Source organism: Oncorhynchus keta, chromosome 15 (genome assembly GCF_023373465.1).
Source record: "Oncorhynchus keta strain PuntledgeMale-10-30-2019 chromosome 15, Oket_V2, whole genome shotgun sequence".
Classification (NCBI taxonomy): Eukaryota; Metazoa; Chordata; class Actinopteri; order Salmoniformes; family Salmonidae; genus Oncorhynchus; species Oncorhynchus keta.
Genome location: NC_068435.1, coordinates 38,330,348 through 38,474,526, shown reverse-complemented (window position 1 = coordinate 38,474,526; position 144,179 = coordinate 38,330,348). Strand labels below are relative to the sequence as shown.

Genomic DNA, 144,179 nt, shown 5'->3' with positions numbered 1-144,179 from the left:
ACTATTCAGCCGCAACCTAGTAAAAGGTTAAAGTCCAGAACCTTGGAATGAGGAAGTGGCCTAACGCAGCCTAGGCCTATGAAAAAAACAAACACATACCTTAACTGTCGTAGCTGTCTCTATAGGAACCCCCAGAGCGGTCCCCGTAGCCTCCCTGGCCCCTAACATTGGAAGGGAAAAAATATAGGTAAGGTCCCTGCTCATTAGTGCTTTGGGGTCAGTTTGGTTCCAGCACGATTGTTAATAAATAATCTGTGTTCTAATTATTTTCAACATGAAATGACATTAGCATAAAAAAAAGAAATTCCAAAGTCAAATATTCAATTGCCAAAACAGTCCATTGTTTGGCAGGTTCACATTGTCTAGACAATAAAAAGAAAGTTACTATGAAATAAGATGTATATTACATAGTTTGATGACTTTAATTTCACCTTTATTTAACCAGGCGAGTCAGTTAAGAACATATTCTTATTTCTTATTTTCAATGACGGCCTGGGAACAGTGGGTTAACTGCCTGTTCAGGGGCAGAACGACAGATTTGTACCTTGTCGGCTCGGGGGTTTGAACTCGCAACCTTCCGGTTACTAGTCCAACGCTCTAACCACTAGGCTACGCTGCTGCCCCGGCAGTACACATTGGGCTTATTTTTGGGCATGTGTGAATCCTCTTAAACCCCTTCCGCCGAGATGGGGGGTAAAAATTTTAAAAAGCCAGTCGAGCAGTCTGTAGTTAATTACTACGCCTCTACACTGTACCAAGCTGAAAACGTGCAGAATGAAAACCTCAACTCCCTTTTTTGACATCAAGAACTGGGGGGGGGAAAGTGGCACGTTGGGCTCAAACACCTGAGCTAAATACACCTGAGCTGAATGGAATTTATAATATCAGTTAATCGTTCACCACTACAGTTCATTGTAAAGGATGCAAGAGGGGAATGTCCACAAACACCAATTTAGGAAATGTGTAATCAGACGTGTCGCCTCACCTATTGTCTCTGTATCCTCCGCCACCAGAAGAGTACCCTCCGCCACCGCCGCTCCTGTATCCACCGCCACCCCCGTAGCTGCGGTCTCCACCCCCATAGCTGCGGTCTCCTCCACCACCACCATAGCTCCTCTCACCATATCCCCTGTCACCGCCACCATATCCTCCACCACCTGGGAACAAACACAGCAAGACTTCAAAAACAAACTCACGGCGAAAGCAAACTCACGGCTAAAGCAAACTCACACTGAAATGTAACTACGGCTAAGAGGGAGGGCAAGACAAAACGCTAATGGATGATGGGGAGCACACCATCTTGCAGATTGCCTGCCCATACCTCGCGAGTAAACTCGCCCACCTCTTCCTCTCCCCCCTCCATAGCCACCTCCACCACCATATCCGCCACCGCCCCTGGAACCTCTGAATCCACCGCCACCTCCACCTCCCGAGCGACCACCACCCTTGCCGGCTTCATCCACACGAATGGTTCTGCCATCGACAGACTGCAAGAGACAGGAGAGTTACTCAGCATGGGCCATAAGCATGTGACTTTTCATAATGGGATAACGAGTTAACAGGATTAATAAATTACCTGGCAAACTTCAATATGATAAAACCAGAAATAACTTTATGGTTCATTAAGCTACACCTAGATGTATTCTTAGTAATCTAGTCAGTTATGTCATTAAGGTTATTAAAACAAAAGCAACTCCGATAATTGGTAAATATAAGTAATGATAACGATATACCTTGCCGTTCATTCCCTCCAATGCGTCCTTCGCATCCTCGGCATTATCGTACTTTACGAAGCCGAATCCACGAGACCTTCCCGTTTCTTTGTCCCTGATGACATCAACTGTGCGAGAGAAACAGAAATTAATATTTCTGGAAGTAGCCAGCGATAACTTAGCAAATTAAATAAATGTCTAGAACGCACCTTTCGCGATGTTTCCATACTTGGCGAAAGCTTCCGCCAGAGACTCCTCTGTGGTGTCGAAGCTCAGGCCACCGACGAAAAGTTTTCCTTCGTCGGACATGATTCTGTGTCTGCAAGGGATCAATCCCGGTCAAGTAAAAACATAACTTGTGACATTGTGATACTTGCAGCTAGGAGTTGTAAACGTAGGTCACGATGTGTGCGGGAGCTGTTGTCCGACATATTGCGCACAGAATTAGCCAGATGGTCGGCCTACCGCTAGCTAAGGTGCTGTAGTTAGCTAGCTGTACATAGTTAATCAAATTCAGGCAAATAACCATTTCAATGTTATTTGACATAACGTGTTAAGGTTTGGACGACAGACTAAGCCCACTGAATGAGTCTGGCTAAATGCGTGTTGGGGGGGGGAAAAAGCAGGCCAAGAATGTAAGCGCCATTTTGCACCACGTTGGCCTGCTACGCCACTTGGTGCTAAGCTATCTGGCTAAAGGCGGATGCAGCAATCTTTACAATGAAGTTGATCACTAGCGTAGTTAAATACGGTTCATTATATATTTGTAAGGAGACTGAAACCCCCGCCGTGTGTTTAACAGATGTTAATATAGCCCGTATAAAATGTTTACAGGTTAAGTAAACTGGCACATTTGTGCGTGTGAAGAATAGCTACTACAGCTAATGTTAGATAACAGCTAAAGCCGCATTCCAACCATGTTTATTCACAATAACTCAAGTCTAGTCATTTACACATTAACTACTACTTAGAATACTTAAATAATAAGACAATTGTATAGTCAGATAAACACGACCTTGTATAAAAATGTACCTTTGACAGACCGAGTGCGAAGAGCTGGTGCTTGAAGAGGCTCGTCGTCGCAAGATAAATGGAAGGTGGTGCTCTGTGGAGAGTGCTGGCTAAAATAGGAGAAGGGCGTCATCTTGTCTTATTTGAATATGGACACGTATTTTTGGCGGTAACATTCTGTTGGAAATGTACTGATCAAACGACTTGATCAAATTATAACAGCTATTCAATAATATATGAGTTTGCTATTTATCAATTACGCAGACACTAGTTTTATTTAAGCAACTTTTCAAAACATTTGTACTGGAAGTGGAAAAGAGACAAATAATGATAATTGTGTCCATGTATCTATCCCACAGTCCACTTTTTCTTCAAGCATGGCACTCTTTCGGCATATAGCACTTTAAAGCTGTTTTAGTTGTCTCCATGTGTGTGATGGGGATTTAGCCTACAGAAGACAATACACAAAATTCAGACATTTAAATCTCTGCCTTGCCTACTACTCTGAGATCCTCTATATCACCTTCTTTATTCTGCCTTTTTGAGAGGTAAAATTACATTGGAAAGATGAAGAGATCGGTCAGTGGCGACCCATCATTCAGGGCATGTGGGCTTGCCTGTTTTGCATGTTATTTTGACATTAATACATGTCACATATAAGTTTGCAAACATTGTAAAATAATAAAAATACAATGTAATCATTGAGTTAATAAAGCTGCATAAAAACATGCATGTTGTAGTTTTTGCTTTCTTGCATAAGTTAGCTCCAAAATGCAGGTGTTTCAGCCGAGCTCAATGCTTTCTGTGGTGGTGGGGCAGCCAGCAGAAAATACGGAGCGTAGGGGATGGTAATGTTCTCTAGTTGCGCTGTGATTGGCTCAGTGTTCAGTCACTCATGGGAACACTACGTCACGTCAAATCTAAGGGTAGAGCTTCAAAATTCAAGCCCCTTGGGTGCTGCCATAGAGTTACATTAGAAGTGCCCATCCAAGAATTCTCAAGGTCATTGGCCACAGATAAAAATAATGTCAAATCACATTATATCTAGAGTAGCTTTGATTGGACTGATCATGTCAACATAATACTTTCGAAATCTTAGATAGCAGTCATGAATCAAGTAGACAATGTCCTGGCAAATCCTTTTTAATCATCGTAATATGAAGAGAAATAATGAAGAGAAATTATAGACAAAACGTATCAATGCTCATCGACCATTGGACATAAACATTACACAACAAGTTGGAAAACGCAAATTCAACAATGAGTGGTTTGGAAGGAATCAGTGGCTAACTGCAAGCTTGGCAAAACAATCACTAGCCTACTATTCAGTGGAGTGGGTGTGTGGTCCCAAGTCTGGTTTAAGGGTATCTTTTCCAAGCTTAAAATGATAAACATTCAACATTGGCCATGCTATCAATCCAGCATGATTTCTGCCGCGCACAAAACAACTGTTAACTCTGGAACTGGGAAATCTGACTTCAGTGAGTTCAAGACAACTGGGAACTCGGGGAAAAAAAGTTTTGAACGGTCATCCAACTTGGAATTGTAAGTCGGGAACTCTGGCCTCTCCTAAAAGGTCCGACCTGAAGATCACTGACGTCATCATGATTCAACCTTGTTTCTTTCAGAGTTCGAAGTTGTCTTGATAGCACCATAAATCCAGAGAATTACAGATTTGATGACAAAGTTTGATGACAAAATTTGCCCACCATGGCCCCCCGTGCCACCTCCTGTTCAAGTGAGCACAGTACAACAGGTGAGTCCAAAAATGTCTTGTATGTTGCTGCATAAATGATGTAATATGCCAGGGAGATTTGTATCCTGTCAATTAGAAAGTAATACTAAGTGTATGTTGTGTAGTAAGCTGTTTGTAGCCTATTCCCTCTTAATTTCACCTACTGTTCTGACTTGGTGATGCACATGTAGCCTATAACCTGTTTTAGAGAAATGTAATCATTGAATATTGTAAGAGCTTTCATTGTCTGCTTATATGCCTCCTTTATTTATTATATGGTTCTGACTTGGTGTACAGGGATAATTCTGTCACTGTACGTTTCAAAAGTGCTGAACAAATAGTGATAATGACTACGTCCGTCCTAGCTCGCTCATTAATGTTTTTAATTGAAATTACGTATTGCCTCGTATTCGCTTGTTGTCCCCTTATGTTATAGTTTGTACATCTCAATTGTCAGTATGAAATCACATTTGCAAGTTAGCTGATATGGCTATGTTTTTTAAAGGCAGTAAATGAGGCTGCCAGACCAGGCTCCCCTGATAGCCAGGTGTTGCAGTGGTAAGGTGTTGGGACTGCTGTTGGGACTCTGCTGATATAGGCCCTAACAGTTTGTGGGCATCGTTTGTCACCGTTATAGTGCAATTAATGTATTATTTTTTATTTCACCTTTATTTAACCAGGTAGGCTAGTTGAGAACAAGTTCTCATTTGCAACTGCGACCTGGCCAAGATAAAGCATAGCAGTGTGAACAGACAACAACACAGAGTTACACATGGAGTAAACAATAAACAACTCGAATAACATAGTAGAAAAAAATAATCTATATACATTGTGTGCAAAAGGCATGAGGAGGTAGGCAATAAATAGGCCATAGGAGTGAATAATTACAATTTAGGAGATTTACACTGGAGTGATAAATGATCAGATGAACATGTGCAGGTTGGTGTGCAAAAGAGCAGAAAAGTCAAATAAAAAAACAGTATGGGGATGAGGTAGGTAAATTGGGTGGGCTATAGTGTTAGTGTAGTGCCTTTGCTTGCATGCATCTCAAATTAGTTTAGTTTGTTTGCCCCACCAAGATTTACATGCTAAAATTGCAACTGGAAGAGAGTTGGTTTTGTTTGGAAGTGTGAAAGGTTCTACGCTCCACCAGGGAAGCTTGGTCCCTTCAGGTTTCATGACTGTACTTTGGATACGTGTCCCTACAGGGGTGACAGTCGGTTGTTGGTGAAACATCTAGCCCTCCCATCTAGAACAACAATGAAGGGACCATCCCCCACATCACTGAATACAATGTGAGACACATTGGGGTGGATGGCTGTCCCATTCACAGTCAACTCTGGATTGTGTGAATGGAAATGAGACAATGCTGTGCATGTGGCCAATATGTCAGCATTTACATTAACAACAAAACCTCTACAGAATATACAGTAAATGTAAAGCTGTTGGGGTTAAGGGCAGGCCATAGGTGGAACATGAGGGACAGTGTTCAAATTGTAGCAAAATGTTGAAGTATTTAAATCTATTTTAATTATCTATCGAATCCTTTACATGTGGAATGTGGAACTTTTCCATTCCTTTCTCTTTTCACAAAGTATATGATCAAAGTGTTCCTCTCAATACCCCAAATAGTGCAACAGGGCCATCTGCTGGCAGACCGCATGAAAAGATGGAATTTTCTTGGTCCTTAGATGTCCTCAACATTTCTTTATCTTCCTCCTCCCTCCCCCTTCCTGTATGGCTTCCAGTTTTACACATACATTTTTTTAAATGTTCTGTTATAACATAATAACATTGTATTTAACATAATTGCCAAATGTTATCCTCACCCATCCGAATTAGCTATTTGATGAGGAAACGGTTTACTGGGACCAGAAGAGCAATGAGATACAATATAAATATTCTATTTCATGTGGCTGTAACTTATTAGCAACTATTCAACTACTTACTACTTTTTAGCTACTTTGCAACTACTTAGCATGTTAGCTAACCCTAACCTTAACCCTTTTAGTTAACCCTACCCCTAATCCTTTAACCTAACTCCTAAACTTAACGCTAACCTTAAGCCTAACCCCTAACCCTAATCCCTAGCCTAGCTAACATTACCCAGCTAGCTAAAGTTAGCACTCACCAACTAGCTACCTAGCTAGTGTTAGCCACAACAAATTAGAATTTGTAACATATCATACATTTTGCAAATTCGGAATATATTGTACCTTTTGCGAATTCGAAACATATGTCACAAATTACAATTTGTATATCATACAAATTGATGGACAACCGCATGATGGACAACTGAATACATACCATACGAAACTTAACATATACTAAATGGAGTGTCTTGGATTTACATACAGAATAATACGAAATGCTCTGAGACCAGGTTGGTTGCACAGGCGACATGTTGGTAGAAATCAGGTAAAATGGATTTCAGTTTTCCTGCATTAAAATCACCAGCCACAAGGAGCGCTGCCTCTGGATAAGCATTTTTTTGTTGGCTTATGGCCCTATATAGCTGGTTGAGTACGGTCTCAGTGCCAGCATAGGTTTGTGATGGTACTGTAAATAGTCTACAGCTTACCATGAGGTATTCTAACTCGGGCGAGTAGCCGGCTAACAAAGGGTACATAACGAAGTATTGAGATTGACCAAATACTTATTTTCCACCATAATTTGCAAATAAATTCATAAAAAATCCTACAATGTGATTTTCTGGATTTTTTTCCCTCATTTTGTCTGTCATAGTTGAAGTGTACCTATGATGAAAATTACAGGCCTCTCTCATCTTTTTAAGTGGGAGAACATGCGCAGTTGGTGGCTGACTAAATACTTTTTTGCCCCACTATATGTGTATGTGACCAATAACATTTGATGTGATTATTATTTGTGTCAATATACTCAGTTGGATAATAGTATGGATAATTGAGGCAATTTAGTGTCGACCTACAGACCTTATATAGTAAAACTACTAAAACTGTTCTGCATTTTGGCCCAGACTGATAGTTCTACACAACCCTGACCACTGCTATCAAGGTGTTCCAAGAATTAGACAATGCCTTCACATAACAACCCTGACCACTGCTATCAAGGTGTTCCAAGAATTAGACAATGCCTTCACATAACAACCCTGACCACTGCTATCAAGGTGTTCCAAGAATTAGACAATGCCTTCACATAACAACCCTGACCACTGCTATCAAGGTGTTCCAAGAATTAGACAATGCCTTCACATAACAACCCTGACCACTGCTATCAAGGTGTCCCAATAATTAGACAATGCCTTCACATAACAACCCTGACCACTGCTATCAAGGTGTTCCAAGAATTAGACAATGCCTTCACATAACAACCCTGACCACAGCTATCAAAGGGGTTCCAATAATTAGACAATGCCTTCACATAACAACCCTGACCACTGCTATCAAGGTGTTCCAATAATTAGACAATGCCTTCACATAACAACCCTGACCACTGCTATCAAGGTGTCCCAATAATTAGACAATGCCTTCACATAACAACCCTGACCACTGCTATCAAGGTGTTCCAATAATTAGACAATGCCTTCACATAACAACCCTGACCACTGCTATCAAGGTGTCCCAAGAATTAGACAATGCCTTCACATAACAACCCTGACCACTGCTATCAAGGTGTTCCAATAATTAGACAATGCCTTCACATAACAACCCTGACCACTGCTATCAAGGTGTCCCAATAATTAGACAATGCCTTCACATAACAACCCTGACCACTGCTATCAAGGTGTTCCAAGAATTAGACAATGCCTTCACATAACAACCCTGACCACAGCTATCAAAGGGGTTCCAATAATTAGACAATGCCTTCACATAACAACCCTGACCACTGCTATCAAGGTGTCCCAATAATTAGACAATGCCTTCACATAACAACCCTGACCACTGCTATCAAGGTGTTCCAATAATTAGACAATGCCTTCACATAACAACCCTGACCACTGCTATCAAGGTGTTCCAATAATTAGACAATGCCTTCACATAACAACCCTGACCACTGCTATCAAGGTGTCCCAAGAATTAGACAATGCCTTCACATAACAACCCTGACCACTGCTATCAAGGTGTTCCAATAATTAGACAATGCCTTCACATAACAACCCTGACCACTGCTATCAAGGTGTCCCAAGAATTAGACAATTCCTTCACATAACAACCCTGACCACTGCTATCAAGGTGTCCCAAGAATTAGACAATGCCTTCACATAACAACCCTGACCACTGCTATCAAGGTGTCCCAAGAATTAGACAATGCCTTCACATAACAACCCTGACCACTGCTATCAAGGTGTCCCAATAATTAGACAATGCCTTCACATAACAACCCTGACCACTGCTATCAAGGTGTTCCAAGAATTAGACAATGCCTTCACATAACAACCCTGACCACTGCTATCAAGGTGTTCCAAGAATTAGACAATGCCTTCACATAACAACCCTGACCACTGCTATCAAGGTGTCCCAATAATTAGACAATGCCTTCACATAACAACCCTGACCACTGCTATCAAGGTGTTCCAAGAATTAGACAATGCCTTCACATAACAACCCTGACCACAGCTATCAAAGGGGTTCCAATAATTAGACAATGCCTTCACATATCAAACCTGACCACTGTTATCAAGGTGTCCCAATAATTAGACAATGCCTTCACATAACAACCCTGACCACTGCTATCAAGGTGTTCCAATAATTAGACAATGCCTTCACATAACAACCCTGACCACTGCTATCAAGGTGTCCCAATAATTAGACAATGCCTTCACATAACAACCCTGACCACTGCTATCAAGGTGTTCCAATAATTAGACAATGCCTTCACATAACAACCCTGACCACTGCTATCAAGGTGTCCCAATAATTAGACAATGCCTTCACATAACAACCCTGACCACTGCTATCAAGGTGTCCCAAGAATTAGACAATTCCTTCACATAACAACCCTGACCACTGCTATCAAGGTGTCCCAAGAATTAGACAATGCCTTCACATAACAACCCTGACCACTGCTATCAAGGTGTCCCAAGAATTAGACAATGCCTTCACATAACAACCCTGACCACTGCTATCAAGGTGTCCCAAGAATTAGACAATGCCTTCACATAACAACCCTGACCACTGCTATCAAGGTGTTCCAATAATTAGACAATGCCTTCACATAACAACCCTGACCACTGCTATCAAGGTGTCCCAAGAATTAGACAATGCCTTCACATAACAACCCTGACCACTGCTATCAAGGTGTCCCAATAATTAGACAATGCCTTCACATATCAAACCTGACCACTGCTATCAAGGTGTTCCAAGAATTAGACAATGCCTTCACATAACAACCCTGACCACTGCTATCAAGGTGTCCCAATAATTAGACAATGCCTTCACATAACAACCCTGACCACTGTTATCAAGGTGTTCCAAGAATTAGACAATGCCTTCACATAACAACCCTGACCACTGCTATCAAGGTGTCCCAATAATTAGACAATGCCTTCACATAACAACCCTGACCACTGCTATCAAGGTGTCCCAATAATTAGACAATGCCTTCACATAACAACCCTGACCACTGCTATCAAGGTGTCCCAATAATTAGACAATGCCTTCACATAACAACCCTGACCACTGTTATCAAGGTGTTCCAAGAATTAGACAATGCCTTCACATAACAACCCTGACCACTGCTATCAAGGTGTTCCAAGAATTAGACAATGCCTTCACATAACAACCCTGACCACTGCTATCAAGGTGTTCCAAGAATTAGACAATGCCTTCACATAACAACCCTGACCACTGTTATCAAGGTGTTCCAAGAATTAGACAATGCCTTCACATAACAACCCTGACCACTGCTATCAAGGTGTCCCAATAATTAGACAATGCCTTCACATAACAACCCTGACCACTGCTATCAAAGGTGTTCCAAGAATTAGACAATGCCTTCACATAACAACCCTGACCACTGCTATCAAGGTGTCCCAATAATTAGACAATGCCTTCACATAACAACCCTGACCACTGCTATCAAGGTGTTCCAAGAATTAGACAATGCCTTCACATAACAACCTTGACCACTGCTATCAAGGTGTCCCAAGAATTAGACAATGCCTTCACATAACCCTGACCACCCTGACCACTGCTATCAAGGTGTTGTCCCAAGAATTAGACAATGCCTTCACATAACAACCCTGACCACTGCTATCAAGGTGTCCCAATAATTAGACAATGCCTTCACATAACAAACCCTGACCACTGCTATCAAGGTGTCCCAAGAATTAGACAATGCCTTCACATAACAACCCTGACCACTGCTATCAAGGTGTCCCAATAATTAGACAATGCCTTCACATAACAACCCTGACCACTGCTATCAAGGTGTCCCAAGAATTAGACAATGCCTTCACATAACAACCCTGACCACTGCTATCAAGGTGTCCCAAAGAATTAGACAATGTCCCAATAATTAGACAATGCCTTCACATATCAAACCTGACCACTGCTATCAAGGTGTTCCAAGAATTAGACAATGCCTTCACATAACAACCCTGACCACTGCTATCAAGGGGTTCCAAGAATTAGACAATGCCTTCACATAACAACCCTGACCACTGCTATCAAGGTGTCCCAATAATTAGACAATGCCTTCACATAACAACCCTGACCACTGCTATCAAGGTGTTCCAAGAATTAGACAATGCCTTCACATAACAACCCTGACCACTGCTATCAAGGTGTCCCAAGAATTAGACAATGCCTTCACATAACAACCCTGACCACTGCTATCAAGGTGTCCCAAGAATTAGACAATGCCTTCACATAACAACCCTGACCACTGCTATCAAGGTGTCCCAAGAATTAGACAATGCCTTCACATAACAACCCTGACCACAGCTATCAAGGTGTCCCAATAATCAGACAATGCCTTCACATAACAACCCTGACCACAGCTATCAAGGTGTCCCAATAATTAGACAATTCCTTCACATAACAACCCTGACCACTGCTATCAAGGTGTTCCAAGAATTAGACAATACCTTCACATAACAACCCTGACCACTGCTATCAAGGTGTTCCAAGAATTAGACAATACCTTCACATAACAACCCTGACCAGATTTACAGATCCTATATCCACATTTTTATGTCGAGAGAGTAGGCTTCAATATGCACAAATAAGTAAATATGTATTTTTTATGAATTGCCAACTTTGTGGTACAACTGTTTATTAGAAACAATAAATACGTAGCAAAATCAGGAGCCCATATTGTATTATAACCATGTTAACATGAATCTTAGTGGCAGAGCTAAGGTTGGTGTATTATAACCATGTTAACATGAATCTTAGTGGCAGAGCTAAGGTTGGTGTATTATAACCATGTTAACATGAATCTTAGTGGCAGAGCTAAGGTTGGTGTATTATAACCATGTTAACATGAATCTTAGTGGCAGAGCTAAGGTTGGTGTATTATAACCATGTTAACATGAATCTTAGTGGCAGAGCTAAGGTTGGTGTCTGAGATTGTGCATAGACTGCTGTTTAGCCGTAATCAGGATATTTTCGACGATCCTTTACTTGCAATACATTCTTCTTCAACTTCTGTGGCTAGTTGCAGGTAGAACTCCATAAACCAGGGAATATTCTGAAAAATACTTGGATCGAGTGAGAAATGCCTCTCGCAGGTGTATAGATCTTTGTTTTGGTTGCACTGTGTGATACGGCCACGTCGCAAAGAAACGACTAGTTCCTCTAAAGATGTTGGGAAAAGATGTCTGGCAGCTAAAATGGCGAGGGAACTCCTCACTCGGTGCAAAAGGTGGATTTAATATCGTTCTGAATATTCTCTGATTTTTGGAGTATCACCTGCAACTAGGTTGCTAGTTCGAATCCATGAGCTGACAAGGTAAAAATCTGTTGTTCTGCCCCTGAACAAGGCAGTTAACCCACTGTTCCTAGGTCGTCATTGTTCCTAACTGACTTGCCTAGTTAAATAAAGGTTAAATAAAAAAACTGGACACGGGTGTTTATTAGAGACAAGTTTCTTATGAATCAAGAACAAAGTATCGCCAAGTAAAGGTTTGTTGAAAAATGAGGGCTAGTGCTTTTCACTACCTCTGCTGTAACAGGTATGGAAGTAACGGAGTACATTATTTCATACCCCATTACAAACTGTAGCTGGTTGAATTAGTGGTCTGAAGGGGAGACAGGCTTTTTGTCAACCAGGACCACTTCTCCACTGGTGCCCAAGCAAGGCCTTTATAAAGGGAGAACCACTACCTACTTTGCCTGTTGCATTTCGGTTCACAGGAGACCCCTGGAGTAGGATGAAAATCTGGAAAGGGAGTACAGAATAAAATTAATTAGTGAAAAGTAAATAGTATATCAAATTAAGTATTTATTATTTTAAAAAGCCAGCTAATTACCCAATCTTTCTGAGGAGACAGAGTGTGATCCACAAAGCTGAACATCGAGGGTGAAACGTTTGAAGTGGTTGGGGTACAGAAGGCCAGAGGAACGTTCCACAGGGACCATGGTGGTCAGGTAATTATCATTCTGGTAGGAACATCTGGAAAGAAAGGGGAGTAATAGAAACTTCATGTTGCAAAATGTCAAACAACCCTTCCAGTCCAAAGCACTTTCCATGCAAGCCTCAATAAAAAATACATAGTGGTACATGATACCTTTGATGTCACATAACGAAGAGATCTCAAACATATTGTTCAAAATACATACAGTATTAGTAAAAAGAGCAAGTCCTATAATCAGGGAGCAGCAAGCACGGAAATGAGGTGGATAGTACTGAAGTTACTCTTCAATGATGAGATCCCACCTGTACTTGACATATCTGATCTGGAGTTTTGGTTACTGCTGGCCTCTGGGGCTCTGGCCTCTGGGAAGTCTGCAGCTGTGGCCCATGTGGCTCTTGCCTCTGGGGAGTCTGCAGTTGTGGCCTCTGGGGCTCTGGCCTCTGGGAAGTCTGCAGCTGTGGCCCATGTGGCTCTTGCCTCTGGGGAGTCTGCAGTTGTGGCCTCTGGGGCTCTGGCCTCTGGGAAGTCTGCAGCTGTGGCCCATGTGGCTCTTGCCTCTGGGGAGTCTGCAGTTGTGGCCTCTGGGGCTCTGGCCTCTGATGAGTCTGCAGCTGTGGCCCATGTGGCTCTTGCCTCTGAGGAGTCTGCAGCTGTGGCCTCTGGGGCTCTGGTCTCTGGGGAGTCTGCAGCTATGGGCACTGGGGCTCTAGTCTCTGATGAGTCTGTAGCTGTGGGCACTGGGGCTCTGGTCTCTGATGAGTCTGCAGCTGTGGGCACTGGGGCTCTGGTCGCTGATGAGTCTGTAGCTGTGAGCACTGGGGCTCTTGCCTCTGGGGAGTCTGCGGCTGTGGGCACTGGGGCTCTAGTCTCTGATGAGTCTGTAGCTGTGAGCACTGGGGCTCTTGCCTCTGGGGAGTCTGCAGCTGTGGCCCCTGGGGCTGTCTATGCATAGAGTCTGTAATTTGGGGTTAGGGGTCGTTGTATGGAGGAAACCTCCAGTTAGGATGTGCATCAGCATAACATGCAAACACTACCAACAACACAAACCCAAAGGAACACCAACTCACTGCCATACCTGCTCAATAAGATACTGCCTATACTGCCTAAAACAGATTTATACCTGACTGAGTATGATAGAATGCAAGAAACTGTCTCCTGTAATCAAAATCAATCCCTTTCCAACCCTGTGCAATGAAATAATCTGCACCTTATTGTCTAGAGTCCGTGGATTTACACAAATGAGCAAAATCAGCTTCAGTGGATATTCGTCTCCCAGCCTATATTAGAAAGAACACAGCTTACACAGCCTGAGAGGTGCGGTTTAATAGATCACTATGTGTGTACGTGTGTCCTCAGTCCTAGGACCTTCAGCGATGAGCTGATGCCGATTACTATCATCAGTGAACGAGACAAATGTGGAATCATTCCAAATACTCAGTGGACACCTTGAGTCTATGTCTGTAGACTAAATAATATGTGAATCATGTGGGTTACAGAGACTCTGAATATGTTATGCATTATGCCAATGACACACAATCTAAATACAGTATTTCTTGGTTGACTCATGTCAACGTCTCTGTGCATTAGTGGTGGGGTAGCCTAAATAAATACAACAGATAGGCCTAATTATAATAACGGTAATGAAGGAAATACAAAATGCTGGGCAAATCATTATCGAGAGCTCGTGGCTGAGTGCAGTGGAGGCTCCTCAGAGGAGGAAGGGGAGGACCATACTCTTCCGTGAATTTCATACAAATAGTGAAACATTTAAAAAGTTATCCTTATTAGATAAAACTATAATCAATATATTCACGTCACCAAATAATTGATGAAATAACACTGTTTTGCAATGAAGGTCTACAACAGCCCTCTGTAGGGTAGCACCATGGTGTAGCCAGAGGACAACTAGTTTCTTCCTCCTCTGGGTACATTGACTTCAATACAAAACCTAGGAGGCTCATGGTTTTCACCCCCTTCCATAGACTTACACAGTTTTATTTTATACCTTTATTTAACTATGCAAGTCAGTTAAGAACAAATTCTTATTTTCAATGACAGCCTAGGAACAGTGGGTTAACTGCTTTGTTCAGGGGCAGAACAACATATTTTTTACCCTGTCAGCTCAGGGATTCGATCTTGTAACCTTTACGGTTACTAGTCCAACTCTCTAACCACTAGGCTACCTGCCGCAGTAATTATAACAACTTCCGGAGGATGTCCTCCAACCTATCAGAGCTCTTGCAGCATGAACTGACACTTTGTGTGTAAGACAGTTACATGACCTACAGCAAGGTTAAGCAGGTTAATCTTTCCGATATTTTCGGACCACTAAACCCCTATTGATTTAGAACCACAGAGTTACCAGAAGTCGCAAAGAAATCAGGAGCTGCCTTCACTATTCCAGCACCATTTCAACATCATCAAATCACCTCTGCTTAGTCTACTTCAGTGACAACTAAAAGATACTAAAAATAATTTGTCCAATCATCATAAGCTAAATATGATGTGGCTGTCAATGGTTCTGATTTCATGCACGCAAGTAGAAAAACATGTTGACTCATCCAAAGTGTAGAGAATTGCCAATGTCACCCTCTCTTTCATTCTGTCATACAGTACACACTTTTATTCTAAGTTGTCCTAGGCTACCTACAGTGGGGGAAAAAAGTATTTAGTCAGCCACCAATTGTGCAAGTTCTCTCACTTAAAAAGATGAGAGAGGCCTGTAATTTTCATCATAGGTACACTTCAACTATGACAGACAAAATTAGGATTTATTTGCAAATTATGGTGGAAAATAAGTATTTGGTCACCTACAATCAAGCAAGATTTCTGGTTCTCACAGACCTGTAACTTCTTCTTTAAGAGGCTCCTCTGTCCTCCACTCGTTACCTGTATTAATGGCACCTGTTTGAACTTGTTATCAGTATAAAAGACACCTGTCCACAACCTCAAACAGTCACACTCCAAACTCCACTATGGCCAAGACCAAAGAGCTGTCAAAGGACACCAGAAACAAAATTGTAGACCTGCACCAGGCTGGGAAGACTGAATCTGCAATAGGTAAGCAGCTTGGTTTGAAGAAATCAACTGTGGGAGCAATTATTAGGAAATGGAAGACATACAAGACCACTGATAATCTCCCTTGATCTGGGGCTCCACGCAAGATCTCACCCCGTGGGGTCAAAGTGATCACAAGAACTGTGAGCAAAAATCCCAGGACCACACGGGGGGACCTAGTGAATGACTTGCAGAGAGCTGGGACCAAAGTAACAAAGCCTACCATCAGTAACACACTACGCCGCCAGGGATTCAAATCCTGCAGTGCCAGACGTGTCCCACTGCTTAAGCCAGTACATGTCCAGGCCCGTCTGAAGTTTGCTAGAGAGCATTTGGATGATCCAGAAGAAGATTGGGAGAATGTCATATGGTCAGATGAAACCAAAATATAACTTTTTGGTAAAAACTAAACTCGTCGTGTTTGGAGGACAAAGAATGCTGAGTTGCATCCAAAGAACACCATACCTACTGTGAAGCATGGGGGTGGAAACATCATACTTTGGGGCTGTTTTTCTGCAAAGGGACCGTGTAAAGGAAAGAATTAATGGGGCCATGTATCGTGAGATTTTGAGTGAAAACCTCCTTCCATCAGCAAGGGCATTGAAGACGAAACATGGCTGGGTCTTTCAGCAATGATCCCAAACACACCGCCCGGGCAATGAAGGAGTGGCTTCGTAAGAAGCATTTTAAGGTCCTGGAGTGGCCTAGCCAGTCTCCAGATCTCAACCCCAGTTGAAAGTCCGTGTTGCCCAGCAACAGCCCCAAAACATCACTGCTCCAGAGGAGATCTCCATGGAGGAATGGGCCAAAATACCAGCAACAGTGTGTGAAAACCTTGTGAAGACTTACAGAAAACATGTGACCTCTGTCATTGCCAACAAAGGGTATATAACAAAGTATTGAGATAAACTTTTGTTATTGTTTTAATTTGCTATCTTGCATGTGTGATTTCATGAAAGTTAGATTTTTATAGTCATTTATTTGAATGTGGCGCTCTGCATTTAGCGTCCCACATATCCCAGAGAGGTTTTAAAGGCAGTAAATGAGGCTGAATGAACGGTTTTGCTGCCAGACAAGGCCCTACTGATAGCCAGGTGTAGAAGTGGTAAGGATTCACTCCATGGTGAATGAACGGTTTTACTGCCAGACAAGGCCCCACTGATAGCCAGGTGTAGAAGTGGTAAGGATTCACTCCATGGTGAATGAACGGTTTTACTGCCAGACAAGGCCCCACTGATAGCCAGGTGTAGAAGTGGTAAGGATTCACTCCATGGTGAATGAACGGTTTTGCTGCCAGACAAGGCCCCACTGATAGCCAGGTGTAGAAGTGGTAAGGATTCACTCCATGGTGAATGAACGGTTTTACTGCCAGACAAGGCCCCACTGATAGCGAGGTGTAGAAGTGGTAAGGATTCACTCCATGGTGAATGAACGGTTTTACTGCCAGACAAGGCCCCACTGATAGCCAGGTGTAGAAGTGGTAAGGATTCACTCCATGGTGAATGAACGGTTTTACTGCCAGACAAGGCCCAACTGATAGCCAGGTGTAGAAGTGGTAAGGATTTACTCCATTGTGTTGAAAAGAAAGCTCTGCTGTTGAAACAGCTTTATGTTGGCCCTAACAGTTTGTGGGCACAGTTTGTCACCGTTATAGTGCAATTAATGTATTGTTTAGTGTTGTGTTGTGGCTTTGCTGTTGTTTCCCCCACCAAGATATACATGCTAAAATCACCACTGGCTCGAGCCAAGAGCTGGCAGATACAGTGTGGTTAGGCTGTGCTGGTAGGCTAGTCTACATGATGAGATTATTATGGATTAGAGCAAGAATATTTTTATTTATCAATAAAAACGATGGTTATTAGATCGGTATGATGGTTATTATATTGATATGATGGTTATTATATTTATATGATGGTGATTATATTGATATGATGGTTATTATATTGATATGATGGTTATTATATCGGTATGATGGTTATTATGTTGATATGATGGTTATTATATTGATATGATGGTTATTATATTGATATGATGGTTATTATATTGATATGATGATTATTACATTGATATGATGGTTATTACATTTATATGGTGGTTATTATATTGATATGATGGTTATTATATTGATATGATGGTTATATATCGGTATGATGGTTATTATGTTGATATGATGGTTATTACATTTATATGATGGTTATGATGGTTATTATATTGATATGATGGTTATTATATCGGTATGATGGTTATTATATCGGTATGATGGGTATTATATTGATATGATGATTATTATATTGATATGATGGTTATTATATTGATATGATGGTTATTATATTGATATGATGGTTATTATTTTGATATGATGGTTATTATATCGGTATGATGGTTATTATATTGATATGATGGTTATTATATTGATATGATGGTTATTATATCGGTATGATGTTATTATGTTGATATGATGGTTATTATATTGATATGATGGTTATTATATTGGTATGATGGTTATTATGTTGATTATTATTATTATTATTATATGATGGTTTTATATCGGTATGATGGTTATTATATTGATATGATGATTATTATATTGATATGATGGTTATTATATTGATATGATGGTTATTATATCGGTATGATGTTATTATGTTGATATGATGGTTATTATATTGATATGATGGTTATTATATTGGTATGATGGTTATTATGTTGATATGATGGTTATTATATTGATATGATGGTTATTATATCGGTATGATGGTTATTATATTGGTATGATGGTTATTATATTGATATGATGGTTATTACATTTATATGATGGTTATGTTTGTTATTATATTGATATGATGGTTATTATATCGGTTTGATGGTTATTATATTGATATGATGGTTATTATATCGGTATGATGGTTATTATATTGGTATGATGGTTATTATATTGATATGATGGTTATTATGTTGATATGATGGTTATTATATTGATATGATGATTATTATATCGGTATGATGGTTATTATATTGGTATTATGGTCATTATATTGATATGATGGTTATTACATTGATATGATGATTATTATATCGGTATGATGGTTATTATGTTGATATGATGGTTATTAGATTGGTATGATGGTTATTATATTGGTATGATGGTTATTATATCGGTATGATGGCTATTATATTGGTATGATGGTTATTATATTGATATGATGATTATTATATTGATATGATGGTTATTACATTTATATGATGGTTATGATGGGTATTATATTGATATGATGGTATATTATATCAGTTTGATGGTTATTATATTGACATGATGGTTATTATATTGATATGATGGTTATTAGATTGGTATGATGGTTATTATATTGGTATGATGGTTATTATATCGGTATGATGGCTATTATATTGGTATGATGGTTATTATATTGATATGATGATTATTATATTGATATGATGGTTATTACATTTATATGATGGTTATGATGGGTATTATATTGATATGATGGTTATTTTTTTGACGGTTATTATATTGATATGATGGTTATTATATTGATATGATGGTTATCATATCGGTATGATGGTTATTATATCGATATGACGGTTATTATATTGATATGATGGTTATTATATCGGTATTTGAGCATAAAGGTGTTTCCACCACCATTTCTCGCACAATTAATTTATAGACAAAAAGATATCATCATGTAGAATGAACAAATGATATGTCTGTATTTATACAATTGTACTGAAACTCCCTGTTTCCATCACAGCTGTCTTGGTTTTTTTTTATATACAGTATGACTTTACTTTATACTTTACTCGCATAAAAACTGTGGATGGGAAAAGTGGGTTAGTCATGTTCATATTTAGATTGACTGTGATTGTCAAAATACAGAACATATTCAGACTCGGTAACCAACATGATTCACATACTAGTCAATTCTGTAGTCTCCAGACAAACACTCAAGGTGCCGACTGAATATTTGGAATGGTTTTACATTTCTCTTGTTCACACAGGGGCGCAACTTTCACTGGGGACATTTTTGTTCCCTCCCCCAGTTTAATCATTGCACTGTGATACAAAACACAGCCCAGTGTACTTTAGGACCATGCAGATGCATCAGAGTGGTCGGAGGCTGTTTTCAGTTTTCAGCAGGCCGGATTTAGGACCACACTGACACCACAGAGCGTGAGGACAGGCTATGTGAAGGCAAAGCTTCTGAAAGGCTGGCGTATAGGACCAGCAAGGGAGAGATGAACATAGGCAGCTGCTGTCTGTGTTGCACATAGTTCAGTGTGTATGTGTTGCACTCTTCCACTGAGTTGTAAAAGCAAGCAGAGCAGAAACTGGTTACTCTTTAGTTGACTGATCTAGCTGGCAAGGCAACTGCTGTTTGACAGAAAAAATGGTGCTGAGCTTGTAGTGTAACTGTCATGTGAAGTTCGCTAATGTTTCATCCCCTCTCGACTGAAGTGAATGAACTACTAGTAGCTAGTTAGCTAGCTAGTAAATAACACAGCCAGTTAAGCTCTAGCTAGCCTTTAGCTATCTGTCAGGTAGCAGTATCTAAAAGCTGTTTTGTGTATGGAAATGTTTAGAAGGCGTTGTTTTGTCCCATTTCAACAGAAGTACATTTGATGATGTACCATTAGCTAGAGCTTGGCTAATTTTAGCTAGCTAGCTCATTAGCTATAGCTATTATTTTGTCTCAATCACACTAGACCTGAATCAAACGATGAAACCAGTGGCCAAACTATTTAGTTTTTATGAGTCAGTATATATAATTCCCTACTTTTCACAGTGACATGGTATGTAAAGCTCTGCATGCTTCACTGTCATGGTGCACAGTCAGTACACAACACTATGCTCATCATGTCAGATGGATCAGCTGGTGACAGGAGTCTCTGCAGGGTTAGACAGCCAGGGAAGACCAGTCTATGGAGCTCAGGTGAATGTTGCAGTGTATTATAACAATCAGTGAATGGATACAAAGTTCAGTCTTGAATTGATCTGTCTGGGATCAGTCTGGGATCTGGGAATTAATGTCATTTTAATTATGAAACCATTTATACTCTTGGATAATATAATGTATAAATGTACACCAAGGTAATTCTTTATCATGCCTCATCTGAGCAGGATCAGATGGTGACAGGGGTCTCATCAGGGTCAGACAGCCAGGGAAGACCAGTCTGACGGTGCAGAGGTGAACTTTTGCAGATAGAGGGCATTCTGAAAATATTCAGACATTTACATTTAAGTCATTTAGCAGACGCTCTTATCCAGAGCGACTTACAAATTCACTTGACCTTTTCCACATGTTGTTACTTTACAGCCTTATTCTAAAATGGATTAAATAAAACAAAGACAATCTACACACAACACCCCATAATGACAAAGTGAAAACAGGTTTTGTTGAAATTTAAGCAAAACGGAAATACCTTATTTACTTAAGTATTCAGACCCTTTGCCTTGAGACTCAAAATTGAGCTCAGATGCATCCTGTTTCCATTGATCATCCTTGATGTTTCTACAACTTGATTGGAGTCCACCTGTGGTAAATTCAATTGATTTGACATGATTTAGAAAAGCACACACCTGTCTATATAAGGTCCAACAGTTGACAGTGCATATCAGAGCAAAAACCAAGCCATGAGGTCGAAGGACTTGTCCGTAGAGCTCAGAGACAGGATTGTGTCGAGGCACAGACCTTTGGCAGGGTACCAAAAACATTTCTACAGCATTGATGGTCCCCCAGAACAAAGGTCTTAAATGGAAGAAGTTTGGAACCATCATTCTTAAATGGAAGAAGTTTTGAACCACCAAGACTTCCTAGAGCTGGTCACCAGGCCAAACTGAGCAATCGGGGGAGGTGACCAAGAACCTGATGGGCATTCTGACAAAGCTCCAGAGTTCCTCTGTGGAGATGGGAGAACCTTCCAGAAGGACAACCATCTCTGCAGCACTCCACCAATCAGGCCTTTATGGTAGAGTGACCAGAGGGAAGCCATTCCTCAATAAAAGGTATGTGACAGTCCACTTGGAGTTTGCCAAAAGGCACCTAAAGGACTCAGACCATGAGAAACCAAAATTGAATGCTTTGGCCTGAATGCCAAATATCACTTCAGGAGGAAACCTGACACCATCCCTACGGTGAAGCATGGTGGTGGCAGCTTCATGCTGTGGGGATGTTTTTCAGCGGCAGGTACTGGGAGACTAGTCAGGATCGAGGGAAAGATGAACGGAGCAAAGTACAGAGAGATCCTTGATGAAAACCTGCTCCAAAACGCTCAGGACCTCAGAATGGGGCAAAGGTTCATCTTCCAACAGGACAACGACCCTAAGCACACAGCCAAGACAACACAGGAGTGGTTTCGGGACAAGTCTCTGAATGTCCTTGAGTGGCCCAGCCAAAGACCTGAAAACAGCTGTGCAGCAACACTCCCCATCCAACCTGACAGAGCTTGAGAGGATCTGCAGAGGAGAATGGGAGAAACTCCCCAAATACAGGTGTGCCAAGCTTGTAGTGTCATACCCAAGAAGACTCGAGACTGTAATCGCGGCCAACGGTGCTTCAACAAAGTACTGAGTAAAGGGTCTGAATACTTATGTAAATGTCATATTTCAGTTATTTGATAAAAATGATCAAAAACTGGTTTTGCTTCGTCATTTTGGGGTATTGTGATGTCATTATGGGGTATTGTGTGTAGATTGATGAGGGGAAAAAATAATTGAATCAATTTTATAATAAGGCTGTAATGTAACAAAATGTAGAAAAAGTCAAGAGGTCTGAATACTATCCGAATGCACAGTTCAACAATTCTCTCTGTGCAGTATACACTGGACAAGCAAGAAGCTTCAAAGATGTAAACTATTTTAAGGCAGTCTGACAAACCTCTAAAGTTGCTTTCCAAACTGCATCAAGGGTTGACAGAGGCTTTTCCCAATGACATAGAACATGTAAATAAAAATTACATTTACATTTACATTTAAGTCATTTAGCAGACGCTCTTATCCAGAGCGACTTACAAATTGGTGCATTCACCTTATGACATCCAGTGGAACAGCCACTTTACAATAGTGCATCTAAATCTTTTAAGGGAGGGGGTGAGAAGGATTACTTTATCCTATCCTAGGTATTCCTTAAAGAGATGGGGTTTCAGGTGTCTCCGGAAGGTGGTGATTGACTCCGCTGTCCTGGCGTCGTGAGGGAGTGTGTTCCACCATTGGGGAGCCAGAGCAGCGAACAGTTTTGACTGGGCTGAGCGGGAACTGTACTTCCTCAGTGGTAGGGAGGCGAGCAGGCCAGAGGTGGATGAACGCAGTGCCCTTATGTGAGGAAAAAATGAGGAAGACCTGAGAGACGCTACTGATGACAGATCTGTTAGAATGCACAGTCATTTTCATATATTCTCAGACATAAATTACTGCAGTTAGAGACCATCCATAGAATGTTGGTTGTCACGCTGGCCTTGGCCTAACCCACCTGAAACCAATAATGAATGTTTCACTAAGATCCTAAAGCTGAGTGTGGTGTGTTGGGTTGGGGAGCTGCCGAGCCGTGGACCCCTAGGGGCAGGATGGAGTGACCCAGCTCTATTGTGTGCAAGTAAAAATACCTCTACATTACTATTAGGCCAATGATATGAATTATATGGAGGTAGTAGTTTCTGTAGTGTTTCTGCGCGTTAATGTGTAGGTGTATGTGTGTTTATTATTAAGCCTTTGCTTTCTAAAACTTTCCCATATAAAAAGAGATGGGAAGGAAGTTGTGTTGGGGAGAGAGTTGAGTTATTGACTAGGCTGGTGGCGATCGGGTGTACAGGCGGCTCGGGTTGGCTGGGCGGTCTGGCTGACATTTGATGTAGAGGGAGTCTTAATAAAGACAATCAAAAGTTGTCTTGGTACTTTATTTGTAAGAGTTGTTCATTTGTTAGGCTACTGGTTCAAGGTGCAGCACAATATTAAATGATCAAAGATCTAGTTCAGTCTTGTTAATTAAGCATTTTTAAACACAATCTCTTACCTAGCTTGATGACTGTGGGCATTTTTTGCTTACTTTTTGTTGTTCTACATAGAGACAGCTAGAAGGGTCATATTATATTTGTGTAGAAATGCAGGAAATAAGCTTTAGATGCCCCCCAAAGTTTGAGGACCCCCAGACACCCGCAAAGTTATGTCCCCCCCACTTCTAAAACCAAAGTTGCGCCCCTGTGTTCGCACATGATAGGAATTTGCGTCTCGCTAAAGGTCGTAGTACAAGGACTGAGGACACACAGGAACACGTACACACATAGTGATGTATTACATCATATATCTCAGGGTATATAAGCTGTGTTCTTCCTAATGGAGGTTGAACAATTTTTCTGCACTGAAGCTTGTTTTTGTTTCCTTGTTGCGATCTATTTTTGCAACTTGTATTGTGCTCTTATTTTCACAAACTACTAGGGGTTATTTCTAGATAATGCCACTGACTCTAGTCTAGCAAATACGGTGCTGACCATTTAATTGCACAGGGTTGGAAAGGGATTTGTTTTACAGGAGGCAGTATAGGTTGTATAGGCAATATTGCACATACCTGTATTATTGAAGATAGCTTAATATCTTTTTGAGCAGGTATGGCAGTGAAGTGGTGTTCCTTTGGGTTTGTGTTGTTGGTAGTGTTCGCATGGTGTGCTGATGCACAGCCTAACTTGAGGCTTCCTTCGTACAACAACCCCCAACCCCAAATTACAACCTCCACGCCTAGACAGCCCCAATGGCCAGAGCCCCAGTGGCCACAGCTGCAGACTCCCCAGAGACCAGAGCCCCAGAGGCCACAGCTGCAGACTCCCCAGAGACCAGAGCCCCAGAGGCCACAGCTGCAGACTCACCAGAGACCAGAGCCCCAGAGGCCACAGCTGCAGACTCACCAGAGGTCAGAGCCACAGGGACCACAACTACAGACTCTCCAGAGGCCAGAGACCCAGAGGCCACAGCTGCAGACTCCCCAGAGGCCACAGCTGCAGACTCCCCAGATGCCACAGCTGCAGACTCACCAGAGGTCAGAGCCACAGGGACCACAACTACAGACTCTCCAGAGACCAGAGCCCCAGAGGCCACAGCTGCAGACTCAGAGACCAGAGCCCCAGAGGCCACAGCTGCAGACTCAGCAGAGGCCAGAGCCCCAGGGACCACAACTACAGACTCTCCAGAGACCAGAGCCCCAGAGGCCACAGCAGCAGACTCCCCAGAGACCAGAGCCCCAGAGGCCACAGCAGCAGACATCCCAGAGACCAGAGCCCCAGTGGCCACAGCTGCAGACTCCTCAGAGGCCACAGCAGCAGACTCCTCAGAGGCCACAGCAGCAGACTCCCCATAGGCCAGAGTCCCAGTGGCCACAGCAGCAGACTCCTCAGAGGCCAGATCACCAGGGGCCACAGCTACAGACTCCCCAGAGGCATGAGCCCCAGTGGCCACAGCTACAGACTCCCCAGAGACCAGATCACCAGAGGCCACAGCAGCAGACTCCCCAGAGGCATGAGCCCCAGTGGCCACAGCTACAGACTCCCCAGAGACCAGATCACCAGAGGCCACAGCAGCAGACTCCCCAGAGACCAGTGATCCAGGGACCACAGCAGCAGACTCCTCAGAGGCCAGTGATCCAGGGGACACAGCAGCAGACTCCTCAGAGGCATGAGCCCCAGTGGCCACAGCTACAGACTCCCCAGAGACCAGATCACCAGAGGCCACAGCAACAGACTCCCCAGCGGCCAGAGTCCCAGTGGCCACAGCAGCAGACTCCTCAGAGGCCAGTGATCCAGGGGCCACAGCAGCAGACTCCTCAGAGGCCAGTGATCCAGGGGCCACAGCAGCAGACTCCCCAGCGGCCAGAGTCGCAGTGGCCACAGCAGCAGACTCCCCAGCGGCCAGAGTCCCAGTGGCCACAGCAGCAGACTCCTCAGAGGCCAGTGATCCAGGGGCCACAGCAGCAGACTCCTCAGAGGCCAGTGATCCAGGGGCCACAGCAGCAGACCCAGTCCCAGACTCCCCAGCGGCCAGAGTCCCAGTGGCCACAGCAGCAGACTCCCCAGCGGCCAGAGTCCCAGTGGCCACAGCAGCAGACTCCCAGAGGCCAGTGATCCAGGGGCCACAGAGTCCCAGTGGCCACCCAGCAACAGACTCCTCAGAGGCCAGTGATCCAGGGGCCACAGCAGCAGACTCCCCAGCGGCCAGAGTCCCAGTGGCCACAGCAACAGACTCCTCAGAGGCCAGTGATCCAGGGGCCACAGCAGCAGACTCCCCAGCGGCCAGAGTCCCAGTGGCCACAGCAACAGACTCCTCAGAGGCCAGTGATCCAGGGGCCACAGCAGCAGACTCCCCAGCGGCCAGAGTCCCAGTGGCCACAGCAGCAGACTCCCCAGCGGCCAGAGTCCCAGTGGCCACAGCAGCAGACTCCTCAGAGGCCAGTGATCCAGGGGCCACAGCAGCAGACTCCCCAGCGGCCAGAGTCCCAGTGGCCAGCAGTAACCCAAACTCCAGATCAGAGATGTCAAGTACCGGTTCGGGATATAGTGCAATGTGGAACCCCAGATATTACTCCATCTCAATGTCAGGCTATCTACTGCTGCTTCAATGGACAGCAGTGCTACTATGGGAAGGCAGGTGAGTGTCTGATATAGTTTCTGTCTTGTAATGCTCAGATGATATTGTAATGCTCAAAACATGTACTTTTTCCTCTCTTTCCCCAGTGACTGTGCAGTGTACCAGGGATGCTCAGTTTGTGGTGGTGGTGGCCAGGGATTCCACTTGGCCCAAAATAGACATTGATTCCATCAGTCTGTTGGGGGGAAATGACCGCCCCTGCAGTCCTGTTGGCATCACTTCAGCCTTCGCCATATACCAGTTCCCTGTCACTGCCTGTGGCACCACTATAAAGGTGAGTAGAGATAATATGAATGTTATACACTGGCTCGGTATTAACTGTGGACTCTCCCCTGCAGGAGGAAAGTGGTTATGTGGTTTACGAGAACAGGATGGCATCTTCCTATAACGTGGGGGTGGGACCTCGAGGCTCTATCACCAGGGACAGCCATTTTGAGTGAGTCTTCTCTCTGTAAGATTGAATTGACTTGATTGATTCCCCAGAGGCGATTCAGAACGTCACGGGCGTGTCTTCGCCCATAAAGCAGTGATACAGTATGCTTGAAGACCCTATTGTATCACTGCTTGTTTCTCCCTATCTAGGCTGCTGTTCCAGTGTAAGTACTCTGCCACTGCAGTAGAGGCTCTGGTTACTGAGGTGAACACTATTCCTGCACCCGCTCCTGTTGCTGCTCCGGGACCCCTCAGTGTGGAACTGAGACTGGCCAAAGGAACATGCGACACCAAGGGGTGTAATGACGGTAACGTTCTGTGTCAATTTGTAATATTTGAACGCAATGAAGTGATTTAAAAAAAAAAATTGTATTGACTTTTACAAACGTTTTTCCAATCCCGTCTGACTTCCAGAGTCGAGATCCTTCACATTGTATTACACTGAGGAAGACTACCCCATCACTAAAGTCTTGAGGCAGCCTGTGAACGTTGAGGTTCGCATCCTGGAGAGGAAGGATCCCAACCTGTTCCTGATGCTGGAGCACTGCTGGACCACCTCTGAGCCCAGCCCTGTCAGCATGCCCCAGTGGGATCTCATCATTGAAGAGTAACTACAGTACTATCCACCTCATTTCCATGCTTGCTGCTCCCTGATTATACGACATGCTCTTTTTACTAATACTGTATGTATTTTGAACAATATGTTTGAGATCTCTTCGTTATGTGACATCAAAGGTATCATGTACCACTATGTATTTTGAATTATAGATACACTGAGTGCACAACACATTAGGAACACCTTCCTAATTTTGATTTGCACCCCTTTTGCCCTCAGAACAGCCTCGATTCGTCGGCAAGGTGTCGAAAGCGTTCAACATGGATGCTGGCCCATGTCGACTCCAATGCTTCCCATAGTTGAGTCAAGTGCTGAATGTCCTTTGGGTGGTGGAGCATTCTTGATACACAAGGGAAACTGTTGAGCGTGAAAAACCCAGCATCGTTGCAGTTCATGACAAACTAAAACCGGTGCACCTACTATATCCCGTTCCCTGGCACTTAAACATTTTGTTTTGTCCATTCACCCATGGAAGGGAACTATACACAATCCATGTCTCAGTTGTTTTAAGACTTAAAAATCCATCTTTGACATGTCCCGTCCCCTCCATCTCCACTGATTGAAGTGGATTTAACAGGTGACATTAATAAGGGATCATAGCTTTCACCTGGATTCACCTGGTACAGCTCAGCATTTAACACCATTGTAACATCGTCATTAAGTTCGAGACCCTGGGTCTCAACCCTGCCCTGTGCAACTGGGTTCTGGACTTCCTGACGGGCCACCCCCAGGTGGTGAGGGTAGGAAACAGCATCTTCACCCCGCTGATCCTCAACACTGAGGCCCCACAAGGGTGCGTGCTCAGCCCTCTCCTGTACTCCCTGTTCACCCATGACTGCGTGGCCATGCACGCCTCCAACTCAATCATCAAATTTGCAGACGAAACTACAGTGGTAGTCTTGATTACCAACAACGACGAGACGGCCTATAGGGAGGAGGTGAGGGCCCTCGGAGTGTGGTGTCAGGAAAAAACCTCACACTCAACGTCAACAAAACAAAGGAGATATTCGTGGACTTCAGGAAACAGCAGAGGGAGCACCCCCCCATCCACATCGACTGGACAGTAGCGGAGAAGGTGGGAAGTTCCTCAGCGTAAACTTCACAGACAAACTGAATTGGTCCACCCACACAGACAGCGTCGTGAAGAAGGCGCAGCAACGCCTCTTCAACCTCAGGAGGCTGAAGAAATTTGACTTGTCACCTAAAACACTCACAAACTTTTACAGATGCACAATCGAGAGCATTCCTGTCGGGCTGTATCACCGCCTGGTACGGCAACTGCTCTGCCCACAACCGCAAGGCTCTCCAGAGGGTAGTGAGGTCTGCACAACACATCACCGGGGCAAACTACCTGCCCTCCATGACACCAACAATGTCACAGGAAGGCCAAAAAGTTCATCAAGGATAACAACCACCTGAGCCACTGTTTGTTCACCCCGCTATCATCCAGAAGGCGAGGTCAGTACAGGTGCATCAAATCTGGGACCGAGAGACTGAAAAACAGCTTCTATCTCAAGGCCATCAGACTGTTAAACAGCCATCACTAACACTGAGTGGCTGCTGCCAACATACTGACTCAAATCTCTGGCCACTTTAATAAATGAAATTATTAAAGGTATCATGAGTCACTTTAAATAATGCCACTTTAATAATGTTTACATACCCTACATTACTCATCTCATATGAATATACTGTATTTTATTCTATTTATTCTATTGTATCTTGCCTATGCCGCACGGCCATCACTCATTCATATATTTATATGTACATATTCTTATTCATCCCTTTACATTTGTGTGTATAAGGTAGTTGTTGTGTATAAGGTAGTTGTTGTTAGATTACTTGTTAGATATTACTGCATTGTCGGAACTGGAAGCATAAGCATTTCCTTACACTCGCATTAACATCTGCTAACCATGTGTATGTGACCAATACAATTTGATTTGGGATAAGTCTATGTCATGGAAAGAGCGGTTGTTCCTCATGTTTTGTACACTAAATTGCTTTGGACAGGAAGGGTTGGATTTTGCAACATGAACTATCTATTACTCCTCTCTCTCTTTCCAGTTGTTCCTACCAGAATGATAATTACCTGACCACCATGGTCCCTGTGGAACGTTCCTCTGGCCTTCTGTACCCCAACCACTACAAACGCTTTACCCTCGAGATGTTCACCTTTGTGGATCACACCCTGTCTCCCCAGAAAGAGCGGGTAATTGGCTGGCTTTTTTACGATAGAAACTTCATTTGATATACTATTTACTTTTCACTAACTTCTTTTATTCTGTACTCTCTTTACAGATTTTCATCCACTGTAGTACATCTGTGTGCTACCCTACTCCAGGGGTCTCCTGTGAACCGAAATGCAACAGGCAAAGTAGGTAGTGGTTCTCCCGTTATAAAGGCCTTGCTTGGGCACCATGGCCCATATTTAAAGTGTCTCAAAGTAGGAGTGCTGATCTCCAATCAGATCCTCCCTGTCCATAATCTTAATCGTTATGATTTAACAGACAACTGATCCGAGATCAACACTTCTACTTTCAGATGTTATTGTGAACATGACCCAGGTTCTGTTCTTATCTGTTTCCGTGGTGTTTTTCAGGGAGAGATGTTGCTGCTGCTCAGAGGAAGACTATACAGACTGCTGTGGTCTCCAGTGGAGAAGTGGTCCTGGTTGACAAAAAGCCTGTCTCCCCTTCAGACCACTAATTCAACCAGCTACAGTTTGTAATGGGGTATGAAATAATGTACTCCGTAATTCCATACCGGGATTTTTCTTGACGATACTTTATTTGTTCTTGATTTGGAAGAAACATATCTCTTATAAACGTCCGTGTCCAGTTGCCGGCGGTACTCCAAAAAATCTGAGAATATTCAGAAAAATATTAAATCCACTTTTGCACAGAGTGAGAGGTGGCCTCCCGATTTTAGCTGCCAGACATCTTGCATTTCCCAACATCTTTGCAGGAACTAGTCGTTTCTATGCGACGTGAGCCACGGCTGACAGCATGTCACACAGTGCGTCCAAAACAAAGATCTATACACGTGCAAGAGGCGTTTCTCAATCTATGCAAAACGTGGAAATAATATTTTTCTGAATATTCTCTCTTTTTTTTTTAGTTCCACTTGCAACTAGACACAGAAGTACTCCAGGCATTTCCTACATACACTGGAACCTTTCGAACAAATAATGAAGAAAGTATCACCAAGTAAAGGTTTGTTGGAAATATCCCGATTACAGCAAGACAGCAGCTCAGACACAAACTTTAACTCTATATGGTTATAATACAACATGGGCTCCTGATTTTGCTGCGTATTTATTGTTTCTAATAAACAGTTGTACCACAAAGTTGGCAATTCATAAAAAATGATTTTTTAAACTTATTTGTGCATATTGAAGCCTACTCTCTCGACATAAAAATGTGGATATAGGATCTGTAAATCTGGTCAGGGTTGTTATGTGAAGGTATTGTCTAATTCGTGGGACACCTTGATAGCAGTGGTCAGGGTTGTTATGTGAAGGAATTGTCTAATTCTTGGGACACCTTGATAGCAGTGGTCAGGGTTGTTATGTGAAGGCATTGTCTAATTATTGGGACACCTTGATAGCAGTGGTCAGGGTTGTTATGTGAAGGCATTGTCTAATTCTTGGAACACCTTGATAGCAGTGGTCAGGGTTGTGTAGAACTATCATTCTGGGCCAAAATACATAACAGATTTAGTAGTTTTAGTATATAAGGTCTGTAGGTCAACACTAAATTGCCTCAATGACCACGTTTATATGCGCACAGTATTTTGTGTAGTAGCGCATACCCCGCTTAAGGTCTTATTCGGGAAAAGCTTTTTACATGCACATTTAACATCCTGCTCATGAGTATCCCTGTATCCTTGAATAAAAAGAATATTCCTCATTTGAGTTCATATGGGATAAATGGAATAGTAACGGAAATATGGACACTGGCTATAGGCCTATAACCTCTGACATGTTACTTAATATAATAATCTAGCTTAATATAATATTTACTCCTACAGAATTAGGCATTTCTCACAGTAAAATGACACAAATGTTAATTTTGCCTTGGGAACAGGAGTGGAGATTATTTTTTCCAGCATTTCTTGAGAAAAATCGTGTGTAATGTGATATCTATTATGCAAGCAGACAGTATTTCAACCACATAAAATATGCACCCAAAACTAATGCATTCATTCTATCGATGTAAGTGGATATTCTGGTGAGCGCTACTTTATTTAGTGTTATAGAGCAACAAGTTATGACAGAAGAGAAGCAGCATGTATCCGGTGTTGGAAAAAGTACCCACTTGTCATACTGGAGTAAAAGTTTAGATACCTTAATAGAAAGTTACTCAAGTGAAAGTGAAAGTCACCCATTAAAATACTACTTGAGTAAAAGTATAAAAGTATTTGGTTCTAAACATAATTAAGTATCGAAAGTAAATGTAATTGCTAAAATATACTTTAGTATCAAAAGTAAAAGTATAAATCACTTCAAATTCGTTATATTAGGCAAAGCAGGCTGCACCATTTGATTGTTTTTAACATTTCCGGATAGCCAGGGGCACATTCCAAAACTCAGACATCATTTACACATTCTACGTTTGTGTTTAGTGAGTCTGCCAGATCAGAGGCAGTAGGGATGAAAGGGATATTCTCTATTTAGTGAGTCCACCAGATCAGTGGCAGTAGGGATGACCAGGGATGTTCTCTGTTTAGTGAGGCCACCAGATCAGAGGCAGTAGGGATGACCAGGGATGTTCTCTGTTTAGTGAGTCCTCCAGATCAGAGGCGGTAGGGATGACCAGGGATGTTCTCTGTTTAGTGAGTCCACCAGATCACATGCAGTAGGGATGACCAGGGATGTTCTCTGTTTAGTGAGTCCTCCAGATCAGAGTCAGTAGGGATGACCAGGGATGTTCTCTGTTTAGTGAGTCCTCCAGATCAGAGGCAGTAGGGATGACCAGGGATGTTCTCTGTTTAGTGAGTCCACCAGATCAGAGTCAGTAGGGATGACCAGGGATGTTCTCTGTTTAGTGAGTCCTCCAGATGAGAGGCAGTAGGGATGACCAGGGATGTTCTCTGTTTAGTGAGTCCTCCAGATCAGAGGCGGTAGGGATGACCAGGGATGTTCTCTGTTTAGTGAGTCCTCCAGATCAGAGGCGGTAGGGATGACCAGGGATGTTCTCTGTTTAGTGAGTCCTCCAGATCCACTCTGTTTAGAGTCAGAGTCAGTAGGGATGACCAGGATGTTCTCTGTTTAGTGAGTCCTCCAGATCAGAGGCGGTAGGGATGACCAGAGATGTTCTCTGTTTAGTGAGTCCACCAGATCAGAGGCAGTAGGGATGACCAGGGATGTTCTCTGTTTAGTGAGTCCAGATCAGAGGCAGTAGGGATGACCAGGGATGTTCTCTGTTTAGTGAGTCCACCAGATCAGAGGCAGTAGGGATGACCACGTGTTCTCGTGCGTGACATGGTCCATTTCCCTGTCCTGCTAAGCATTCAAAATGTAATGAGTACTTGGTGTAAGGGGAAATGTATGGAGTAAAAAGCACAATATTTTCTTTAGGAATGTAGTGAAATAAAAGTAAAAGTATTTTTACAGATACCCCCAAAAATTACTTAAGTAGTACTTGAAAGTATTTTTACTCAAGTACTTTACACCACTGCATGTATCCAACTGTCGTTGACAAACAAATGGCCTACCAAATGTTGGAAACTCTAATATGGCCTCCCAAATATTGGAAATTATAATATGGTCTACCACATGTTGGAAATGATAAGCAGATAGTTGTCTAAATGAGTGGTAAAAATAGTCAGTAGGCTGTATGGTCAAGCACGACATACAAGCAAAATATATTTGTATGGAATTATGGTGGATCGAACTATGTAGGTAGCCTAATCTTTGAAGTGATTTGTTTGACAATCAGATGAAAACATCACACCCATGATATGTGAAACTTAGCCTGCGCAGACCAACAGTAAACGGGATAAGATGTTCCCATGCCACAGTATCCCGTCTAAGATCAGTATATCCCAGGCATCTTATCCGAGCTTCTCATAACCGGTAAACAAGCCTTTTGGGGTTATTGTAAACGTGGGCATGACGTTTACATGCGTCAACACAAGAATACTTGAGTATCCTGAATAATAACGGGATATTGGTCTGCATGTCAACATGGTCAATGACACATACTATTATCCAAGTGAGCATCTTGACAGGAATAATTGGGGAGTTGGGAGATATTCCAGTGTCACAGAAGGCTGCAGGTAGAAATGTTCTGCTGTAGATAACAATCCCAAACCTATTACTACTGTATTATTCACCCATTTCCCTCCTTGTTGGTGATCGCTGATCTAATATGTTTTTGCACTTACCATACCTTCAATGGTTGATATATTACAGGGACTGACACCTAAAACTATTTGAAGTGGAACAGGGCTACAGATTGTATCTGCACTATACCCACTGCATAAGATGGGGTCAAAGGTGCTACATGGTCAGTATGACGTCTGCATTGGCTGTGTAGTATTTATGGGGATACGGCCTCTGCAGATGTCAGGACATTCATACTTGTGCTTTGCGGAGCAGCACAGAGCTGTTGAGCACAGAGCTGTGGTGTTTATACAACAGGACTTCCCACCCCCACCTACCGTCAACCAATATGCAACATAAACACTGCATCACACCCTCCATACGGAGCCTCCGAGCACATTGCAGATCAAGCACAAGTTGTGTTTTATGTAGGGTGCAGCGGAAGTCCATATGCAACATAAAACACTGCATCACACCCTCCATACGGAGCCTCCGAGCACATTGCAGATCAAGCATAAGTTGTGTTTTATGTAGGGTGCAGCGGCAGTCCATATGCAACATAAAACACTGCATCACACCCTCCATACGGAGCCTCCGAGCACATTGCAGATCAAGCATAAGTTGTGTTTTATGTAGGGTGCAGCGGCAGTCCATATGCAACATAAAACACTGCATCACACCCTCCATACGGAGCCTCCGAGCACATTGCAGATCAAGCATAAGTTGTGTTTTATGTAGGGTGCAGCGGCAGTCCATATGCAACATAAAACATTGCCGATAGAAATACAATATATGGAATTGACACAATTCGTTATACTATACTGAACAAAAATATAAACGCAACATGCAAGAACTTTATTGATTTGACTGAGTTACAGTTCATATGAGGAAATCAGTCGATTGACTACAATTCATCAGGTCCTAATCTATGGATTTCACATGACTGGAAACACAGATACGCATCTTTTTGTCACAGATACCTTAATAAAATGGGCATCGCAATGGGCATCACAATGGGCATCAGAATCTCTTCTATTATTTTTGTGCATTCAAATTGCCATCGATAAAATGCAATTCTGTTTGTTGCCCGTATCTTATGCCTGCCTATACCATAACCCCACCGCCACCGTGGGGCTCTCTGTTCCCAATCAGCAAACCGCTCACCCACACAATGCCATGCATGTGGTCTGCGGTCGTGAGGCCAGTTGGACATACTGTGTATAAAATGACGTTGGAGGCGGCCAATTGCAAACTCATCCAAAACTTAAATTATCCAAGAACTGAATCAATAGTTCAATAATTGTTTTGACCATTATTCCCAGATCCCCGAAAGTAGCTTTACACTGCTGTCCTGTATCTACTGTGGGTCTACCCATCAACTCAAGATGGAACTTTGTATCATTCACTGATATTGTTAAATATACTGCAAAATTCAACTGAGCTCTGAAGACTGGTCTTCCCCTGCTGTCTGAGCCTGCTGGGACCTCTTTCACCTAGTGTTGCCAACTCCTCAGTAAGGAAAGTAGCTACTTCTCCTCTGCAGCAGAGGTAGCTCTGGGTCTTTGATTCCTGTGAGGTTAACGTGGAGTGAGGGACCAGAGCACGAGTGCACTCGGCTTGGTGATTCTCATTGAACAAGGGACCAGAGTGCAGGTTTATAATGTGGAGTGAGGGATTGCAATGCGAGTGGTCTTGCTCAATTTATAACATGCATGTAATTGATATGTTTTGTTGTAAATGAGGTTGACAGACATGCCCTGGATTACTATTGTCAGATGTTATTGTGAATGTTTTGTTGTTGGATTTTGGAACCGTGTTACATAATTAGACAGTAGACACAGGTATTCTGCCAGCAGTTTTGCATATTTGGGTATACATAAAAGGAGGTGTACTGCAGTGGTTGCAATAGGTACCATTCCCGTGTGGAGACAACATCCTGTTCTGGGACCATTGATTAAGCAATACTCTGAGGGTAATATTGGCAACCCTTTACAAGTGACCAAGATAATTAAATCCAAAATCAGCGCTAACCGGTTTTCCTGGTCTGTCTCATTCGCCTGTGTGTTCGTGGTCCTATGTGTGTGTGAATGTGATATGAGAGTTGTTTGAGTGTAGAAAGTGTAGAAAGTGTCCATCTGAAGTTTGGATAATAACATAGAAATGAGCATAATACGCGATTGGAATTTGTATAATAAACTGATTTAAATTTGGATAATATGTTTCGATATATAGCTTTATTTTGGGGTTCCGTCTATCACTGCCAATCATAGAATATCACGGGGTAGGATCAAGTCTATAATTCTGGAAGTCTAATGTTTTTGGATTCTGCTGGGAGTGTTTGCAGAGCTGCCATGTAGCAAGGGGGAGTTGTGGAAACGCACATTTACATTTACATTTAAGTCATTTAGCAGACGCTCTTATCCAGAGCGACTTACATGGAGCGGTTCATTAATGTGAGTACCTAAGATGTATACGTTATGCATTGTTTCTGTGAAGATATAGAAAAACAATATATACAGTACCGTGCAAAGGTTTTAGGCAGGTGTGAAAAAATGCTGTAAGGTAAGAATGCTTATAAAAAAAATAGACATGTTAATAGATTATATTGATCAATTAACTAAATGCAAAGTGAGTGAACAGAATAAAAAAATCGAAATCAAATCCATATTTGGTGTGACCACCCTTTGCCTTCATAACAGCATACATTTTTGTTTCAACAGTTAACTATGTTGTAATTGTCAATAAAAACCTTTGACACTTATGAAATGCTTGTAATTATACTTCAGTATTCCATCTCTCTCTCCAACTAGTATTAGCTTGAACTTTGCATTTAACATGATTGTGGAAAAATGTTTACAAACATAGTTCACTGTTGAAAATACACCACATTGTGTCTCATCATCTTTCCTACTAGTTGTAGCTTGATCTTTGCATTAAATATGATTGTAGACTGTAACTATGGAACATTGTTGACAAACATCAACACTGTGGAAACACAACAAACTTGTTTTTCATAATATCTCCTACAAGTTCTGTTTTAGTATTAGATCAAACTTTGCACGAAACACGATTCAAGACAATGACCATGGAAAATTGTTTACAAACATAGTTCACGATTGAAAAACATCCGAATTGTGTCTCATCATCTCTCCTACTAGTTTTAGCTTAAACTTTGCATTAAACATGATTGTAGACTGTGACTATGGAACATTGTTGACAAACATAGTTCAGTGTTGAAACACAACAAAATTGTTTCTTTTTTCTCCTACCAGTTCTGGTCTAGTATTAGCATGAACTTTGCATGAAACACGATTCTAGACAATTACCATGGAAAACTGTTTACAAACAGAGTTCACTTTCGAAAAACAACCACATTGAGTCTCATCATCTCTCCTAGTAGTTAAAAAGCTTAAACTTTGCATTAAACATGGTTGTAGACTGTGACTATTGAAAACTGTTTACAAACATAGTTCACTGCTGAAACACAACCACATTGAGACTCATCATCTCTCCTAGTAGTTAAAGCTTAAACTTTGCATTAAAGATGATTGTAGACTGTGACTATTGAAAACTGTTTACAAACATAGTTCACTGTTGAAACGCAACAAAATTGTGTCTCATCTTTTCTCCTACCTATTTTGCAATAGTTTTAACTTAAACTTTGCATTAAACATGATTGTGGAAAACTGTTTACAAACATAGTTCACTATTGATAAACAACCAAATTGTGTCTCTGTCACAACTTCACCCGAAGTCGATGCCTCTCCTTGTTTGGGCGGTGTTCGGCGGTCGACTTCACCTGCCTTCTAGCCATCGCCGATCCATTTTTAATTTTCCATTTGTTTTGTCTCGTTTTTCCACACACCTGGTTCTCATTGTCCCTCATTAAGTGTTGTGTATTTAACCCTCTGTTTCCCCCATGTCTTTGTGTGGTAATGTTCATCTGTTTTGATGTATGCGCACGTTAGTCTGGTTGCGCTGGGTTATGTATAACCGTTTTGTATTTCGCATTCATTGTGCCTGTGCTTTTGGTTCTCCTGAATAAAAGGCTCCGTGTGCTACCAAATACCTGCTCTCCTGTGCCTGACTTCCTTGCAGCCACTTACGCATACCTTACAGTCTCGTCATCTCTCCTACTAGTTTTAGCTTAAACTTAGCATTAAACATGATTGGGGAAAATTGTTTACAAACATAGTTAACTTTTGATAAACAACCAAATTGTGTCTCATCATCTCTCCTACTAGTTTTAGCTTGAAATTTGCATTAAACATGATTGTAGACTGTGATTATGAAGAATTGTTTAAAAACATAGTTCCATACATACAAAGCAATCTACGGTCAGGGCGTGACAGTACCCCCCCCACCAAAGGTGCGGACTCCGGCTGCAAAACCTAAACCCATAGGGGAGGGTCTGGGTGGGCATCTGTCCGCGGTGGCGGCTCTGGCGCAGGACGTGGACCCCACTCCACCATAGTCTTGGCCCACTTAAGTGGCGCCTTTGGAGCGGCGACCCTTGCCGGCCGACCTCGGACTGGGGACCCTTGCAGCAGGCCCCGAACTGGGGACCCTTGCAGCCGGCCCCGAATAGACGGGAGACTCCGGCAGCGCCCGAGTGAAGGGCGACTCTGGCAGCGCCGGAGTGAAGGGCAACTCCGGTAGTGCAGGAGTGAAGGGCGACTCTGGCAGCTCCTGACTGACGGGCGGCTCTGGCAGCTCCAGACAGACGGGAGAACCTGGAGGGAGGAGACGGAGAGACAGCCTGGTGCGTGGGGCTGCCACAGGACCCACCAGGCTGGGGAGACCTACAGGAGGCCTGGTGCGTGGAGGAGGCACCGGATGGACCGGGCTGTGGGGGAGCACTGGAGCTCTGGTGCGCAGCCTTGGCATCACTCCTCCAGGATGGATGACCACTTTAGCCCGGACCCTCCAGAGTGCAGGCACAGGTTGAACCGGGCTGTGGGTGAGCACTGGAGATCTGGTGCATACCACTCGCACCTCTCCCTTAGGCTCAATACCCATATTCGCCCGGCACGGGCGGAGCGCAGGCATAGGACGCACTGCACCCTCCCAGTGCCCCGGAGACACAGCACGCAGAGCCGGCGCAGGATACCCTGGGCCGAAACAGCGTACCGGAGACCAGACACGCTGAGCCGGCACAATACGCCCTGGCTGGATGCTCACTCTCGCATGGAACATGCGGGGGGCTGGCCTATAGCGCTCTGGGCTATGAGCGTGTACTGGCGAAACCGTGCGCTTGACTGCATAACACGGTGCCTGACCAGTACTGCGCTTCTTCCGGTAAGCACGGGGAGTTGGCTCAGGTCTATCACCTGACTCCGGCCAATCTCCCCGTGTGCCCCCCTAAAAACATTTTTTGGGGGCTGCCTCTCGTGCCTGTTGCGCTGCCTTACCTCATAGTCCAGATCTCGCTGCCTCTCGTTACCACGCTGCTTGGTCCTTTCTTGGTGGGTGATTCTGTAACGGTTTTCCTCCTCTTCTGAGGAGGAGTAGGAAGGATCGGACCAATATGCAGCGTGGTACGTATCCATAATACTTTTAATCAAGAATGAACACGAACAAAAACAACAAAACGATAACCGAACAGTTCTGACAGGTGCAACAAACAACTAACCAGAAAATAACTACACACAACTCAAAATGGGAAAACAGGCTACCTAAGTATGGCTCTCAATCAGAGACAACGATAGACAGCTGCCTCTGATTGAGAACCATACCAGGCCAAACACATAGAAAAGGAAAACCTAGACCCACAACATAGAATACCCACCCACATCACACCCTGACCAAGCTAAAAATAGAAACATGCAAAGCAATCTATGGTCAGGGCGTGACATACACGTACTAAACTCGTTTTTACTTCCAAATTGCAACTAACATGTTTTTAGACCTTGTTTATGGATAACTGTTTATACTATATTTCACATTTGCAAAATGCTGATAATTGTCTCATAGTGTTCTTGTCATCTCCTCTACCAGTCCTGCACTCGTTTTTACTTACAATTTGCGTCAAACATGTTTTAGACAATGTTTATGGAAAACTGTTTCTAACTATATTTCACAGTTGCAAAATGCTGAAAATGGTCTCATATTGTTCCTATCATCTCTGTTACCTTTCCTGCAACAGTTTTTTTACTTCCAAATTGCGTCAAACATGTTTTTAGACCATGTTAATGGAGACCTGTTTATAACTATATTTCGTAGTTGCAGCATACAAATTGAGTCAAACATGTTTTTGTAAAAACCTTGTTAAGTAAAAAAATTGGTAATTAAAACATTTAAAATATTAGAGTAAGAAGTCATTAAAAAGCAGCAGTAAAATAACAATAGCGAGGCTATATACAGGGGGTACCTGCACAGAGTCAGTGTTAGTAGAGGTAATTGAGGTAATACGTACATGTAGGTAGAGTTAAAGTGACTATACATAGATCATGAACATGGGCACATAAGTCCAAAATAACTTATGCTTTGCAAAATCGGATGATTCTAGCCGAAAGAGTCACCTTACCTTTATACTTAAAACCTACATCAATGTTGTCATTAATTTCTTCAGGAAAGATCCCCCATGGGACTGTTGAGCTAATGTATGCTAATGCGATTAGCATGAGGTTGTAAGTAAACAAGAACATTTCCCAGGACATAGACAAATTTGATATTGGCAGAAAGCTTAAATTCTTGTTAATCTAACTGCACTGTCCAATTTACAGTAGCTATTACAGTGAACGAATACCATGCTATTGTTTGGAGAGTGCACAGTTATGAACTTGAATGTATTAATAAACCAATTAGGCACATTTGGGCAGTCTTGGTACAACATTGTGAACAGAAATACAATGGTTAATTGGATCAGTCTAATACTTTGCACATACACTGCTGACATCTAGTGGCCAAAATATAAATTGTGCCTGGGCTGGAATAATGCATTATGGCTTGTCTCTTGCATTTCAAAGATGATGGTACAAAAACAATAGTATATCATTTTAGGCGAAAATCTTTTAAAAAGAGGAGGGTCCTTATATGAGGTTTTTAATGTGGTTCTTTAATAATTATGCATAATACTGCTGTGATATTTTCAAACATCATCTGACCGAGAAAGGAATTATCCGAATGACAAACAAGAGATGAACAGCTGTTGTGATAGAGATATGTTGGCAATTGATGGGAAAAAGTGTTCAGGAGGATTGTCCAGAATATTTTGGTGTCTCATTGCTTATGCCCGTGAAGACAGTTGTACCTGGACCCACATTGGATCTAATATCCATGGAAAATTGATGTTGATCATCTGTTGTTATCTGCTTGACTTATAGCAGTGTCTTGTTATTTTTAACCGAGAGACTATCAAGGTAATGAGTTCATGTTTTCATATGTTTTTGTGCCTTGGATTGGACACTAAGTCTACTGTGTCCCACCCCCACACACACACACACACCACAGAGCGGGGTGACAGGCTGTGTGAAGGCAGAGCTTCTGAACCAGCACGGGAGAGTTGAGCATAGTTCAGTGTATATGTGTTGTGCTCTTCCACCGAGTTGTAAAAGCAAGCAGAGCAGAAACTGGCTACTCTTTAGTTGACAAGCTAACTGCTGTTTACTTAATGTTTATTCGCAGTGGTGAGCTGGTATTGTAACTGATATGTACAGTAACTAGAGTTGCACATTTTGGGGAATATTCAGAGGTGGAAACTTTCCATGGGAATTAACAGGAATATGGGAATTAATGGAAATATGTCACTGCCGTCGAATGAAGAGGATCAAAGCGTAGCGTTGTGAGCGTACATATTCCTTTTATTTAGAAATGATGCCGACAAAAACAACAAACAATACAAAACAGCCGTGACGCTTACGGGCAATGTGCCACTAACAAAGTTAACTTCCCACACTGAAAGGAGGGAAAAAGGGCTACCTAAGTATGGTTCCCAATCAGAGACAACGATAGACATCTGTCCCTGATTGAGAACCATACCCGGTCAAAACATAGAAATACAAAATCATAGAAAACAAAAACATAGAATGCCCACCCCAAATCACACCCTGACCAAACCAAATAGAGACATAAAAAGGCTCTCTAAGGGCATGACAAAATACATGCAAATTAATATTAATACCATTTAAATGTAGATTTGTTTTGCATTGGATATATTTACCATATCATATGGAGACAGAAACATAAACCTTTCACCTTATCATAAGTAGACATAATTGCAAATGATTAAATCCTTCCAATAGAAAAAATAAAATAAAATTTAGTTAGCAATTGAACTTTAATTAAATTAGTTGACTCTTCACATTGGATGATTTCACTGTACAACAAAATAAAGGGAATATTGAATGACCCCCAATGATCCATCGCATCTCCCAAAAATGTTTTCAACATACATCTGTAAAATGATAGTCTAGAAACTAAAGCTTTGGTTGTCTTCCTCCCAGGCTTCCACGTCTTCTCCCTGGACCTCCTCAATGTCCACCGCTTGAACATCAGACTCTGAGGCTTCATATTCACTGTCATTTTCCAACCTTGCCCAGACGGCCACCAATTTTTCAACCCTTGTATTGGTCAGCCTGTTGCGTGCTTTGGTGTGTGTGTTCCCAAACAAGGACCAGTTGCGCACTGAGGCGGCTGATGTCGGTGGGATTTGGAGGATAATGGAGGAAAAAGGGAAAGAGCCTCAGATCCACAAAGTCCCTTCCACCAGAAGGCTGATGAGATATGTTGGCACGACTTCCATATTGCATCTCCATTCCAAAGCCCTTGCTTGGAAGTGTACGTCGCCAGACTGCCAAGAACCTTGCCCTCATCCAGGCTAAGGTGGCGAGACACGGTAGTGATGACACCACAGGCCTTGTTGATCTCTGCACCAGACAGGATGCTCTTGCCAGCATACTTAGAGTCCAACATGTACCCTGTGGCATGTATGGGCTTCAGGCAGAAGTTTTCACGCTTTTTGATGTATTTATGAACTGCAGTTTCCTCTGCTTGGAGCAACAGTGAAGTGGACAGGGCAGTACAGATTTCTTTGCTTACATCTGCAGGCAGAGTCTGACAGGATGGCATTGTCTCCCTCAATCTGTGCAATGGCTACTGCTATAGGTTTCAGGAGTTTCAGGCTGCTCACCACTCTCTGCCAAAATACATCATCCAGATCCTCTTGATGGGGCTGTCCATAATCGTCAGATTGTGATACGGCCATTTCTTAGAGACACTCCTTCCCCTCCAGGAGATTGTCAAACATGAAGACAACACCACCCCAACAGGTGTTGCTGGGCAGCTTCAATGTAGTGCTCTTATTCTTCTCACTTTGCTGATATAACTTGATGACCCTTCACATACCTAACCATTTCCTTGGCTCTCTTGTAGAGTGTATCCATTGTTTTCAGTGCCATTATGTCCTTGAGGAGCAGATTCAATGCATGAGCAGCACAGCCAATGGGTGTGATGTGAGGGTAGGACTCCTCCACTTTAGACCAATCAACCTTCATGTTCGCAGCATTGTCTGTCACCAGTACAAATATCTTCTGTGGTCCAAGGTCATTGACGACTGCTTTCAGCTCATCTGCAATGTAGAGACCGGTGTGTCTGTTGTCCCTTGTGTCTGTGCCCTTGTTGAATACTGGTTGAGGGGTGGAGATGATGGAGTTCATTATTCCTTGCCCACGAACATTCGACCACCCATCAGAGATGATTGCAATACAGTCTGCTTCCTCTATGTTTTGCTTGAACTTCACTTGAACTCTGCATCCAGCAAATGAGTAGACATGTCTGGTTGGAGGGGTGTATGCTGGGTGAAGAACATTCAGAAATCTCTTCCAAGACACATTGCCTGTGAGCATCAGAGGTGAACAAGTTACATACACAGCTTGAGAAAGACATTCATCAGCATTTATCTGACTATGTTCCTCCATTGAGTCAAAAAAAATTCTGATTCCAGGACCAGGAGCTGTTGCTATCGATAAGGTGTCTGATTCATCATTTTCACCTCAAATAGAAGTAGAGGGACTTTTGTCAGAGGTTACTTTCTGTGAGCGCTGAGGGAACTTTATGCATTTGGCCAGATGATTCTGCATCTTTGTTGCATTCTTCACATATGATTTGGCACAGTATTCGCAAATGTACACAGGTTTTACTTCTACATTAGCTGCAGTGAAATGTCTCCACACATCAGATAGTGCCTGTGGCATTTTCCTGTAAAGATTAGAAAACAATAAGTCAAAATAAAAACAAATGATATTCCATGTACAGATAAATATTTAAGCAGTTAGATTAAAACAACTCCTTTGTAAGATAAATGTTTTAAAATTAAACATGTATGGAAACAGGTGAATTAACATTCCTCAGTTAGCAGGCTCAAGCAAGCTAAAACCCACATGGCGGCAAAAATGAACTAGCAGAAATTGTTAACAAGTTAGAAATGATTTAAACACACTTTGCGGTAGGCTACTATTTACTCGTTAACAAATAATGTATGTCATAAAATATATTCACCCCACCCAGTATTGTAATTAAAACTTACCAGAAAGCATGTAGTCCTTGGCTTAGACAGTGTAATAGTTTGGGCTCAATAGCATCTCATTAGTGTGCAAGATCTTGAGAATCAGCTGTACATGTGATGGAAGAGGGCACTGTACATGTGATGGAAGAATACACTGTGCATGCAGAGGGTTGCAATTCCATTGAATTGGGGATAGTGTAACCAAAATATGCCACAAAACCTAGAAGTGTCTTATGTGTATCCCACAAAAAAAGCTTCACTGTTATAAGCTAACTTTTTTAAAGGAATTTAAGCAAAAATCCCAAAATTCCAGGGCTTAACTTCCCATGGAAAATATCCAGAAAAATTCCGGAAATTTACCGGAAAATGTCCGACCGGATGTGGGTGACCAATGTTTCAGCCTCCTCCTTTACAGGCTCTCCAACGTTGGCTCTCTTCACGCATTTTGGACCAGTGGGAGGAGCTTAGGCTGCATTTCACAGCTGAGGTTTTATACTCCATGTACAGTGATCCTCAAAACATATTATTCTTTGTTGAAGTCAGTGCTGGGTGAGGTACAGTTGGCCATCAAGGCTTTTGAGGGAGAGCAAGTAGCTCCTCTTAAGCAACTTGACAGCTTGGTTAGCTTGATCAAGTCTGTGAGCAGCAGGGTGCTGAATCCACTGGCAAATGTTGATGTACTCAAAGGGCCAATAGATGGATACATCAGTCCCAAACCGTACCTTGGTTACCTTTTTGAGTCAAAGGCAGCTGAGCTCCACCTTGCGCCTGAGGATGAAAATAATGTCTGAAAAAGGTGTGTAGCCTTCACCATCTCCCTCACTAATGAGTTGAGGGTGACACTGCCGGACAACATCGAAGCATTGCAGCATTGCAGTTTTCAATGTGGAGGAAACTCTAAAGCACAATAAGAGCCCTGGAGAAATATAAAAAATAGTCAATCTCCTTGGCTACTTCCCTGCAGAGATTGACAAGATTGTCCAGCAATGGCCATCCATCTTAGTAACTGGAATGAGACAAAAACACACTGGGCTTCTGGAGTGAGATTTGGAAGTTCAGGGATGCAGCTGATATCAACCCGTTTCGAGAACTTGCTGCTGTGTCTGTGTTGTCCTTGCCACACTCGAATACTGAAGTCGAGAGAGTATTCAGCCAGATGAGTGTGGTAAAAAGCAAACTTAGAAATCAGATGTCCTTGCAGACCCTTAACTCCATCCTGTACATTCGATATGGACTGAAGCTGTCTGGTGAGGACAGTCCAGTCCAGACCAGCCAGGCACACCCACTCCTGTGTGTAAATCTAACTGACATCTCACTGAGAGGAGAGAGAGCAAAACCCCTGTTGACTGCATCAGAACCAGACCAGGGTCCAACCAGCATGTGCTCTATACTTTCAAATACTATGAGAATTTGCTTGAGCCTGACCTGGAGTGTCAAATAGGTGGGTTTTCAAATCAAATTGTATTTGTCACATGCGCCGAATACAACAGGTGTAGTAGACCTTACCGTGAAATGTTACTGACAAGCCCTTAACCAACAATGCAGTTCAAGAAAGAGTTAATGTTAAGGGAATTTTTATCAATGATGACTAATTATGTATACATTTCAATCAGGACTGACTAATCAGAATACTATTATGTTACTGTATATGTACTAATCAGAATACTATTCTGTATGTGTAAGAGTTTTCTTTATTGATCCCAGTACTGAATATAATGTGTGTGAATGTGGTCAAGAGTTTAGAACAATGACTGTCTGTTCCTTGGTAGAAATGAATTAACTATATCTCCAGACTGACTAGAATGCTTATCTACACTGACTGACCTTGGCTCTAGGCGAGGAGGGAAGGCTTGAGAGCTATAGAGCCTTTCTACCAGTGTCAAGAAGAGACAGAACATTTAGAAAACGCTGATGTCATTTTCAGTTTATAACCTATGGTAAAATGTGTAAGGAGCAGTACTCTCGTGAATAAAGGCTGCTATTTGACTTTAAGACCGGGCTCTGTCCATTTCTATAAAATAAGGGTCTTACAAATTCTTATGAATTTGGTGAAAATGTGGTGAAAATTCTATGCTTAATCAATAATGAGGAGAGGCAAAATGAATAATCAATCAAGGTATTACTTTTATTAAAAGACGTTACAACAAGGAGGCTGGCCACCCCACCCCCGCAGGTGGTGGAGCGTGAGCCCCATGAGTGGATTTAGCTTCTGGGTTATATACTATCTAAGGATAGGTCAGGATAGGTCAGGATAGGTGCAATGGTTCCAAACACTAACCCCACACATCCCGTGCCAGACCTTGGGCCCCAAATACAAATAACTTGTTTTGTTCAGTACTAAGAACTTAAGACATTTGTTGTTGCTTAGTTTCCAACTTGAACTAGGGAGAGAGGAGGTGACAATCCGGACCCAAGTGGAGGAGGTGGAGTCTTCTAAAACAAAAGTTCCAATTATATTTTAGTAAGACATCAATAATCTTTGCTTTAGGTTAGTTTTTAACAGAACATTTCCCACACAGAACATTTCCACACTGAGGGGAAAAGGTTTTGTTGTGCCCTTTTCACGACTGTATGAAAGAGCGTTGGTGATTTGGACACCAAGGAACTTGAAACTCTCGACCCGCCCCCACTACAGCCCCGTTGATGTTAACAGGGGCCTGTTCGGCCCGCCTTTTCCTGTAGTCCATGATCAGCTCCTTTGTCTAGCAATGAGGGAGACATTGCTGACCTGCCAACACACTGCCAGTTCTCTGACCACCACACTGCCAGTCCTCCCTATAGGCTGTCTCATCATTGTCGGTGATCAGGCCTACCACTGTTGTGTCATCAGCAAACTTAATGATGGTGTTGGAGTCGTGTTTGGCCACGCAGTCGTGAGTGAACAAGGAGTACAGGAGGGGACTAAGTACACACCCCAGAGGGGCCCCAGTGTTGAGGATCAGCGTGGCAGATGTGTTGTTGCCTACCCTTACCACCTGTGGGCGGCTCATCAGGAAGACCAGGATCCAGTTGCAGAGGGAAGTGTTTAGTCCCAGGGTCCTTAGCTTAGTGATGAGCTTCGTAGGCCCTATGGTGTTGAATGCTGAGCTGTAGTCAATGAACAACATTCTCACATAGGTGTTCCTTTTGTCCAGGTGGGAAAGGGCAGTGTGGAGTGCGATTGAGATTGCGTCATCTGTGGACCTGTTGGGGCGGTATGCGAATTGGAGTGGGTGTATGGTATCCAGGAGGATGCTGTAGATGTAAGCTATGACCAGCCTTTTAAAGCACTTCACGGCTACCAACATGAGTGCTACGGGGCGGTAATCATTTAGGCAGCTTACCTTTGCTTCCTTGGGCACAGGGACTATGGTAGTCTGCTTGAAACATGTAGGTATTGCAGACAGTCAGGGAGAGGTTGAAAATGTAAGTGAAGCCACTTGCCAGTTGGTCCATGCATGCTTTGAGTACACATCCTGGTAATCCATCTGGCCCCGCAGCTTTGTGAATGATGACCAGTTTAAAGGTCTTGCGCACATCGGCTACCAAGAGTGTTATCACACAGTCATCCAGAACAGCTGATGCTCTTGTGCATGCTTCAGTGTTGCTTGCCTCGAAGCGAGCATGAAAGGCATTTAGCTTATCTGGAAGGCTCACGTCACTGGGCATCTCGCATCTGTGTTTCCCTTTGTTGTCCATAATAGTTTTCAAGCCTTGCCACATCCAACGACCGTCAGAGCCGTTGTAGTAGGATTCAATCTTATTCCCGTATGATGCTTTGCTTTTTTGATGATTGGTCTGAGGGAATAGCGGGATTTCTTATAGGCGTTCGTGTCGTCAGTTTTCATGTCTTTGGTTATGCAAACATTTGTTTATTAGATTATTTTTCTCATTAAGAATAATGTTAATCTGAGCAAGATAGCGGCTAGAACACAATAGTCTAGATCACCTCAAGACAAAAACGTAAAATTCAAATATTAGCATTTCACAAACAGGTATTAATAACCTTCAATCTGGATATCAACACAAAACAGATCATAAAACTAGAGAAATGTGTTGACAAATATTATGAAAATAAGCAAAACCCAAACATGATGGAGAGTAAAATAGGGGAACCTCAAAATGAAAACATGACTCTTCTACAGACAGAGATGGTTGAATATTTTCACCACCGGGAATGGTAAAGGTCAACACCGATCTGTTAAAATCAACAAATGACAAACTGGGCATACTAGAACTTGTCAAGTATGAGATGAGGCAAGCCTCGAGATTAGTCACGAAAAAGCTGCGACATTGGAGAAAGATACAAACAAGCTAAAAGGGAGAGTCTGTCATGTATGCACCGTCTCCGGCCTCCAGGCTGCTCGTTAAGGCGCACACCTGTCACCATCATTACGCGTATTAGCGCATAATGACACTCACCTGGACTCTATCACCTCCTTGATTACCTGCCCTATATATGTCACTCCCCTTGGTTCCTTCCCCAGGCATCATTGTTTCTGTTTCTTGTCTGTGCGTTGTTCGTGTTTTGTATTATGTTACATTTATTTATTAAAACACACTCCCTGAACTTGCTTCCCGACTCTTAGCGCACATCGTTACACAGTCAATAATATGGAAACCGATATTAATAAACTTAAAAAGGAGAACACCGTTCTGAGAGAAGCCTTACTTGACATACAGACTAGATCCATGAGAGAGAATCTGGTACTTACTGGTATCCAAGAGAAAGAAGTTCCTGAATGTGTAGTTAGGGAGTTCCTCTTTACAGTACTTCAGTGTTCCCATGAGATCCCATGCGAAGCTGTCAACGAAATCCAACTCGAATGTGTACACCATTTTGGACAGAGAGGCTAGAGGTATGAACACCCAATCGGTGCCAAATTTGCTTTCTTTAAAGGTAAAATAATGGTTAAAAGCCTGGGTAAAAGACTTGCTGGCACGAAATAGACATTAATGATCAGTTGCCGAATCTTCAAGGAAAATAGTTTGTTAGGGAAACGTGTAGCTCTCGTAGACAATAAACTGTATATTGATAACCAAATGTTCAGAGACACACGGCTGTTATAAAAATGATAAAGTTCTCATAGAGGAAGCGAATAATGGAACACACAATACCAGCCATGGTAGGGATTGTAATAATACAAAAAAATAAAAATAGAAAAGCAATCTTCAAATATAACTAATTGGAACACAAAAGTACTAATTCAACATGGTGGAGATGAAAACACAGCAGACAGAAGGCACATTATGTGGGTATCTGTGGATGTACTGTGATGGAAGGTGTGGCGTGTGTTTTTGGTGTTTGGGAAAGTGTGGCGTTAAGCGAGTGAGAAAGGAAATGATTGCAAATCCCAGAAACAATGTACTGTATGTCTGTGAGCTGTCTGTGAGCAGGGGTTGTGGGAGCGTTTTCAATGTTGTGCAGATGAGGGATATACATATTATAGTTAATGTATGTATTTATTTATGGTCGTAATGGAACGGTCCACAACCCCAGACACCCACCTGAACAACCTAGACACTAAAGAGAAGTCGCTATCTGTTTTATGGGCCTGCTGTAAGCTGCCTGTACGGTGCCTTGAAAAGGCCGCCCACCAAAACTCATGGACCAGGAAAGGAGGGCATTAATCAGAGAGGCAACAAAGAGGCCAAAGATAACCCTTAAGGAGCTGCAAAGCTCTACAGCAGAGATTGGAGTGTCTGTCCATAGGACCGCTTTAAGCTTTATACAGTCCACAGAGCTGGGCTTTACGGAAGAGTGGCCAGAAAAAAGCCATTGCTTAAAGAAAAAAATAAGCAAACACGTTTGGTGTTCGTCAAAAGGCATGTGGGAGATTACCCAACCATATGGAAGAAGGTACTCTTGTCAGATGAGACTAAAATGTAGCTTATTGGCCATCAAAGAAAACGTTATGTCTGGCGCAAACCCAACACCTCTCATCACCCCGAGAACACACAATTCTGACCAGGTTTCCAGTAACCTGCCGATGAAAAACATCCCCTCAGCATGATGCTGCCACCATGCTGTGGGGATGTTTTTCATCGGCAGGTTACTGGAAAACTGGTCAGAATTGAAGGAATGGTGGAAGGCACTAAATACAGGGAAATTCATGAGGGAAACATGTTTCAGTCTTCCAGAGATTTGAGTCTGGGACAGATGTTCACCTTCCACTATGTCTGTGGAACTTGTTCAGTTTAAGTCTCAGTTGTTGAATCTTGTTATGTTCATACAAATATTTACACATGTTAAGTTTGCTGAAAATAAACACAGTTGTCAGTCAGAGGACGTTTCTTTTTTTGTTGAGTTTCTTTTCATTTATTTTATAGCTTAATAAGCCATATCTGTTTATGATTCAATAACATATTTAAAATCATCCATCTCCCTTGAGGATCTGTTTGGACAATTTGCACATTTGGATCAAAATTACTGTTAATTAATGTCATCCCCCTTTTGAATTTCTTTGCCCATGAGAGAAATATATTTCGCCCTCCCCAGTCCTTTTTCCACAAAACTTCATCTAAAATTGTTGAATGAGTTTCCTGTAAACAATAGATATTATTTTCTTTCTCTTTTAGCCAGGTAAATACTGATTGTCTTTTGTTATTTTTTTTATATACTTATTTCACCAATTACCATAATGAGACACAGGTTTCAATTCTATTTATCATAATACATGTTTGTAAACGTACCATTAAAAAGTAACATGATGATGGAGTGTCTATATAGCTGTACCATGATCTTTGCATTGCTACTAAGTAAACCTCCAATTGGCCACTATTCCACCCGCTAAAACACCTCCTCATCGCTTGTTGGGTTGTCGTCCCAATGACCGGCAGACCATCCCCGACACCCCAGATCCCCGGAGAGACTGGGACCCATTCTTCGAAAAGAGCACACAGTGCCACCCACAGAACAGAAGCAGATCAACCGCCCAAAGCATTTCCATTGCCCTCACCTCCATTTGTATTATATGTAGCATTTAAAAAATTATATAGATATTTAAAAAAAATCATTTTTATCTTAATTTCCACAATTAGCTATTAATATATGTAGTAATGTAGGCAGTTTATGTAAAGGATTGTTACCTCGTACCAGTATTGCCATTACAAAAATTACGTTTTGACAAGCAATTATTATTTTATCAAAAAAATTATTGTGATTCATCCTATATTATCCCTAACATCTTTACTCCCTCACAGCACTTGTGGAATACACACACACACACACACACACACACACACACACACACACACACACACACACACACACACACACACACACACACACACACACGCACACACGCGCACGCGCACACTCAACCCCTTTCCCCAACAAACAACCATACAGTCAGATGCTCAACAGTTGCACCATCCCAGAGCTCAACTCAAGAAAGATCTTGATTTATGAATGCATATTCAGTTGCAGCTGTATGAGAAGGCCTGCAAAAATGGGGAGATTTGATTATCCATTGTCACGTCCTAGGTGATGGAGATCAGATTTACACCCTTCCACTGAAACACCCACATGTGGTCCCCAGTCGTGACCATATTCCCAAGCATCTCTGTGCAGTCAGACCTTTGATGATTTTGTGCCACCAGGGCCACAATAATATGCCCCGTCTCTGAATGTCTGAGTGTGACCCCCTCCCCATGGGTTACTGCAGATAGTGTTGCCAGCACATTTTCCAAATTTTGTTGCCTTACAACCTGGAATTATTTTATTGACAATATTTAGGAATTATGTTCTCGCCTCAATTACTTATAAGTTCGTGCTGTCCCGCCCTTCCCATGTGTGCCCAGGTGCATATTCGATAGCCCATGTACATTCAGGATGTAAGGCTTACTAGTTATAGCAAATGTTAGGAAGACATGGTTGTTGTAAAATAAAGTACAAAGATCATTAAAAACAGCAAAGCTGACCACATCTTTTCACCTTTGTTTTACTTGGGTCTTTTTCATTTGCCATGTTGATTAGCTCCAGCCAATGGAAGCTCGGTGCAAAGAACAATAATGGAATTCATCCATTGATGGACGGTGACAAAAATAATGACAGCATTTCACTGTTTTATTGGTGGAGTTTATGGATTTGCATGTGGCTGTGCATTATATTATGTCTGAATAGGAAAGAGGATCTGAATCAAGCCTATTGGTATTCTTGATCAATTATTGATCCAAAAAGACACTGTTTTGGTGTTAAATCCACATCTGCTTGCATTGCTTGGTAGTGTATTAGCACGGTACGAGACAAGATAAATAATACAATTTAAGTCAAATAAAAATAAACTGTATTTTCCTAAATTGAGACGTGAATAAAAAAACGTGTCATCACATCAACATCATTCAGAATGTATCTGTTTTCAGTATAGAATGACATGTATGCAGATTATCTTGCAACTTTTTGTGTTTTGTCTCAATGATTGTTCTTTAGTAAGATAGGAAACTCTACAGTGTGTTAGTCTGAGAAACATTAACTATATAGTTGTTTTATTGTTGTTGAAACCTGGAAATGTACACGTTGAGAAGTGATTTTGTAACAACAGTTTTGAATGGGTAACTGTATCAAATATAAATCATTTATATCAAAATGTATATCAAATGTATACCATTAGCGCAAATATAAACTGCTTTCATCACTGCCATGTAAAACCATTCTTGTAAGTTGGAGCGACTGTACATGATTGTCTGGGGCTGCTGTACAGAGAAGTCATAGAGGGGAGGCAGGGTAGCCTAGTGGTGAGAGCGGTGGACTAGTAACCGGAAGGTTGCAAGTTCAAACCCCTGAGCTGACAAGGTACAAATCTGTCGTTCTGCCCCTGAACAGGCAGTTAACCCACTGTTCCTAGGCTGTCATTGAAAATAATAATTTCTTCTTAACTGACTTTCCTAGTTGAATAAAGGTAAACATTTAAAAAAGAGCATCTTTTAATTTAAAAATGTATCCTTGAGGCTCGGGTTTGAAAACTTGAAAAGACATTGACATTTCTGACTATGTAACATAATATTGTTATTTAAAAATAAAAAAAATTAAAATCTGTCAATCAACCAAATGTATTTGTTAAAAAACCCTTTTTGCATCATTAGTTGTCACAAAGTGTTTTACAGATACCCAGTCTATAAAATCTAAGACCTATCAATGCATATGCTGCAGCACAGCATCTAGGAAACACTCCATAAACCTAGGATTAAAACTAGAGAGGGACCATGCTCCGAGGGCTGTGCTGAGTGCACATTTAAGAGAACATGTGCCCCTTATTGTTATTCAAGATGTTCCAACGTTCGTAGATGATCCGCAGGGTCAAATAATAACCAGGGTGGCTATAGAGTGGGCAGAAGTTCAACACTCAGGAGTCAATGTCATGTAATTTGTATTTTTCATAGCCTGAGAGAGAGAGAGAGAGAGAGAGAGAGAGAGAGAGAGAGAGAGAGAGAGAGAGAGAGAGAGAGAGAGAGAGAGAGAGAGAGAGAGAGAGAGAGAGAGAGAGAGAGAGGATCAATGACAAAGTTCTCACAGAGGCACACTGTAACATATATTAGTAGTCCCCCCAAAATATATCATTGTCTTTCAGAGCTGTTGCAATACAAAACATTGAAACATTGTTAAAGACTTGTTACTTTGGTATACATTGAGAGGTAGTAGAAAGAAAGAGAGAGAGAGTAATATATCACTCACACACACAGACATGGCTTCAAAGTTGGTCATAGTATCTAGTCTGAGAGGTCCGATATAATAAGATTTAACTTAAGAGGGTAGAAGCTATTGTCTACAAACAGTATGAATAAAAACAATGGCTACTGCTCAATGGATAAATAGCCTTCATTTGTTTTAAACATACATGTCAATGAAAACAATGAATCTATATACAAACATATAGGGAGGGGAAGTTGAGTGAGCTGGGGCATTTTATGTATTTAAAGTGTCATTTTGGGATGCATACTAAAAAATGAAAATATTTCATCTATATCTGACATGTTAAAGTTGTCTTCTTTTATTAAACCCATAACCATGTGTGTGAGGTGTATACTTTTGTTTCCCAGTAGAATTGTTTAAGACTATGCCCCTGATTTAGCCCACTGCAGTAAAATGTTATTAAGGGGGTCAAATGGATCTGGTTAGGTCAGCGTTAAAAGGGGCCCATCTTCAAAAATACAAATGAATCTTTTTGGGGAGGTTGACTAAGACGTACACTGGACACTCCATCCCCGGGACCCCCTGAGAACTATTTTTAAAAGGTTAAAGGTTAGACAGGTTTAAAACAGTTGTTTCCAAGACACTAGGGGACACCCTTTGTGCACATATAATTAATTCCCTTGTGTGCAAGAGACCTAGATGAGCAACATGTTGACCATTAAAACATGGATTGCTGAGAACTCTTTTTAAAAAGTTTAAAGGTTAAACAGGTTTAAAAAACAGTTGTTTCAATGACACCACACACAGACACACCCCAATGAACCCATTCCCCTTGTTTAGAGAGAGAGAGAGAGAAGAGAGAGAGAGAGAGAGAGAGAGAGAGAGAGAGAGAGAGAGAGAGAAACAGATCGGGGGACAGACAAACAGAGACATCATTAAAAGTAAATTACATTTTCTTTTCAAATCTTTTTCTTTTCTTCTAAATCTTTAGTACAGAAATGCATACATATTACAATTATTAAAAGTTTACGATGCAATATTAAACTATACCACTACAGTTTGTTTTACTAAACCTTTATACAAGGTATTACGACACAATACACATTTATATGTATAATACTTTTTGTAGGAAAAACGGATGATTACTTTCTTAGAGAAAAAGAAGAGTTTCCCTCCTTTTGTAATCAGTTTCCAAATCCCTGTCTTCACGCTGGCCTCAGACATGGCCTCTTCCACTCTGGCTCTCCACGGCCTTCCAGGTTTCGCATGTTTTTATTATCGATGATAGATAGATCAACCTTCTTGCCGTTAAGCCCAAGTTTTGTGTTGAGGACAGAAGGGACCATCTTCGTACATGTTTCCGATGGTGGAAAAACTGTTGCACTTGTTTCATCAAATTAGGTACCTTAATTAAACCAATCTCGCCACTTGAAGCTAAAGACAGGCACAAAATAGTTGACCCCTGTGCAAGCGTTTGAAAATACAAACGAACGAACAGATTTGGTTTTCACATAGCCGACTAGGTGAATAATCTGTTGATGTGCCCTTGAGCAAGGCACTTAACCCTAATTGCTCTGGATAAGTGAATCAGCTAAATAGCTGAAAATTAAAGTGTGAGATCAGTCTTCAACAGGTTGCGTGACCCCTTTGTCTGCACTCCATAGGTCATAGCAAGTCGTAGTTATCTACCTTTAATTATTGTAATGATATCAGCAAGTTCTATATCTATACTGTGTATTATTTTGTCATTATCTTACTGATAATGGAATTTATATGTTTAAAGTAAGGATTAGAATATTCCACCCTGAAACCATATAATTGTATGAAATTGATTAGAATCATAAAGTTACTAGTAATGAGGTGTGTAGGTTTAGTCAGTAAAATGATCTCTCTGTACAAAATGTCTCAATAGTATCTTAAACACAGACTGTCTGAGCAAAATTCGGTGCCGACCTTGGCTAGGGGTCACTGAGAGATTTGGTAGAGGGCAGGGAGTACTTCTCACGGCCTCCCTAATCTTGGGGGAGGACAGGGAGTGCTTCACACGGTCTCCATAATCTTTGTCGTCTGGGTAATGATACAGTATGGTGTTTAGGATACCTACTGTTCGTGTGTATGTATGTGTGTATGATATCTACTGTTTGTGTGGAAGTATGTGCGTATGATACCTACTGTATGTGTGCTTGTACAGTGGGGCAAAAAAGTATTTAGTCAGCCACCAATTGTGCAAGTTCTCCCACTTAAAAAGATGAGAGAGGCCTGTAATTTTCATCATAGGTACACTTCACCTATGAAAGACAAAATGAGAAAAAAAATCCAGAAAATCACATTGTAGGATTTTTTATGAATTTATTTGCAAATTATGGTGGAAAATAAGTATTTGGTCACCTACAAATAAGCAAGATTTCTGGCTCTCACAGACCTGTAACTTCTTCTTTAAGAGGCTCCTCTGTCCTCCACTCGTTACCTGTATTAATGGCACCTGTTTGAGCTTGTTATCAGTATAAAAGACACATGTCCACAACCTCAAACAGTCACACTCCAAACTCCACTATGGCCAAGACCAAAGAGCTGTCAAAGGACACCAGAAACAAAATTGTAGACCTGCTGGGAAGACTGAATCTGCAATAGGTAAGCAGCTTGGTTTGAAGAAATCAACTGTGGGAGCAATTATTAGGAAATGGAAGACATACAAGACCACTGATAATCTCCCTCGATCTGGGGCTCCACGCAAGATCTCACTCCGTCGGGGTCAAAATGATCACAAGAACGGTGAGCAAAAATCCCAGAACCACACGGGGGGACCTAGTGAATGACCTGCAGAGAGCTGGGACCAAAGTAACAAAGCCTACCATCAGTAACACACTATGCCGCCAGGGACTCAAATCCTGCAGTGCCAGACGTGTCCCCCTGCTTAAGCCAGTACATGTCCAGGCCCGTCTGAAGTTTGCTAGAGAGCATTTGGATGATCCAGAAGAAGATTGGGAGAATGTCATATGGTCAGATGAAACCAAAATATAACTTTTTGGTAAAAACTCAACTCGTCGTGTTTGGAGGACAAAGAATGCTGAGTTGCATCCAAAGAACACCATACCTACTGTGAAGCATGGGGGTGGAAACATCATGCTTTGGGGCTGTTTTTCTGCAAAGGGACCAGGACGACTGATCCATGTAAAGGAAAGAATGAATGGGGCCATGTATCGTGAGATTTTGAGTGAAAATCTCCTTCCATCAGCAAGGGCATTGAAGATGAAACGTGGCTGGGTCTTTCAGCATGATCCCAAACACACCGCCCGGGCAACGAAGGAGTGGCTTCGTAAGAAGCATTTCAAGGTCCTGGAGTGGCCTAGCCAGTCTCCAGATCTCAACCCCATAGAAAATCTTTGGAGGGAGTTGAAAGTCTGTGTTGCCCAGAAACAGCCCCAAAACATCACTGCTCTAGAGGAGATCTGCATGGAGGCATGGGCCAAAATACCAGCAACAGTGTGTGAAAACCTTGTGAAGACTTACAGAAAATGTTTGACCTCTGTCATTGCCAACAAAGGGTATATAACAAAGTATTGAGAAACTTTTGTTATTGACCATATACTTATTTTCCACCATAATTTGCAAATAAATTCATAAAAAATCCTACAATGTGATTTTCTGGATTTTTTTCCCTCATTTTGTCTGTCATAGTTGACGTGTACCTATGATGAAAATTACAGGCCTGTCTCATCTTTTTAAGTGGGAGAACTTGCACAATTGGTGGCTGACTAAATACTTTTTTGCCCCACTGTATGTGCGTATGATATGTACTGTTTGTGTGGAAGTATGTGCGTATGATACCTACTGTTTGTGTGCTTGTATGTGCGTATGATATCTGCTGTTTGTGTGGAAGTATGTGCGACGCTATAAAATGGATGTCTTTGTATTGTGGACTTCAGAACGTTCTCTGAATAAACTGTACTAACCTTTTGCATAAGCTGAGTCTTTGACTAATTATTATTGAACCCAGGGTCTGACAAACCTCAGGGATTGGTCAAAGCTATTGATTGATTGTTATTATCATTGGGATTGAAAATTCTCCTGATACTTACCAAGGAGGGAGAATGGAAGAGGGATAACTATGTGGGCCAAAAGGAGGAGGTATCAGAAGAAAACGGTGCAAGGTATTATGTCACCGGAATATGAAATGTACGCGTGTCCTGATTCTCTACCCTTCACCTTGAAGTGTGCACTTGTTCACTCCCCCTCATGTATTCGAAAGTGTTGGATTGAGGCAAGAACAGCTCTAGGAATTTCCCACCATTTCCCTTACACCCCTGCATTCCTTTTAAATCACAAGGTGAAGTGTATGAGTGTACAGTTAGGGAGAGATCGAAGGAGAATCGAAAAGCAACATCTGTCTCACTATTCAATCTTGTGTGGTTGTAATTTAGAGTGGCGTTGTGCCCTCGGTTGTGATTTTGAAGTTGTAATAGTGAGATGCTGTTGCTCTTAAGTTAAATATGCATCTTGTTTACAAAAGTTTAAAATTGAGTGTTAATGTTCACCCATGTTGGCCTTCTTTGGAATGCATTTTTAACTTTCGAGTGAGAATGGTTTCTTCTTAATTTAGGCCATTTTTAGTTATCCTCGTCTTTAATCTGAACCCAATTTATGCTGTCAAAGGACTTGGAAACTGGCTGTCCTCAAAGTTTCTTTATGACTGCCCTCAATGTTCATTTTGAAACATTCATGTACATCAGTTGATATGTGGGTAATGTGTGTGAATCTCCTAAATTCAGTGTCAGCCTGCAGCAAATAAGAGACTATAGCTAATACTATAAGAGACATATTTATCCCTTGCTTCGATATTAGGCTACAGATTGTAGAATATGTGGCAAGACAGGGGACTTCTCTATTGAGGGATTTTCTATAAGCAGAGTTAAAAGTTAGCAGTTTAGGGGGATAAATTGTTGTAGATACGATACAATATACTTAATTGTCCATTAACACTGAGTATACGAAACACAAGGAACACCTTGCTAATATTGAGTTGCACCCCCCCTCAGTTCGTCGGGGCATGGACTCTACAAGGTGTTGACAGCATTCCACAGGGATGCTTCCCACAGTTGTGTGAAATTGGCTGAATGTCCTTTGGGTGGTGGACCATTTTTGATACACGCAGGAAACTGTTGTTGCAGTTCTTGACACAAATGGGTGCGCCTGGCACCTACTATCATACCCCATTGAAAGGCACTTACATTTTTTTGTCTTTTCCATTCAATGGCACACACATACACAATCCATGTGTCAAGGCTTAAATATCACTCTGTAACCTACATCCTCCCCTTGATCTAAACCGATTCAAGTGGATTTAACAAGTGACATCAATAAGGGATCATAACCTTCCCCTGGTCAGTCTATGTCATGGAAAGGGCAGGTGTTCTTAATGTTTTGTAAACTCTGTACATGGAAATTGATTTCATGATGCCAGCATACAAATACATAAAACACAACACATTATAATACATACAGTATGGAAAACTGGAAAGATGTAAGTCACATATTCAAAGCCTCTGCGGCCTACTGTCCGACCATGTATTTCTATATGGCTGTACTCTTAAAGAAGAACAAAGGAGTAAATGGATCTACCCCACAACCATAAAATTAAATATCCTTAAATTGTCCCAGACAAGGATACATCTCATGACCTTTACATTAACAGTATTTAGGCAGTGATGTCAAAGTTGCAGGGCCGTAAATTAGTTGTAGGTTCAATGCACTTACACTCCAGCAAACTTTACAGTTGGCACGATGCATTCGGGCAGGTGGCGTTCCCCTGGCATCCGTCAAACCAGATTAGTCCTTCGGACTAACAGATGGTGAAGCGTGATTCACCGCTCCAGAGTCCAATGGCGGTGAGCTTTACACCACTATAGCCTACACTTGGCATTGCACATGGTGGTCTTAGGCTTGTGTGCGGCTGCTCGGCCATGGAAACCCATTTCATGAAGCTCCCAACGAACAGTTCTTGTGCTGATATTGCTTCCAGAGCCAGTTTGGAACTCAGCAGTGAGTTGCACTCGAGGACAGACGATTTTTACACACTACGCGTTTCAGCACTCGGCGGTCCCGTTCTGTGAGCTTGTGTGGCCGACCACTTCGTGGCTGAGGCTTTGTTTCCACTTCACAATAACAGCACTTACAGATGACCGGGGCAGCTCTAGCAGGACAGAAATGTGATAAACTGACTTGTTGGAAAGGTGGCATCTGATGACGGTGCCTCGTTGAAAGTCACTGAGCTCTTCACTAAGGCCATTCTACTGGAAATGTATATTTTTAAGGAGATTGAGTGGCTGTGTGCTCGATTTTATATACCTGTCGGCACCGGGTGTGTCTGAAATACGCAAAACCACTAATTTGAAGGCGTGTCGACATACTTTGTATATACAGTGTAAATAATACAGTAGATCTAATAGATTCACTGTGTATTCTTCATTATTAATTACTTCAGTGGTTACAAACACTGTCCTTCGGGTACCTTTGTGCATTATTTAAGAAACTCTATGGATTAAAGTCATCAAGTCCCCATATTATGGAACATTTTATGAGCAGCCAACCAAGCTAGCTAGCATTAGCTCACTGTTTTGTGAACAAATAAACTTGTGAGCATTGCCTTTCAGCTTTGCTTTCATTTACTCAGCTAAACTGACTATCTACACTACCGTTCAAAAGTTTTAGAACACATACTTCAAGGGGTTTTCTTAATTGTTTTACTATTTTCTACATTGCAGAATAACAGTGAAGACATCAAAAATATGAAATAACAAATGGAATCATGGAGTAAGCAAAAAAGTGTTAAACAAAATAAAATATATTTATATTTCAGATTCTTCAAAGTAGCCACCCTTTGCCTTGAAGCATTTATTTGGGCTGCAATCTGAGGTGCAGTTAACTCGAATGAACTTATCCTCTGCAGCAGACGTAACTCTGGGTCTTCCTTTCCTGTGTTGGTCCTCATGAGAGCCAGTTTCATCACAGAACTTGATGGTTTTTACAACTGTAGTTGCAAGAAACCTTCAAAGTTCTTGACATTTTCCAGGATTGACTGACCTTCATGTCTCTGTCGCTTCTCTTTGCTTATTTGAGCTGTTCTAGCCATAATATCGACTTGGTCTTTTGCCAAATAGGGCTATCTTCTGTATACCACCCCTACCTTGTCACAAGCTCAAATGCATTAAAGGAAAGTTAAAAGTTAACAAGGCACACCTGTTAATTGAAATGCCTTCCAGGTGCCTACCTCATGAAGCTGGTTAAGAGAATGCCAAGAGTGTGCAAAGCGGTCATCAAGGCAAAGGGTGGCTACTTTGAAGAATCTCAAATATAACATATATTTTGACTTGTTTAACACTTGTTTGGTTACTACATTATTCCATATGTGTTATTTCATTGTTTTATGTGTAATGTAAATGCCTTAATATTTTTGGACTCAAGGAAGAGTAATGGGGATCTCTAATAATTACAAATTCAAATGTCTTGAGGTCTGTTTCGCTCTAGCAAAAACGTAAACAAATTGTCAAACACTGGCACTACACATTCAAGTATATCTGACCAAATTATGAAAGACAAGCATTGTAATTTGGAGTGTGGAAGAGGTGAATAAATGATTGTTGACAAACCACTGGGACATAAGATATGACTGGCAGTTAAGAGAATGTAAGAAAGAGCACATTTATCATCATATTGCTGTCTAGTTTCAAACAGATGCTGGAATATGAAGTGATAGTAGTGTGATTCATCAGATACATTTCTGATGGCACTAATGTCATCCCATAACAGAAACCTGTTGGTTGTTTCACTGTTCCAAATGGATTCCAGCCCTAATGGATTTTAGGGGAATAACTGAAAACACAATTTCTCTCATGTTAAATAGTGCAACTTTTGTGTGATTTCCCAAATCTAAGAATGTCGCTGAAAGAAAGACGGTTCTGCCGAGTTATTCGAGGAAGGCTCCACATCACTTTCTCGCTTGAGTATCTTACCTAATTATTTTCAAATCATATTTTTGCTATTTTTGTAGCTTTAGCAACTACGTGTGTGTTTTCTATCCATGTTCGCTCCTCTCCCTGTAGGATTTACAGACGCTCCCCACCCCTGGACTGCAATCCTTCTAATAGTGTACACTGCACACACAATTCATGTGGAATTACAGGTCTCTGGCAGCATTTGGAACTGCCAATCTGTGGTCAAGAACGCAGAGTTCATCTCAGCCTATGCAGCCCTTCAGTCCCTTAACCCTGGCCCTGACGGAGACATAGATCACCCTAGAGAACACGGCTACTCCAGCTGCTCTTTATTCTTCCGACTACGTTTTCTCTCATTGAAAAATCTGGATGAAGCGGTGGTGGCACAGGTCTACTCATTTCTCGCCTGTCCATCTCATTTGAATTCCATGCTGTCACTGTAACTTCTCCACTCAAGCTTAACATTGTCATCTATCGCTCACCAGGTGCCCTCGAAGAGTTCCTCAATGCCTTGATTAGCTCATTCCCTGACAATGGCTCACCGCTCTTCAAACTTGGCGACTAACCTCTCGACGTCTGGCTACGATTCATTTCTGTCCAACTCTCTCTTTCCCCTCCTTGTCTCTTTTCACCTCACCCTTTCCCAATCCCCTCCAACTCAAAGCAGGCAATACACCTGACCTCATCTTTACTAGAGGCTACTTTCCTACTAATCTCAATGCAACACTGCTCCATGTCTCTGATAACTACTTTTCCTCCAACTCTTAACCATTCAGCCCCTACCCAGATGGTCATGCATTGGGCTGTTATGGTGACCGTATTACCGCCACACCGGGGGTCACGAGTCATGAGGGCAGTAAATTTCCACGTGGCCGTTTAGTCAATTAATGATTAATTAGGCTTCTCTACGCTCCGATCCTGCTGATGGTCATTAGTAGCCTACCAAACTTGCTAACTGCCTGGTACTCAGCACTCTATTGCTCCTCTAATCACTCTGACAGAAATGTTGCGCAACATGAGCTCATGGACTATCATGAGGTGTTTGATTAGATTTTCGATTACATTTGCATTTATATAGGCTATTGCAATCGCGCAAGACTTAAAAAGAGAATCCCATCAGCTTTCTATATGTTAGGTCTACTATATTTAACTTTTCAACATTCCTAATATTAAGCACATTGCTGCTCTTTACAACTGGAGTATAGCCTACCTGGATGGTATGAAAATTAACCATGGGAAAAGCGTCCTCCATTCACTATTTAAGTGCATAGATGACATACAATTCTTCCACCTTTTTCAATATGCTCTTCGGAATTCGATAAGGACGTGAACAGTTGCATCCCCGATGTGTCGCCTGTGAGAAGGACACTGTCACGTGACGGGCATTGGCTAATAATAATTGAGATATCTGAGAGAGCCATGTGAGTTCCAGGTGCTTCGGAGCACGCAGCTGAGAGAAAGGAATTATAATTATTATTTTCAGCCCAGGGGCACAACGGCCACTGCCCGCAAAAGGCATTCCTTATTTTAGGGGGCATTACAGCCACGCAAAGAGGCCACCGGGACATTCGAGGCATTATCAAGTGCCTGTCAAATTGTAAATGAGAGACTGATGAAGTGTGTGCAGCCTGCGCAAAAAAACAAAGCAGAGCTCATGCCTTTCATGCAACTTTTTTCAAATCATCATTAGTCACCATCATGCAGCCTTAGAATGTACAGTGGCAAGAAAAAGTAGGTGACAATAGACAAACACAGTCTGCTTAAACTAATAACACACAAACAATGATGCTTTTTAATGTCTTTGTTGAACACACTGTGTAAACATTCACAGTGCAGGGTGGAAAAAGTATGTGAACCCTTGGATTTAATAATTGGTTGACCCTCCTTTGGCAGCAATAACCTCAACCAAACATTTTCTGTGGTTATGGATCTGTGGTTGTGGACTCCAATAAAGTTGTAGAAACATCTCAAGGATGATCAATGGAAACAGGATGCACTTGAGCTCAATTTAGAGTCTCATAGCAAAGGGTACGAATACTTGTGAATAATGTATTTCTAAAAACCTGTTTTTGCTTTGTCATTATGGAGTATTGTGGAAAAAAATCAAGGGGTCTGAATTCTTTCCCAAATACACTGTATATACAAAAGTATATGGACACCCCTTCAATTTAGTGGATTCGGCTCCCACGAGCCACACCCGTTGCTGACAGGTGTATAAAATCTAGCACCAAGCCATGCAATGTTCAGAGACACACATTGGCAGTAGAATAGCATTACTGAAAAGCTCAGTGACTTTCAAATTGGATAGGATGCCACCTTTCCAACAAGTCAGTTTATCAAATTTCTGCCCTGCGAGAGCTGCTCCGGTCAACTGTAAGTGCTGTTGTTGTGAAGTGCTCTAGGAGCAACACTGGCTCAGCCGCAAAGTAGTAGGCCACACAAGCTCACAGAAAGGGACCGCTGAGTGCTCAAGCTAGTAAATAGTCTATCCTCAGTTGCAACACTCACTACCGAGTTCCAAATGGCCTCTAGAAGCAACATCAGCACAAGAACTGTTCATCGGGAGCTACATGAAATGGTTGCACACGGCAAAGCAGCCGCACACAAGCATAAGATCACCATGCGCAATGCCAAGCGTCTGCTGGAGTGGTGTAAAGCTCGCCGCCATTGGACTTTGGAGCAGTGGAAACGCGTTCTCTGAAGTGATGAATCTGGGTTTGGCGTACGCCAGGATAACGCTACCTGCCCAAATGCATAGTGCCAACTGTAAAGTTTGGTGGAGGAGGAATAATGGTCTGGGGATGTTTTTCATGGTTCAGGCTAGGCTCCTTAGTTCCAGTGAAGGGAAATCTTAATGCTACAGCGTACAATGACATTCTAGACGATTATGTGCTTTCATTTGAGGAATGCCCTCTCCTATTTCAGCATGACAATGCCCACTTGCACGAAGCTAGGTCCATACAGAAATGGTTTGTCTAGATCGTTGTGTTAGAACTTGCCTAATCCGCACAAAGCCCTGACCTCAACCCCATCAAACACCTTTTGAAATTAATGAACAATATTATGCTGAAATGTCTTGAGTCAGCAAGTATTCAACCCCTTCGTTGCATGGACTCACTCTGTGTGTAATAGTGTCTGTACAAAGACACATTCGTCCTTCCTAAAAAGGCATCCTGGCTGAGTCTACTTTCCACCAGGCACTGGGAGACGAATGAACCTTTCAGCAGGACAATAACAGCAAGACAATCTGGAACCTCTCTTTCTAAAACTATGTGCCGAAATTGTTGCAACCCCTATTACTAGCCTGTTCATGCTCTCTTTTGTATCATCTGAGATCCCTAAAGATTGGAAAGCTGCCGCGGTCACCCCTCTCTTCAAAGGGGGAGACACTCTAGACCCAAACTGTTACAGACGTATATCCATCCTGCCTTTCTATAGTTTTCGAAAGCCAAGTTAACAAACAGATCACCGAGCATTTCGAATCCCACCGTACCTTCTCCGATATGCAATCTGGTTTCCGAGCTGGTCAAGCCGCACTCAAGGCCCTACACGAGATCATAACCACCATCGATAAAAGACAGTACTGTGCAGCCGTATTCATTGACCTGGCCAAGGCTTTCGACTCGTGTCAATCACCGCATTCTTATTGGCAGACTTAACAGCCTTCATTTCTCAGATGACTGCCTCGCCTGGTTCACCAACTACATTTACATTTACATTTAAGTCATTTAGCAGACGCTCTTATCCTTCTCTGATAGAGTTCAGTGTGTCAAATCGGAGGGCCTGTTGTCCGGCCCTCTGGCAGTCTCTATGGGGGTGCTACAGGGTTCAATTCTCGGGCCGACTCTTTTCTCTGCATATATCAATGATGTCACTCTTCCTGCTGGTGATTCTCTGATCCACCTTTTCACAGACGCCACCATTCTGTATATATCTGGCCCTTCTCTGGACAGTGTGTTAACAAACCTCCAAATGAGTTTCCATGGCCTCCAACTGCTCTTAAATGCTAGTAAAACTAAATGCATGCTCTTCAAGCGTTTGCTGCCCGCACCCGCCCGCCCGACTAGCATAACGATGACTGGACGGTTCTGACTTAGAATATGTGCACAATTACAAATACCTAGGTGTCTGGTTAAACTGTAAACTCTCCTTCCAGACTCACATTAAGCATCTCCAATCTAAAAATTAAATCTAGAATCTGCTTCCTATTTCGCAGTAAAGCCTCCTTCACTCACGCTGCCAAATATACCCTTGTAAAACTGACAATCCTACCGATCCTTGACTTTGGCGATGTCATTTACAAAATAGTCTCCAACACTCTACTCAGTGAATTGGATGTAGTCTATCACAGTGCCATCCGTTTTGTCACCAAAGCCCACACTACCCACCACTGCGAACTGTATGCTCTCGTTGGCTGGTCCTCATTCCATATTTGTCACCAAACCCACGGGCTCCAGGTCATCTATAAGTCTTTGCTAGGTAAAGCCCCGCCTTATCTCAGATCACTGGTTACCATAGCAACACCCACCATTAGCACGCATTCCAGCAGGTATATTTCACTAGTCTCTGCTGCCAATGACTGGAACAAATTGCAAAAATCACTGAAGCTGGACACTTACATTTCCCTCACTAACTTTAAGCATCAGCTGTCAGAGCAGCTTACCGATCACTGTACCCGTACACAGCCCATCTGTAAATAGCCCACCCAAGTACCTAACTATCCTTTGGACACCCCAGTATCTCTACTTGCACATCATCATCTGCACATCAATCATTCAGTGTTAATGCTAAATTGTAATTATTTTGCCACTATGGCCTACCTTACCTCCCTAATCTTATTACATTTGCACACACTGTACATAGATTTGTCTATTGTGTTATTGACTGTACGTTTGTTTATCCGATGTGGCCAATTGTTGTTTTTATCGAAAAGCTGTGCTTGATCTTGGCCAGGTCGCAGTTGTAAATGAGAACTTGTTCTCAACTGGCCTACCTGGTTAAATAAAGGTGAAATAAAAAAATTACCTAAAACAGAAGGCCAAATCTACACTGGAGTTGTTTACCAAGACAGTGAATGTTAGTTTTGACTTAAATCTACTTGAAAATCTATGGCAAGACCTGAAAATGGTTGTCTAGCAATAATCATCAATCAATTTGACAGAGCTTGAAGAATAGATAAAAATAAAAAAAATGTTGCACAATCCAGGTGTGGAAAGCTCTTAGACTTACCCATGAAGACTCACAGCTGTAATTGCTGCCAAACGTGTACTGACTCAGGGGTGTGAATACTTACGTAAATGAGATATTTCTGCATTTCATTTCCAAATAAATAAGCAACAAGTGGGTGAGAAAAGATGGTTGTAGATGGGTGAGAAAAAAATTAAATGAAAATTGAATTCAATTTTGAATTCAGGCTGTAACGACAAAATGTGAAATAAGTCAAGTGGTATGAATACTTTCTGAAGGCACTGTTTTTTTTTTTTTTTTTTTTTGGGGGGTCCCTAAGCATCGGCTTATGTCGCTTAATTAAGCCCAGGGTCAGCCCTGAGTGCACTACTTTGGACCAGAGCCCTACGGTCAAAAGTAGTGCACTATGTAGGGAACAGAGTTCTACAACTTGTTTTGCTAATGTGTTTTAATGCATAAGTGAGTGAAAGAGGGATTGCATTTCACTAATGGATTAAATTAAGAATGACAGACTTGTAAACACATAACACTTATGTTTTTTTCTGGCAGAAAACTAGTCATTACTTTTGCTGTCCACATCATGGCATTTCATATCTTGAAAAAATTCAATAGGATCAGATTAAAATAATGCTTCTGAAAGAAGAGGTAAATTCATACTCAATCGTGGAGTTTAGATTTAATTGAAGCAGGGTACACAGCAACAAAGAAAACTGGTAGGGAGACAAATCATTATACTTCATACCGGTGCAGTTCACTTTTTAACAGTACAAAAATAAAGATTCTATATTTTCACCACAAAAGCAATTGTGGCAAATTACTTTGAGTCAAAGAGTAAAGAAAGCATAGAAATAAACTAGTGAGAATATATATTGCCTCTATTCATGTTTATGGCATATAAAACTTTACACTTAAGGTATCTAAATCACACTGTATGCTACAGAACAATGAATTTGTTAGTCCAGTGATATGGCTCTCTGGGTAACTCTGCAGTTAAGCTAATTTGCCATTGAAAAGGCAGCAAACATTTCAAAACAGGAATGTGCTTTACAATAGCCCAAATGGTATCAACTGCCCCAGAAACAAAAAAATGACTACTTTTAAATACATCGTTAGCTGTGCATATGAGATTTGTTTTTAAAATAAATCAGAGGATACAGTATGCCTTGTCATTAGAAAATATAGTAGAGACAGTAATCATGTAACAAATCATAGCATACATTCTTGCTCACACAAAAACAATCATGTTAGCGAGTAACAGAGTGTTCTGGTTGGGATATTGTGGAAGCTAGGGGGTACACACATTTGCCATACAAAAACAAATGTTTTTAACAGGTAGAATGAAAGAAAGGCTTAGCAGTCTTGAGCACAGAGTGTATACTGGGTTTATATTTGCACTTGGTGAGAGATGCAACATCAAATTTCGAAACATATTTACCATATTTGAGCAGTGAATACAGAAAATTGGGAGAGCATCCATGTGAAAACTACACAATCCTTATTCAACAAATATACTTAAATACCCATGTACATAAGGATACATACATAACAAGATTAAATCAAACTCATAATAATAAACCCCACTCCCTAACAGATCATTTTGACAAGCATGTATTACACTTAGGCTTAAACCTAAGAGTTCTAATGTAGGAATAAGAACTCATTTTTGTCAACATATTTGTCTGCAAACCGAAATGAGATATTGCACCTCCCTGAACAGAAAACAAAACAATAACACAGAAGAATAACAGGATTAAATAAGAAATTAGACACCATACCAGGAATTTAGTACAAAAGAAAACTTTTTTCCAACAATAATACATTACATTTCAATCTCTCAACAAAAAAAATGTCTACGTAAAAACACAAATCATCACAAGCACATGTTTAAAACATAGTTTACAAAAACAAAACTGTCATTATACTCAATACTCAAGACTGCTAAGCCAATACCATTTTATTGCTAAAACTGGACAAAATAGATTATACTGCATTTTGTTCAAAGCCACACCGATACATTTTAAGTTCAAGTTTGATCAAAAAAAAGAAAGTTATATTCTCAAGACCAGAGGGTATTCCAAATTGCCCAGTAAAATATCAGTTTTTAGGTAAAAAAATAAAATAAAATAAGAAAAAAGAAAAGAAAAAAGAAATAGATTTTCGTTAATTATTTTTGTTATTCTATAGCTAGTGCATTACAAAAAGGAAAGGTAAGCCGCAAAGTGTTGAAAATATACTTTAGAAACCTCAATAGTACTGTTAATAGTTCTGTTTTCATCATCTCAATGATTCCAAAATCTTCATAAGATGGGCGTCCACTCTAATGCTCCTGAAAGATATTACAAAGAGGAAAATGTTATGTTGTTTACCATGCATTCATTCATGCAACAGCACACACCAATACACGCATGCCTGTAAACATTTCAAGACTTGGCTTTAACATATACCTTCAGAAAGTACTCCGACCCAATTTTCGGGCAAGAGGAAATGCTGGCATTACAGAGGCAAGGGGGGTCCATGCGAGATTAAGGCAAAAAAGATAAACCGGCAACCTCTTCCCTCCATTCTACTGGTGAATGTAGTCACTCGACAAAAAAATGGATGACCTCCGATTGTGGATTTGCATGACAACGGGACTCTCAAAATCGCAATATCCTTTGCTTTTCTGAAACATGGTTCTCGGACAAGATACCCCCATGGCTATCCAACTCAATGGATTTTCCATTCACAGGGTGGACAGGACAGTGGAGTCGGGGAAATCGAGGCGGGGTTTGCCTCCACATCAACTCCAAGCTAACTCCAGTGCGGTGGAAGTGTCGACCCACTGTTCACCCGTCTTGGATTACCTGATGGTCAAATGCCGACCCTTCTACCTTTCGAGGGAGTTTTCAGCTCTTATCGTGACTGTTGTATTCCACCAGGATAAGATAAATAACTAGCTGGCACTTAACAAACTGTGCAAAGCCATAAACAAGTAAGAAAACCTACACTTAAGAAAGGTCCTTGTTTTGGAAGAAAAGCACATTTTTTGTCCATTAAAACTAGACGTCGACCGATTAATCGGTAATCGGCATTTTTGGATGCCGATTATGGCTGATTACATTGCAATCCTGGAGGAGACTGTGTGGCAGGCTGACCACCTGTTACGCGAGTGCAGCATCGAAAGGACCTTGCGGCTGCAAGGAGCCACGGTAAGTTGTTAGCTAGCATTAAACGTATCTTATAAAAAACAATCAATCTTAACATAATCACTAGTTAACTACACATGGTTGATGATATTACTAGGTTAACTAGCTTGTTCTGCGTTGCAAATAATCAATGCGGTGCCTGTTAATTTATCATCGAATCACAGCCTACTTCAAACGGGGGATGATTTAACGAAAGTGCATTTGCGAAAAAAAGCACAATCGTTGCACAAATGTACCAAACCATAAACATGAATACCTTTCTTAAAATCAATACACAAGTCTATATTTTTTAAACCTGCATATGTAGTTAAAATAAATTCATGTTAGCAGGCAATATTAACTCGAGAAATTGTGTCACTTCTCTTGCGTTCATTGCACGCAGTCAGGGTAAATGCAAAAGTTTGGGCCGCCTGACTCTTTGCGAACTAATTTGCCAGAATGTTACGTAATTAAGACATAACATTGAAGGTTGTGCAATGTAACAGGAATATTTAGACTCATGGATGCCATAAAATACGGAACAGAATAAACGTTTTGTTTTCGAGGTGATAGTTTCCAGATTTGACCGAAGGCTCGTATTTCTGTGTGTTTATTATAGTTAAGTCTATGATTTGATATTTGATAGAGCAGTCTGACTGAGGGGTGGTAGGCAGCAGCAGGCTCGTAATAGTCAAAGGTATATGGTTTAGAGAGAAATAGTCAACGCGTTATAATTCCTGTAATAACTTGTGGCTGAACTTGAAAGGGGTTCCTTTGTTATTTTACTGTTCCATAGAGAATGTCTTGATCTACTTCCAATAAGGTCTGTGTTTCGTGCAGGCTGAAACCGCCTCTGTTCATGTCTTCCATAGAGAATGTCTTGATCTACTTCCAATAAGGTCTGTGTTTCGTGCAGGCTGAAACCGCCTCTGTTCATGTCTTCCATAGAGAATGTCTTGATCTACTTCCAATAAGGTCTGTGTTTCGTGCAGGCTGAAACTGCCTCTGTTCATGTCTTCCATAGAGAATGTCTTGATCTACTTCCAATAAGGTCTGTGTTTCGTGCAGGCTGAAACCGCCTCTGTTCATGTCTTCCATAGAGAATGTCTTGATCTACTTCCAATAAGGTCTGTGTTTCGTGCAGGCTGAAACGCCTCTGCATTTTGATACCCGTGTAAATATCACTAGGATAAGGTCATGTTTGTCAAAATATTTTCTTAAATCCACTCTACAAAAAAAATTATCTTCGCTTATATTTAGCCAATATTGATCAGAGTTACCTTGTCCTATGGATATCTACACAGTTATAAAACAGACCTTATTTTAAATTAATCTAAAAAATATCTTATGGAATAAATGAATGAAGGAACCGCTTTTCAGATTTTGCTAGAAGGTGTTATGGGAATTTTGACTCGCACTTTGGTAGTCAATTCTTACAATGTCCATTATTAAAATAGGATTTCATGCATATAGAAATTACAGTTTTTGTTTTCAACATTCATCACAAGTAACTTAAACTACATTTTTATTCAAACAGTTGAGAGTATTTGTCTCCTAAGCAGACTCTTCAGTATCATTGTCACTTCAGAGCGGTGTGTGTGTTTTACAGATGGCAGAGAAAAGGAGAGCACCAGTGTGGGTATTACATGGAATTGGCACTAGGGAAAGCAAGGTGTCTTATTTGTGATAAAGATGTAAGCATGGGGTCAGCAACGGCTAAATCAATAAATACCACCAACCTGTGGTATCACCTTATTAATAACACCCATCCAAAATATGTATTATATTAAGTTAAAATAAAAGTGTTCATTGTTCATTCAGTATTGTTGCAACTGTCATTATTACAATATATATATATATATATTTTAAAATCGGCCGATTAATCAGTATCGTTTTTTTTTGTGTCCTCCAATAAATGGGTATTGGCGTTGAAAAATCATAGTCGGTCGACCTCTAATAAGGACATCCAATAGTCAAAGGTATATGAAATACAAATGGTATAGGGAGAAATAGTCCAAAAATAACTACAACCTAAAACTTCTTAACTGGGTGTCACACCCTGATCTTTTCCCCCTGTCCTTGTGATTGTCTCCACCCCCTCCAGGTGTCGCTTATTTGCTCTGGTGTATTTATCCCTGTGTTTCCTGTCTCTCTGTGCCAGTTCGTCTTGTATGTTTTGTCAAGTCAACCAGCGTGTTTTCCTGTACTCCTGCTTCTATTCTCTTTTTGCTTGTCCTCCCGGTTTTGACCCTTGCCTGTTTTCTGGACTCCGTACCCGCCTGCCTGCCCTGACCTCAAGCCTGCCTGCCACTCTGTACCTCCTGGACTCTGAACTGGTTTTGACCTTTTGCCTGTCCATGACCATTCTCTTGCCTACCTCTTTTGGATTGATTAATAAATAGAAAAGACTCAAACCATCTGCCTCCGTGTCTGCATCTGGGTCCCGCCTTGTGCCCTTTTACCGGGAATATTGAACTCATGTTAAAAGGAACCACCAGCTTTTATATGTTTTCATGTTCTGAGCAAGGAACTTAAACGTTAGCCTTTTTACATGGCACATATTGCACTTTTACTTTCTTCTCCAACACTGTGTTTTCGCACTATTTAAACAAAATTGACCATTGGTACCGGCTTTTTTTGGTCCTCCAATAATCGGTATCGTCGTTGAAAATCATAATTGGTCGACCTATAATTCAAATAACATAAAATTGATCAGAAATACAGTGTAGACATTGTTAACGTTGTAAATTACTATTGTAGCTGGAAACAGCAGATTTTTTTTATGGATTATCTACACAGGCATACAGAGGCCCATTATCAGCAACCATCACTACTGTGTTCCAATGGCACGTTGTGTTAGCTAATCCAAGTTTATCATTTTATAAGGCTAATTGATCATTAGAAAACCCTTTTACAATTATGTTAGCACAGCTGAAAACTGTTGGTTTGATCAAAGAAGCAATAAAACTTCATACTACTTGAGTATCTGGAGCATCAGCATGTGTGGGTTCGATTACAGGCTCAAAATAGCCAGAAACAAAGAACTTTCTTCTGAAACTCGTCAGTCTATTCTCGTTCTGAGAAATTAAGGCTATTCCATGCGAGAACTGGCTCTAACCAGAATAGAAAGGGGAGTGGGAGGCCCCGGTGCACAACTGAGCAAGAGGACAAGAACATTAGAGTGTCTAGTTTAAAAACAGACACCTCACAAGTCCTCAACTGGCAGCTTCATTAAATAGTACACCAGTCACAATGTCAACAGTGAAGAGGCGACTCCAGGATGCTGGCCTTCTAGGCAGAGTTGCAAAGAAAAAGCCATATCTCAGACTGGCCAATAAAAAGAAAAGATTAAGATGGGCAAAATAACAGACACAGGACAGAGGAGCTCTGCCTAGAAGGCCAGCATCCCGTAGTCGCCTCTTCACTGTTGACATTGTGACTGGTACGAAGCCTGTGGTATGTGCCAGAGTCCCCAGTCCATTATGGATTACGAAGGAAGATCCAACTGTGATCTGTTCAACGATGCATCTCTACCAGACAAACTTTGACAACAAAATCGTGCCGGATGTGATGGCCGTCATCGACCCAAAACTCCGCTTTCCGAGGTCAACGTGAAAAGGTTATTTAATCACCTCAACACCCGCAAGAACGCGGGGCCCGATGGTATTCCAGGGCACTTTCTCAGAGAATGCGCAGAAAAGCTGTCAGGTATATTATAGGTACTTTCAACCTCTCCTTGTCCCAGTCTGTAATCCCCAAATTTTAAGATGACCAGCATCATTCCTGTCCTCAATAACACTAAGGCTTTATGCCACAATGACTACCACCCTGTAGCACTCACCTCTGTAATCATGAAGTGCTTTGAGAGGCTGATTATGGCACACATCAACTCCACCATTCGAGACAGACTAATTTGCCATACCGACCCAACAGATGCGTAGATGACACAATATCAATTGCTCTCCACACTGCCCTCATCCACCTAGATAAGAGGAATACCTATAAGAGAACGCTCTTCATTGACCACAGCTCAGCATTAAAAACCATTGTCCCCTCCAAGCTCGTCACCAGCTTACGACTCTGGGTCTGCAACTGGATCCTGGACTTCCTGACAGGTCGTCCCCAGGTGGTGAGAGTAGGCAACATCAGCTCTGGCATGCTGACCCTCACAGCACAGGGGCCCCACAGTGGTGTGTGCTGAGTCCCCTCCTGTTCACCCACGACTGCGTGGCCACGCATGACTCCAACACTAGATAATGGCGCTGGAGGGGATGACTGCTGTTAATGTTGCTGCTACCGTCTCTTATGACCGAAAAGAGCTTCTGGACACCAGAACAGCGATTACTCACCTCGAACTGGACAAAGATGTTTTTCTTTAATGAGTCCGACGTGAAGGATATACTGCTTCCCGGAGACCAGGCCCAAATCCCCGTCTTTCGCGTTAAGAAAAGAAGGAAATACAGGGGACGGAGGTCTGGGTGCCTTGTGAGAATTTGTTGGCGAGTGAGTAAACCACCACTAACTACCCTCTGTATTACTGGCCAACGTGCAATCATTGGAAAACCAACTGGATGATCTACGATTAAGACTATCCTACCAACAGGACATTAAAAATGAATATCTTATGTTTCACGAAGACTTGGCTGAACAACAACTCGGATAATATAGAGCTGGCTGGCTTCTCCATGTTTTGGCAGGACAGAGCTGCTACGTCTGGTAAGACGAGCAAAAACTAAAGCAGGAAGCACCAGTGACTCAATACGGAAGTGGTTAGATGACTCGGATGCTACGCTACAGGACTGTTTTGCTACACAGAATGGAATATGTTCCGGGATTCATCCAATGGCATTGAGGAGTATACCACCTCAGTCACTGCCAACATCAATAAGAGCATTGACGACGACGTCGTCCCCACAGTAACCGTACGCACATTTCCCAACCAGAAGCTATGGATTACAGGCAACATACACACCTAGATAAAGGCTAGAGCTGCCGCTTCAAGGAGCAAGACATTAATCCGGACGCTTATAAGAAATCCTGTTATGCCCTCAGACGAACCATCACAGGCAAAGCGTCAATACAGAAATAAGATTGAATCCTACAACACCGGCTCTGACATTCATCGGATGAGGTAGGGCTATTACGGACGACAAAGAGAAACCCAGCCACGAGCTGCCCAGTGACACGAGCCTACCAGACAAGCTAAATGCATGTTATACTCACTTTGAGGCAAGCAACACTGAAGCATGCATGAGAGCACCAGATGTTCCGGACGACTGATCAAGCTCTCCGTAGCCGAGTTCACAAAGTCACGGGGCAAGACGGATTACCAGGACGTGTAGTCATAGCATGTGCCCATCAACTGGCTAATGTCTTCACTGACATTTTCAACCTCTCCCTGACCTAGTCTTTAATACCTACATGTTTCAAACAGACCACCATAGTCCCTTTGCCCAAGATAACCTGTCTTAATGATTACCACCCTGTAACACTCACATCGGTAGCCATGAAGTGCTTTGGAAGGCTCGTCATGGCTCACATCACCATCATGCCGAAAACCCTATACCCACCCCTACAGATCCACAGATGACGCCATCTCAATCTCACTCCACATGGCCATTTCCCACCTGGACAAATGGAACACCTATGTGAGAATGCTGTTCATTGACTACAACTCAGCGTTTAACACCATAGAGCCCACAAAGCTCATCTAAGCTAAGGACCCTGGGACTAAACATCTCCTTCTGCAACATGGTCTTGGACAACACATCTGCCACATTGATCCTCAACACTGGGGCCTCTCAGGGGTGTGTGCTTAGTCCCCTCCTGTACTCCCTGTTCACCCATGACTGCGTGGCCAAGTACAACTCCAACATCATTAAATTTGCCGACGACATAACAGCCTGATCAGCGACAATGATGAGAGAGACCTGGCAGTGTGGTGCCAGGACTACAACCTCTCTCTCAATGTGAGCAAGACAAAGGAGCTGATCGTGGACTACATGAAAAGGAGGGCTGAACAGACCCCCGTTAACAGGGCTCCCAAGTGGTGCAGCAGTCAAAGGCACTGCATCTCAGTGCAAGAGGCTTCACGACAGTCTCTGGTTTGAATCCAGACTGTATCACATCCGGCCGTGATTGGGAGTCCCATAGGGCTGCGCACAATTGGCCCAGCATTGTCCGGGTTTGGCCATCAACGTAAATAAGAATTTGTTCTTAACTGACTTGCCTAGTTACATTAAAAAAAAAAACATTGACGGGACTGAAGTGTAGCAGGTCGAGAGTTGCAAGTTCCTTGGTGTCCACATCACCCACAAACTATCAGGGTCCAAACACACCAAGACAGTTGTGAAGAGGACACAGCAAAACATTTTCCCACTTAGGAGACTGGAAAGATTTGGCATGGGTCCCCAGATCCTCAAAAAGTTCTATAGCTGCACCATCGAGAGCATCCTGACTGGTTGCATCACCACCTGGTATGGCTCCGCATCTGACCGTAAGGCGCTACAGAGGGTAGTGCAAACGGCCCAGTACCTCACTGGGGCTAAGCTTCCTGACATCCAGAACCTACATACTAGGCGGTGTCAGAGGAAGCCCCTAAAAATTGTCAAAAGACTTCAGTCACCCAAGTCATAGACTGTTCTCTCTGCTACCGCACAGTATGCGGTACCGGAGCGCCATTTCTAGAACCAAAAGGCTCCTTAACCGCGTCTACCCCCAAGCCATAAGACCAATGAACAACTAAACTAATCAAATAGCTACCTGGACTATTTACATTGTATCTGGGGAAGGGTATAAAACTCTTTCTAGATTGTTGGAAGTTTCCTAGAGCACAGTGGTCTCTATAATTGGGATAAGGAAAATATCTGGGGGGAAAAAAATCTGGAACTACCGAGACTTGGCCTTGAACTGGTCCCCGACCAAACTGAGCAACTGGACAAGGAGGACCTTGGTCAGGGAGGTGACCAGGAACCAAATGAGCTCTGTCATGACTACATGTGAGGATCACAATGGGTCAGATGGGTTTGGCAATGGTGGACAAATCTCTCACCTACAGAAGGGGGGTGCTTTTTGACACCTTACACCTGGTCTTACATTTTTTTAATGCATTTTTCTGGTTCTCTAGCACCAACAGAGATGGTCGCTTCGTGGTTCTTAGGAAACTATGCAGTATTCTGTTTATGTACAGTTGAGGTCAAAAGTTTTCATACACTTAGGTTGGAGTCATTAAAACTCATTTTTCAACCACTTAACAAATTTCTTGTTAACAAACTATAGTTTTGGCAAGTCAGTTAGGACATCTACTTTGTGCATGACAAGTCATTTTTACAAAAATTGTTTAGACAGATTATTTCACTTCATAATTTACTGTATCATAATTCCAGTGGGTCAGACCATATGATATCATCACAATAAGTATTGCGATTCTTACAAATCTATTTGAGTTGCGATTCAATACTACAATTTTGAGAATTGATGTTCCAAACATAATGTTCACTATATGTCTGCTGCAGAGTATGAGAAAACAAGTGTTGATCAGTCAGGGAAATAGGTGCTGAAAACATGGTGGCTCACTATTTAAAAAGAAAATGGAGAACAAGCTACAGGATGAAAAGTTCTACACTATATATATATATATATATATACACACACACACACACACATATACACACATATATATATATACACAGTTGAAGTCAGAAATTTTCATACACTTAAGTTGGAGTCATTAATACTCATTTTTCAACCACTCCACGAATTTATTGTTAACAAACTATAGGTTTGGCAGTTAGGACATCTACTTTGTGGATGACACAAGTAATCTTTCCAACAATTGTTTACAGACAGATTATTTCACTTATAATTCACTGTATCACAATTCCAGTGGGTCAGAAGTGGGTCTTCCAACTGGACAATGACCTTGAGCATACTTCCAAAGTTGTGGCAAAATGGCTTAAAACTTCTCTAGGATAGGGGGCAGCATTTGGAATTTTGGATGAAAAGCATGCCCAAATTCAACTGCCTGCTACTCATCCCCAGAAGATAAGATATGCATATTATTAGTAGATTTGGATAGAAAACACTGAAGTTTCTAAAACTGTTTGAATCATGTCTGTGAGTATAACAGAACTTATGTAGCAGGCGATACCCGGAGGACAAACCATTCAGGTTTAAGTTTGAGGTCACTCTTTTCAATGGGTTTTCATTGGGAATCCAGATTTCTAAGGGATTTGCTTGCAGTTCCTACCGCTTCCACTGGATGTCACTAGTCTTTAGAAATTGGTTGACGTTTATCCTTTGTGTAATGAAGAAGTAGCCCTGTTCAAAACGAGGGACACTTCATGTGTCCTGTTAGATAGAGGCGCGTGACCAGAAAGCATGCGTCAGTTTGTTATCTTCCTGTATTGAACACAGATCATCCCTTCTTCAATTTTATCGATTATTTACTTTAATTAATTTTTAATCTAACAAAAGGACCATTTGTGATGTTTATGGAACATATTGGAGTGCCAACACAAGAAGCTCGTCAAAGGTAAGGCATGATTTATTTCTGCGATTTGTTTCACGCCTGCAGGGTTGAAATAGGTTCTCTCTTTTGTTTACGGAGGTGCTATCCTCAGATAATAGCATCGTTTGCTTTTGCTAAAAAGCCTTTTTGAAATCTGACATGTTGGCTGGATTAACAACACATGTAGCTTTAATTTGGTATCTTACACGTGTGATTTCATGAAAGTTAGATTTTTATAGGAATTTATTAGAATTTGGTGCTCTGCATTTTCTCTGACTTTTGGCCAAGTGGGACGTTACCGTCCCAAATATCCCAGAGAGGTTAAGGACAATGAAGTCAAGGTATTGGAGTGGCCATCACAAAGCCCTGACCTCAATCCCACAGAAAATGAGTGGGCAGAACTGAAAAAGCATGTGCGAGCAAGGAGGCCTACAAACCTGACTCAGTTACACCAGCTCTGTCAGGAGGACCGTCTACCTGAGGAAGAGGAGGAGGAAACTCCCCTCTCAGACAATCACGGGTATGGCTAAGTAGCTGTTCTTAGGAAACAGCCCATTGAAGCAACAGACAAGAAGGACACTGTGCCCTCTGGTGGACAATCAGAGCAGGTAAAAGGAAAAGTCCACCAAACCAACACTCTTCTGAAGGAGGGCTATCTCCGACAGAGAAACGGCAAACGGCATTCAACCAGTAAAAACATTCATTACTTCTTTTTTCGAACGGGCGGCGGTTCGTGTGAAAGGTATATGATTAATGTGAGGACAGTCCTAGAATGTATCCCTTTGTCACTCTCGCTCTTCCCCCTCTCCATCTAATGTTGTTACAAGCCATCATATCTTGTCAGTCCACTTTGTCTAATGTGTGTGTATTCGGTCTTATTATTTAGTTATCTAATAGATAAATAATTAAACCAATTTATATGGTAGGCAGTGATCAGTAAAGCTGGGGTTCTTGCAGATCCAAGAAGATCCAAGACAGGTCAGAATGAGACTTACATGAGGTAATGATTAATACGTGACTTATCGATATATAACATATATCTTCTAGAGTTGAATTCGGGAGATGGTAACTCGTTAAACAACTTCTTCCGTGGTGCCCCAAATTCCTAATGAGTTAATTAACCACTTGCTCCGACCCGACACGCAGGCGTCCCATCTAGACATCTGGAAATGCAAATGCGCTACGCTAAATGCTAATAGCACTCGTTAAAACTCAAACGTTCATTAAAATACACATGCAGGGTACTGAATTAAAGCTACACTCGTTGTGAATCCAGGCAACAAGTCAGATTTTAAAAATGCTTTTCGTCGAAAGCATGAGAAGCTATTATCTGATAGCATGTAACACCCCAAAAGACCCGCAGGGGACGTAAACAAAATAATTAGCATAGTCGGCGCTACACAAAATGCACAAATAAAATATAAAACATTCATTACCTTTGAACATCTTCTTTGTTGGCACTCCTAGATGTCCCATAAACATCACTATTGGGTCTTTTTTTCCGATTAAATCTGTCCATATATAGCCTAGATATCGATCTATGAAGACTGTGATCAAGGAAAAAAATAGCGTTTTATAACGTAACGTAATTTTTTTATATTAAAAAAGTCGACGATAAACTTTCACAAAAAACTTCGAAATACTTTTGTAATGCAACTTTAGGTATTAGTAAACGTTAATAAGCGATCAAATTGATCACGAGGCGATGTAGATTCTATAGCTGTACGTCTGGAAATAATGTCCGGGTAAATCTCAACCAAAATATCCGGTCGGAGACCAGAAGAAAGGCGCTACCTTGTGCCCGTTTGACCAAGAAACAAATCGTAGGCAAATAACAAGACTGTTGACATCGTGTGGAAGCTGTAGGTATTCAAACCTCGGCCCCATTTAATGTGGTTCACATTCAACAATGGGTTCTAGTGGCGCATGGATATATTTTCGCATTTTCAGTGATCAGATTTTCCTGCGCTTTTCGATGAAACGCACGTTCTGTTATAGTCACAGCCGTGATTTAACCAGTTTTATAAACGTCTGAGTGTTTTCTATCCACACATACTAATCATATGCATATACTATATTCCTGGCATGAGTAGCAGGGCGCTGAAATGTTGCGCGATTTTTAACAGAATGTTCGAAAAAGTAGGGGGTAGGAGTAACAGGTTAATTAACTGTTACATGATTTAAAAAATCTAATTAAAACGTTTTTAAATCGGGTAACAATTAAACGTAGTTAGTGGATTAAATAAATCATCAGATGAATGAAAGTCAAGTCACGACAACACTAACAGAACAACAGAGTTCATTGTATGAGATGGGAGAACTTGCAAGAAGGACAACAGTCTCTCGAGCACTTCACTAATCTGAGCTTTATGGGAGTGGCCAGATGGATGCCACTCCTGAGAAAAAGGCACGACAGTTCGTCTGGAGTTTGCAAAAAGGCACGTGGTCTGATGAGACAAAATTGTAACTTTGTCCTGGATGCAAAGCAATATGTCTGGAGAAAACCAGGCACAGCCTATCACCCTCTTAACACTATCGCTACCATGAAGCATAGTGTTGGCAGCATCATTCTGTGGGGATGCTTTTCAACGGCAGGGACTTGAAGACTGGTGAGAAGAGAGGGAACAATGAATGGAGCCAAATACAGGGAAATCCTTGATGAGAACCTGCTACAGATTGCAAACGACCTTAGACTGGGGTGAAGACGTACGTTCCAAAAGGACAATGACTCCAAGCATACAGCCAAAGCAATGCTGGAATGGCATTAGAACAATAATGTGAAAGTCCCTGAGTGGCCCAGCCAAAGCCCAGACTTGAATACCATTCAAGCCACCAAGCTGTTCACCGCCGCTCCCAATCTAACTTAAGAGTTTGAGAAAATCTGCAAGAAAGAATGGGACAAAATCCCCAAATCCAGATGTGAAAAGCTGATAGACATACCAAAGACGACTCAAAGCTGTAATCACCGCTAAAGAAGCTTCTACATTCGGGGTTATGTAAATTACATATTTCCTATTCAATAAATTTGCTAAAAGGTCTAAAAACAGGGTTTCACTGTAATTATGAGGTATAGTGTGTAGTCAATTTATTCCACTTTGAATTCAGGCTGTAACACAACAAAATGTGTAATAAGTCCAGGGGTATGAATACTTTCTGAAGGTACTGTATGTTTAAAGGCAGAGCTGTGTTGAGAGGCAGAGACAGTGCTGTGTTGAGAGGCAGAGACAGTGCTGTGTTGAGAGGCAGAGACAGTGCTGTGCTGAGAGGCAGTGCACTGTTTAGGGGTAGAAACAGAGCAATTTAAAGACTGAGGCAGAGACAGAGCGGTTTAAAGACAAAAATAGAGCTGTTAAGAGAGAGGCACAAAAACTCAGCAAAAAAAAAGAAACGCCCCTTTTTCAAGACTCTGTCTTTCAAAGATAATTCGTAAAAATCCAAATAACTTTACAGATCTTCATTGTAAAGGGTTTAAACACCGTTTCCCATGCTTGGTTCAATGAACCATAAACAATTAATGAACATGCACCTGTGGAACGGTCGTTAAGACACTAAACAGCTTACAGACGGTAGGCAATTAAGGTCACAGTCATGAAAACGTATGACACTAAAGAGGCCTTTCTACTGACCCTGAAAAACAGCAAAAGAAAGATGCCCAGAGTCCCTGCTCATCTGTGTGGATGTGCCTTAGGCATGCTGCAAGGAGGCATGAGGATGGCAGATGTGGCCAGGGCAATAAATTGCAATGCCAGTACTGTGAGACGCCTAAGACAGCGCTACAAGGAGACAGGACAGACAGCTGATCGTCCTCGTAGTAGCAGACCACTTGTAACAACACCTGCACAGGATCGATACATCCGAACATCACACCTGCTGGACAGGTACAGGATGGCAACAACTGCCCAAGTTACACCAGGAACGCACAATCCCTTCATCAGTGCTCAGACTATTCGCAATAGGCCGAGAGAGGGTGGACTGAGCGCTTGTAGGCCTGTTGTAAGGCAGGTCCTCACCAGACATCACCGGCAACAACGTTGCCTATGGGTACAAACCCACTGTCGCTGGACCAGACAGGACTGGCAAAAAGTGCTGTTTGCGGTTTTGTCTCAACAGGGGTGATGGTCGGAGTCGCGTTTATCGTCGATGGAATGAGCGTTACACCGAGGCTTGTTCTCTGGAGCGGGAATGATTTGGAGGTGGAGGGGTATCATCGGACTGAGCTTGTTGTCATCGCAGGCAATCTCAACGCTGTGCGTTACAGGGAAGACATCCTCCTCCCTCATGTGGAACGTTTCCTGCAGGCTCATCCTGGCATGACCCTCCAGCATGACAATGCCATCAGCCATACTGCTCGTTCTGTGCATGATTTCCTGCAAGACAGTAATGTCAGTGTTCTGCCATGGCCAGCGAAGAGCCCGGATCTCAATCCCATTGAGCACATCTGGGACCAGTTGGATTGGAGGTTGAGGGCTTGGGCCATTCCCCTCAGAAATATCTGGGAATTTGCAGGTACCTTGGTGGAAGAGTGGGATAACATCTCATAGCAAGAACTGGCAAATCTGGTGCAGTCCATGAGGAGATGAGGAGGAGCAGTACTTAATGCAGCTGGTGGCCACACCAGATACTGACTGTTACTTTTGACCCCCCCTTTGTTCAGGGACACATTATTCCATTTCTGTTAGTCACATGTCTGTGGAACTTGTTCAGTTCATGTCTCAGTTGTTGAATCTTATGTTCATACAAATATTTACACACGTTAAGTTTGCTGAAAATAAACGCAGTTGACAGTGAGGACGTTTCTTTTTTTGCTGAGTTTACAATGCTGTTTAGAGACAAAAGGCTGTTTAGGTCATGTTTAGAGAAAGTTGTTTAGAGGCCATTGTGAGTACAGGTTTGGCTGAGTTGTACATTACCTGAAGACCTGGGCCCTGGGTTGCCTGTGCACCCGGCCAGAGGTATGCTCCCTGCTGCCTGTAATACTCTGCCACAGCCGCACTGTATTCTGGGAGCGAGCTCTGCTGCTGAGATGTCTGACCTTTTAGGGCACAAGTGTAAAGACATTGTGAGAAAACAGCATCAAATAACGCTATCACAATCCTATTTGTAACCTTGACTATGTCTAAAGACAACTGACAAAATGAATGAGCCTACAATTTCTTATATTAATCCTCCCATGCTTTGCTGTAATCATGGACAATAATCTGAGCATGGGTATTTTGGCCTGCAAACACAGAAAGGGCCATTAAGGTGGACATGGAGAATCATAATCATTGCATTATCTGCAATGTCTACTACTGGGGATATACTGCGCTAAATGCTGAACCTCAAGCTTTGATACAGTTGCACTAAATTGTCACAATAAAGCAAAGTTACTGAAAAACAAAACTCTGAATAGTCACATGGGTAAGACAGGGTTTGTACGGTCTCATGAGCACTTGCCTAGCTTTTTATAATACTGCTCCCATGCTTTAGAGTAGTCCATCTGGCCTGCTTGGGGTCCATTGTGACCTGTACCCAAATAATACAACATTGTATTAAACATATGACAAATACCAGTGTATTTAAGATGGGCTCCAACATTTGGGGATATGTTCTCCAACATTTGGGGATATGTTCTCCAACATTTGGGGATATGTTCTCCAACATTTGGGGATATGTTCTCTAACATTTGGGGATATGTTCTCTAACATTTGGGGATATGTTCTCCAACATTTGGGGATATGTTCTCCAACATTTGGGGATATGTTCTCCAACATTTGGGGATATGTTCTCCAACATTTGGGGATATGTTCTCCAACATTTGGGGATATGTTCTCCAACATTTGGGGATATGTTCTCCAACATTTGGGGATATGTTCTCCAACATTTGGGGATATGTTCTCTAACATTTGGGGATATGTTCTCTAACATTTGGGGATATGTTCTCCAACATTTGGGGATATGTTCTCCAACATTTGGGGATATGTTCTCCAACATTTGGGGATATGTTCTCCAACATTTGGGGATATGTTCTCCAACATTTGGGGATATGTTCTCCAACATTTGGGGATATGTTCTCCAACATTTGGGGATATGTTCTCCAACATTTGGGGATATGTTCTCTAACATTTGGGGATATGTTCTCTAACATTTGGGGATATGTTCTCTAACATTTGGGGATATGTTCTCTAACATTTGGGGATATGTTCTCTAACATTTGGGGATATGTTCTCTAACATTTGGGGATATGTTCTCTAACATTTGGGGATATGTTCTCTAACATTTGGTGATATGTTCTCTAACATTTGGGGATATGTTCTCCAACATTTGGGGATATGTTCTCTAACATTTGGGGATAAGTATTTGCTTTGCAGCATTTGGCCCAAAGCTGTCAGAACTCACTTGATTCGGTGAATAGTAGTCAACGTATATTTTAATTTTCCTTAGAAGCCCTTCTGACAATTTCCTGACAATTGTTTTGTTATTTGTAGAACATCTCTGTTTCGCCAATGAAATTGGTTCAAGCCATAATAGACTAACCCCTTCAATTGGCTTACAAGCAAAAGAGGAGAGGATGAACTCTAATGTGTACCTACTAGACCTGGTTCATTCTAGGGCTGCATGATTAATCCAATTCACATCGAAATTGCAATATTGACACGTGCAATGTCCATATCGCAAGAGGCTGTGTGCGATACTTTGAAATACCCCTCAGCCGCGTGCAACATCTATAGTTCCTATAGTTTACTCATTGTTACTTATGATTTTTCGGATGTTCGAGTGGTCTCTCACCTCCGGTTTCCACTAGTGACCACAGCCACAAAGTCAAAATTGGCTATATTGTAAAGATGAATGAAAACAAACATTGCTTTTGGGTCTTGATTTAAGGTTAGGCATAAGGTTAGCACAATGGTTAGGTTTAAAATCAGATTTTAAGATAAATAGTAGAAATAGGTAGGATTTATGATTTTGTGTCAATACAGGATTAAGAACTATCGCTGGTCAGATGTAGCAGGGCTTGAAAACTAATACGTATTACAAAAGGGAAACCCAGCCGCGAGCTGCCCAGTGAGGCGAGCTAATTGTCTTTTATGCTCGCTTCGAGGCAAGCAACACTGAAGCATGCATGAGAGCACCAGCTGTTCCAGATGACTGTGTGATCATGCTCTTGGCAGCCGACGGAAGCAGACCTTTAAACAGGTCAACATTCACAAAGCCGCAGGGCTAGACGGATTACCAGGACGTGTACCGAAAGCATGTGCGGACAAACTGGCAACTTTTAACATCTCCCTGACTAATTATAATACCTACGTTTCAAGCAGACCACCATAGTCCTTGTGCCCAAGGAAGAGAAGGTAACCTGCCTAAATGATTACCACCCCGTAGCGCTCAAGTCATTAGCCATGAAGTGCTTTGAAAGGCTGGTCATGGCTCACATCAACATCATCATACCGGAAACCCTAGACCCACTCCAATTCGCATACCTCCCCAACATATCCACAGACGACACAATCTCAATCGCACTCCACACTGCCCTTTCCCACCTATACAAAAGGAACACCTATGTGAGAATGCTGTTCATTGACTACAGCTCAGCGTTCCAACACCATAGCGCCCACAAAGCTCATCACTAAGCTAAGGACCCTGATGGGCCGCCACCAGGTGGTAAAGATAGGCAACAACTTAGTCCCCTCCTGTACTCCCTGTTCACCCACGACTGCAACACCATCATTAAGTTTGCTGATGACACAACCGTGGTAGGCCTGATCACCAACAACGATGAGACAGCCTATAGGGAGGAGGTCAGAGACCTGTCAGTGTGGTGCCAGGACAACCACCTCTCCCTCAATGTGAGCAAGACAAAGGATCTGATCGTGGACTACAGGAAAAGGCAGGCCAAACAGGCCCCCATAACATCAACCGGGGTGTAGTGGAGCGGATCGAGAGTTTCAAGTTCCTTGGTGTCCACATCACCAACAAACTAACATGGTCCAAACACACCAAGACAGTCGTGAAGAGGGCACCGACAACACATTTTCACCCTCAGGAGACTGAAATAATTTGTCATGGGTCCACAGATCCTCAAAGTTATACAGCTGCACCATCGAGAGCATTCTGACTGGTTGCATTACTGCCTGGTATGGCAACTGCTCGGCAGCTAACCATAAGGCGCTACAGAGGGTAGTACAGCCCAGTATATCACTGTGGCCAAGCTTCCTGCCATCCAGGATCTATATACTAGACGGTGTCAGAGAAAAAGCCCAAAAAGTTGTCAAAAAGACTCCAGTCACCCAAGTCCTAGACTGCTGTTTCTGCTACCGCATGGCAAACGGTATGGGAGCGCCAAGTCTATGACCAAAGGGCTCCTTAGCTTCTACCCCCAAGCCATTAGACTGCTGAACAATTAATAAAATGGCCACCCGGAATATTTAAATTGACACCCCCTATTTGTTTTTACACTGCTGCTACAAGCTGTCTATTCTCTATGCAGTCACTGTATCCATACCTACATGTACAAATTACCTCGACTAACCTGTATATATATATAGCCTCGTTATTGTTATTTTATCGAGTTACTTTTTATAATTTTTTACTTCCGTTTATTTCGTAAATATTTTCTTAACTCTTTCTTGAACGGCATTGTTAGTTAAAGGGCTTGTAAGTAAGCATTTCACGGTAAGGGCTACCTACACCTGTCGTATTCGGCTCATGTGACAAATACAATTTGATGACCCTGTCCTCCTGCACCCGCTTCGAACACACACCAAGACCGCCCCCTGCCACTCAAGCAGGTAGTACAGTTCCTGACTGTCCAAAGTTATATTCACACTGTCCGCATGCAGTTCTTATATTAACGCATGCGGTATTGCAAACAGACTTGTCCAATTTGTGAAAACAATGTAGCTTTCCAATTGCTTCTTAACATGCATCGACATCTATAATATGCATCTACTTTGTGAATCTTACTCTCTGAAAAAAGCTTGTTAGTTGAGGTACTTTTTCTTTTGCACGCTGTATCTAGCCACTAATGCTAATTCGACCGAGCTAAATAAATGTGGTATTAAATGTGGTATTAAATTATTTGACCAGATAAATTGACTGAGAATACATTCCTGTTTACAGCAACGACCTGGGGAATTAGTTACAGGGGAGAGGAGGGGGGTGAACGAGCAAGCTTCAGCGGCCAGCCAGCAGATGGATGCAGGGTGGTATGCTGCTGGAAAGAAATTTGGCTCACAAACGTTAGCTATCTAATACAGACTGGTACCAGTGGTGGTGGAGATCTGAATGTAACGCAACGACATGTTCTGAATGAAAATCCTCTGCTTTTTCATTCATTGCAAAACACCGTATTCCAAGTGCCTACTCTATTCCAAACATCGAAATAGAAAATTATATTTCCTTAAGAAAATGTGTGCTTGCTTGTCTTGAACTATGGTTGTGAAGAAAGTTGTCATGGGATTTAAAAACCTTTGTTGTAGTAGTAGTAGTAGTAGTAATGGTGGTAGGCTACTGACTGAAGTAGTTAAGAAGAAGTACATAATTGCAAATCATATTAATCTTTGGTGAAATATTATTTTGTCAGAATCGTGCAGCCCTAGTTCATTCCCACCTAAATAAGTCTTATGCCTGGATGGTGTTTAACACCAGCCAACCACACCTACTGCTGGGTCAGAAACATCTAAACTTTTTTGTGGTGGTGGTTAAAACCAGCCAACCACACCTACTGCTGGGTCAGAAACATCTAAACATGTTTGTGGTGGTGTTTAACACCAGCCAACCACACCTACTGCTGGGTCAGAAACATCTAAACATGTTTGTGGTGGTGTTTAACACCAGCCAACCACACCTACTGCTGGGTCAGAAACATCTAAACATGTTTGTGGTGGTGTTTAACACCAGCCAACCACACCTACTGCTGGGTCAGAAACATCTAAACATGTTTGTGGTGGTGTTTAACACCAGCCAACCACACCTACTGCTGGGTCAGAAACATCTAAACATGTTTGTGGTGGTGTTTAACACCAGCCAACCACACCTACTGCTGGGTCAGAAACATCTAAACATGTTTGTGGTGGTGGTTAAAACCAGCCAACCACACTTACTGCTGGGTCAGAAACATCTAAACATGTTTGTGGTGGTGTTTAACACCAGCCAACCACACCAACTGCTGGGTCAGAAACATCTAAACATGTTTGTGGTGGTGTTTAACACCAGCCAACCACACCTACTGCTGGGTCAGAAACATCTAAACATGTTTGTGGTGGTGTTTAACACCAGCCAACCACACCTACTGCTGGGTCAGAAACATCTAAACATGAACGCATCTCTCCTGTCCTATTCATGCTCTTTTAGGCTCCGGTGTGAAGTCCCGCCAAGGGACAGATTTATGATTAGCTTCCCCTCCCCAAATCCTAACATAAACCACTAAGGGGTAAATGCAAAACTGACCCAAGCACAGCAACCTCTACTTCACTGATTACTGAGCATTGCCCTGAGAAGATGAAATACCCTGGACAATTCAAACTCTGTCTTATCTGCTTGTAAGCATTTATGAGTCTTACATTTGAGAGATATTTGTAAGACACTGAAATTAGCCACATTTTGCAGAGTCCATCTTTATATGTCTAATTCATATAAACTCTGTGCAAAATCGTTTCAAAACTATGTTTAAGATGAGGAAATATCGATATCAAGATATTGCTGTAGAGTTTAGCCTGGTGGAACCAGCCTGATCGCTGCATTCACCTTTGGTTTCAATGATGAATGTCACTTGGGCTCCCAAGTGGCACAGTGGTTTAAGGCACTGCATCTCAGCTTGAGGCGTCACTACAGACAACCTGGTTCGAATCCAGACTATCACAACCGGCCGTGACTGGGAGTCAACTCCCTGGGAGTTTGGCCGGTGTAGGCCATCATTGTAAATAAGAATGTGTTCTTAACTGACTTGCCGAGTTAAATAAAGGTTAAATAGATTAAAAAATTAAAAAATTATGTAGAGATCAGGCTGGTTCCATCAGGCTAGCTGAGTTGATGTTAATCACAATACAAGAAAGGGTTACCAAATGTTTACAGGCTGTGCTTATGACGAGCTGTTGAGCAAAAAGTGACTTACTGGGGTCCTGCTGGCCTTGAGGCTGCCATGTTTGATAAGTAGTCCCCCATCCTCCTGTCATGAAGGTCTGGGCTCCACTGCCACAACTTATCAAGACAGAAAGCAGAAAGAGCTACAGCAACACACAAAAAAATGCATATAGGTACAACCGACAGACGCCAACAGAAAGTCTGACTTACTTTTGATGAGTTGCAGGGCCTTGAGTGAAAGGGCTAAATCCAAAATGATTGTTGCTCACTATTCCTGAACCCTGAAGAAAAAAGACGATACATTCAACACTGTTAACCAGAGTAAATAACACCAGGTTGAATAAGTTGAAATCACGGCAGTATTTATTTAGTCGACTAACAGTTAATAATTAAAACGTTTAGAAATGTTTAACAATATGCCTTGGTAGTCCTGTTGACTTATCACTAGAACTGCCAGGCCTTTCAGCCTATAAGTATCTGCTAGAGAATGTTAGCATACGCCTGGCATCGATGGACCTCCCATTCTAACAGTCTAATAAACAAATGACATATACAGTGCATTCCGGCAAGTATTTAGACCCCTTGACTTTTTGTGATGTTACAGCCTTATTAAAAAATTGATTTATTTAATATATATATATATATATATTTTAAAATATGTAAATACTCAATCTACACACGATACCCCATAATGACAAAGCGAAAACAGGTTTTTCTTTCCTTCTTTACATAAGTATTCAGAGCGTTGCTACGAGACTCTAAATTGAGCTCTGGTCAGGAAAGAGGGAAAGATGAACGGAGCAAAGTACAGAGACATCCTTGATGAAGCTCAGGACCTCAGACTGGGGTGAAAGTTAACCTTCCAACAGGACAATGATCCTAAGCACACAGCAATGCAGGAGTGGCTTCGGGACAAGTCTCTGAATGTCCTTGAATGGCCCAGCTAGAGCCCGGACTTAAACCTAATCGAATATCTCTGGAGAGACCTGAAAATAGCTGTGCAGCGACGCTCCCCATCCAACCTGACAGAGCTTGTGAGGATCTGCAGAGGAGAATGAGAGAAACTCCCCAAATACAGGTGTGCCAAGCTTGTAGCGTCATACCCAAGAAGACTTGAAGTTGTAATCGCTGCTAAAAGTGCTTCAACAAAGTACTGAGTAAAGGGTCAGCATACTTATAGAAATGTGATATTTCAGTTCAGAACATTTCTAAACTTTTTTTTCTTTTCTTTGTCAAACTATTTAATCCATTTTAGAATAAGGCTGTAACAAAATGTCAGAGGGTCTGAATACTTCACGAATGCACTGTATGCTTTCAGAAAAACAACCATTTGGTTGTGTTTATGAAGGTCTTAGGTAACAGAATAAAAACACATTTTTTAAATAAATTAATAGCATTTTCAGTAGTTTCTTAAAAACCAAAAACCACTAGTTCAAGAGTTCCATCAAAGAAATCTGTTCTAATTTAGTTAGTGCAGGTCTAAAGAAACATTGTGGAAATAAGAAAATGTATATTTTAATCAGATTACTAGTCTTTGCTTAGTGGCCTGAGAAACACTGTCGCACGTCCTTCTGGTGGTCCTTCTGTAGCTCAGTTGGTAGAGCATGGCGCTTGTAACGCCAGGGTAGTGGGTTCGATTCCCGGGACCACCCATACGTAGAATGTATGCACACATGACTGTAAGTCGCTTTGGATAAAAGCGTCTGCTAAATGGCATATATTATTATTATTATTATTACGAGTGCTGAACGCATGGACAGTGCTATTATTCAAAAGTTGATGTTTGTAAATAGAGCTGCATCTCTAGAATATTGAGAGTTATTTGACAAAGTAGAATCTGCAAAACATGTTCTTTCTGATATCATTCAATCCCGTCGCTCATCAACTCGGATAGAGTCAGAGATCTGTTCTGCATCATTCTAAAGGCCTACTGTAACACGCATCATTCAATCCCGTCGCTCATCAACTCGGATAGAGTCAGGGATCTGTTCTTCATCATTCTAAAGGCCTACTGTAACACGCATCATTCAATCCCGTCGCTCATCAACTCGGATAGAGTCAGGGATCTGTTCTGCATCATTCTGAAGGCCTACTGTAACACGCATCATTCAATCCCGTCGCTCATCAACTCGGATAGAGTCAGGGATCTGTTCTGCATCATTCTAAAGGCCTACTGTAACACGCATCATTCAATCCCGTCGCTCATCAACTCGGATAGAGTCAGGGATCTGTTCTGCATCATTCTGAAGGCCTACTGTAACACGCATCATTCAATCCCGTCGCTCATCAACTCGGATAGAGTCAGGGATCTGTTCTGCATCATTCTAAAGGCCTACTGTAACACGCATCATTCAATCCCGTCGCTCATCAACTCGGATAGAGTCAGAGATCTGTTCTGCATCATTCTGAAGGCCTACTGTAACACGCATCATTCAATCCCGTCGCTCATCAACTCAGTTCTGCATCATTCTAAAGGCCTACTGTAACACGATCATTCAATCCCGGGATCAACTCAGTTCTGCATCATTCTAAAGGCCTACTGTAACACGCATCATTCAATCCCGTCGCTCATCAACTCGGATAGAGTCAGGGATCTGTTCTGCATCATTCTAAAGGCCTACTGTAACACGCATCATTCAATCCCGTTCAACTCAGTTCTGCATCATTCTAAAGGCCTACTGTAACACGCATCATTCAATCCCGTCGCTCATCAACTCGGATAGAGTCAGGGATCTGTTCTGCATGTGGTCCTTCTGTAGCTCAGTTGGTAGAGCATGGCGCTTGTAACGCCAGGGTAGTGGGTTCAATTCCCGGGACCACCCATACGTAGAATGTATGCACACATGACTGTAAGTCGCTTTGGATAAAAGCGTCTGCTAAATGGCATATATTATATTATTATTATCATTCTAAAGGCCTACTGTAACACGCATCATTCAATCCCGTCATCAACTCAGTTCTGCATCATTCTGAAGGCCTACTGTAACACGCATCATTCAATCCCGTCGCTCATCAACTCGGATAGAGTCAGGGATCTGTTCTGCATCATTCTAAAGGCCTACTGTAACACGCATCATTCAATCCCGTCGCTCATCAACTCGGATAGAGTCAGGGATCTGTTCTGCATCATTCTAAAGGCCTACTGTAACACGCATCATTCAATCCCGTCGCTCATCAACTCAGTTCTGCATCATTCTGAAGGCCTACTGTAACACGCATCATTCAATCCCGTCGCTCATCAACTCAAATAGAGTCAGGGATCTGTTCTGCATCATTCTAAAGGCCTACTGTAACACGCATCATTCAATCCCGTCGCTCATCAACTCGGATAGAGTCAGGGATCTGTTCTGCATCATTCTAAAGGCCTACTGTAACACGCATCATTCAATCCCGTCGCTCATCAACTCGGATAGAGTCAGGGATCTGTTCTGCATCATTCTAAAGGCCTACTGTAACACGCATCATTCAATCCCGGCTCATCAACTCGGATAGAGTCAGGGATCTGTTCTGCATCATTCTAAAGGCCTACTGTAACACGCATCATTCAATCCCGTCGCTCATCAACTCAGTTCTGCATCATTCTAAAGGCCTACTGTAACACGCATCATTCAATCCCGTCGCTCATCAACTCGGATAGAGTCAGGGATCTGTTCTGCATCATTCTAAAGGCCTACTGTAACACGCATCATTCAATCCCGTCGCTCATCAACTCAGTTCTGCATCATTCTAAAGGCCTACTGTAACACGCATCATTCAATCCCGTCGCTCATCAACTCGGATAGAGTCAGGGATCTGTTCTGCATCATTCTAAAGGCCTACTGTAACACGCATCATTCAATCCCGTCGCTCATCAACTCAGTTCTGCATCATTCTAAAGGCCTACTGTAACACGCATCATTCAATCCCGTCGCTCATCAACTCGGATAGAGTCAGGGATCTGTTCTGCATCATTCTAAAGGCCTACTGTAACACGCATCATTCAATCCCGTCGCTCATCAACTCGGATAGAGTCAGGGATCTGTTCTGCATCATTCTAAAGGCCTACTGTAACACGCATCATTCAATCCCGTCGCTCATCAACTCAGTTCTGCATCATTCTAAAGGCCTACTGTAACACGCATCATTCAATCCCGTCGCTCATCAACTCAGTTCTGCATCATTCTAAAGGCCTACTGTAACACGCATCATTCAATCCCGTCGCTCATCAACTCGGATAGAGTCAGGGATCTGTTCTGCATCATTCTAAAGGCCTACTGTAACACGCATCATTCAATCCCGTCGCTCATCAACTCAAATAGAGTCAGGGATCTGTTCTGCATCATTCTAAAGGCCTACTGTAACACGCATCATTCAATCCCGTCGCTCATCAACTCGGATAGAGTCAGAGATCTGTTCTGCATCATTCAAAGGCCTACTGTAACACGCATCATTCAATCCCGTCGCTCATCAACTCGGATAGAGTCAGGGATCTGTTCTGCATCATTCTAAAGGCCTACTGTAACACGCATCATTCAATCCCGTCGCTCATCAACTCGGATAGAGTCAGGGATCTGTTCTGCATGTGGTCCTTCTGTAGCTCAGTTGGTAGAGCATGGCGCTTGTAACGCCAGGGTAGTGGGTTCAATTCCCGGGACCACCCATACGGTATGCACATGACTGTAAGTGGATAAAAGCGTCTGCTAAATGGCATATATTATATTATTATTATCATTCTAAAGGCCTACTGTAACACGCATCATTCAATCCCGTCGCTCATCAACTCGGATAGAGTCAGGGATCTGTTCTGCATCATTCTAAAGGCCTACTGTAACACGCATCATTCAATCCCGTCGCTCATCAACTCGGATAGAGTCAGGGATCTGTTCTGCATCATTCTAAAGGCCTACTGTAACACGCATCATTCAATCCCGTCGCTCATCAACTCAGTTCTGCATCATTCTGAAGGCCTACTGTAACACGCATCATTCAATCCCGTCGCTCATCAACTCAAATAGAGTCAGGGATCTGTTCTGCATCATTCTAAAGGCCTACTGTAACACGCATCATTCAATCCCGTCGCTCATCAACTCGGATAGAGTCAGGGATCTGTTCTGCATCATTCTAAAGGCCTACTGTAACACGCATCATTCAATCCCGTCGCTCATCAACTCGGATAGAGTCAGGGATCTGTTCTGCATCATTCTAAAGGCCTACTGTAACACGCATCATTCAATCCCGTATCAACTCAAATAGAGTCAGGGATCTGTTCTGCATCATTCTAAAGGCCTACTGTAACACGCATCATTCAATCCCGTCGCTCATCAACTCGGATAGAGTCAGGGATCTGTTCTGCATCATTCTAAAGGCCTACTGTAACACGCATCATTCAATCCCGTCGCTCATCAACTCGGATCTGTTCGCATCAACTGTTCTGCATCATTCTAAAGGCCTACTGTAACACGCATCATTCAATCCCGTCGCTCATCAACTCGGATAGAGTCAGGGATCTGTTCTGCATCATTCTAAAGGCCTACTGTAACACGCATCATTCAATCCCGTCGCTCATCAACTCAGTTCTGCATCATTCTAAAGGCCTACTGTAACACGCATCATTCAATCCCGTCGCTCATCAACTCGGATAGAGTCAGGGATCTGTTCTGCATCATTCTAAAGGCCTACTGTAACACGCATCATTCAATCCCGTCGCTCATCAACTCAGTTCTGCATCATTCTAAAGGCCTACTGTAACACGCATCATTCAATCCCGTCGCTCATCAACTCAGTTCTGCATCATTCTAAAGGCCTACTGTAACACGCATCATTCAATCCCGTCGCTCATCAACTCAGTTCTGCATCATTCTGAAGGCCTACTGTAACACGCATCATTCAATCCCGTCGCTCATCAACTCAAATAGAGTCAGGGATCTGTTCTGCATCATTCTAAAGGCCTACTGTAACACGCATCATTCAATCCCGTCGCTCATCAACTCAGTTCTGCATCATTCTGAAGGCCTACTGTAACACGCATCATTCAATCCCGTCGCTCATCAACTCAAATAGAGTCAGGGATCTGTTCTGCATCATTCTAAAGGCCTACTGTAACACGCATCATCCCGTCGCTCATCAACTCGGATAGAGTCAGGGATCTGTTCTGCATCATTCTAAAGGCCTACTGTAACACGCATCATTCAATCCCGTCGCTCATCAACTCGGATAGAGTCAGGGATCTGTTCTGCATCATTCTAAAGGCCTACTGTAACACGCATCATTCAATCCCGTCGCTCATCAACTCAAATAGAGTCAGGGATCTGTTCTGCATCATTCTAAAGGCCTACTGTAACACGCATCATTCAATCCCGTCGCTCATCAACTCGGATAGAGTCAGGGATCTGTTCTGCATCATTCTAAAGGCCTACTGTAACACGCATCATTCAATCCCGTCGCTCATCAACTCAGTTCTGCATCATTCTAAAGGCCTACTGTAACACGCATCATTCAATCCCGTCGCTCATCAACTCGGATAGAGTCAGGGATCTGTTCTGCATCATTCTAAAGGCCTACTGTAACACGCATCATTCAATCCCGTCGCTCATCAACTCAGTTCTGCATCATTCTAAAGGCCTACTGTAACACGCATCATTCAATCCCGTCGCTCATCAACTCGGATAGAGTCAGGGATCTAAAGGCCTACTTAACACGCATCATCATCATCAACTCAGTTCTGCATCATTCTAAAGGCCTACTGTAACACGCATCATTCAATCCCGTCGCTCATCAACTCAGTTCTGCATCATTCTAAAGGCCTACTGTAACACGCATCATTCAATCCCGTCGCTCATCAACTCAGTTCTGCATCATTCTAAAGGCCTACTGTAACACGCATCATTCAATCCCGTCGCTCATCAACTCAGTTCTGCATCATTCTGAAGGCCTACTGTAACACGCATCATTCAATCCCGTCGCTCATCAACTCAAATAGAGTCAGGGATCTGTTCTGCATCATTCTAAAGGCCTACTGTAACACGCATCATTCAATCCCGTCGCTCATCAACTCGGATAGAGTCAGAGATCTGTTCTGCATCATTCTAAAGGCCTACTGTAACACGCATCATTCAATCCCGTCGCTCATCAACTCGGATAGAGTCAGGGATCTGTTCTGCATCATTCTAAAGGCCTACTGTAACACGCATCATTCAATCCCGTCGCTCATCAACTCGGATAGAGTCAGGGATCTGTTCTGCATCATTCTGAAGGCCTACTGTAACACGCATCATTCAATCCCGTCGCTCATCAACTCGGATAGAGTCAGGGATCTGTTCTGCATCATTCTGAAGGCCTACTGTAACACACATCATTCAATCCCGTCGCTCATCAACTCGGATAGAGTCAGGGATCTGTTCTGCATCATTCTGAAGGCCTACTGTAACACACATCATTCAATCCCGTCGCTCATCAACTCGGATAGAGTCAGGGATCTGTTCTGCATCATTCTGAAGGCCTACTGTAACACACATCATTCAATCCCGTCGCTCATCAACTCAGTTCTGCATCATTCTAAAGGCCTACTGTAACACGCATCATTCAATCCCGTCGCTCATCAACTCAGATAGAGTCAGGGATCTGTTCTGCATCATTCTAAATGCCTACTGTAACACGCATCATTCAATCCCGTCGCTCATCAACTCGGATAGAGTCAGGGATCTGTTCTGCATCATTCTAAAGGCCTACTGTAACACGCATCATTCAATCCCGTCGCTCATCAACTCAGATAGAGTCAGGGATCTGTTCTGCATCATTCTAAAGGCCTACTGTAACACGCATCATTCAATCCCGTCGCTCATCAACTCGGATAGAGTCAGGGATCTGTTCTGCATCATTCTAAATGCCTACTGTAACACGCATCATTCAATCCCGTCGCTCATCAACTCGGATAGAGTCAGGGATCTGTTCTGCATCATTCTAAAGGCCTACTGTAACACGCATCATTCAATCCCGTCGCTCATCAACTCGGATAGAGTCAGGGATCTGTTCTGCATCATTCTTAAAGGCTGTACCATGTTTCCCTTACAATATACTTGATTAGTACTAGAGGTATAGTAAATACAGTCTAGTAACATCTTCATACAGAGAATGTTATCAACCCGCAAGGCACGGAGACAAATTATTTGTTATAAACACGAGTGCCAACGCTGATAAACAGGCATAACACAAATGTAAAGAATTAATTGCATAAAGAAATATTTGTGAAAATATATTTTCAGGACAAGATATGAAAACAAGTCATTTATTTGTTGTATCAGGCTCTGTATTGAGCCTTTACGCATTCATTCATTCAGTGAGGAGAGAAATACGTACAAAATCAAACGCCAGTGGCCTACGGCAGATGTAGTGTTAAAGGCACTTGGGCTTGGGGGAACTTTTTCCAACAACTACTTACTCCGATCTTGTCATCGATGAGCTGGCGTGCTAGTTCCATCTGTTGCGGGGTGCCTCTGATGGAGAAGATGCGGACATTGGGGTCGGTGTTGTGAGGGGGGTTCCTCTGCAGCTCCACGTGGGCTCCAGACTGCTGGTTGATGCTCTTGATGGTATCTCCGCCTGGACAGACAGCACATCACATCACATCACATGAGACTATGCATGGCTGGGAATAACACATCCTTGGTCATTCTTTGACAGCACCCTTGTCGTTTGTGTAATAGTGTTGGGCCGATATATGATATCGAGTATCGTCAAAATTTGACCTAGACAATATATGGTTGAGATATCGTAATGTGCAAGACGATTCTCTACTTGAAGTTTGTAAATGAAAACAGTGCAGTTCTCTCAGTTGGGCTGTATCAATATGTTACAAATTAAGCCTAAATTAATTAACTAGTTCTTATTTTATTGCTTTGAGAGTATTTTCATGAAAAGCAACCATAATATCATAAATAAGCACAAAAATAGCAGTGTATTATTTAGTCATTAAAGGAAAATACCACTCCCCGTTTTTTGGTATTTGTTTCATTAGTCCACTGTTGATACAGTCACAGAAATGTTTTTCAGAAATCAAGTTTTCAAGATGTAAAACGTTCAAAATACAGAAAGTTTCACAGTATGACGTGTTTTGCAAACTTGATTGCTGACATGCAAAACACTTTTAGGACTGTATCAACAGTGGACTAATGAAACAGAATATACACTGAATAAAAACAAACGCAACACGTAAAGTGTTGGGTCCCATGTTTTATGAGCTGAAATACTAAAACCCAGAAATGTTCCACAAAAAGCTTATTACTCTCAAATGTTGTGGACAAAAATGTTTATGCCAGCAGCCCTCCGGTTGCTGGCGCGCTTCTGGAACCGAGGCTAGTTGAGAACGTTTAAAAATAGAAAGAAAAGAAACTGCTACATTATAATGCTATGTCAGAACATCAAAAATAGGTTACTTGAATATCAAATCGATCTCCTTTAATGCCGGGGGTACAATACACGACCTCCGAAATCCTAAAATCTCTGAGCCTCTCACATTAAACGACCGTCTTTCCAGTAGTTTGTATAGTGTAGCGGAGTGCAAACTAAACAGGGGGGGTCACACACTACAAGATTCTTCACTTGGTCGCCTCAAACGTTTTCAGTCAGACATTAACGCTTCCATACAGAGTTGAAATATCAATGTTGAATTGAATAACATTGCTTGTGAATTTCAGAGCTGTAACGATCTGACACTTTGGCTTTGGATAAAGGCAAGTATAAACGTATGCTAGTTGTAGTCTAAACATTCTGGGCAATATGTCGTCATCTCACTGGCTTCTTCTCTAGCGAGCTCTCGCTATTGCTGACCACCGTTCTCAGAACTTATCATTGCACATCTCACACTAAATCAAATCAAATCAAATGTATTTATATAGCCCTTCTTCAGCTGATATCTCAAAGTGCTGTACAGAAACCCAGCCAAAAACCCCAAACAGCAAGCACTGCAGGTGTAGAAGCACGGTGGTCAGCAATTAGCGAGAGCTCGCTAGAGAAGAAGCCAGTGAGATGGTGGGAAAAACTCCCTAGAAAGGCCAGAACCTAGGAAGAAACCTAGAAAGGAACCAGGCTGAGGGGTGGCCAGTGCTCTTCTGGCTGTGCCAGGTGGAGATTATAACAGAACATGGCCAAGATGTTCAAATGTCCATAGATGACCAGCAGGGTCAAATAATAATAATAATAACAGTGGTTGAAGAAGGTGCAACAGGTCAGCACCTCACGAGTAAATGTCAGTTGGCTTTTTTTCATAGCCGATCATTCAGAGTATCTCTACCGCTCTTGCTGTCTCTAGAGAGTTGAAAACAGCAGGTCTGGGACAGGTAGCACGTCCGGTGAACAGGTCAGGGTTCCATAGCCGCAGGCAGAACAGTTGAAACACTATATGAGCTATGCAGATTTTGAAAATATCGGGACGTCTGGGATGGCTCAAAGACGGGATAGGTATCCCTCAGATCTAGACTCACATTAAACAAGCGTTGGTGACGGCCGTGCACCCCAAGTAGGCAACGGCATGGTGATTTTGTATAGAGTATGAACTGGGAAAAAAAGCAACCAATAACATTTCTAACAAAAAATATAAAATATAGTAAGAAACCTTTTCCTAGTTGGTTAAAATCATATGATGCACACCAGATGATAACATTAGGATCATGTCATGGGAAACACTTCTATATTCTATCATTTAAACTACAAAACATAGACACCTGACGTTATCACATACTGTATGTTGACATTGCAGTGGTGCTGGAGATAAATTTGATGTAATATCATTAATTTGATCAACTAGTCCTTCACATGCATTCAATACATAAACACGGTGCATTTCTAATATTATGAATCACTGGCCGAGAGGTCTGGCGTTTAACAAAATACACTGAGGTGTAAGGGAATGTCCACAGCTTTCCCATAATTTGCAAATAAATTCATTAAAAATCTTAAAATGTGATTTTCTGGATTTTTCTTTCTCATTTTGTCTGTCATAGTTGAAGTGTACCTATGATGAAAATTACAGGCTTCTCATCTTTTTAAGTGGGAGAACTTGCACAATTGGCAGCTGACTAAATACTTTTTTGCCCCACTGTAAGTGTTAAAAATGTATAACCACATCAGGGTTTATAAAATGTGGTATAACTGTGACACAACCACCAATGTCAAATGTGACATAGCGCACTGTTAAATATGACAAACCTTTATAAATCATATTAAATTGAGGCTTAACAAAGCATATAACCCTGTCATGCATTTTGGTAGAGCATTGCAATGCCAGGATATTGGGTTTGATACCTGTGATCACCCAGGTATGGCCTTTTAAAATCTGTTCATATTTTTTCCCCAAGTTCTGTTTTCCAGGTTTCGGCTTTCCCAAATTTCAACAAACCCTGGTCTATACAGTATGTCACAGAAAACCTAAAGTGACTGATCCAAGTCAGCCAGAACCAACCCATAAAGTAGCACAAGTGAGGGGTTGCATTTTACTCTTACAAGCTTTTCAGATTTCAACATATTAAAATTTGTATACCTTAAACCTTAGATCAGTGTTACCCAACTCTGGCTCTAGAGTACCCTTAACATCACATATTTTTGCTGTATCCCCGGACAACAACAAAAAACTGACCACCACTACTGCAGGTAAAATGTGAAGTTTTGCAAGGGACAGGTCATAGATTCAATTAAGGGCCATGGTAACAGGAGACATATGATCTAGGGTTTGGAAGACGCTAATCACAGTCATTGTTTTGAAATCTTTGTCGGCTGGGTAAAAGTTACACAATTTAACTATTTTCCAAGTAATGCTTCTCTGTCATTGGATAATCTTATTTTTCGGGAAAAGTAGACACCAGACAGACTTAGTGTGTAAATCTTAGTGCGGAACTTAGAAAATTGTTAATTGCAGTTTAATTTCTCGTCAGGCACACCCAGGTATAGTATGGTTTTCCCAAAACAAACCAAAACCTTGGTTGCTAAGAAAATTTACAACAAAACAGACCTTCTAAACACAACAAAAAAAGAAACGTCCCATTTTCAGGACACTGTCTTTCAAAGATATTTCGTAAAAATCTAAATAACTTCACAGATCTTCATTGTAAAGGGTTCAAACACTGTTTCCCATGCTTGGTTCAATGAACCATAAACAATTAATGAATATGCACCTGTGGAACGGTCTTTAAGACACAAAGAGCTTAGCGACGGTAGGCAATTAAGGTCACAGTTATGAAAACTTAGGACACTAAAGAGGCCTTTCTACTGACCCTGAAAAACATGGTCCCTGCTCATCTGTGTGAATGTGCCTTAGGCATGCTGCAAGGAGGCATGAGGACGGCAGATGTGGCCAAGGCAATAAATTGAAATGTCTAATGTGAGACACCTAAGACAGCACTACAGGGAGACAGGACGGACAGCTGATAGCAACACCTGCACAGGACCGGTACATCCGAACACCACACCTGCGAGACAGGTACAGGATGGCAACAACTGCCCGAGTTACACCAGGAAAGCACAATCCCTCCATCAGTGCTCAGACTGTCCGCAATAGGCTGAGAGGCTGGACTGAGGGCTTGAAGGCCTGTTGTAAGGCAGATCCTCACCAGACATCACCGGCAACAACATTGCCTATGGCACAAACCCACCGTCGCTGGACCAGACAGGACTGGCAAAAAGTGCTCTTCACTGACAATTCGCAGTTGTCTCACCAGGGGTGATGGTCGGTTTCGCATTTATCGTAGAAGGAATGAGCATTACACTGAGGCCTGTGCTCTGGAGCGGGATCGATTTGGAGGTGGAGGGTCCATCATGGTCTGGGGTGGTGTGTCACAGCATCATCTGACTGAGCTTGTTGTCATTGCAGGCAAACTCAACACTGTGTGTTACAGGGAAGACCTCCTCCCTCATGTGGTACCCTTCCTACAGGCTCATCCTGACATGACCCTCCAGCATGATAATGCTACCAGCCATACTGCTCGTTCTGTGCATGATTTCCTGCAAGACAGGAATGTCAGTGTTCTGCCAGAGCCAGCAAAGAGCCTGGATCTCAATCCGATTCAGCATGTCTGTGACCTGTTGGATCGGAGGGTGAGGGCTAGGGCCATTCCTCCCAGAAATGTCTGGGAACTTGCAAGTGCCTTGGTGGAAGAGTGGGGTAACATCTCACTGCAAGAAGTGGCAAATCTGGTGCAGTCCATGAGATGCACTGCAGTACTTAATGCAGCTAGTGGCCACACCAGATACAGACTTAATTTAGATTTTGACCCCCATTTGTTCAGGAACACATTATTCCATTTATGTTAGTCACATGTCTGTGGAACTTGTTCAGTTAATGTCTCATTTGTTGAATAAAGTTATGTTCATACAAATATTTACACATGTTAAATTGGCAGAATAAACACAGTGAGAGGACATTTCTTTTTTTTGCTGAGTATAGTTGGACCTGCTGAAAAGATGTGAGGACAAGACAGTAGAGCACAGGGACCCGTTCTCCCATGTACAACTTCCAAGACGACCACCCAAGAACATAGCCAGTTTTCCAAGACCAGACATAGCGGAGATTGTAGCTGCAAACCGATCCCGATTCCTGCCCCTTACAACTGTAGCTGGAAAAGGAGAAAACTAACGTTCCCACTCCATAATCACAGCCATCACACAAATGCTAATCAAAACTAGTTCAGGCCAACTAGAACATATTTCTTGATGTACAGAATAGTAGCAAACTACTCAAGTCAGTATCGCAAATGTCAAAATATTTTGTGAACCTCTTATCAATATCAACGTAGTACTATAAAATAAAGGTAGATCAAAAACACACAACAAAGATAAATAAGAACATGAGAAATTAGGTAAGCTATATACAGGGTGAGTGGCAGGCTTACAATGATGGCAAAAAACAACATTTGAGAGTGCGCTGACCCTGGTGTTAGAGGGGTACGCAGCTGGAGGTTGAATGTTTGAAGGGGTACGGCACAATAAAAGTTTGGGAACCACTGCTGTAGAGAATCCCCTCAGTACCCTCTCTTTGACCCTGAAAGTAAGGGAGAGTTTGTCACAATGTCTGGAACTCTCTTAGAAGGCTCCCTAGTAACCTCCCTAACAACAGAGGTGTGAATTGCCCTCTCCTGCAAGACAATCGTTCGGCTCTGGATGGGTGATGGTAAACTACTTGATGCAGCCTGATAATCACAAATGTCTGGAACTCTCCTAGAAGGCTCCCTAGTAACCTCCCTAACAACAGAGGTATGAATTGCCCTCTCCTGCAAGACAATCGTTAGGCTCTGGTTGGGTGATGGTAAACTACTTGATGCAGCCTGATAATCACAATGTCTGGAACTCTCCTAGAAGGCTCCCTAGAGGTGTGAATTGCCCTCTTCGTTAGGCTCTGGTTGGGTGATGGTAAACTACTTGATGCAGCCTGATAATCACAATTGTCTTCCTAACTCCCAGGGTCAGAGAGATGGTCCAGAGGGAATTTTCTACAGATACTGTCAATATATTATTACGGATTTCACCTGTGAAATAAAAGTCATACATGTTCTTCATTCCTCAATTGTAAATGTTAAAGTCTACAATGCATCATTATCCCTCAAAACAATTGGAAGTGATAATACTGTTTCTGGTCTTGTTATACATCCATAGCACAGGTGTCAATTGGGATTTTTCAACGCTATGTGTTGCATGTATAGTACGGACTATTTGACCTTGTACACATTGGCAACTAAAAGTAGAATTGCAGTATAAAAGCAAAACATATATAATGAGAAAAAGAGATATAGAAACTAACGGAAGGGAAAGGTGATGAGCCATGGGTGGAAGGTTGTTCAAAGGATTCTGATGGCGTCATCTGCCTTCTTGAATCCAGCATAGACATCAGTGGGGGAGGGGTAGTTGTTGCTCTTTAAGCCTCAAGTCTATATTGCCAAGAAAACAAATGGTAGAAAAAGTCAGCTCGCTGTGTGAAAGCAGAATAACACTAGGTAGGCCTACTAATGAACATATAGGTGACTAATGACATATGTGACTCGTTTCAGGAAACTAGGCGTATGTCGTAAGTCACTACTTCACAGGAGAGCCATTTGAAAGATTCTTTGCATCAAATATGCATTTTTTGAAGATGTGAACTTTCATGTGCCTTAATAATAAACTTGTAAATACACATACAATAGTTAAATTACGAGTCTAGTTGGTTTAGCCACGGAAAAAGCCAGCAACCTTCCCACTAGCAATGATTGGCTGGGATAAAGAGTGGGCAGGACATGCCGAGAAAGGAGATCAGATTGGTCTGCCATATAGAAGGCTTCTGTCTATTTGAGCTGGTCAGTCTGTGTAGGTAATCCTGTCCAACACAGATTTTAAATAAAATGTATTGTGTAATGGAGCTGCATAAGTGTTAACTCCAAAAAGTGGAGTATGATCGCTAAAGAGGTGAAGAAAACACCAGTCTCCGGATTACATCTTCAAACTATGGGCAACCATGGCATGGCATCCGTGACAGGGAGACGTGTCCATCATGCATGATGTAGTATACGGTAAGATAGACTAGCTAGCTACATTTTCAGATATTACACATTTCTAATTTTGAAAGAAAGTGGTTTCATTTCAAGCTAAAGTGTACTGTTAGCTAGCTAGCTAACCTTAGCTGACTGGCTCCCTAGCTAACGTTACGCGTTTGATATTATTCGTATCCCAGAGCCGTTTGCATGGCTAGTTCGAGCCTAATGTTAGCTAGCTACATTGAACCTGGTTGAACCTATTACCCAGCAGATTCATGCAGGGTAGTAACGACATGATTTGGCACTATGCTCATTGTTGTTTAATTAGCTAACGTTAGCTGGCTGGCTTGCTAGCTAATGTTACGTGACGTGTATGATCTTACACATTGTTTACCTAGCTAGCTACCTTTCTTAACAAGAATCCACTATGCAAGTAACCATTTTGGCTGCATTCGTAAATTCAGTCCGAGTATGCCAGAACGCAGAATAACTGATCGCATAACGCATAACGCTCGTTGAATATAGCCGGCGTCAGTAAACGTCGGTAAAAAAAGCGTAACAAAATTGTTGCCAGCAGAGCTGGTTAGACTGTTCTCGTGTTATCCAGAGGTAAACAAATCATCGGCCAGAGCGTCAAGCGTGCGCTCTGAACGATCCGAGAGCAAAACGAGATGGGTGGGGCTAAAGCTTAAGAGGGTGTGAACGATGCTGAATAGGTGTAGACAAATAACAGCCCTTCACTAGGTACTAAAACATTCAAAGGACATTTTCTCAAAGGTGAATTTTACAAGTTGATCAACTTTCAAAGCAGAATTACTTTCCCATTGTTCCTAAAAAATGCAGTGTATGATATACCATTTTGTAGCTCTGAGTCTATACTTTTATACAATGTAAAAAAAAAATATTTAAAAAATCAATACATAAGACCGTTTTGAACCGGTCGGGTCACATATTTGACACAGCCTATGAATACTGTAACGCTGGGAAGTCTATGTATAAAAAAATGAACTACCACTACTTACTTTACTGACAGCTGGCCATTAGGTCCCTCAGGCCGAGGTCTCTTCTTCCAGTTTATTTTCCAGTATATTTTTGGCACATGGAAAAGAAGTTTCTACATCGGCTGGGTTTATGAGAGCTGGAAAATCATTGTAACTGGTTACACAAAGTAGGCAGGGCTCTCAGATCAACGTCTCGTTTCCGGACAATTCTAGGTTCTTCACAGGTGGCATAAGTAGGTCCCACTCCGTGCAGCAAAGACACTTGTCTTCAGTAGGCATTGAGCACTGGTACACCACCAATTTCCAGATGTCTCGAGTTGGGACATCTGCCTGAGCCGTTGCCTGCTCCGTTTCTCTCTCTCATTTCTCTGTAATCTTCCATCTGTTGAAGTTCCTTGTCTGTGTATTTCGGTTCAAGTAACGTCTGCAAATTCTAGCATTTCCTCCTCGTGTGATTGTATACAACTTTCTTATACATTTTATATTGAAGGTAATACATTTTTTGTCCTCTATCAAATTTAATTGGGATTTCCTCAACGCCCCATTGTGACATCACTTCGATTCACTATAATAATGCAACTATTGACACAGATCAGCTACTTTGACCACTTGGCAGCAACTTAGACAAAAAGTTAGTGTTTACACTGTCGTCTGCTACTCCAATCTGCTGTTTGAACAACAAAAAACTATATTCTGATAAAAAGTTACAGCTGTTTTAGTAACTGAATCAACATTTTCTTGACTCAAGGCTGTAATTGCTGCCAAAGGTGCTTCAACAAAGTACTGAGTAAAGGGTCTGTTATACATTTAAAAAAATGTTTTGCCTGTTTTTGCTTTGTCAATGTGGTATTGTGTGTAGATTGATGAGAGAAGAAAACAATTTAAGGTATTATTACTTTTTAAATCCTTTATCAACATATGAAATTTGCATAGTATAACTCAGGCTATCCTAACTTAAAATGATTTAAACACGTATCAACCATAAATATCGATGGGTTCTGAGTTCTAAACGTGAAAATATGAAGTATCCTTATGTCACCGAGGGGAATGTAGAATATTTACATTCTGGCAGAATATGGTACGCCTGACGCATCCATTATAACAAGCTACAGTTAGGAAAGACTGATCTCTGGTGGACAAACCAGAAACGTTCTGTCGACAATCTACCCAGCAGATGAGCCGGCGACCACAGAGATCCAACAAAGGCGTACACTTGTAACAATGGACCAAAACAAGAGACCAGTTACAGACCGCAATCACTCAACTACTAACCACACCCACACCACTACTAACCACACCCACACCACTACTAACCACACCCACACCACTACTAACCACACCCACACCACAACCACTGAGCAGAACCATAAATATTTACCACACAACTACAGACCACAACCACACAACAATGGCCCAAAACTAGAGACCAGTTACTGACCACAATCGCTCAACTATTGACCACAACTGCTAACCACATGACTTTTGACCACAACTAATGCACACAATTCCTGATGACAACCACTGACCAACACAACAACTACTAACCACGTAATTACTGAATCACACAGCTATGAAATCACACAACTACTGACCACAACCACTTGACTGAGGGAGACGTCTTCATAGCTCAACAAATTCCTTAGATTTGTGTATCTGTTTCAGACCGAACAGCCAACACTAAGATTTTGAATGCATCCCCAGTCTGGACGACCTGGAATGACACAGAACATTTTTAATGCTCACTAGCTTCGTCCTTCTCAGGATCATGCTCCGTGCTCTAAATAACTCAACTGGCAAGTGTACCTGTCTGTAGGTTCTGAAAAAACCTACACTCGATCCCTCCGATGTCAACAACTAACTACAGACCAGTATCCCTTCTTTCTTTTCTCTCCAAAACTCTTGAACGTGCCGTCCTTGGCCAGCTCTCCCGCTATCTCTCTCAGAATGACCTTCTTGATCCAAATCAGTCAGGTTTCAAGACTAGTCATTCAACTGAGACTGCTCTTCTCTGTATCACGGAGGCGCTCCGCACTGCTAAAGCTAACTCTCTCTCCTCTGCTCTCATCCTTCTAGACCTATCGGCTGCCTTCGATACTGTGAACCATCAGATCCTCCTCTCCACCCTCTCCGAGTTGGGCATCTCCGGCGCGGCCCACGCTTGGTTGCGTCCTACCTGACAGGTCGCTCCTACCAGGTGGCGTGGCGAGAATCTGTCTCCTCACCACGCGCTCTCACCACTGGTGTCCCCAGGGCTCTGTTCTAGGCCCTCTCCTATTCTCGCTATACACCAAGTCACTTGGCTCTGTCATAACCTCACATGGTCTCTCCTATCATTGCTATGCAGACGACACACAATTAATCTTCTCCTTTCCCCCTTCTGATGACCAGGTGGCGAATCGCATCTCTGCATGTCTGGCAGACATATCAGTGTGGATGACGGATCACCACCTCAAGCTGAACCTCGGCAAGACGGAGCTGCTCTTCCTCCCGGGGAAGGACTGCCCGTTCCATGATCTCGCCATCACGGTTGACAACACCATTGTGTCCTCCTCCCAGAGCGCTAAGAACCTTGGCGTGATCCTGGACAACACCCTGTCGTTCTCAACTAACATCAAGGCGGTGGCCCGTTCCTGTAGGTTCATGCTCTACAACATCCGCAGAGTACGACCCTGCCTCACACAGGAAGCGGCGCAGGTCCTAATCCAGGCACTTGTCATCTCCCGTCTGGATTACTGCAACTCGCTGTTGGCTGGGCTCCCTGCCTGTGCCATTAAACCCTACAACTCATCCAGAACGCCGCAGCCCGTCTGGTGTTCAACCTTCCCAAGTTCTCTCACGTCACCCCGCTCCTCCGCTCTCTCCACTGGCTTCCAGTTGAAGCTCGCATCCGCTACAAGACCATGGTGCTTGCCTACGGAGCTGTGAGGGGAACGGCACCTCAGTACCTCCAGGCTCTGATCAGGCCCTACACCCAAACAAGGGCACTGCGTTCATCCACCTCTGGCCTGCTCGCCTCCCTACCACTGAGGAAGTACAGTTCCCGCTCAGCCCAGCCAAAACTGTTCGCTGCTCTGGCCCCCCAATGGTGGAACAAACTCCCTCACGACGCCAGGACAGCGGAGTCAATCACCACCTTCCGGAGACACCTGAAACCCCACCTCTTTAAGGGATACCTAGGATAGGATAAGTAATCCTTCTCACCCCCCTAAAAGATTTAGATGCAATATTGTAAAGTGGCTGTTCCACTGGTTGTAATAAGGTGAATGCACCAATTTGTAAGTCGCTCTGGATAAGAGCGTCTGCTAAATGACTTAAATGTAATGTAAATGTAAATGTCTGTAAAAAGAGGGGCAATCTGTACACCTCTGATTGGATAGAGAGAAGCTTTCTCCGTTCACTCGATTCATACTTCACCCGATCACTTCACATCGCACTTCGTACAGTTTTCACATGCAACAACTGTAGTTTAGACCACAACAACAAACAACTGTTCTAGGTCGATCCAAAAAGAGTTATATTGCCTCCATATATGGCACCCCTAAAGGTTCTGTACATACACTGAAAAAAATATGAACGCAACATGTAAAGTGATGGTCCCATGTTTCAAGAGCTGAAATAAAAGATCCCAGAAATTTTCGTTATGCACAAAAAATGTATTTAGCTCAAATTTGGTGCAAAAAATACCAAAACTATAGACCGCAACAACTGAACCACACACCTACTTGCCAAAAAAACTGACAACTACTGACCACAATTACTGAACACACTTACTTACCAAAACTACTGACCACAATGAAAAAAATGACTGACCACTCAACTACTGCTGCTCACCACTACTGACTAGGGATGGGCATTTGAAATGATTTCACTATTAGAATAATAAAACAAAATAAAAACAGATTCCACAAAAATAATTTTAAAGAACTTTAGCAAGCCCCACAACTTCCCTTGTAAAGTTACCAACTAGTTAATATTATTATTAGGTGTGCTTGCTGAAGTCAAAGCACAACTCTAGATTTCTTACATACTCTTCATGTTATTATTTGGTTACTTTAGCCCGCTCTAGAGCTTCAATTATTAACAAAAAAACAAATTCCAAATGTCCAGACTGCTCCAACTCGGATTGCTTGAGTAGATACTTCAAGGCATTTATACTTTTTGAACTATAAAAATATTTAAATGAGCTCCCAAAGCATTTCAAATTGCGATATTTTCTTTACAAAAATGTATATTTCCCAGTTGTCAGGGTCACATCCAAATGTAGGGGAATGTATATGATTAAATATGAAACTATTTGTGAGAAGATGAAATGTGATGTTAGTCTTCTAAATGAGAAAACGTTTTTTTCATGTAAACGTTGGCTAGCTAAGCTCATGCGTAGAAACAAGTAATCGGGTCTAATGGTTGTCTCTGGCCAAAATGAACAAGTAATCGGGTCTAATGGTTGTCTCTGGCCGAAATGAACAAGTAATCGGGTCTATTCCGCAACAAAGCCTCCTTCACTCACGCTGCCAAGCTTACCCTAGTAAAACTGACTATCCTACCGATCCTCGATTTCGGCGATGTCATCTACAAAATTGCTACCAACACTCTACTCAGCAAACTGGATGTAGTTTATCACAGTGCCATCCGTTTTGTCACTAAAGCACCTTATACTACCCACCACTGCGACTTGTATGCTCTAGTCGGCTGGCCCTCGCTACATACTCGTCGCCAGACCCACTGGCTCCAGGTCATCTACAAGGCCATGCTAGGTAAAGCTCCGCCTTATCTCAGTTCACTGGTCACGATGGCAACACCCATCCGTAGCACGCGCTCCAGCAGGTGTATCTCACTGATCATCCCTAAAGCCGCCGCCTTTCGTTCCAGTACTCTGCTGCCTGTGACTGGAACGAATTGCAAAAATCGCTGAAGTTGGAGACTTTTATCTCCCTCACCAACTTCAAACATCAGCTATCTGAGCAGCTAACTGATCGCTGCAGCTGTACATAGTCTATTGGTAAATAGCCCACCCATTTTCACCTACCTCATCCCCACAGTTTTTATTTATTTACTTTTCTGCTCTTTTGCACACCAATATCTCTACCTGTACATGATCATCTGATCATTTATCACGCCAGTGTTAATCTGCAATATTGTAATTATTCGCCTACCTCCTCATGCCTTTTGCACACATTGTATATAGACTCCCCTTTTTTTCCCCTACTGTGTTATTGACTTGTTAATTGTTTACTCCATGTGTAACTCTTGTCTTGTCTGTTCACACTGCTATGCTTTATCTTGGCCAGGTCGCAGTTGCAAATGAGAACTTGTTCTCAACTAGCCTACCTGGTTAAATAAAGGTGAAATAAAAATAAATAAAATGGTTGTCTCTGCACGAAATGAACATGTGCAGGCTGTCAAATCAAAGGGCATTCCTTCGAACTAAAGTTGTTTTTGACAAAAAATGAAAAGGTGTCAGTTTGTCACGTTCACAAGGTTGAAGTAATAACATTCCTTAATACTTAAGGAAAATAGTTATAGGACAACGGGGGCAGTAGGGAGAAATGTGGTGGTGTTTTTGGCTTACAGTAACGTTATACTATGCTGTTGTGTAGAATACTATCATTATGTGATCTTGAAGACATTGGTACAACTTTGATCTAACTTTATTAAATGAACACCATTCGCATGAGTCGTCTGTTCTCTACGCGCCCGCTGTCAACCGACCCAAAACACAAGTACACACCCCCCCCCCGCGGCAAGCAAACTCACTAAATGGTCAGGCAATAGAGTGAGCATGAATAGCCATTAAGCAAATTTGACAGTCATTCCCTCATTCATGTCCATTGGGCTGTTATTTTGAGACCGAAACAATTTGTCACATTACCATGCATTGTCCCTCTCATTAGACACTTTACATACAATGTCACTTTTAAAAGCCATATACACATGAGTGCAGGAGGAGGTGGGGAGAGGGGGAGACTGGCCACCCAGCTGCTTCTGGCATAGACTTCCTATGGGATTGACGCACGTTGAGAAAGTGGTCTGGGAGTGGTTTGAGTGGAGCGGGTAAAACGGAAAACAAGCTGTTATTGGCAGAGAGGTTTGGAACGCATTCTGATTGCTCTTAACTCATTTACCACCTGGTGATGTCACCAGGCAGGCCAAACCTCCACCCCAACAAAACAGTCAGAAACTTCAGGCAGTCCTTTCAAACAGCTCTTATCAAAAGTGGACTGCACTGGGCCTTTAAATGCAACAAAAACACAATACATTTTTGTAGGGTTCAGACAAACATAAATATTGCTTAGGCATACATGTGCAGAAAACACAAGCGATAATTACAGCATCTGGCTAAAAGATGAGAAAAGTTGTGTAAATACACAATCCATATTTTCTATAATGGTTCGATACAGTTTTAAGGGAACTTCGGACATCTCAGTGTTCGCAACGATATCCACTTGTGTTTGTAGCTCCGAGGTTCTACGCTGCCCTAGCCTGCTTTGAACACTGAGGGACCGAGTTGCAGTACCTTTGCCGATCACCAGACCACACTTGTCAGCGGGTATTGTGTAGGTGACCTCCTGCAGTCCCCCTGGTGAGCCCATGCCCCAGTCCCCGCGGCCTCGTCCCCTTCCTCTTGGTCCTCCAGAGCCCCCAAAGCCATCGCGCTCCTGCTCCAATCACACATAAGATAACTTTATTATCCCCATGGGGAACTTTTAATTGCAGCTCTTTTCATACATTAAAACATGTCATCAAGCGAAGACAATGGACATTAAGACAATTACAGACAATAAATACAATGAGAATATAAAAGTTAATGAGCGATTCATAATGATAAAACATTCAAACCTCTTACATACAGCAAGGAGACCCTCACCAGCTCGTACAGGTATTATACCCCGGAGCATAACCCAAGCATGGAGTGGAATTATTTTACAATGTCCTTGTGATATATCACAGGTCAAATATTTGAATATATCCGATAATGTATCTTATCAATCCTGTTAATTGCAAACGTGTACTTTTGCTTGAGGTCGTCTGCACTTACAAAGAACCAAACGTATGACTAATCTGTTAGCTGTATTTGACCAGGAGTAGCAGTACTTATTTGCAGATCTAAATGGTAATTGTCTTGGCCACCTGAGCGATACACGCCAGAAAACAAGCAACATGGGACGAGTCCAAAATGGCACACTATTACCTACACGGGGCACTACTTTTGACCTGAGCCTTATGGTCGCATGTCAAAAGTAGTGCACTATGTAGGGAATAGGCCGTCATTTGGGACACACACACATAGGTCGAGACGCAGCATGGGGAAAAATAAATTGACTGGAAAATAAGGATCACGAGTGGTATGTGTGCTTGCTTGGTGTGTGTTCTGTGCCAAGTGTGTGTGTTTGCTGGCGGTGGTGCGTTTGTGTGTACATTCTACTTCTAAGGAAAGTGTGTGTTCTGTGCAGTGTGCATGTGTTCTTTGCTCTGAGTGTTTACTGGAGCGGTATTTGTTTGTTCTGGGTGTGTGTGTACCTGTGCTGTTTGGATGAGCTCGTTGATGAGATGGACAGCATGCTGACACCTGTCTGGTTGGCCCATCACTTGGGCGATGCGCTCTGGGCTGATGCCATCATCTGGAGGTGGGAGTAGGAAGTAGAGCACTAAGCCAACAGTGGTGACTGAAAGCAGGACTGTGTTCAGTTAGATTCAACGTTTGCATGACAGTTTGTACTGAACGGCACGTTTCCCCAAAACGGTGCCATTCTTCAACAGCCTTTGAAGTTCATTTGCTTCCGCTTGGTGGGTTTAGTTTATTAGTTTCCCCATTAGCTACTGCACATGGAGCAGCTACTCTTCCTGGGGTCCACAACTGGTGGGTGATAAATATGAATGTGACCATTTTACATCTCAAAACTTGTGCAGCACACTACAAGCTGATCACCTTCTGGAATACCATAATCAAAGCTTATCAACTGGTCGTTCAGTTTCCCTTTGTCATTTTGAATACGGCACACACCGACACAAAGAATCAAAGTCCTCTTTCCACATACATACTTGGTTATGGTATGATAAGAAACAGGGAAAACTGCATTCCCCCGATATAATTACATCGCTACAATGAAGAGAAACCCTCCTCCATATGACATACAGTATGTAAAAAGAAACGTTCGACACGCACCTGGTTTGAATTGGATCCTCACTCCAGAATCAGCCTGGATCTTCTTGATCATCTCGCCACTCCTGCCGATGATGATCCCCACTGCGAACCTGGGCACAGCTACCTATAGGGAGGGAAAAGGTCAGAAGCACGTGAGCTCAAACATCAAGGGTGTGTTTAAAAAGACACCCTAGTCAGGGGATGTGAAATTCCCTAGTCATCTGGTGCATGCACATTGCATTCTTACATCCAAAGTACTTCCGCCTAATCTTGACGCAAAGTCGTTGCGGCTGCTGCGGAAGTCTCCCTGGTCTTTGTCGCGGATGATCTCGATCACCAACTCCCGAGCTTGCTATGGGGAGAAGAAAGTGATATTCACGTGACGATGTGCACCATGGCAGTCAATGGTCCCCGTCATGCAGCAGCCTGACAGTAGTTGCCCTGTATAACGTTAGTCAGGCCTCCCGTCTCACCTGGACCTTGTAGGGATCCCCAGTGATTCTCAGGGGTTTGTCCGCCCCGGTGGGCATGGGGCCATCCTGGATCATCATCATCTTCACTCCTATTCTCTCCTGACACACACAAACACACACAGTAAACACCTAGTAGAGCCCATTCCTGAATGCCAAGACTCCCACATCAATGTCTTCTGTTTCCCTCTATGACACTCAAAAGCCATACAAGGCCCATAAGAACACAGGGTGACAAATCCACACAGAATGAAATGAATTGATTGTCTATAGATCATACACAAAGATTGCTTAATCATTATGCCTGGTCTTTCAAATACCTTTCAATCACTTCAAAGCATACTTCCTTCAGACTGAACATTTTCTCTGTTATTTATAACTTTTGAGATGATGGCAATAAGGCCAGCATGTAATTATTATTATTTTTTAATCAAATGAATTTCCTAAAATAGACAATCAATCGGGTTGATGGTCCATGTTACACTATCTTCAGAAAATCTATGTTCGAGAGTTCAAATGACTAGACAGGAATGCAATGCATTTTGCAAAATAGCGAGGCTCTTCTGTTGCAGAGATGGTAAAAACGTTTCCTATTTTAATAGGCTTTGGAACTTGAAAAGATTAGTCTAGAGCCCTCGCTATAGGCTGCTGCTTTTAGATCGCTCTGACAGAATGAACCAAACCACCTTCTTGGGTAGACAATATTTTAATAGGCTTTGGAACTTGAAAAGATTAGTCTAGAGCCCTCGCTATAGGCTGCTGCTTTTAGATCTCTCTGACAGAATGAACCAAACCACCTTCTTGGGTAGACAATATTTTAATAGGCTTTGGAACTTGAAAAGATTAGTCTAGAGCCCTCGCTATAGGCTGCTGCTTTTAGATCTCTCTGACAGAATGAACCAAACCACCTTCTTGGGTAGCCAATATGAACTCCATGTAAAAATGTAACTATAAAATGTGAACTTGAGAAATATTGCTTTGCAATTTGACTGTGTGACCTCCCCAACCCTCTTCTCCAATTGGTATGGTGGCTTGCCCAGTAAGGTAGTTTCACAAAAGTTGCTCCTCCAGAAATATTAGTGACTACCGCTGACTAGGGCTGTGGCGGTCACAACATTTGGTCAGCCGGTGATTGTGAAACAAATAACCGTCATTCTCACGGTAACTGACCATTAACATAAACACATTTAGCATCTCCTGGTTTCCACACTTAGCCTACAAGCCATCGATGCAGACCGTTGGAACATCTACATTTTAAAAAGTCTAATACATACATCATTTATTTTAGACAGGTCTAAAGGAACACGATATGAAGAAAATGTAGTCTACTTCAGAAAACAAAACAGCATACTCTGACTTGTCCTTATGTTAGGTCCTGATCTGGCTATGCCAAATACTGTGGGCTACACTATTTCATTTAGCAGATAAGATTTGCATAGAATTCCCGTGGCATTATTTTATAGTATGAAGAATATAGCTGATCAAAGTTGAATAAAATAGAAAGGATATTTTCTCCACACAATCTGAGGGAGTGAGCACATGCAGCTATTCTGTGTTGAGTGGTTAACAATGGAATGGGTCCTCCTATATGCTTAATTTAGAGTTATTAATGTAACTTTAGTTGTTCTACAAACATTGAGCTATATGTTTAGATTTTTAATATATTTTAAAGGCTGCATGATGAGACTAATGATGATTTGAAAAAAGTAGAATGAAAGGCATGAACTCTGCTTTGTTTCTTTGTGCAGGCTGTACACACTTCATCAGTCTCTCATTCACAATTTGACAAGCACTTGATAATGCCTCGAATTTCACAGCATCACCTTGGTGTGGCCGTAACGCATCCTAAAAGAATCCATGCCTTTTGCAACCAGTGGCCGTTGTGCCCTTGGCCCCTAGAGCTGCGTTGTGCCCTTGGCCCCTAGAGCTGCGTTGTGCCCTTGGCCCCTAGAGCTGCGTTGTGCCCTTGGCCCCGAGTGCTGCATGTTCCGAAGAACCTCTCACTCACATCTCCATCAACTGATCGGGTCTTTCTAACAGGCTGAAGACCGCCACAGAGACGCAACTGTGTGCTTCCTTATCCAATTCAGAGGTGCATATTGAAGATATTGGAAGAACTGTCTCCACCTTTACTTTGTATGCCAACAAGATGAGTAGGCCTAACGAACAGCAAAAGCACTAGCCTATGACAATCTTATTATCCTCCCATAGTACAAATGTTGACCTATTCTATGAGAAATAAATATTCCAAACAGAGTCTGGGTTTGTGGGATGCGATAGATCCCAAATTAATACAACCACTAGCATAAAAAAAAGTTTTTACGCAATGTGGCTGACGCAACAGATCAGAACGTTTAGCTTTAAATGTTGATAAACTATTAGGCTATTTATTTGTGTCCATTATAAGCGCTTATCTTCTTAAAGATAAGAATTGCGCTTAATATTAGGAAAGTTGAGAAATAAATATAGTAGGCCTAGCCTACAGAAAGTTGATGCGATCCCACTCTTTTTACGAGGCCTTCACGCAATTGCATAGCCTATATAAATATTGTGCAACATGAGCTCATGGGCTCTCATGAAGTGTTTGATTAGATTTTCGCTTAAATTTGTATTGATGTCCGAGTGATTAGAGGGACAATAGAGTGCTGAGTACCAGGTAGTTAGCAAGTTTGGTAGGCTACCAATGACCAGCAGCAGCATCAGAGCTTGGAGAAGACTAATTACCGTGACTAAACAGTGATATGGACTTTGACTGTCTTCATAACTCCGCCGGTGTGGTGGAATACGGTCACTGCAACAGCTCTACCACTGACGCAGAGTGAAGTAGGGTGCATACGGAGAAACAACAATACTGTGGGCCTTCTGTCCATGAGGGAACAAAGGAAAATAGTGAACATCATAATTACTTGATACTTACAAAGACTGTAGAAACTGTGATTGCTTGTCTTGAAGTATTTATGGTTGTGAAAAAAATTGCAGTGCAGGCCTAGTAGCAATAGTGGTATTGGTAGTGCTGCATCAGTAATGGTAGTAATACGGATAGTTGTGGCATTATTATAGAGGATTAGTATGGTAGGCTAGAGCAGTGGTTCCCAAACCTTTTGTAGTCCAGTACTCCTTCAAATATTCAACCTCCAGCTGCGTACCCTCTCTAGCACCGAGGTCAGAGCACTCTCTTTTGTTTTTTTGCCATCATTGTAAGCCTGCCACACACACACTATACAATACATTTATTAAACATAAGAATGAGTGTGAGTTTTTGTCACAACACGGCTCATGGGAAGTGACAAAGAGCTCTTATAGGACCAGGGCACAAATACAAATATAATAATAATAATCAATAATCATTTTGATCTTTATTTAGCCATTTGTACATATATTTGTTAATAGAAAATTGTGAATATCTCAACACGGGTTAATGAGAAGGGTGTGCTTGAAAGCATTCACATAACTCTGCAATGTTGAGATGTATTGTATCTTAAATCATTTTCCACACAAAGTCTGTGCCTGATTTCAAGGAGAGGGACTCTAACCCGGAAGCTTATAGGAAATCCTGCTACGCCCTCCGGCGAACCATCAAACAGGCAAGGCGTCAATACAGGACTAAGATCAAATCGTATTACACCGGCTCTGACACCCGTCGGATGTGACAGGGCTTGCAAACCATTACAGACGACAAGGGGAAGCACAGCAGAGAGCTGCCCAGTGACACGAGACTAACAGACGAGCTAAACTACTTACAAACACTGAAACATGCATGAGAGCACCAGCTGTTCCCGAAGACTGTGTGATCCGCAGCCGATGTGAGTAAGACCTTTGTATTTATTATGGATCCCCATTAGCCGCTGCCAAAACAACAGCTACTCTTCCTGGGGTCCAGCAAAATTAAGGCAGTTTAAACAGTTTTAAAATATTACAATACATTCACAACACACTGTGTGCCCTCAGGCCCCATCTCCACTACTACCACATATCTACAGTACTAAATCGATGTGTATGTATAGTGCGTATGTTATTGTGTGTGTGTGTATGCATGTCTGTGCCAATGTTTGTGTTGCTTCACAGTCCCCGCTGTTCCATAAGGTGTTTTTTTAATCTAATTTTACTGCTTGCATCAGTTACTTGATGTGGAATAGAGTTCCATGGCTCTATGTAGTACTGCGTGCCTCCCATAGTCCTTTCTGGACTTGGGGACTGTGAAGAGACTTTGTGGCATGTCTTGTGGGGTATGCATGGGTGTCCGAGCTGTGTACCCGTAGTTCAGACAGACAGCCCGGAGCATTCAACATGTCAATACCTCTCATAAATAAAAGTAGTGATGCAGTCAATCTCTCCTCCACTTTCAGCCAGGAGAGATTGACATGGTTATTATTAATATTAGCTCTCGGTGTACATCCAAGGGCCAGCCGTGCTGCCCTGTTCTGAGCCAAGTCCTTTTTTGTGGCACCTGACCACACGACTGAACTGTAGTCAAGGTGCGACAAAATTAGGGCGCTAGGACCTGCTTTGTTGATAGTGTTGTTAAGGCAGAGCATCGCTTTATTATAGACAGACTTCTCCCCATCTTAGCTGCTACTGCATTAATATGTTTTGATCATGACAGTTTACAATCTAGTGTTGTTCCAAGCAGTTTAGTCATTTTTAACTTGCTCAATTTCCACATGATGTATTTCAAGATTTAGTTGAGGTTTAGGGTTTAGTGAATGTTTTGTTTAAACAGGTCAACATTCACAAGGCCGTAGGGCCAGACAGATTACGAGGACGTGTACTGCGAGCATGCGCTGACCAACTGGCAAGTGTCTTCACTGACATTTTCAACCTCTCCCTGTCAGAGTCTGTAATACCAACATGTTTCAAGCAGACCACAATAGTCCCTGTGCCCAAGAACACTAAGGTTACCTGCCGCAGGTTCAGAGCTTCAAGTTCCTTGGTGTCCACGTCACCAACTAACATGGTCCAAGCACACCATGACAGTCGTGTATATTTGGCATGGGTCCTCAATCCTCAAAAGGTTCAACAGCTGCATCATCGAGAGCATGGTTGCATCACTGCCTGGTATGGCAACTGCCCTGGCCTCTGACCGCAAGGCACTACAGAGGGTAGTGCGAACGGCCCAGTACATCACTGGGGCCAAGCTTCCTGCCATCCAGGACCTCCATACCAGGCAGTGTCAGAGGAAGGCCCATAAAACTGTCAAAGACTCCAGCCAACCTAGTCATAGACTGATCTCTCTGCTACCGCACAGCAAGTGGTACCGGAGCGCCAAGTCTAGGTCCAAGAGGCTTCTAAACAGCTTCTACCCCCAAGCCATACGACTCCTGAACATATGTGTCAAATGGCTAACAAACAATGTGCAGTGCCTCCCTCAACCACCCTTCACACCACTGCTACTCTTTGTTGTCATCTGTGCATAGTCACTAATAACTCTACCTAGGATGTACATACTACCTTGAATAACCAGGTGCATTGACTCTGTATCGGTACCCCCCCCCCCCTGTATTGTCTCGCTGTTGATATTTCACCGCTGCTCCTTAATTACTTGTTTGTTGTTTTTATCTCTTATTTGTATCTGTATTTTTTGAAAATGCATTGTTGGTTAGGGGCTCGTAAGTTAGCATTTCACTGTAAGGTCTACAGTCGTGCCCAAAAGTTTTGAGAATGACACAAATATTAATTTCCACAAAGTTTGCTGCTTCAGTGTCTTTAGATATTGCCAAATGGTACTATGGAATACTGAAGCATAATTACAAGCATAAGTGTCAATGTCTTGATTGATTCAGAGTCAATATTTGCAGTGTTGACCCTTCTTTTTCAAGACCTCTGCAATCCACCATGGCATGCTGTCATTTAACTTCTGGGCCACATCATGACTGATGGCAGCCCATTCTTGCATCATCAATGCTTAGAGTTTGTCAGTATTTGTTTTTTTTTGTTTGTCCACAAGCCTCTTGAGGATTGACCACAAGTTCTCAATAGGTCTGGGGAGTTTCCTGGCCATGGACCCAAAATATTGATGTTTTGTTCCCCGAGCCACTTAGTTATCACTTTTGCCTTATGGCATTGTTAGTCACCAAACTGTTCCTGGATGGTTGGGAGAAGATGCTCTCGGAGGATGTGTTGGTACCATTCTCAACATTTTTTGAAAAGGCTGTTGTGCAGCAACTCACTGCCTTCCTGAAGACAAACAATGTATACGAAATGCTTCAGTCTGGTTTTAGACCCCATCATAGCACTGAGACTGCACTTGTGAAGGTGGTAAATTACCTTTTAATGGCATCAGACCGAGGCTCTGCATCTGTCCTCATGCTCCTAGACCTTACTGCTGCTTTTGATACCATTGATCACCACATTCTTTTGGAGAGATTGGAAACCCAAATTGGTCTACACGGACAAGTTCTGGCCTGGTTTAGATCTTATCTGTTGGAAATATATCAGTTTGTCTCTGAATGGTTTGTCCTCTGACAAATCAACTGTAAATTTCGGTGTTCCTCAAGGTTCAGTTTTAGGACCACTATTGTTTTCACTATATATTTTACCTCTTGGGGATGTCATTCAAAAACATAATGTTAACTTTCACTGCTATGCGGATGACACACAGCTGTACATTTCAATGAAACATGGTGAAGCCCCAAAATTGCCCTCGCTAGAAACATGTGTTTCAGACATAAGGAAGTGGATGGCTGCAAACATTCTACTTTTAAACTCAGACAAAACAGAGATGCTTGTTCTAGGTCCCAAGAAACAAAGAGATCTTCTGTTGAATCTGACAATCAATCTTAATGGTTGTACAGTCGGCTCAAATAAAACTGTGAAGGACCTCGGCGTTACTCTGGAACTTGATCTCTCTTTTGAAGAACATATCAATACTGTTTTAAGGACCATTTTTTTCCATCTACGTAACATTGCAAAAATCAGAAACTTTCTGTCCAAAAATGCAGAAAAATTAATCCATGCTTTTGTCACTTCTAGGTTAGACTACTGCAATGCTCTACTTTCCAGCTACCCGGATAAAGTAATAAATAAACTTCAGTTGGTGCTAAATACGGCTGCTAGAATCCTGACTAGAACCAAATAATTGATCATATTACTCCAGTGCTAGCCTCCCTACACTGGCTTCCTGTCAAGGCAAGGGCAGATTTCAAGGTTTTACTGCTAACCTACAAAGCATTACATGGGTTTGCTCCTACCTATCTCTCTGATTTGGTCCTGCCGTACATACCTACACGTACGCTACGGTCACAAGACACAGGCCTCCTAATTGTCCCTAGAAATTTCTAAGCAAACAACTGGAGACAGGGCTTTCTCCTATAGAGCTCAATTTTTATGGAATGGTCTGCCTACCCATGTGAGAGACGCAGACTGGGTCTCAACCTTTAAGTCTTTACTGAAGACTAATCTCTTCAGTGGGTCATATGATTGAGTGTAGTCTGGCCCAGGAGTGTGAAAGTGAACGGAAAGGCTCTGGAGCAACGAACTGCCCTTGCTGTCTCTGCCTGGCCGGTTCCCCTCTTTCCACTGGGATTCTCTGCCTCTAACCCTATTACAGGGGCTGAGTCACTGGCTCTTTCATACCGTCCCTGGGTGGGGTGCGTCACTTGAGTGGGTTGAGTCACTGATGTGATCTCTCTGTCTGGGTTGGCGCCCCCCTTGGGTTGTGCCGTGGCAGGGATCTTTGTGGGCTATACTCAGCCTTGTCTCAGGATGATAAGTTGGTGGTTGAAGATATCCCTCTAGTGCTGTGGGGGCTGTGCTTTGGCAAAGTGGGTGGGGTTATATCCTTCCTGTTTGGCCCTGTCCGGGGGTGTCCTCGGATGGGGCCACAGTGTCTCCTGACCCCTCCTGTCTTAGCCACCAGTATTTATGCTGCAGTAGTTTGTGTCGGGGGCTAGGGTCAGTTTGTTATATCTGGAGTACTTCTCCTGTCCTATCCGGTGTCCTGTGTGAATTTAAGTATGCTCTCTTCAATTCTCTCTTTCTTTCTCTCTCTCGGAGGACCTGAGCCCTAGGGCCATGCCTCAGGACTACCTGACATGATGACGCCTTGCTGTCCCCAGTCCACCTGGCCGTGCTGCTGCTCCAGCTTCAACTGTTCTGCCTGTGATTATTATTATTTGACCATGCTGGTCATTTATGAACATTTGAACATCTTGGCCATGTTCTGTTATAATCTCCACCCAGCACAGCCAGAAGAGGACTGGCCACCCCTCAGCCTGGTTCCTCTCTAGGTTTCTTCCTAGATTCTGGCCTTTCTAGGGAGTTTTTCCTAGCCACCGTGCTTCTACACCTGCATTGCTTGCAGTTTGGGGTTTTAGGCTGGGTTTCTGTACAGCACTTTGAGATATAAGCTGATGTACGAAGGGCTATATAAATACATTTGATATGATTTGATTTATTCATGGCTGTGTTCTTAGGCAAACTTGTGAGTGAGCCCACTCCCTTGGCTGAGAAGCAACCCCACACATGAATGGTCTCAGGATGCTTTACTTTTGACATGACATAGGACTGATGGTAGCGCTCACCTTGTCTTCTCCGGACAAGCTTTTTTCCCCAGATGCCCCAAACAATCAGAAAGGTGATTCATCAGAGAAAATGACTTTACCCCAGTCCTCAGCAGTCCAATCCCTGTACCTTTTGCAGAATATCAGTCTGTCCCTGATGTTTTTCCTGGAGAGAAGTGGCTGCCATTCTTAACACCAGGCCATCCTCCAAAAGTCTTCGCCTCACTGTGCGTGCAGATGCACTGACACCTGCCTGCTGCCATTCCTGAGCAAGCTCTGTACTGGTGGTGCCCCGATCCCGCAGCTGAATCAACTTTAGGAGAAGGTCCTGGCACTTGCTGGACTTTCTTGGGCACCCTGAAGCCTTCTTCACAACAATTGAACCGCTCTCCTTGAAGATCGTGATGATTCGATAAATGGTCAATTTAGGTGCAATCTAACTGGCAGCAATATCCTGTGAAGCCCTTTTTGTGCAAAGCAATGATGACGGCATGTGTTCCCTTGCAGGTAACCATTGTTGACAGAGCAAGAACAACGATTCCAAGCGCCACCCTCCTTTTGAAGCTTCCAGTCTGTTATTCGAACTCAACCAGCACGACAGAGTGATCTCCAGCCTTGTCCTCGTCAACACTCACACCTGTGTTAACGAGAGAATCACTGACATGATGTCAGCTCGTCCTTTTGTGGCAGGGCTGAAATGCAGTGGAAAAGTATTTTGGGGATTCAGTTCATTTTCATGGCAAAGATATAATTGCATTTCACCTGATCACTCTTCATCACATTCTGGAGTATATGCAAATTGCCATCATACAAACTGAGGCAGCAGACTTTGTGAAAATTAATATTTGTGGAATTCTCAAAACTTTTGGCCATGACTGTACACCTGTTGTATTCGGCGCATGTGACTAATAAAATGTGATTTGATTATTTATTTTTCATGCTGGTGAGGACCGAGAATCAACTCTCACATAGGTAAGTGGTGAGATTTGCAAAGGCAGGATACTCTTAGACAGCCCTATCCAGAAATCTGTCAGAGGCCTCTGATTAAATTCAATTTTCATAGAAGCGCTTGTTGCAATGATATCGGTGGACTGGAGGCAGGACATGAAAGGGAAAACAAATCCAGTTGTTTGTGTCATTCGTTTTGGGAAAGTACCTGCGTACCCAGCTCACTCAAGTGCTTCGCTATATCACATTCAACATTGTCCGTAAGCTTGAATTCACTTGCACATAAAAAATCCTACGATTGTGGAAAGACCTGTATCCTCGTCAATGCAGACAGAGAAGAGCTCCAACCTTTTATTCATAGCCTCAATTTTATTCTGCATTTTGAATATACTTGCAGAGTCCCTGTAATCCTAAATTCAGATTATTCAGGCAAGAAAAAACATTGCCCGGATAGGCCAGACATGTGAGAAACTTGTCATCGTGCAAGCGGTCAGACAAGTGAAAATTATGGTCAGTAAAGAAAACTAAGCTCGTCTTTCAATTTTTTCAAATGTGTCAAAACTTTGTCCCTTGATACCCAGCGCACTTTGGTATGTTGTAAAAGCATTACCTGGTCGCTGCCCATATTATTTCATAATGCAGAAAATAGAGGAGAGTTCAGGGGCCTTGCTTTAAAAAAAAAAACGATTTTCACTGTTGTGTCCAAAATGTCTTCCAAGCTGTCAGGCATTCCCTCGGCAGCAAGAGCCTCTAGGTGGATGCTGCAGTGTACCCAAGTGGTGTCGGGAGCAACTGCTTGAACGCGCATTACGACTCCACTATGTCTCCCTGTCATGGCTTTTGCGCCATCAGTAGTTACCAACATATCTTGACCACCAAAGTCCATTCGATGTCACAAAGCTGTTCAGTACTTTAAAAATATAGTCTCCTGTTGTCCTGATTTCCAGTGACATGCAGAAGAGGATGTCTTCCTTAATTGACCCCCCATAAACATAACGGACATATACCAGGAGCTGTGCCAGGCCCACGTCTGTTGACTCATCCAGCTGTAAGGCATATAATTCACTGGCTTGTATGCAAAGCAGTAATTGTTTCAAAACACCTCCTTCCATGTCACTGATGCATCGTGAAACAGTGCAGGTGTAGTACTATTGGTAGTAGCAGTACTACCAGTGGAGCTGGTATATGTCTCTATGGACGTGGGCCTGAATGAGCAGCAGCTACGTTTGGCTACATACAGTGGAATTCCCACAAGAGAGTAATGGGTCATGTGATTGGATGTTTATTATTTGACCAGGCTACCTGTGTTTGTTACTGAATATTTATTTTGCTGAATACTTGATAGTTGAATATGATTTCTGGCAGTGAAACAAGGCTACTCAGGGGACAAAAAAACCTCACCCAAATGTTTAGCCCCGTTGGAAAATCTAAATGATCTGTTAGAAAATGTGACCGCATTTTGTATTTGGCGTACCCCCGATGGCATTGCGTACCCCAGTTTGGGAATAGCCAGGCTAGAGGGAGTAAAGCCACAGAGATCCTAATCAATTGTAAAAAAAAATCTCTTGGAAGACATACCTGCAGTTGCTTAATGGTGTCCCCTCCCCTTCCAATGACCAGGCCCACTTTGCTGGCTGGGATGAGCATCTCTTGGACTGAGCTGTTGCTCTCAGCCTCGCTGTGGAACCCTGGGCCGTTCCGACAGCGTTCCACTATCTGACCAAGCATTCTCTTGGCCTGCCTGGTGGAGTGCAAATGGTATCAATGAATTATAGATGACGGAATGTATTATCACCGAAACCAATTAAATATTGTACTGATTTCCTACAACGACTGTCCTACAGTGTCTCAAGAATTTATCTGAGTGGTCCACAATGTGGTCTCTAAAAATGTATTATGCATTGTCAAAATTGTAGTATTGTGGAGTGACCGTTAAATATATATATTTTTACTTAATTCCAACAGGGTTACAGTTGATACTGTGAGCATCTATAGACCGTAAATAAGGGGACTTCCCACATAAATTGGGACCATTAAATGCAATAGGGTACACTCAAGACGGAAACATAGTTATTTTCAAAATGACAAAGGATGTCAACGGTTCTTTACTGAGTTTATAGAATTTAACATGTTCAACCGTCAATATAGAAACTCACTCAATGCTCTCAGGGGTTCCAGTGAGGGAGCAGGCTCTGTCCATCATACCTCCACTCTCTACCATGACAAACAGACATTACAGTCAGAATCATGTATAGAACAGCATACAGTTAAAGGAGTCAAGTTTCCAAGATAGAGCCCTTTCAGTATTGAGCAAAAACAGTCATGATAATCCATTTTGCATTACTGACAGCGCATCAAGCTAGCTGACAACACTCATACTATATGTTGCTGAGATATTCAACTAAAAGCACTCTGACATTGGTTATTATATCATATGAAGGTTGGAAGTGTGTGTAGTCAGACATTATGGGACATATTGATGGCTGCTTACCAGACGCAATTTGAATCTTACACCCGGACTCCAGCTGGATTCTTGTAATTTGTTCTCCTCCTCTGCCTATGACTAAAATAAATGGGAGGAGAGGAAAATAAAAGTGGGATGGGAGAGGAGAAAATAGTTCAGGTAATGTGTCGGACAAAATAAATACTAGGGCTGACCCTGTTAAAGTCGACTGGTTGATTGTTTGGTCGATAGGCTGATGGTTTAACAGTATTTGATTTGTCGAGCAGTCGCAAATAGATTGGTTTCTTTCATGGCACATGACACCAGTCTGATTTGAGCCTGGCTTAGTGGACTAATCCATTGAGGAGGCCACGGGGAGATGACACAGTCCAAGAAGGGGTGTGGCTAAGATGATTGGTTTCTTTCATGGCACATGACACCAGTCTGATTTGCGCCTGGCTTAGTGGACTAATCCATTGAGGAGGCCGCGGGGAGATGACACAGCCCAAGAAGGGGTGTGGCTAAGATGATTGGTTTCTTTCATGGCACATGACACCAGTCTGATTTGAGCCTGGCTTAGTGGACTAATCCATTGAGGAGGCCGCAGGGAGATGACACAGTCCAAGAAGGGGTGTGGCTAAGATGATTGGTTTCTTTCATGGCACATGACACCAGTCTGATTTGCGCCTGGCTTAGTGGACTAATCCATTGAGGAGGCCGCGGGGAGATGACACAGTCCAAGAAGGGGTGTGGCTAAGATGATTGGTTTCTTTCATGGCACATGACACCAGTCTGATTTGCGCCTGGCTTAGTGGACTAATCCATTGAGGAGGCCGCGGGGAGATGACACAGTCCAAGAAGGGGTGTGGCTAAGATGCATAAGCCACATCTCTCTCCAGAATGAGCTCTCTCCTGCCATTTCATTCACATTCATTGTGACAAATGTTAGCCTTTGAGCGTTAGTGCATCAATTCCTCATTACATATCACCAGTAGTAGCCTACATTTACCGTTAATCCCCATAATTTCTTAACTACTTTGTTATTTGGTTGGGGTCATTTCTGTTAATGCATTCAATATATTGTTACAGTTGTTTACCGTTCTGATTTTCAGAGTAGACACCTTGTTTGCATAGATCACAACCTATGCTACTCTTGTGAGAAAGAAGTTTAGGTTTATTTCATTCCATTTACGAGTTGTCAAGTTATTCTTTGTCTTTTGTTTTGAGCGCTCCTGTCAATGTTGAGTAAGGACGCGCACCTGATTACGCATTTAGAAGTAGGCCGAGCTACCGAACCTGTGACCTGTGTGCAAATGTAGGTCTATAAATGTGCCCATTTGGGGATGTCTAATAGTATTTCTGATTGAATAAAAGCTGCAATATGTAACTTTTTGGGTGGCATGACCAAATTCATATAGAAATATGTGTTATCTGTCATTCTCATTGCAAGCAAGTCTAAGAAACAGTAGATCTGTTTTATGTGGGCTATTTCTATGTTTCCAGGTCTTAAGTTTAGTTTTTGCATCTTTTACTTTAGGTTTTGTACACCAGCTTCAAACAGCTGAAAATACAATGTTAATTTTAGATTTTCTTTCTTTTGGTTAGGCTCTCAGGCTCCCTCAAATAATTTGCGTGTCCTCCTAAATTAATCAAACAGTGTGCTTAAAGCATAACAACAAACTCAGTACATATAGTTGATTTTATTACAACACAGGCACGCAGTGTGTCTACACATTTGAACATTTCCACCAATCGATTGGTCAAAAGACGACGACTCTCGGTCTGACATTGTATTTCGTCAGGGACAACACTAATGAATACATCCTTAACATAATTCAAAACAAAGCATACAAAGACAAAACCATCCCAAACCACAGAGCACACCTCCCATAACATGTACTTACTGAATCCAACCATTCTATCAGGCACTTTAAAGTCTTCTGTCATGACAGCCCTAAATGACAAAAGGGTGAAAAGAGACAAAATATATCAAATAGAAAGGCCAGCAGATGATTACATTCCATCACTCCATTCAACAATGTGAACTACACTGAACAAAAATATAAATGCAACATCTTAAGTGCTGGTCCCATGTTTCATTAAATAAAAAATGCCTTTAATGTTCCATACGCACAAAAAAACTAATTTCTCAAAAATGTGCACAAATTTGCTTACCTCCCTGTTAGTTAACATTTCTCCTTTGCCAAGATAATCCATCCACCTGACAGGTGTGGCATATCTAGATTCTGATTAAACATCACGGTCATTACACAGGTGCAACTTGTGCTGGGGACAATAAAAGGCTCAAATGTGCAGTTGTCACAACACAATGCCACAGATGTCATGTTGAGGGAGCGTGCAATTGGCATGCTGACTGAAGGAATGTCCTCCAGAGTTGTTGCCAGATAATTAAATGTTAATTTCTCTACCATAAGCCGCCTTCAACATCGTTTTATAGAATTTGGCACTGCATCCAACCGGCATCAACCACAGACTGGCGTCAGTATGGCGTCATGTGGGCGAGCGGTTTGCTGATGTCAACGATGTGAACAGAGTGCCCCATGGTGGTGGTGGTGTTATGGCATGGGCAGGCATAAGCTCCGGACAACGAACACAATTGCATTTTATTGATGGCAATTTGAATACACAGAAATACCGTGACGAGATCTTGAGGCCCATTGTGAGGCCCATTTCTTTTTAAGGTATCTGTGACTAACAGATGCATATCTGTATTCCCAGTCATGCAAAATCCATAGATTAGGGCCGAATTAATTTATTTCAATTGACAGATTTCTTTATATGAACTGTAAAATATTTGAAATTGTTAAATGTTGCGTTTATATTTTTGTTCAGTATCTATAATACTTTGAAAATATAGTAAAGTCTAACAAAACAGTGATGCTGAGCACCAATCATTATCTGGTCTCAGTACTTCAGTGCTATCCCACTGGGGATCCAAAGTTATGTCTTTGGGTTGGACAGTAAGCTAAAATGACGTGGAGGAGGGGGAATCATCGCACAGATTTCTCAATCAATACCTATTTAGTCTGTCAATACAGCGAGTAAATTGGTGCTGGCTACAGGCTTACCTTTGATGTACCATGGCTCCCAGCTGGTTACCTACTGTGAGGGAAAGACAAGAGCCAACCAGGGATGGGACCAGAGCCAGATGGAGATGCAGTGGAGAGGGAAAAAGATTAGAAAGATTAACTGCATCCTGCACCTGTGCCAAAGAGCCCAAAGAGTTATGCGCCTGGGCAGAGGGTGAAAATTATGAGATGGATCTGTCAATATTTGTTTTAATATCAGACACACAGCTGGATGGCAAAGTAAAGTGTGTGTGCAATACACCACCCCACTAGGAGATGAGCCTATGACAGGTATAAAGTTGAGTATGCTAGCTAAGCTAACCCCCTCCCAGTTAATAGCATATTAGACATGCCTCCCTCTGGCCAGAACCCAAAGCTAGGGGAAGAAGCTTGGGACGGCACCGAGTCCAGCTATTCCTTCAACATTAACAAACCAGAGACAATAATAGGCTACAACAGGCCGAAAACAACTGACGGAGAAGCCGAGAGGGCCCATCCGCAATGCAGCGTATCAGCCCAGATGAGTAAAGGATACACTACACCACTTCTTTTTATGATGACATTTAGCCAAAGTTAAAAATAAAAAAAGAGTCTTAAGTCTAATTGAAATGCCCATTAGTTGAATGAATCCAAGAATAAAATTGCAAGCAGCAATGAACAGGGTTCACAGGATGAGGACAAGATCAGATGGATAACAAAGCAAGCACTATCATGTGGGAACTATCTTCCTTATAAAGCAATCAGTAAAGTTTAGTCTAGTGCTGTAGGTTGATTATCTTTGAATGCAGCAGGTAATCATTCTTAAAGGGATACTTTGGGATTTTGGCAACGAGGCCCTTTACCTACTTCCCCAGTCAGATGAACTCGTGTTTGTATGTCTCTCTGTGTCCAGTATAAAGGAAGGTAAGAGGTAGTTTCGCAAGCCAACGCTAATTAGAGAGTTATGCTAGTTTGCAAATAGTATCCATGAGTTAATCTGACTGCGGGGAAGCAGATAAAGGGCCTCATTGCCAAAATCCCAAAGTATCCCTTAACGTGTTCACTTAATGTATTGAGTTTATATACCAGTTTCCCAAGTGGAACTGCGGTCTAAGGCACTGCATCTCAATGCTGTATCACAAGCAGACGGGATTGGGAGTACCATAGGGCAGTGCCGTCAACGTAAATAAGAATTTGTTCTTAACTGACTTTCCTAGTTAAATAAAACTTTAAAAAGTTGATAGGCCAGAGTGAAGTGAATTTAAAGTGGTTTATTGAATTTAAAGTGAATTTAAAAAGTGGTTTATTAAAACGGACACATTAATCTGATTTGCCTTTTACCATGGGCCTACATATTGAATTTGGTGTAACATTTTTAAAATAGATTTTCCTCTATTCTAAAGGACCTTATGGGCCAGTGAGGCAAATGTATTCCCCATGAGGAAAAACACCTACGTAAAAAGGTCCAAGTCTCTAGGTCAAATGGGGCGACGGATACAAAGATTTAAGTGGGGATTTAGCCAGGATAGGCCGTCATTATAAATAAGATTTAGTTCTTAACTGACTTGCCTAGTTAAATAAGGGTTAAATAAAACCATTTTAAAAAGTTGATAGGCCAATGTGGAGCGAAGTGGTTTATTCAATGGACACATTAATCTGAGTCTGGGTAGCCAGGCAAAGCATCGCTGTGAATCTCTAATAATATAATTTACATTTACGTCATTTAGCAGACACTCTTATCCAGAGCGACTTACAGTAGTAGTGAGTGCATACATTTTTATACTAGTGCCCCGTGGGAATCGAACCCACAACCGTGGCGTTGCAAGTGCCATGCTCTACCAACTGAGCTACACCGGACTACAGTAACATCTAACTCTGAATTTACGAACAACCCAGAGCACACTAACACAGTGGAGGCAATTTATGAACGCGCCCTTAGCTAGTTGACAATCAAATGTACACTGCTCAAAAAAATAAAGGGAACACTTAAACACAATGTAACTCCAAGTCAATCACACTTCTGTGAAATCAAACTGTCCACTTAGGAAGCAACACTGATTGACAATACATTTCACATGCGGTTGTGCAAATGGAATAGACAACAGGTGGAAATTATAGGCAATTAGCAAGACACCCCCAATAAAGGAGTGGTTCTGTAGGTGGTGACCACAGACCACTTCTCAGTTCCTATGCTTCCTGGCTGATGTTTTGGTCACTTTTGAATGCTGGCGGTGCTTTCACTCTAGTGGTAGCATGAGACGGAGTCTACAACCCACACAAGTGGCTCAGGTAGTGCAGCTCATCCAGGATGACACATCAATGCGAGCTGTGGCAAGAAGGTTTGCTGTGTCTGTCAGCGTAGTGTCCAGAGCATGGAGGCGCTACCAGGAGACAGGCCAGTACACCAGGAGACATGGAGGAGGCCGTAGGAGGGCAACAACCCAGCAGCAGGCAGGACCGCTACCTCTGCCTTTGTGCAAGGAGGAGCAGGAGGAGCACTGCCAGGGCCCTGTAAAATGACCTCCAGCAGGCCACAAATGTGCATGTGTCTGCTCAAACAGTCAGAAACAGACTCCATGAGGGTGGTATGAGGGCCCGACGTCCACAGGTGGGGGTTGTGCTTACAGCCTAACACCGTGCAGTACGTTTGGCATTTGCCAGAGAACACCAAGATTGGCAAATTCGCCACTGGCGACCTGTGCTCTTCACAGATGAAAGCAGGTTCACACTGAGCACATGTGACAGAGTCTGGAGACGCCGTGGAGAACGTTCTGCTGCCTGCAACATCCTCCAGCATGACCGGTTTGGCGGTGGGTCAGTCATGGTGTGGGGTGGCATTTCTTTGGGGGGCCGCACAGCCCTCCATGTGCTCGCCAGAGGTAGCTTGACTGCTATTAGGTACCGAGATGAGATCCTCAGACCCCTTGTGAGACCATATACTGGTGCGGTTGGCCCTGGGTTCCTCCTAATGCAAGACAATGCTAGACCTCATGTGGCTGGAGTGTGTCAGCAGTTCCTGCAAGAGGAAGGCATTGATGCTATGGACTGGCCCGCCCGTTCGCCAGACCTGAATCCAATTGAGCAATTGATCCAATTGTTGCACCAGAGTGTCCAGGAGTTGGCGGATGCTTTAGTCCAGGTCTGGAAGGAGATCCCTCAGGAGACCATCCGCCACCTCATCAGGAGCATGCCCAGGCGTTGTAGGGAGGGTCATACAGGCACGTGGAGGCTACACACACTACTGAGCCGCATTTGGACTTGTTATAAGGACATTACATCAAAGTTGGATCAGCCTGTAGTGTGGTTTTCCACTTTAATTTTGAGTGTGACTCCAAATCCAGACCTCCATGGGCTGATACATTTGATTTCCATTGATAATTTTTGTGTGATTTTGTTGTCAGCACATTCAACTATGTAAAGAAAAAAGTATTTAATAAGAATATTTCATTCATTCAGATCTAGGGTGTGTTATTTTAGTGTTCCCTTTATTTTTTTGAGCAGTGTATTATCAAATAGATATTTGAAAAACACCTTGAGGATTGATTATAAAAAACGTTTGCCATGTTTCTGTCGATATTATGGATATAATTTTGAATTTTTGTCTATGTTGTCGTGACCGCTATTTCCGGTGGATTCCTGGGCATAACGCATCAAACTAACGGAGGTATTTGGATATAAAAAATATATTTATCGAACAAAAGGAAAATTTGCTGTCTAAATTTGAGTCTCGTGAGTGAAAACATCCGAGGATCATCAAAGGTAAACGATTGCTTTTCTGATCTTCGTGACCAAGTTACCTGCCGCTAGGTGTACATAATGTTTTTCTAGTATATCGATAAACTTCCACAAACGCTTGTATTGTTTTCGCTGTAAAGCATAATTTCAAAATCTGAGACGACAGGGTGATTAACAAAAGGCTAAGCTGTGTTTCGCTATATTTCATGAATATGAATCATTTCTGGTAAGATTATTTGACCGTTGCGCTATGCTATTTAGCATAGTTGATGACAATTATCCCGGATTCAGGAATGGTGGTTCCAAGAGGTTATTAGGGAAGGAAGAAGCCACTGCTCCAAAACCACCATAAAAAAAGCCAAGACTACGGTTTGCAACTGCACATGGGGAAAAAGATCATACTTTTTGGAGAAATGTCTTCTGGTCTGATGAAACAAAAATAGAAGTGTTTGACCATAATGACTACCGTTATATTTGGAGGAAAAAGTGGGAGGATTGCAAGCTGAAGAACACCATCCCAACCGTGAAGCACGAGGGTGGCAGCATCATGTTGTGGGTGTGCTTTGCTGAAGGAGGGACTGGTGCACTTCACAAAATAGATGGCGTCATGAGGCAGGAAAATTAGGTGGATATATTGAAGCAACATCTCAAAACATCAGTCAGGAAGTTAAAGCTGGTCTTCCAGATCTTCCAAATGGACAATGACCTCGAGCATACTTCCAAAGTTGTGGCAAAATGGCTTAAGGACAACAATGTCAAGGTATGTGGCCATCACAAAGCTCTGACATCAATCCCATTGAAAGTTTTTGGGCAGAACTGAAAAGGCTTTTGCGAGCAAAGAGGCCTACAAACCTGAAGCCTGTCAGGAGGAATGGGCCGAAATACACCCAACTTATTGTGGGAAGCATGTGGAAGGCTACCCAAAACATTTGACCCAAGTTAAACATTTTAAAGGCAATGCTACCAAATACTAATTGAGTGTATGTAAACTTCTGACCCACTGGGAATGTGAAGAAAGAAATAAAACCTTATGATTTGGTCACACCTAATGTTTTTTCTTTCTCGTGGGTTTGTTTTGAGTTGTCAGCCTGATGACGGTTCATTTCAATGGCAGCTTTTTGGACTTCATATTGAGGGTTAAATGCAACAGATTCCAAATGCCACACTTGAAATCAACTCTAGACATTTTATCTGCTTACTTGTAAATTGCCTAATGAGGGGATAAAACACACCTGGACATGGAACAGCTGAGCGGCCAATTGTCCAATTACTTTTGGTCCCTTAGAAAGGGGGGACCACATGTAAAAAGTCCTGTAATTCCTACACCGTCCACCCGATTTGGATGTAAAAACCAACAAATTATTAATCATTTAATTTCAACTCCAGTATGCTGTGGTAGACAGCCAAAAGAAAAATTTGGTCAATGCCCAAATATTTATGGACATGACTCCATATTTCAGATAATTCAAAGTATCTACCCTTTGCCTTGACAGCTTTGCACACACAACCAGGTTCATGAGGAATGCTTTTCCAACAGCCTTGAAGTAGTTCACACATATGCTGAGCACTTGTTGGCAGCTTTTCCTTCACTCTGCGGTCTAACTAATCCCAAACCATCTCAATTGGGTTGAGGTCGGGGGATTGAGGAGGCCAGGTCATCTGATGCAGCACTCCATCACTCTCCTTCTTGGTCAAATAGCCCTTACACAGCCTGGAGGTGTGTTTTGGGTCATTGTCCTGTTGAAAAACAATGATAGTCCCACTAAGTGCAAACCAGATGGGATGGCGTATCGCTACAGGATGCTGTGGTAGCCATGCTGGTGTGCCTTGAATTCTAAATAAATCACAGACAGTGTCACCAGCAAAGCACCCCCACACCTCCTCCTCCATGCTTCCCGGTGGGAACCACAAATGCGGAGATCATTAGTTCACCTACTCTGCATCTCACAAAGACATGGCGATTGGAACCAGAAATCTCAAATTTAGACTCATCAGACCAACGGACTGATTTCCACCGGTCTAATGTCCATTGCTTGTGTTTCTTGGCCCAAGCAAGTCTATTCTCCTTATTGGTGTCCCTTAGTAGTTGTTTCTTTGCAGCAATTCGAGCATGAAGGCCTGATTCACACAGTCTCCTCTGAACAGTTGGTGTTGAGATATGTCTCTTACTTGAACTCTGTGAAGCATTTATTTGAGCTGAAATTTCTGAGGCTGGTAACTCTAACTTATCCTCTGCAGCAGAGGTAAGTCTGGGTCTTCTTTTCATGTGGAAGTCATCATGAGAGCAAGTTTCATCATAGGACTTGAAGGTTTTTGCGTCTGCATTTGAGAAACTTTAGAAGTTCTTGAAAGTTCTTGACTGACCTTCATGTCTTCAAGTAATGATGGACCGTCGTTTCTCTTTGCTTATTTGAGCTGTTCTTCTCATAATATAACTTGGTCTTTTACTAGACAGCCCTATCGTCTGTATACCAGCCCTACCTTGTCACAACACAACTGACTGGCTCAAACGCATTAAGGAAATAAATTCCACAAACTAACTTAACAAGGCACACCTGTTAATTGAAATGCATTCCAGGTGAATACCTCATGAATCTGGATGAGAGAATTCCAAGTGTGCAAAGCTGTCATCAAGGCAAAGGGTGGCTACTTTGAAGAATCTCAAATATATTTTGATTTGTACAACACTTTATTGGTTACTATATGATTCCATATAAGTTATTTCATAGTTTTGATGGTTTCACTATTAATCTGCAATGTAGAAAATAGTAAAAAATAAAGAAAAACCCTGGAATGAGAAGGTGTGTCCAAACCTTTAACTAGCACTGTAAGTTGAAACAGAACTAAAAACAATTCTAAGTAGAATAAAAACATTTTAAACTGAGGTAAACCTTAACACTTGGACATGAACATTTCTGATCCAAAATTTTGAAAGCGTTTACTATTGGCTTCTATGGTATGTGTTTCGAAAATTGTTACGATAACCGACAAAACGTTCATGAACTCGTTTGGAGGTAAGAAGATTAAAACATTGTGAAAACCATAGGAAACTATCCTTTTAAATCTTTGGCGGGAGAGAAATGGAGGTTACCTCCATCTTCCACCGAACGCTTCTGTCCCCCATAGCCATACATGGAGGGGTCTACAATCTGCTCATTCCCCATCTTTGCTGCCATCTGAAAGGTGAGGAAAAATAATAATAATTACTTCACAGATTTTCTATACAACAATTCTATACAACAATTCATTGTATCCATTGTTGCATTACACACAAATGGCTAATTGCATTAAGTTTTCCCAAATTGCTAGTGCTATGACCACATTACATTTTAGTCACATACATTAGGGTTAAATGGATACTTCAGGATTTTGGCAATGTACCTTTATCTAATTCCCCCAGAGTCAGATGAACTCATGGATATCATTTTTATTACTCTGTGTCTAGTATGAAGTTAGAGGTAGTTTTGTGATCAAATGCAAACTAGTAGATACCCATAGACTTCCAGGCATTGCTCTAATGCTAGTTTGCATTTGTTCTTGAAACTACCTCTAATTTCCTTCTTACTAGACACTTTTTATTTGATTTTAACTTTCGACCAATCGATTATATAGACACATCTATTGTGTTTTAATCAAATAAAGTATATGCACTGAGCTTGTCTGATGGTTTAAGCGCACTGTTTGATGAAATAATAGAAGTAGAAGCATTTCGCTACACTCACATTAATATCTGCTAACCATGTGTATGTGAACAATAAAATGTTATTTGAATAATTAAGACAAATGACTAGCGGGAGTCCAACTCAACTTATTTGATTGTGCTGGGCTCGGCTCAGACTTGCTGCACTGGGTTTTAAAAAATGACAGTGACTAAACTAGCACCCATTGTCTCGCTCTCCTCCCTGCTGCAGTGACCACCACAGAACATCAAGTGTTTATTGCGCTGTCCGTGTTTCTGAAACTGCAACATAATTACAGCCATTTCTGGCTTTAAAGTTCTGTTACTGAAACCCCTCATTTGTTTAGGAAAAGCATTCCCGATTCCACCAACCCTTGCTCTGTTTCCGTGACCCATGCACATGAACAATAGGGCCTGACCTATAGCATATCATAATCACGTCTCACATCAATAAATTGGTTATAACAAACAGATGTCTCAAGTTGAGGGAATGTGCAATTGGTATGCTGATAGCAGGAATGTCCAACAGAGCTGTGCCAGAGAATTGAATGTTAATTTCTATACCATAAGCCGTCACCAACATTGTTATAGAGAATTTGGCAGTACGTCACAACCACAGATCACGTGTAATCACGCCAGCCCAGGACCTTCACATCCAGCTTCTCTTTTGTGGGGAAAAACCCATTATGATTGGCTGGGCCTGGCTCCCCAGTGGGTGGGCTTTGCTCCTAAGTGTGTGTGTGGGGGTGGGGCTACGCCCTCCCAGCCAGCCCAAGGCTGCGCCCCTGCCCAGTCATGTGAAATCCATAGATATGGGTATCATTTATTTATTTCAATTGACTGACTTTCTATGAACTGTAACTCAGGTAAAATCTTTGAAGTTGTTGCATGTTGTGTTCATAATTCTGTTTAGTATAATTTGACCGTTTAGAACAATGTAAACACTAAACAAATAAGCGTACCAGAGTCTGTTTTTTGTCAAGCCTTTATTACAGCAAAGACTCAAAGCAGTTGCATTCATTCTTGAATGCAATTTCCAAAATAGAATGGTTTATTTATTGCAGGCCAGTCAAGTTCATCCACACTGATCTTGACAAACTATTTCTGTATGGACCTCGCTTTGTGCACATGGGCATTGTCATGTTGAAACATGAAAGGGCTTCATACATCTGTTGCCTCAAAGTTACCAAAAATGTCATTGTATGCTGTAGGTAGCTTCCCTTCAACTGGAACTAAGGGGCCTAACCCAAACCATGAACTACAGCCCCAGCCCATTCATTATTCATCCTCCACCAAACTTTACAGTTGGCAGTATGCATTCGGGCAGGTAGCGTTCTCCTGGCATCCGCCAAACCCAGATTCACCCGTCGGACTGCCAGATGGTTTATCACTCCAGAGAACACGTTTCCACTGCTCTGGAATACAATGGCGGTGGGCATTACGCCACTCCAGCCGATGCTTGGCATTGGCCATGTAGTGTAGCAACATGGTCTAGGAAAAGGCTCCAATTGAACAGCGCACTGATGTGTTTCAGAACCATGAACAGCGACCACTATCCAACGCAGGAGAAAGTGCATTTGTTCTGAAATAATATAACTGTTATTAGCGATGCACCATTCTTCTTAGGTAAAATAACCATTAACAACTTCAGCAGCACGTCTTAAAGTGGACTGTGCCATCCCCACAGCCTCCACAACGTATTAGTCCACTCAGACAGGCACGAATCAGACAGGTGTCTTAGAAGAAACAAAAATGATAGACATAAAAATGATATCCACGACTTCTCCTGACTCTAGGGACGTAGATAAAGGGTCTCGTTGACAAAATCCCAAAATATGCCTGTAAGTGCCTTTGCTCAAGGGCACATCGACATATTTTTCACCTAGTTGGCTTTGGGATTCAAAACAGCGACCCTTTGGTTGCTGGTCTTATGCTCTTAACCGCTAGGCTACCTGCCACCCCAGGGTAGCCTAGTGGTCTTATGCTCTTAACCCCAGGATAGCCTAGTGGTCTTATGCTCTTAACCGCTAGGCTACCTACCTGCCGCCCCAGGGTAACCTAGTGGTCTTATGCTCTTAACCGCTAGGCTACCTGGCGCCTCAGCGTAGCCTAGTGGTCTTGTGCTCTTAACCGCTAGGCTACCTACCTGCCACCCCAGGGTAACCTAGTGGTCTTATGCTCTTAACCGCTAGGCTACCTACCTGCCGCCCCAGGGTAACCTAATGGTCTTATGCTCTTAACCGCTAGGCTACCTACCTGCCAACCCAGGGTAACCTAGTGGTCTTATGCTCTTTACCGCTAGGCTACCTACCACCCCAGGGTAACCTAGTGGTCTTATGCTCTTAACCGCTAGGCTACCTACCTGCCACCCCAGGGTAACCTAGTGGTCTTATGCTCTTAACCGCTAGGCTACCTACCTGCCGCCCCAGGGTAACCTAATGGTCTTATGCTCTTAACCGCTAGGCTACCTACCTGCCGCCCCAGGGTAACCTAGTGGTCTTATGCTCTTAACCGCTAGGCTACCTGCCGCCCCAGGGTAACCTAATGGTCTTATGCTCTTAACCGCTAGGCTACCTACCTGCCGCCCCAGGGTAACCTAGTGGTCTTATGCTCTTAACCGCTAGGCTACCTACCTGCCGCCCCAGGGTAACCTAGTGGTCTTATGCTCTTAACCGCTAGGCTACCTACCTGCCGCCCCAGGGTAACCTAGTGGTCTTATGCTCTTAACCGCTAGGCTACCTACCTGCCGCCCCAGGGTAACCTAATGGTCTTATGCTCTTAACCGCTAGGCTACCTGCCGCCCCACATGTCAAGCAAATCCAATATCTGTAGGTCAAAAGCATCATGAGCGCAAGGGCCACCATCTTTTTTAATTTTTAATTTTACCTTTATTTAACCAGGCAAGTCAGTTAAGAACACATTCTTATTTTCAATGACGGCCTGGGAACAGTGGGTTAACTGCCTGTTCAGGGGCAGAACGACAGATTTGTACCTTGTCAGCTCGGGGGTTTGAACTCGCAACCTTCCGGTTACTAGTCCAACGCTCTAACCACTAGGCTACGCTGCCGCCCCGAATAACAACAACACGCAGTTGACTCACCGGGAACTGAAATGTCTAAACCAGCAGTAACCAACTTTATTTATTTTTTTACACGACTACAAAAACATTAACCTAATAAAAACTATTTGTAAGAATGAGTTGTGTGCAGTAGGCCGAATACATTGTCACAGCATATTACCTGACAATATTGTTTTTCTCTGACCATATTATATTTCTGAAAGCAAGCTTTCATTTAAAAAATACATCAGTTGGTGTAGCACTTGCGAGGCACAGCTGAGCATAAATTTGAATTATTCGCTTTTTTATTTTACTGGACGGATGTTACCAGCTTCTGATGGTCATGGTGCTTTCAAGACAACTGGGAACTCGGGTAAAAAAAAAAAACCTGGGGATCAAATCATAACTGCAGGTCATAAAGTCTGAGCTCTAGATCTATGCCTGATTTTCCAAGTTGGATGACATTTAAAAACAGTTTTCCCCAGTTGGATATAGTCCCCCACCCATGAACTTTGAGTTGCCAATGTATGCCGATGCAGTTGTACCATTCTCCTTCCAAATAAATTATTGTCAACTCTTGAGATGATTTTGAATAGTTCAGGGGCAAAGTTATCACCTCTCCATGAGTTTTGGTGCTAAAGTGCAAGTTTCTGTCAAACAATGTAATAGATGGGTCAATCAATCAAAAGTAAATAATGTATATTTTGCACAAGGGAGCACTGTAATATCAGATTTGGCCAGGATAGGCTGTCATAGTTAATAAGAACAAATTATTATTTACAGACTTGCCTAGTTGAATAAAGATTTTTTTTAAATAAGTTTTATCCCTGACCTTTATGTAGCACAAAAAAATAGCCACGTTAGTTATAGTAGTTAGCTAGTAAAAATATGTTTTGCTCGTCCCGAAAAACACTGTTTTATAAAGGTAAAATATAACATAGTACTGAATTAACCTACTCCCTAAACGGGTTCCTAACTAGACACCACCCGCTCCCCAAAGTGTATATCTGGTGCTTGCCAGTTACATAATGGAGCTACAAACTTTGACACTGTCTCAACAGGGGAGGGAGGGGCAACTGGATCAATGTTGTCTACCTACAACTGGGAAACAAAACGGATATCTGTTTAAAAACGAGTGGGTGGGTTTGGAACCTTCGACCACTTGTCACAGATTGTTATGGGTTTCAACCCCAGAACTTCAGTGACTGAACAACAGGTTGCATGTGGACACGTGTAGAAAACGTAGCTAGCTAGTTAGCTACCTAGCTGGATTAACGAAGTCACTTGAAGACATTAACACGGCTAACTACATAAAAACATTGTTTCCTGTCGTGCCCTGTTGTATCCAAAAATGAACAAGCACGAGTATTCATTGCGAACTCGAAACTATTGTGGTTGTCAACTAGCTTAGCATGCTAGTTAGCCGGCTAGGTAACATTAGCTGTCTCGCTAGTGTGTTTTTCCATGAGCGCATAGCATAAACTGGTGATGGGCGAGTTAGAATAAAAGTGTTTTTGTCGTTTAAAAGGCTTAGTTCAAAATCAATCGATTTCTTTGCGAGTGTTTATACTGTTATTACCTGTCGAGCCCGATGTAAAGCGTCGGCGAAGCCGTCAGCTTTCATTCCGGGCTGAGCCACGGAGGCCTGTCCCTGCACCAACTCCGCCATCATCATCATCATCCCCAGACTTCTCAGCTGTTGTTTGTACAATCCGCTTCCGCGTTCGGTCACGTGGAAAAGCACTGCACTGCAAGTTGTTACCACAGCCACAAAGTGAAAAGGCTACATTAAAGACAGTACAGCATGAGTCTAAAATTGCTTCTCCAATAGAAATCCCAGATTACACTTGTAGGCGATGTCATGGCGCGACCTTGGGTAGCAAAATGTACGCGCAGAAACACGGAATGGGGTCTAACGTTTGTTTCACGCCGAATTGCGCATGTGCAGGCAGTCAAACCAGTAATGCATTTGATATAGTTATTTTATACGAAAAAAAACATCACTTTCACGAGGTTGTAGAAATAACATGTTCGACTACTGAAGACATTGGCTCGACTCTAGGCTGTGCCTTTAGAATTTGAGAAAATTAACAACTAAGGAAGAATGTTTCACTTCTCTAACCCCAAACAACAGTTTGGTCTGACTTGCAAAGCGTTTCAGAAAGCATCGAACCAGAGATTTCACCTGTTGAAAAACGTGAAGCATCCAGTTGGCGTTTCCACTCACTACCAAATATGGTGATGAACTGAAGCACAGTGGCCGGCAATGGGAGAAAATAGATTTTGGCAGATATTCTGCAAATGTTCTTATCGATAAAGCATTTGATCTCCAGTCAGTTCTCTATTTCCAAAACTACAACCCGTAACAGGCAGAGTGGACTGAAGTTAGTAGACTTTACACTTTCCCCCAAACAAATGATGGTGTTGTTTAGAAGGAGTACAAGAATGAAATGAGACATTGCACATACTTGCTTCACAGAGTAGGCATTCCCTAAATGAAATGTGCAAAAATGAGCTAGAACGTGCCAATAGGATCATCCTAGCTCGTTCTTGTCTCTGCCCACCTCTTCGCTTCTTCTGCCTGCTGTGATTAATTTGCTCCCATTGGAAAGTAAAGGCTCTGAAGGAAATGGCACCGAAGGAGATGACCTCTGTTTTATGATCCCATAATCAATTGTGCTATTGTGTATGGTTTCTTTTGCGTTATTTGTAGCTTATTTTGTGCATAATGTTTTTGCCACCTTGTCTTATGACCGAAAATAGCTTCTTGATATCAGGGCAGCGATTAGTCACCCTGTACTGGACTGAAGGAATTTTTCTTCTTCAACAAGTCGAATGGGAAGGATTTCCTCCAGACACCCGACAAGGCCCTCATCCCCGTCATTCGCAGGAGGAAAAGAGGAAGGTATCGTGGACGACGGTCCGGGTGCCTTGTAAGGATCCGTCGCCGAGAGGGTAATCTACCTTTACCATCGGTACTATTAGCCAACTTACAATCAATCGATAATAAAATAGATAAACTACGAGCACGTATATCCTACCAATGGGACATTAAAAATGATAATATATTATAGCTGGGCAATATGACGATATATATTGTGTGACGATAGAAAAACGTCTATCATTTCATATTATGCTCTATCGTTTATTTCGTTGTGTTGCAAATCACATTCTTTTTGGCAATATTTTTAGGCCGGTCCCGACAACATGCTCAAACACCACTAACCTCTTTTACCCCCTACGCAATAATCATGTGAAACAGTACGGAGAAAGTCTACGGATGAGACTCCAAAAAGTACAGTTGAGTGCTCAAAACGACTCAGACGTTGCAAGAGGCTTTTGCCAGCGGCACACCATATGGATGTTATGTATGTGAGGGAGGCGAAGTCAGGTGCAGGAGAGCAGAGTAGAGTAAACAGGCATACTTTTATTCCGTTCAACAATAGGCACGAAAAATTGACATAAGTGCCCAAAAACACGGAACCTAAACTAGAAAAGTATCGCTCGTGAACGTACACCATTAACAATTAACAATTACATACAATACAAA

At 42.4% G+C, this 144,179-nt stretch overlaps 3 protein-coding genes and 1 non-coding gene across 14 annotated transcripts in view; 1 reads left to right on the top strand and 3 right to left on the bottom strand.

The window, feature by feature from the left end:
- LOC118394890 (cold-inducible RNA-binding protein B-like) overlaps positions 1-2,899 on the bottom strand; it is a 7,459-nt gene extending 4,560 nt beyond the window's left edge. Inside the window, exons 1-6 of one of the 6 annotated variants that reach the window (XR_008065338.1) lie at positions 2,756-2,899; positions 1,922-2,031; positions 1,734-1,840; positions 1,322-1,487; positions 986-1,157; positions 100-161 (exon numbers count right to left, since the gene is read on the bottom strand). Coding sequence is in view for 4 of the 6 variants with exons in the window: in XM_035788507.2 (XP_035644400.1) it covers positions 101-161; positions 986-1,157; positions 1,322-1,487; positions 1,734-1,840; positions 1,922-2,031; positions 2,756-2,856 (717 nt within the window). In the remaining 2 variants the exon portion in view is untranslated. Of the gene's footprint in view, positions 1-99; positions 167-985; positions 1,158-1,321; positions 1,488-1,733; positions 1,841-1,921; positions 2,032-2,744 lie in introns of all 6 variants that reach the window. The other 5 variants (XR_008065339.1, XM_035788507.2, XM_035788508.2 and 2 more) reach the window with 5 other exon arrangements.
- A 21,789-nt stretch (positions 2,900-24,688) lies between these two features.
- LOC127907689 (uncharacterized) lies at positions 24,689-30,588 on the top strand. Its single transcript, XM_052464268.1, has 9 exons — positions 24,689-26,183; positions 26,247-26,714; positions 26,801-26,988; positions 27,053-27,150; positions 27,297-27,454; positions 27,561-27,753; positions 29,830-29,974; positions 30,064-30,139; positions 30,365-30,588. Exons 1-9 carry the CDS (start codon positions 24,689-24,691, stop codon positions 30,469-30,471), a joined length of 2,928 nt encoding a protein of 975 aa, XP_052320228.1. The 3' UTR covers positions 30,472-30,588.
- A 22,256-nt stretch (positions 30,589-52,844) lies between these two features.
- On the bottom strand, positions 52,845-142,533 carry LOC118394889 (far upstream element-binding protein 3-like). 6 transcript variants are annotated; one of them, XM_052463992.1, is made up of 18 exons: positions 142,209-142,532; positions 136,984-137,068; positions 130,179-130,209; positions 128,994-129,043; positions 127,138-127,209; positions 126,803-126,860; positions 126,225-126,387; positions 115,204-115,302; positions 114,978-115,082; positions 114,752-114,854; positions 114,106-114,206; positions 113,102-113,243; positions 98,533-98,693; positions 90,327-90,397; positions 90,148-90,233; positions 84,492-84,560; positions 83,966-84,087; positions 52,845-53,955 (listed from the first exon to the last, which is right to left on the bottom strand). In XM_052463992.1, the coding sequence occupies exons 1-18, from the start codon at positions 142,308-142,310 to the stop codon at positions 53,911-53,913; spliced, it is 1,665 nt and encodes a 554-aa protein (XP_052319952.1). In that variant the 5' UTR covers positions 142,311-142,532; the 3' UTR covers positions 52,845-53,910. The 6 variants fall into 6 exon arrangements, with proteins under 6 accessions (XP_052319952.1, XP_052319951.1, XP_052319953.1 ...); XM_052463991.1 differs by having other exon boundaries at positions 130,179-130,212; positions 142,209-142,528; XM_035788504.2 differs by lacking the exon at positions 52,845-53,955 and adding an exon at positions 68,029-69,708 and having other exon boundaries at positions 130,179-130,212; positions 142,209-142,522.
- trnaa-ugc (transfer RNA alanine (anticodon UGC)) lies at positions 131,944-132,015 on the bottom strand. The gene has a single exon. It is a non-coding gene; the product is annotated as a tRNA-Ala (tRNA).
- Positions 142,534-144,179: the final 1,646 nt, after the last annotated feature.

Excerpts from the sequence above, each read along its gene's own strand:
- LOC127907689 (XM_052464268.1), top strand. The coding sequence starts at position 24,689 with ATGGCAGTGAAGTGGTGTTCCTTTGGGTTTGTGTTGTTGGTAGTGTTC. Across the intron at positions 26,989-27,052 it reads CCTGTGGCACCACTATAAAG|GAGGAAAGTGGTTATGTGGT; the intron begins GTGAGTAGAGAT and ends TCTCCCCTGCAG. Across the intron at positions 27,754-29,829 it reads TGGGATCTCATCATTGAAGA|TTGTTCCTACCAGAATGATA; the intron begins GTAACTACAGTA and ends CTCTCTTTCCAG.
- LOC118394889 (XM_052463991.1), bottom strand. The coding sequence starts at position 142,310 with ATGATGATGATGATGGCGGAGTTGGTGCAGGGACAGGCCTCCGTGGCT. Across the intron at positions 126,861-127,137 it reads TAAGATTCAAATTGCGTCTG|AGAGTGGAGGTATGATGGAC; the intron begins GTAAGCAGCCAT and ends TTGTCATGGTAG. Across the intron at positions 113,244-114,105 it reads AGCTCATCCAAACAGCACAG|GAGCGCGATGGCTTTGGGGG; the intron begins GTACACACACAC and ends TGATTGGAGCAG.